At 45.7% G+C, this 144,179-nt stretch overlaps 1 protein-coding gene across 1 annotated transcript; it reads left to right on the top strand.

Annotated features, from left to right (window-relative positions):
- The first annotated feature begins 53,881 nt into the window (after positions 1 to 53,881).
- On the top strand, positions 53,882 to 127,722 carry LOC137517692 (adrenocorticotropic hormone receptor-like). The gene is made up of 3 exons (XM_068234693.1): positions 53,882 to 53,950; positions 109,750 to 109,929; positions 126,427 to 127,722. The coding sequence occupies exon 3, from the start codon at positions 126,496 to 126,498 to the stop codon at positions 127,423 to 127,425; it is 930 nt and encodes a 309-aa protein (XP_068090794.1). The 5' UTR covers positions 53,882 to 53,950; positions 109,750 to 109,929; positions 126,427 to 126,495; the 3' UTR covers positions 127,426 to 127,722.
- The last annotated feature ends 16,457 nt before the right edge of the window (positions 127,723 to 144,179 follow it).

Below are 144,179 nucleotides of genomic sequence, written 5' to 3'. Positions count from 1 at the left end.
CAGGAGGAGGCGCAGGAGGAGAAGGCCACGCTTTCAGGTGCAACTCAGGCCTTGCATGAGGACAAAAAAATGTGTGCGCAAAGCAATGCAATGAGTAGTTTTCAGGACACAATGGGCTATTCGGAGGAGCTATTCCCACCCCCACAATCTTCTACCTGTGAAAGGTCAATGGAACAGCCACAAATGTTGTGCCCGGATTCACAACCTTTTTCTGTGGAAAATGCACCTCGCACTGAAATGCAAGGCGAGGCCGAGGATGAACATGACGTCAACAACTCAACATGACGCAAAATGGGGGCGGAACAGAAAGCTGCTTTCAATGTTTTGAAGGCCTTAATTGCCTCCGGTGGCCAGTTAGATGCATCATTCATCACACCCAAATCCCAGAGCAATGTGTGCAGGAATTTGAATCTCAGGAGGTGTACCGAGATCATCTGGACAAGTGACCAAGTGACAAGTGACAAAGTGACCAGTGACAAAGTGACAAAGTGACAAAATGACAAAGTGACAAAGTGACAAAGTGACAAGTGACAAAGTGAGAAGTGACAAGTGACAAAGTGACAAGTGACAAAATGACAAAGTGACAAGTGACAAAGTGAGAAGTGACAAGTGACAAAATGACAAAGTGACAAGTGACAAAGTGACCAGTGACAAAGTGACAACTGACAAAGTGACAAAATGACAAAGTGACAAAGTGACAAAGTGACCAGTGACAAAGTGACAACTGAGAGGTTGTTCTGGGGAGCTCCACTGCACTCAGTCGCATATGAGGAGAGGTCTCGTCGGGACTGCTGATCCTCCTCAGCTTGCTCAAAGCCTTGAGGGTTCCTGAAGATCCTCTGCTTGGAGTTCGCCGGGGTTCAGCTTGGTGTCGTGGTCGGCGGCGTCCTCCTCACTCCAACGTGGCAGATCTTCTGTTGAAGGAAAAAAAAAAAACATTGTTAAAAGTCCAGTACCGCTTCTGAAGGACTCACCAAGAGATGCAGGAGCGCTTCAATCTAGCGCACCATCGCTCGCTGGGTGATGTCCCTGCCTACGCGCTGGAATTCTACGCTGCACATGCTAGCACGCTTTTGCGCAGTGCCGAGGCGCATTCCAGCAGCTAGTAGCTACCATGCTTCTGTGGATCTGATTGGGCCACCATGTTGGATCTCTGCCAAGTCCTCCAAAATTTTGAGCAATCCACGTTGCGTGACTGAGCAGTGACAACTCTACAGTCAGCATTACAATACCACTGCTGTGTTTACTGAAGAAATCAATGTTGAAGATGGAAACCGCTGGCATGATGCAAGTGGGGGATTCTGAAGATGAAAATGATCAGCGTGATGATACCAACATCAGGCAACCTGCCTCAGGAAACGCTGGTCCCAGCTATGACAAAGAACAGGACGAGGAACAGCTGGAGTTGGAGCAGGAATTGGATGCCCCCACTGCCGAGGGACAGAGCGGTGCACGTTGGACTTCCACAATTTAGCGGGAAAGGACAGCAGAAGAGGAAGAAAGTGATGCTGGTGACGAATATGGTGCATCACAACAATCACAACGCTTACAAGAACATGAAGACAGAGGAGTCTGGCAGGACTCTCTGGCACACATGGCTCAATTCATGCTAGACTGCATTGAACGCGGCCCGTGCATTATTCACTATTCATTATTATTCATTATTCTGGAATCTGGACAACACCAATTACTGGGTTTATACCCAGTTTATACAAACACAATGTTAAAAAACTGATTGAAGAAAGTGTCAGACAGGTCAAAAATGGAACAATTCCAGCAGGCCCTTGAGGATGGAGACTTTAGAGAGGAGATTGACATCCTCCTCCTTCTCTAGCCAGTTGTACGCCGACAGACTGACTTCAGCAAACCCAGGAGGACCAGGAGGGCAGCAAAGAACACAAGCTGCTGCTAGTGCCGAAAAGGGAATGGTATTGGCAGTGTCCTTGGAGTGGGAACATTTTCTGACACCCATGCAGCAGCCCACAGAACAGCAATCGGGCAGTTCCACGTCCTCCAACATCAATCGCCTGGAGAAGATGGTCAAGGTCCAGGACTACATGTCAGATGGCGTAGCTGTGTTGAACAATCCATCTGCAGACAGACGGTGAGTGTGACAGGCAGCACAGAAGGACCATGGCAACTCACTCATAGTACCACAGTTTGATAGTGCTGCCCAAAAAATTATATGGATCCGTGGACCCGGGCACTGTGGGCAGTACTGGGAAGTGGGAACGCAGATTTTAGTACCTAAACACACGATACAACATGTTTTCTGGGGTCGGACTCTGAGGCACATACAGATGGTCCCGATCATCATCCTCATCATACAACTCTTCTCCTGAGTCTGACCCACCCACCACCTCTGCCACCCCAACATCCCCAGACACAGACCCCTCATCGTCCTCAACATTAACTTGGGATGCTGGCCTGAGCCAGACCTCCTCCTCCACATCAGGCCCCATCATCTCCTCAATGGCAGCCCTCATTAATCGTTCTGGCGACGGACCGATGGACACAACATTCTCCTCCGGAGAGGGCTGCTGCTGACCACTGGCTGCTGGGGTGGATGTTATAGCTTGCGTGGGGCGTTGGCTGTTGCTGTTGTTGGGAGTGCTGCTCACAGCGGAGGTCTCTGAGGAACTCATGGTGAGCTCATATAGTGGTTGGCGGTGAGTGGAGTATTACTGATCCCAGCAATATACACACTGACTGGCAGAGTACGCAATGCTATATAGTCTGGCTGAGCGGTGTACACAGAGTGGCAGTACACACAATGCTATATAGTCTGGCTGAGCCGTGTACACAGAGTGGCAGTACACACAATGCTATATAGTCTGGCTGAGCGGTGTACACAGAGTGGCAGTACACACAATGCTATATAGTCTGGCTGAGCTGTGTACACAGAGTGGCAGTACACACAATGCTATATAGTCTGGCTGAGCCGTGTACACAGAGTGTCAGTAAACAATGCTATATATAGCGTGGCTGAGCGAGGTACACAGTGGCAGTACACACAATGCTATATAGTCTGGCTGAGCGGTGTACACAGAGTGTCAGTAAACAATGGTATATAGTCTGGCTGAGCGGTGTACACAGAGTGGCAGTAAACACAATGCTATATATAGCGTGGCTGAGCGAGGTGCACAGTGGCAGTACACACAATGCTATATAGTCAGGCTAAGCCGTGTACACAGAGTGTCAGAAAACACAATGCTATATATAGCGTGGCTGAGCGAGGTGCACAGTGGAAGTACACACAATGCTATATAGTCTGGCTGAGCCGTGTACACAGAGTGGCAGTAAACACAATGCTATATACAGCGTGGCTGAGCGAGGTACACAGTGGCAGTACACACAATGCTATATAGTCAGGCTAAGCCGTGTACACAGAGTGTCAGAAAACACAATGCTATATATAGCGTGGCTGAGCGAGGTGCACAGTGGCAGTACACACAATGCTATATAGCCAGGCTAAGCCGTGTACACAGAGTGTCAGAAAACACAATGCTATATATAGCGTGGCTGAGCGAGGTACACAGTGGCAGTAAACAATGCTATATATAGTGTGGCTGAGCGAGCGGTGTACTACTGTTCCCAGCAGCGACACACAATGACTGGGGGGACCCTGGCTAGCGTGGCTGGAGAGCGAACTACCCTGCCTGCCTACCCAAAGCTAAACCCACAGAGAAATGGCGGAGATATGACGTGGTTCGGGTATTTATTTACCCAAACCACGTGACCGTTCGGCCAATCAGAGCGCGTTCGGGCCCGAACCACGTGACCCGTTCGGCCAATCACAGCGCTAGCCGAACGTTCGGGGAACGTTCGGCCATGCGCTCTTAGTTCGGCCACACATGTGGCCGAACGGTTTGGCCGAGCACCGTCAGGTGTTCGGCCGAACTCGAACATCACCCGAACAGGGTTATGTTCTGCAGAACCCGAACAGTGGCGAACACTGTTCGCCCAACACTAGTCCCTACGTGACAGTTGGCCTTTCCACGGCTCAATTTTTGCTGGCAGAGACAACAGATGGCTTTGCTCCGATCTGAGACACACACGTTAAAAAATTTCCAAACCGCTGAGCCCCCCTGGGCTGATGGCGCTACGGTGGCATCAGCAGCTGACGTTGAAGGGCATGTTGGCTGTCTGGCCATAGCTGGCGATACATGGCGCCGGACACTGCCCCCAGCTGTTTCTGAGGACGAGCTCCCTCTGCTTCTATCATGGAGTCGTCTCCTCCTAGTCCTCTCTGAATCCTCCTCTGAACTGTCCCCCTGGTCATCTCCTCTACCGGGAACATATGTGGTATCCATATAATCGTCATCATAATCCTCCTAGCCAGCTGCGCTTTCCTCAGAAACCTCCTCAACTGCACCAACTTCAGGTGGTCCATCATCCACATCCACACACGTTATGTCCATACTATCGCCACCTAACTCAGACGTAGGAGGTGGTGTACCTGCGCCTTCTTCTTGTTGTTGCAGTAGTGGCTGGGAATCGGTGATTTCACCACCACCACCACCAAATAACTCCTGCGAAGTGTCAAATGCAGCGGATGTGGTGCTTGTTGTAGCGCTGGTGGCTGCGAGAGATGAGGTGTTCTGTGTTAAATACTCAATCACCTCCTCACGATTTTGGGAAGTGATGGCACGTCCCTTCTTCTGGGCACTGTATTTTGGGGCAGGTCCGCACGAAATCACAGCAACACCACCTCGCACAGACCTGCCGGTGCCTGGTGGCCTTCCTCTGGGTCTGCCTCTACCTCTTCCTCTACCTGGTTTGTCCATTTTGTCCATCTCGGGGGGATGCTAGGTATATGCAGTGAGCTGGGTTTACTCAACACAACAGGTAGTTATGTGCACTGATGAGGTGGGTTAAGTAAACACAACAGGTAGTAGGTATATGCAGTGAGCTGGGTTCACTCAACACAACAGGTAGTAGGTATATGCTGTGAGATGGGTTCACTCAACACTACAGGTAGTAGGTATATGCAGTGAGCTGGGTTCACTCAACACTACAGGTAGTTATGTGCAGTGATGAGGTGGGTTAAGTAAACACAACAGGTAGCAGTAGGATGCAGTGAGCTCCGTTCACTCAACACAAAGCTAGGTATATGCAGTGATGAGGTGGGTTAAGTAAACACAACAGGTAGTAGGTATATGCAGTGAGCTGGGTTTACTCAACACAACAGGTAGTTATGTGCACTGATGAGGTGGGTTAAGTAAACACAACAGGTAGTAGGTATATGCAGTGAGCTGGGTTCACTCAACACAACAGGTAGTAGGTATATGCAGTGAGCTGGGTTCACTCAACACAACAGGTAGTAGGTATATGCAGTGAGCTGGGTTCACTCAACACTACAGGTAGTTATGTGCAGTGATGAGGTGGGTTAAGTAAACACAACAGGTAGCAGTAGGATGCAGTGAGCTGGGTTCACTCAACACAAAGCTAGGTATATGCAGTGATGAGGTGGGTTAAGTAAACACAACAGGTAGTAGGTATATGCAGTGAGCTGGGTTCACTCAACACAAAGCTAGGTATATGCAGTGATGAGGTGGGTTAAGTAAACACAACAGGTACTGGGTATATGCAGTACTGGGTAGTACAATGTGCAGCTCCCTGTCACACACAGGCAGTCAGTCACTGAATGTGCTGGGCTGCTGGCAGTGGCACACACACACTATCAATTAGCAAGGCTGTGCATGCAACAAAAGTGTCAGTTTGACACACAGTAAAAAAAAAAGTACAGGATGAGCTCTGACAAGAGCTAGGGTGCTATAAAAGCAATAACAATCAGCCAGGAGCAAACTAAGCAGCCAAGAACCTAACTAATCTGTCCTTAGAAGAACAAGTCTGCAGCAGCTGTCCCTTTCCTCTCACTAGCAGGCACACGAGTGAGTGTAATGGCCGCCGGACCCTGCCTTATATAAGGGGGGGTGGGGCTCCAGGGCTTACTGTAGCCTGAATGGCTACAATGTGCCTGCTGACTGTGATGCAGAGGGTCAAAGTTGACCCTCATAGTGCATTATGGGGCGAATCGAACTTCCGGAAAAGTTCGCCTGGCGCAGGCGAACGCGAACCCCCAATGTTCGCCGGCGAACCGTTCGCTACATCTCTACTGGTCGATACACGGTACAGAAACGTACCGTGTATCCCCAGCATTAGAGTTCCCATTGATGAGTGTAGAGGTATGAAGGATCTTTATATATTAGCAACAAGTGACTAATTAAGGGAACACAAGTTGCACTACTTGCACAATATTGCACACTACGTAACTGCAATAATCCTGGTAAAATGGTGCTGCCTTGGTAGGATGTCAGTCATGGCCCTGGACACTTTGCAAGAAATGACACACTTCTATGGCTATCTTTTGTATTAATGCTATCAGGGGCGTAACTGGAAATCACTGGTCTTCCTGCGGAACTTTGGATGTGGCCCCCTCCCTCCCTCTTCCTCGCTTTCTGCACAGGTAAACTGAGAACTGAGAAAATTGTATGTTATTCAATTTGCTAGTGCACACTTGTGCTTTCCCCATGCAGGTAAAAATAGACAGCAGTGAAGCACTGTACACATTTTCTCTATCAATTACATTCGCTTCTGTGATAAAACATGCATGTTTTCACACATACAGACACACATGGTGTGCAGAAAACGAATAAAGAAAAACACACACAGAAAACTGACAAATGAGTGTGCTCCCAGCCTCAGCTTATTACACTCACTCTGTCCTCCCATGATAGAGCAGAACTCCAGCTCTGCAGACTCCTCCAGCGCCACTACAGTACACAACACTTGGGGAGGGGTAGAGAGGTTGGGGGCTGGGGGGCTGTACACAAGAGCCTGATGCACACTGAATAGGGTTGTCTACAAATCTTTGTCTGCAAAACTTTGTATGATTCCTTATCAGAGGTTGAGCAGACGCAGTCATTAGAACAATTGTGCAGAGAACAAAAAGTTTTTCTCTCTGTGCCCTTAGTCGTCAGTCTCTCAGGACAGGGAAAAAACTTCTCCCCCCACTTCTGGGCCCCCCTGCGGCTGCATACCTTGCAGGGTCTATTATTACGCCCATGAATGCTATGATAAAGAGAGATCATAGAATGCATCTCTTATGAGAGAAGGACAAAGCAAGAGAAATGCAAATGGAACACTCCCCTTCTGCAACAATGAAAAACATTAACCATCTTAAATAGGGATGGTCGGAAATGTCAATTACCGATACCGCGTCATAGCGATGGTAATCCGATTTCCAACTTTCTGAAAATTATCAAAAGTTACTCTAATTGGCTGAATACTTCCAACTAGGAAGCATTGGGCCAATCAGGGAATGCAGAATTTTTCAGCGAAAATCGCATTGCTACAGTCATTATAGACTCGGATACTACTGAGTATTTTTCCAGTCTTCTGATTGGCGTACAATTTCTGTGGTTTTCCAATTTTCGTGGTAAATCAGTCGCCACATCCTTTGATTGGTCCAATACTACTGAGTATTTCCAATTTTCTGAATTACGGAAATTAAGACATACACATTATAGGTGTTGACACTGTACCTGTAATTGAATCGGTCGCTGCAGTGGGAAGAATCAGGGCACCCTCAGAATAGAATGAGGGCACAAGCCCCTAATATATTACCCTAGCGACAGACCTGTACCTGAATAGGTTTAGATAAATGTATTGATGGGCTAGTTAGTTAGTTAGAGTATCCATTGTTAAAGAATTTGTACATTACATCTATCTTTGAATACATTATTCTGCTAAACAACAACTTTTTTTTGAGTCTCAAGGCCAGCATGCAAAGGTCCCTTTCGTTGTACCAATTATATATTTATCTGTGAAATCTATTATAAAGCTCCATCTGTACATGCTAGCAACTGGGAATGTATGAGCGGACCACACATAGCTGTAGACTGATGTTCTGTAACTAATGTTATGTTACGGAAATGGAATACATATTATGGAAAAGAGAGGGAATAGCTCATCATTACCATAAACTCTAAAGCTAGGGATTTGCATTAATAAAAACTCATTTAATATTCCAGCATTGCAGAAAAAGCATATTGGAATTAAGCTTGCGTCTTGATTGTTTTCTATATTTAATTGGAACTTTGAACAGCTATTTTCCAGATAAGTGTATACATTAAATCTATCCTGGCAATAAAAGAGGCAACAGTGACTAGGTCTTCTTTTTACGAGATTTAGTAATTATGTGCGAAGTATAATTGTGGTTGCTCAAATTAAGACTTCTTGTGTTTAAAATAAAAAACAAAGTTCCTACTCTATACATTACAATCCTTTAGCAAAGAAGGTTTACAAAAGGTCCCCTAACTACTTTACCCTGGATCTTGTTAATCCCTTATTTAATGAATAATTAAATGTTGTTTTGTGTGAAACACTTTCAAAACAGCATTTAAGCTGTACAGTAGCACACATGGAACAGATTAAAAAAATGCTGGGGCAATTAGGGAATAAACAATGCAATCTTAAAAGGATCTTTATCTAACTCTCAGGTGTGCAAAATAACTAATTTCTAACGGCAATTAAAATATAGCCATCAGTTTGAAATAGGTTCTGCAGATGTATAAATAGTAATAGTTCTTCTCAGATTTAGGAGCTGTCAGATACAGATATTTTTTGCAGAAAAAAATGGACTACATGTATGTTTTTGTTCAGCACTAAAACATACATATGATTTGCATACAATGCAAGTTAATGGGAATTGCAAAAATGTTGCCTTTGGAATGCAAAAATTTGCATGCCAAAATGGGCCTTCGAGACGCATTCTGGCACTTGTTTCATTACAAGTTGTTTTATGTCATGCAGGGCTATGGGGAACTGCATGCATGATGTGAAGTTATGCTGTCAAAGGTCAATTTTTACCCTGCATGTGAATTCAGACGCAACATATTGATTTCATGTAATTGGTTTCAGCTCTTTCTATTTCTGGCACTGCAGATGCAATTGCACATCCCATGCTTTTAAATTTGCTCAGAGCCTTTTCGTGCAGCCATTTATAGGCCAGGTGCTGCTCCAGTGATGATTATGGAAATTGTGTATGCACATTTATGCATTTTGAAAATTGATTCAACCAAAACAAGGTGAAAACTAAGGCCTTCTTTCCACTGACTGTTTGTAGGCAGTGAAATGCCTCTTAAACTCTCACAACGGCTCACTGCTGCCTGGTAACTGCTTGCTGCTGCCTGGTAACTGCTCACTGCAGTCTGGCAACTGCTTGCTGAGCACACAGCTCAACAGTCCGTGGAAAGGAGGCCTAACTGGTCCATTTTAGAACTGCATTAAACACAATTTGCATAATTCTGCTGTGAATTAAGCAAAATGGGAGCAAACATGGTGCAAAAATTGAGCAGATATGCAGATCAGGTGTTCTGTTTAGTCGCTCTGAGTAGCTACTCCAATTCTGCACCAGATTTGCTCCAATTATCTCTGCAATGGCTTTGATAAATCTGCCCCATTTAAATTCACCTGAGCCTCTATGCTTAGTTTTGTTAATCAGGAATTGCCTGCCTGAGTGATGAATAATCAGCTTTGAGGGAAAAAGGGGCCACAATGGGCTCTATTCACAATCAGGAATGAGGTAAAGGATGTTTTACCGCTAAATTACCGCCAGCGGTTATGGCTGCATTTTTTCCACATTTACTAAAATGTTCTGCATGTTTTCGGCATGCGGGTATATTTCGGAATAAAGTGCGGTAATACCCGTAAACAGGCATTACACTTACGGTAAACATGCAGAAAAAAAGTAGCATTCAAAAATTGTCCCCCTAAAAATTTTCTAAGTCCAGCAAACACAGCACTTAAGCCTCCAGACTCCATTTAAAGTCAATGGGAAGCAAAATATATCACCTGCTACTTGTAGGTGATAAAAAAAATCGGTACTTAAAGGGAACCTTAACTGTGGGCCAAAAAAAAAAAATTCACTTACCTGGGGCTTTCCCAAGCCTCCTGAAGCCGTCTTGTGCCCGCGCCGGTCCTTCGGTGCCCTCCGGTCTCCCTTCACGGCTAAGTTTTTTTTCGGCCGACTGCCAGTCGTCCTCTGGCAAAGCATTCTCTTCTTCCGCATTCCCCGACGTAAAGAGCCGTCTTACGTCATGCGGACGCGCTTTATGGCTCTTTACGACGGGGAATGCGGAAGAGGACGCTTTGCCGGAGGACGACTGGCAGTCGGCCGAAAACTAAACTTAGCCCCGGAGGGAGACCGGAGGGCACCGAAGGACCGGCGCGGGCACAGGACGGCTGCAGGAGGCTTGCAAAAGCCCCAGGTAAGTGAATTTTTTTGGGGGCTCACAGTTAAGGTTCCCTTTAAGGCAGAAATAATGCGCCCCGTTTTTATTGTGAATTTAGATCTTTTGTGGAAATTACCGACTTTTGCTGTAATTTTCTGCATCATTTGTGCACTTTTACCATATGCGGAAATTTAAGGAAAAAAATCTTTGAGAATTACACAATGGCAAACCTTCAGCCGAAATTTTTCGCATACTATTTTACCTCATGCGGTAAGGCATTGTGAATAGAGCCCAATGTGAGGACAGTACTTGCTTCTTTTCCAACAGAAACAGGATCTAATGAGCGAAAAATAAGCTCTCAAGCATAGAAGTTCCTCCAGCTCTTGTCATGAACGATGCTGTTACCTACCTGTTATTAGTGGGAAGGTGCCATTATTGGGATGATCAAATAGCACCAAAATTCGTTGCCCTTCATTGGGACTTCAGGAAGTGACCAAATGCTCCTATACAAATCAGCACTGAACAATGTGTTTTGACAAGAGTGAGGTGGTTTTACATCCACTTTTTCTGCAAGGCACTCACTAGCTGCTTACAGGCATAACAAGTGAGTCACAGGAGCTTTCTAAGGCCTCTTTTCCATGGACTGTTGAGCTGTGTGCTCAGACAGCAAGCAGTTACTAGGCAGCAGTGAGCAGTTATCAGGTAGAAACAAACAATTACCAGGCAGCAGTGAGCAGTTGTGAGCATTTGAGAGGCATTTCACTGCCTATCAATAGTCCGTTAAAAAGAGGCCTAAATCTGATAATTCCAGGATCAGGCATCAGGCAGGATCAGGATCAGGCATCAGGCAGGATCAGGATCAGGCATCAGAATCAACCAAACACACACAAACAGAAGCTCCAGGAGGTCTCCATCTGACTGGAACAATCCCTGCCTCTAATTGTCCTTAAAAGCACACGTATTAGTTACATGGGACTGGCTTCCATTCTAGGTTTGATCTGGCATCTACTGCTATTTTCTGGCATTCACGTCTGTAATATATATCTTGCCATTAAAGGACACCTGAAATGAGATGGATATGGAGGCTGCCATATTTTAACTTCCTTAGCAGAAATCCCCAGCACAATTACTCACCAAGCCTCTCACTCGTGGCGATAGCAGCAGCTCCTATCGCTGCATCCCTTCCGCGCACAGCCCCGGTCTTCTCAATGCCATGATGTCAGATGCCCAGTACAGAGAAGAAGGGACTGTGTTTGGCGGGGATGCAGAGATAGGAACTGCTGCTATCGCCACGGGTAAAAGGCTTTGTGAGTAATTGCGCTCGGGATTTCGGCAGGCTGAGGGGGGGGGGGGTTAGGGGCTGGGGTGCACCTACAATATAGTATCTATAGCTACATACCTTTCGCGAGGACCCATGTAGCATGCTAACTTAGTCTGGGGGGAGAAAAATGTGTAAAAACCCTCCTTAACGGCATGGCCACTTCTAGCTTTTTTTCTTGCCTGACATAATGTTGAGCATACTGCTTAGGAAGTTGAAAAGAAATATGGCAGCCTCAGGGGCGCCTTTAGGCATAGGCAGTACAGGCCTTTGCCTGGAGTGCCATTGGTCCTGGGGGCGCCATGTTGCTGGATTAAGCCCCACCCCCTGAACTAAGCTCCACCCCCTGAACTAAGCCCCATCCCCATGGATGTTCTATTACTTGCTTCTTGTAATGGATTGCGGAGACACCGCCGCGCGGTCTGGCAGCGGGGCGGCTGTCCCCGCGTTCAGACCGGCGGTTTCCGCACAGCAGCATGCATCTGGTTTGTCTGAGCCTAGTAGTGCACACAGATGAAGAGCTACGCGCGCAGGACCTTTATGCCAATAGGAGAGGGATCAGCTGATCAGGACGATCAGCTGATCCCAGCGCAGTGGGTGATTGGCTGAGTGGGGCTGGGCGGCGCTGAGGAGCGCTGCACTATATATACATCTTGCCTGTCAGTTGCTGGTTGTCTGCCGTTGCGAATACTAACGTGTGAACACTCAGACCAGTCAGATCCCACAGTGTGTTAGAACCAGGAGGACCTGGGAATTCACACTTAGCCAGATTACGCTTGTGTTATATGTTAGACCAGTTCCAGGGTGTTGTGACCACGGACCTCACACCCAAGCTTAGGGATACTGTGTCATTGCTGTGTTATACTTTAGACCAGTTCCAGGGTGTTGTGACCAAGGACCTCACACCCAAGCTTAGGGATACTGTGTCATTGCTGTGTTATACTTTAGACCAGTTCCAGGGTGTTGTGACCAAGGACCTCACACCCAAGCTTAGGGATACTGTGTCATTGCTGTGTTATACTTTAGACCAGTTCCAGGGTGTTGTGACCAAGGACCTCACACCCAAGCTTAGGGATACTGTGTCATTGCTGTGTTATACTCTAGACTAGTTCCCGGGTGTCGAGATCAAGGAGCTCACACCCCAGTCTAGGACTTTGTTATATTTATATGTTATGACTATTTACTCTGTCGACCTTTCTCTTGCTTTCTGATTCGGTACCTCTGCATATCTGCCTATCTGTTGCCAGACCCTGCCTGTACCCGGTTACCGAATCAGTCTTCTGTCTCTGTACCTCATTTGCTCGTGTGTTGCCGACCTGGCCTGCCCGACCACCCTAGCTGTCACTCTCCCTGAGTGCTCAGTCTATTAGTACTAGCAGTGACACCATTCCACCAGGTGTCAGCTGCAACTAGTGTTGGGCGAACAGTGTTCGCCACTGTTCGGGTTCTGCAGAACATCACCCTGTTCGGGTGATGTTCGAGTTCGGCCGAACACCTGACGGTGCTCGGCCAAACCGTTCGGCCATATGGCCGAACTAAGAGCGCATGGCCGAACGTTCCCCGAACGTTCGGCTAGCGCTGTGATTGGCCGAACGGGTCACGTGGTTCGGACCCGAACGCGCTCTGATTGGCCGAACGGTCACGTGGTTCGGGTAAATAAATACCCGAACCACGTCATATCTCCGCCATTTGTCTGTGGGTTTAGCTTTGGGTAGGCAGGCAGGGTAGTTCGCGCTCCAGCCACGCTAGCCAGGGTCCCCCCTGTCATTGTGTCACTGCTGGGAACAGTAGTACACCGCTTGCTCAGCCACACTATATAGCATTCTGTTTACTGCCACTCTGTGTACCTCGCTCAGCCACACTATATAGCATTCTGTTTACTGCCACTCTGTGTCTGCTGGGAATAGTAGTACACCGCTTGCTCAGCCACACTATATAGCATTCTGTTTACTGCCACTCTGTGTACCTCGCTCAGCCACACTATATAGCATTCTGTTTACTGCCACTCTGTGTCTGCTGGGAATAGTGGTACACCGCTCGCTCAGCCACACTATATAGCATTCTGTTCACTGTTCTGTGTCTGCTTGGAATAGTGGTACACCGCTCGCTCAGCCACACTATATAGCATTCTGTTTACTGTTCTGTGTCTGCTGGGAATAGTGGTACACCGCTCGCTCAGCCACACTATATAGCATTCTGTTTACTGTTCTGTGTCTGCTGGGAATAGTGGTACACCGCTCGCTCAGCCACACTATATAGCATTCTGTGCACTGTTCTGTGTCTGCTGGGAATAGTGGTACACCGCTCGCTCAGCCACACTATATAGCATTCTGTTCACTGTTCTGTGTCTGCTGGGAATAGTGGTACACCGCTCGCTCAGCCACACTATATAGCATTCTGTTTACTGTTCTGTGTCTGCTGGGAATAGTGGTACACCGCTCGCTCATCCACACTATATAGCATTCTGTTCACTGTTCTGTGTCTGCTGGGAATAGTGGTACACCGCCCGCTCAGCCACACTATATAGCATTCTGTTCACTGTTCTGTGTCTGCTGGGAATAGTGGTACACCGCTCGCTCAGCCACACTATATAGCATTCTGTTCACTGTTCTGTGTCTGCTGGGAACAGTAGTACACCGCTCGCTCAGCCAGAGTATATAGCATTGTGTTTACTGCCACTCTGTGTACACCGCTCAGCCAGACTATATACCATTGTTTACTGACACTCTGTGTACACCGCTCAGCCAGACTATATACCATTGTTTACTGACACTCTGTGTACACCGCTCAGCCAGACTATATACCATTGTTTACTGCCACTCTGATTCTGCTGGGAACAGTAGTACACCGCTCGCTCAGCCAGACTATATAGCATTGTGTTTACTGCCACTCTGTGTACACCGCTCAGCCAGACTATATACCATTGTTTACTGACACTCTGTGTACACCGCTCAGCCAGACTATATACCATTGTTTACTGAAACTCTGTGTACACCGCTCAGCCAGACTATATACCATTGTTTACTGCCACTCTGATTCTGCTGGGAACAGTAGTACACCGCTCGCTCAGCCAGACTATATACCATTGTTTACTGACACTATATAGCAGACTATATAGCATTGTGTGTACACCGCTCAGCCAGACTATATACCATTGTTTACTGACACTCTGTGTACACCGCTCAGCCAGACTATATACCATTGTTTACTGCCACTCTGATTCTGCTGGGAACAGTAGTACACCGCTCGCTCAGCCAGACTATATACCATTGTTTACTGACACTCTGTGTACACCGCTCAGCCAGACTATATACCATTGTTTACTGCCACTCTGATTCTGCTGGGAACAGTAGTACACCGCTCGCTCAGCCAGACTATATACCATTGTTTACTGACACTATATAGCAGACTATATAGCATTGTGTGTACACCGCTCAGCCAGACTATATACCATTGTTTACTGACACTCTGTGTACACCGCTCAGCCAGACTATATACCATTGTTTACTGCCACTCTGATTCTGCTGGGAACAGTAGTACACCGCTCGCTCAGCCAGACTATATACCATTGTTTACTGACACTCTGTGTACACCGCTCAGCCAGACTATATACCATTGTTTACTGCCACTCTGATTCTGCTGGGAACAGTAGTACACCGCTCGCTCAGCCAGACTATATAGCATTGTGTTTACTGCCACTCTGTGTACACCGCTCAGCCACACTATATAGCATTGCGTACTCTGCCAGTCAGTGTGTATATTGCTGGGATCAGTAATACTCCACTCACCGTCAACCACTATATGAGCTCAACATGAGTTCCCCAGAGACCTCCGCTGTGAGCAGCACTCCCAACAACAGCAACAGCCAACGCCCCACGCAAGCTATAACATCCACCCCAGCAGCCAGTGGTCAGCAGCAGCCCTCCCCGGAGGAGAACGTTGTGTCCATCAGTCCGTCGCCAGAGCGATTAATGAGGGCTGCCATTGAGGAGATGATGGGGCCTGATGTGGAGGAGGAGGTCTGGCTCAGGCCAGCATCCCAAGTTAATGTTGAGGACGATGAGGGGTCTGTGTCTGGGGATGTTGGGGTGGCAGAGGTGGTGGGTGGGTCAGACTCAGGAGAAGAGTTGTATGATGAGGATGATGATCGGGACCATCTGTATGTGCCTCAGAGTCCGACCCCGGAAAACATGTTGTATCGTGTGTTTAGGTACTAAAATCTGCGTTCCCTCCCAGTAGTGTTGGGCGAACAGTGTTTGCCACTGTTCGGGTTCTGCAGAACATCACCCTGTTCGGGGTGACTATATAGCAGACTATATAGCATTGTGTTTAATGCCACTCTGTGTACACGGCTCAGCCACACTATATAGCATTGTGTTTACTTCCACTCTGTGTCTGCTGGGAACAGTAGTACACCGCTCACCCGCCACTGTATAGCATTGTGCTCTGTGTCACTGCTGACAATAGTGGTACACCGCTCACCCACCACTGTATAGCATTTCTGTACTGCCACTGTACTGCTGCCAGTCAGCGTGTACTTTAAGGATAAGTGAAATGAGGAAGAAATCCGGTGAAAGAGGGAGGGGCAAGGGAAGAGGTGTTTCCCCTGACGGTTCACGTACAGGCCACAGGGGAGCACCCAAGAAAACCCACTCAATACTGCCCATGTTGTCCAGGACAACAACCCTCACAGATCCAAAAGAACAGGACCAGATAATTACTTGGATGACCTCTCAAGCGTCCAGCAGTGGGTTAAGCAGCACCAGCACATCACGCACGAGGTCCGAGTCCTCAGCCAGTTAAAGTCTGGGCTTTCTTTGAAGACTGCACTGAGGATGTTACCATGGCGATTTGCAAGGTGTGCAAGACCCGCCTGAGCAGGGGGAAAAGTATTAACAACCTCTCCACCACCAGCATGAGCCGCCACATTCTATCCAAACATCCCACTCTGTGGGCAAACGCGGCAGGACAGGGTACCACCAGCAACACTGCCTCCCTTGGGTTCACCAGACTCACCACCAGACCCGCCTCAGCAGAAGCAGTAGCCCAGCCATTGCGTGGTTCACAACATTCACAAACATCAGACGATGCTGACACTGTCACTTTCCGGACTAGTGCTCTTGAGGTCTCCCAGTGTTCATCAAACACAACAACCAACAGCCCTTCGGTGTGCAGCGCTACGGTTGAGTTGTCTGTCTCTGAGATGTTTGAGCACAAGAGGAAATTGCCAGCAAATGACCCCCGGGCCGTGGCAGTAACAGCCAGCCAGCATAGCCAAGCTTCTGGCCTGCGAAATGCTGCCATATCGAGTGGTGGAGACAAACAGCTTCAAGGGCATGATGTCAGTGGCCATCCCACGTTACGTTGTTCCCAGCCGCTACCACTTTGCGCGCTCTGCAGTGCCTGAGTTGCATGAGCACGTGGTCAGCTAAATAACCCGAAGCTTGAAGAATGCCGTTGCCTGCAAGGTTCACCTCACCACTGACACCTGGACGAGTGCGTTCGGCCAGGGTCGATACATCTCCCTTACCGCGCACTGGGTGAACCTTGTGGAGCCTGGCAGCGATTCCTCACCTGCTACGGCGCGGGTGTTGCCCACGCCGCAAACAGCTGGATAACAACAGCAGCACCTACCTCTCTGACTCCTTCTCCTCCAACGCATCTCAAAGCTGTACCTCATCCGGAAATGCTAACCCAGCACCAGCAGCAGTAGGATCGTGGAAGCAGTGCAGCACAGCTGTTGGCATGCGTCAGCAAGCGTTGCTGAAGCTGATCTGCCTTGGGGATAAGCAGCACACAGGGGAGGAAATTTGGAGGGGAATAAAGGAACAGACGGATTTGTGGCTGGCACCGCTGGACCTGAAACCGGGCATGAAGCTAGACACCTGGCACGAACTGGCAATGTACGCAATAGAGGTGCTGGCTTGCCCGGCAGCCAGCGTTATGTCGGAACGCTGTTTCAGTGCTGCCGGAGGCATCATCACAGATCGGCGTATCCGCCTCTCCACAGAAAATGCAGACCGTCTGACTCAAATTAAAATGAATCAATCCTGGATTGGAAACGACTACGCAACACTCCTGGACCCCAACCAAGTAACATGACCGATGAACATCTGGGATGGTTTAGCGTTTCCGGTCCCTGTTTATTGAACCTCTCATCTGTATTACATTTATGACTGCATGGCGGCAAAAAGCATTGCTGCTATATCCGCACGCTTTTTGTCCTCATGCAAGGCCTGGGTTGTTGTGTCTCACAAAGCGTGGCCTTCTCCTCCTGCGCCTCCTCCTGTTCCATCACGTGTGCTGCTGCTGCTGCTGCTGCTGCTGCTGCTGGGTTACCGTTGCCGGTCCCTGTTTATGGAACCTCTTATCTTTATTACATTTATGACTACATGGCGGTACAAAGCATGCTATCCGCACGCTTTTTGTCCTCATGCAAGGCCTGGGTTGTTGTGTCTCACAAAGCGTGGCCTTCTCCTCCTGCGCCTCCTCCTGTTCCATCACGTGTGCTGCTGCTGCTGCTGCTGCTGCTGGGTTACCGTTGCCGGTCCCTGTTTATGGAACCTCTTATCTTTATTACATTTATGACTACATGGCGGTACAAAGCATGCTATCCGCACGCTTTTTGTCCTCATGCAAGGCCTGGGTTGTTGTGTCTCACAAAGCGTGGCCTTCTCCTCCTGCGCCTCCTCCTGTTCCATCACGTGTGCTGCTGCTGCTGCTGCTGCTGGGTTAGCGTTGCCGCGTGGTCCCTGTTTATTGAACCTCTTATCTTTATTACATTTATGACTACATGGCGGTACAAAGCATGCTATCCGCACGCTTTTTGTCCTCATGCAAGGCCTGGGTTGTTGTGTCTCACAAAGCGTGGCCTTCTCCTCCTGCGCCTCCTCCTGTTCCATCACGTGTGCTGCTGCTGGGTTAGCGTTGCCGCGTGGTCCCTGTTTATTGAACCACTTATCTTTATTACATTTATGACTGCATGGTGGTACAAAGCATGCTATCCGCACGCTTCTTGTCCTCATGCAAGGCCTGGGTTGTTGTGTCTCAAAGCGTGGCCTTCTCCTCCTGCGCCACCCTCCTCCTGTTCCATCACGTGTGCTGCTGCTGGGTTAGCATTACCGGTCCCTTTTCCTGGAACCTCTTATATGTATTACATTTATGACTGCATGCCGACAAAAAGCATGTTACCTGTGCAAAGAAAACAGACATTTCCCGCATTTAAAAGACAGTTTTCCCTTTGAAACTTTAAAATCGATTTTCTCAAAAACTATAAGCTCTTTTTGCTAAATTTTTTTTCCTCTTGTACCCACTCCCAAGGTGCACATACCCTGTAAATTTGGGGTATGTAGCATGTAAGGAGGCTTTACAAACCACAAAAGTTCGGGTCCCCATTGACTTCCATTATGTTCGGAGTTCGGGTCGAACACCCGAACATCGCGGCCATGTTCGGCCTGTTCGGCCCGAACCCGAACATCTAGATGTTCGCCCAACACTAGCTGCAACCAGGACTCCCGCTCCTCAGAGAGTCCGGCCTGTTAGCAGCCAGTGGTCTCTTCCTCTGGCTGCAGTACAGTTCACCATCTGATATTGTTATCCCTGGTTACCAGGTCCTCACTATCAAGAGAAAGTTTCTGCACTGCCCAGGGCCACCTGCCACCTGGCTCTTGGCCGAGCCACTTACATCTCCCGCTCCTCGGGAGATAGCCTACAGTTCATCAAACACATTTACTTATTAGGTGTCCAGAGGTTAGTCATACTTGTATTATTGGTGATTCTGCAGATCATCCATAATCAAGTATACATCTGTATTGTTGATGATTCTGCAGATCATCAACAATCAGATTCTCTCTATGTGCTGACACCAATCGTTACACTTCTGCTGCATCCTCTTTAGCGTAAGTTGCAGGCAGCTGCCACTGTGCCCCACTGTGCCTTGTGCATCCTTTTTTCCCCTTTGTGCCTCCTTATGTCTCCTTGTGCCTCCTTTAGTCCCTTGTGCCAAGTCTGACCCCCTATTTGTCCTTCTGTCTCCGTCTATGCCTCCTGTCTCCCTTTATGCCTGCTTCTGACTCCATGTGCCTCCTTCAGTCCCCCTGTGCCACCTCTGCCTCCTTCTGTGCCCCTTTGTGCCTCCTTCTGTCCCCCTTGGTGCCTCATGAAAGTGAAGCCCTGCCTATGTGTATTTTCTGGTGAAACCCTCCCCAAATTTCGTGTATTTTTTGGTGAAATGCTGCCGCATTCTGTATTTTCTGGTGAAACGCTGCCACATTTACATTTATTTTTCTGGTGAAATGCTGCCACAATACGTGTAATTTCTGGTGAAACGCTGATGGATTACGATTATTTTCTGGTGAAACGCTGATGGATTACGATTATTTTCTGGTGAAACATTGACGCATTACGATTATTTTCTGGTGAACCGCTGCCGCATTATGATTCTGGTGAAACGCTGCCGCATTATGATTATTTTGGGTGAAACACTGCTGCATTACGGGGGGCGCCACAGGGGAGGGGGGTGGCGCCACAGGTTTTTCTCGCCTGGAGTGACAAAATGGCTAGAGGCACCCCTGGGCAGCCTCCATATCAATCTCATTTCAGGAGTCCTTTAATGGCAAGATATATAGAGAGGCTTTGTGAGTAATTACGCTGGGGATTTCTGCGGGGGGGGGGGGGGGGGGGAGTATGGTGGGGTCAGGGGCTTTGGCGGAACTTATAATATAGTACAAATTAGATTTAAAAACAACCGCCACTCTTCAGAAACACCCTCTAAATCACCCAAACCCCTAAAAAAAAAAGGACACGGGCACCTATGAACAGGAGTACTCCTGGTGCACACAAACTGACACTCAATCCACATTCACTACAGGTCTAGATCAGCCGATCTGTATACTGCATGTGCCTGTGTTTAGCTGTAATGGAATGGCTTTCCACATCAGACTTAGGACAATCCTGATTTTAAATGACAGATCTGTTTCTGCTTCAAAGCATATCAACAGTCCTAGATGGATTTAAATGCATAGACAGTCCTTGCTCCATAAACACCCTCCGGCAACAAGTAGCTCCACAGACCACACTCGATTATACATCAACCAGTCCAGTATAGCAAGACTCTCCGGGCTAATTGCCCCCTCAAACATAGAGTGGGTTACCTTCTCTGCTTGGAAAGAGCTCCTCTCCAGCTATCAACTCACCGCGGCGTCCCACGGGTCCCAGGTTCCTGTGGAGGGATGGATGCATCTGCAGCGCTCTTTCCGGGCTGTCAGCTTACAACTTGCTGCTCAGTGCTCAGGGCCTTCAGCGTGTCAGAAATTTGCTGCCTCCAGACGTCCCTCCAGCTCGGAGTCCAGGGGCGTAGCAATAGGGGTTGCAGAGGTTGCGGTCGCATCGGGGCCCTTGGGCCAGAGGGGCCCCAAAGGGCCTTCCCTCAACTGCAGTATTAGCTTTCTATTGGTCCTGTGCTCATAATAATCACTTCTATAGATACTTTGATTAGTGGTAATCATTAACTAGCTGTTCCCCATCCCCTTCTTGCACCTCTGACACTGTAGTTGCCATTGGCAGGTTTTGGTGCGCCGTATCAATTGTTATTTATAGAATGTTTGGGGGGGCCCCATTGTAAAACTTGCATCGGGGCCCACAGCTCCTTAGCTACGCCACTGTCGGCGTCCCTCCAGCTCGGCGTTCTTACGCCCACATACGCACTCCGCCCACTATGACGTGGGCTTCATCAGTGTGATTATGCACTCTCATTTTTTTTACATAAAGTTCTGAAGAGTGGCTATTGTTTTTAAATCTAATTTGTCCTGAATCATTCAACCAGCCTTCCCTCGGGTTGTCCCTGAGGTTAACTGAGTCTTTTTAGGGACTTGTGTACCAGATCAACCAATTTATTGAACCTATAATATAGTATGTATAGCGACATACCTTTAGTGCGAATCCCTATACCCTGATAATTAATCTGGGGGCACCTAAACTAGCTATTTTTACTGGGGGCACCTACCTGCTAACTACCAGTAACATTTTGCTGCAATTTAGTGACTATGCTCCCACGTGACTAATGCTTGTGAGTTTAATGACAATTAGAGCCAGGGATTTTGTAGCAAGATATATAGGTATAGTTCACGTTTCACCGTGAACGCGAATCAGCGAAGTTTGCATGAATTGGTTTGCCGGCGAACCGGTCGGGCCATCTCTACTAGGGAATATGGTTCTGTACAGTGTGTGTGTGTGTGTGTGTGTGTATATGTGTGTGTGTGTGTGTGTGTGTGTGTGTATATATGTGTGTGTGTGTGTGTGTGTGTGTATATATGTATGTGTGTGTGTGTGTGTGTGTGTGTGTGTGTGTGTGTGTGTGTGTGTGTGTGTGTGTGTGTGTGTGTGTGTGTGTGTGTGTGTGTTACACATGAGTGAGCAGAAGCTGGTATAGTTTTGACGTCAACCCTGTGCACATTTTTTCTTTATTGAAATGCAATTGAGAAACTACAAGCTAATCTTAAAGGACAATTGTAGTCATTTAATTGTAATTATAGTCCTGTATTGTAGTCCTGTAATTGTTTTTAAGGTTTTTTTTTATACTTTGAGCGCCTTTACCATATAGTAGTTACAAATTTACAAAGTTACAAATTTGGTTTGTGTTGTGATGATGACATATATTATATAGAATATTTTACTTAGAGTGAATAACCTTTTATACACACTTTGGGCTGGTGCACACCGAGCGGCTTTTTGGGCGTTTTCAGATCCGCTTGCGGCTGCGGATCTGCTTGGTCAATGTATCTCAATGGGGTGGTGCACACCAGAGCGGCAGGCGTTTTGCAGAAACGAAAAATGCCTGGGTGAGGCATTTTTTGGATTTCGGATGCGTTTCTGCCTCAATGTTAAGTATAGGAAAAACGCAAAACGCTCTGAAAAACGGCACTTCAGAGCGGTTTTGCAGGCGTTTTTGTTACAGAAGCTGTTCAGTAACAGCTTTACTGTAACAATATATGAAATCTACTATACTGAAAACCGCAGCAGCAATCCGCAAAACGCTAGCAAAACGCCTCATAAAAATAAAAAAAAAGCGTTTAAAAATCTGCTAGCATTTTGCGGATCTGCTAGCGGGTTTTGGTGTGCACCAGCCCTTTCATGGCATAGTGCATTGCATTCACAAACTGTTTTGCAATTTACTTTAATTAATACTCCCATTCCAGTTTAGTCTGAAGCCAGCTATGATTTCTGAGAAACACTTCCTTCTAGCCATGGCAATAGTTCACATTTTATGTTTTTGCATCATCATTTCCCACTGCTAGTAAATCTTCGTATTAGCAGATCAGCATCCACACACCTGCAGGGAATTTATTAAACCACATTTCTGTACACAGCTCATTTGAAGTCACATCCAAATTTAGATTCAGCTTGTCTAGCAAAGGAGAGACACAGCACTGCCAAATAAAAGAGAGGTTTAGAAATGCTTGATCAAATCTTTATTTTGCTGATACATGGCCTGAAATAAATTATTTTGGTATTTTCCACAAACGTGGACTGGTGGTTTAACGTTTTAGTCCTTTTATATTGCCCTATTAAAGTGAACCTGAGACAAAAGAATAAGATTGTTTTATGCATATCTGGCTGGGGTTTCCTCCAGCCCCTTCATGCTGATTAGTCCCTCACCATCCTCCTCCGCTGCCTGCAGCCTCCGCAATCCGGTTCGGCAATTCGGCAAGTCAGGGGAATGCTCCCGGCTTCGGGATCATGACGGGAGAGCGCACGTGGCCTGACTGCACCGGCACCAACTGGCCACAACTTGCCAAATTGCCGGGCTTGATTGCGGAGGCTGCAGACTACTCAGCGTGGAGGGGGCTGGAGGAAGCCCCAGGTATATATAAAACTTTTTTTTTTCCTTCGTCTCAGGTACACTTAAAAAAATTACATACCATATGGCACCTACTGTTAAAGGGTTCTTGAGGCAAAACAATCTTTAAAAATGTTCTGTGTCTAAAAATAAAAAAAGATACTTACCTAAGTAGAGGGAAGACTCTGGATGCAGTAGAGGCTTTCCACATCCTCCTGGTCCTCACTGTACTGTGCCTGCATGAGTATGGCTGTGCCTGCACAGTAAGCCTGAGCCACTCATCCATGAGAGGCTCCATGCTACTGTGCACGGTACGGCTATGCTTGCACAGGTACTCGTACTGGTGAATTGCACAGGTGATGAGGAGCATGGTTGTGATCATCAAAAGAGTCCCATGCAGTGGCCTGCAGGAGGACACAGGAAGCTTCTGGAGGATCCAGACACTTTCTTTTTCTTAGGTGAGTATCTTTTTTTTTTTTTTTTTTTGCTTTAGGATTACCTCGGGTTTTCTTTAAGGCTGCATTTCCACTTGTGCGGTGCGAATCGCCGCGGTAAAAATTCGCATGCGGATGCGAATTTCGCATGCGGGTGTATGCGAATTTTCATGCGAAGTCGCATGCGAATTCGCATGGATGACGATGTATGCGAATTTAACCATGGCAGTGCTGGTGTGCTTTTTCCATTGTTTCTATGCGAATTCGCATGAAAATTCGCATGAAAATTCGCATACCCAAACCGCATGCGAATTTCCTATTAAATGCATTGTATGCGATTCGCATAGCGGTATGCGGTATGCGAATTCTGATGGCTCTGCCATCCGAATTTTTTCTGCACAGAAAAACGCACAGGAATCCTGACAAGTGGAAACAGTCCCATTCACTTGTATTGCTATGCGAATTTGCATGCGAAAAACGCATGCGAATTCGCGATAGTGGAAATGAGCCCTAAGAGTTTCAATTTGTGGTTATGATTAAAAATAGCTTTCTCATTACATCCAATAAATCTGAGCTCTGCTTGAGAATTCTGTTCTTGTAAAATCCCAAATGAATATGCTTAAGTCGAAGGTCTCTCTTTATTAATTAAGCTACCATACTTTGCTATAAATTACCATTATATTCTATAGACATTTGAATCCATTTTTATCAAGTTATGTATTAATAATACCATCTGTATTGTTTGGAAAATCCCTCAAACAGGTTCTGTATTCCCCTTGCACATGTTGTATACTTATTGACCTCTGTCTAGAAATTAATCTTCAGTCTGTCTTGGGATATCTTATTAAGTTAAGAAACCATCTGCAGCTTTGGATGCAGCATGCTTCTTAATCATGCTTTTTAGCATGCTTCCTATATAATAGACCTGTCAAATAAAACTCCCTTGAGGCATTGATACATTGCTTGAGCAGAAAGATCAGTTTTTATAACCGAAGGTAATCTTTATTATTATTATTGTCTACCTGATATCGCTAACCTGCGTTAGGGGCCGTTCACATTACAAACGTGGCTGGCCACGCATGCAGAACGCAGCGCATGCGAACGCACGCCATCCGCGTTTGTATGCGTTGCGTGGCTGATCCCATCACTGAAAAGTGATTGGGACAACTGCGTGTTTTTGCAAAATACGCGTGCAGTATGCGTTCCCGGACCGCACAGGTCCGGAACGCATGCAATGTGAACATCAGACAGTGCACTCTATGCACTGTCTGATGTCGTGCGTGTCGGCCTCCCGCACGCATTTCCACAACGCGGCTGGAAACGCATGCAGTGTGAACGGGGCCTTAATGTCTGCTGCCTGTGTTGATAAATCTAAAAGCTCCACATGCAATTTAGGTCACCTGAAATGATAACCTAATTCTTTTAACTAGGGATGGGATGAATCCACAATTTCTTTGAATCCAAATCTAAAAAGGTTCTCGAATATCTCAAACCTTTCAAATCACAAATCTAACTAATCCTGCACATAAGAATTGTGCGATCTGTGGTATAATTGCCCGCAGTATAGGTACCCAGGCATAGGTACCCACAGTACAGGTAGTGAGGTAAAGGTGCCTTCAGTATAGCTAGCTAGGTATGGGTGCCTTCAATATTGGTAGCTTTCAGTATAGGTAGCAAGGTATATGGGCCTTCAGTATAGGTAGCAGGGTATATATGCCTTCAGTATAGGTAGCAAGGTATATGTGCCTTCAGTATAGGTAGAAAGGTATATGGGCCTTCAGTATAGGTAGAAAGGTATATGGGCCTTCAGTATAGGTAGCAGGGTATAGGGGCCTTCAGTATTGGTTGCAAGGTACGTGTGCATTCAGTATAGGTAGCAGGGTATAGGGGCCTTCAGTATAGGTAGAAAGGTACATGTGCCTTCAGTATAGGAAGGTAGCTAGGTATAGGAGCCTTCGGTATAGGTAGCAAGGTATGTGTGCCTTCGGTATAGGTAGGTAGGTATAGGAGCCTTCTGTATAGATAGGTAGGTATAGGAGCCTTCTGTATAGATAACAAGGTACATGTGCCTTCAGTATAGGTAGGTAGGTAAAGGAGCCTCCAGTATAGGTAGCAGAGTATAGAGCCTTCAGTATAGGTAGGTATGTAGGTAGGTATATGGGGCCTTCACATATGTAGGTAGGTAGGTAGGTATATGGGGCCTTCACATAGGTAGGTAGGTATATGGGGCCTTCACATAGGTAGGTAGGTAGATATATGTGGCCTTCACATAGGTAGGTAGGTATAAGGGCCTTCACGTAGGTAGGTAGATAGGTATAGGGGACTTCAGTTAGGTAGCCCTGTGCTCCCCCAACCCCCCTACGGCCTCCTCTGTCCCCCTGTGCCTCCTCCGCTGGCCCCCCTGCATAAATAAGTACCCACTCACCTTCCCCGTGGAGCGCAGAGCGGCAGACCTCTTCCTTACGTCCCTGTTCCCTCTAGTGGCTGGACCGGCTTTTACTGATGACGTAATAGTGAAAGCCGGTCACTAGGGGGAACAAGGAAGTCGGCAAGAGGTCTGCCGCTCTGCACTCCGCTCTGGATAGGTGAGCGGATACTTGTTAACTATGCGCATGCGAACGCGGATACTTGTTAACTATGCTAACAAATGGTAAGTGGCATCGGGATTTGAGTCCACGAATCTCGAATCTCGTCGTCCTATCCCTACTGTTAACTGTCCTTTCCTAATGTATACAATTGGCCCCGATGTTCACTGACAAGTAACTGGACATGTTTAACCACTTAATGTTTTTGCTACATTATATCTACGCCCCTAAAAACCTCATCTAAGCCATGGACATAGATATAAGCACTCCGCCACGATTGCTGCTGTGTGTACTCCCACTCGCTTGTTCTCACAACAGACCATTGGCCCAGAGATAAATGAACGGGATCGAAATTACACTTACACGTTTCGCATAATTAAAGCACGTGCAGGAAGCTAGTCAGTGAGGACATCTTGTGGTCAAATAGTAAAATTACACCTACATCCATTACATCCATTTATTTCAATAAAGAGATATACACATTCCCACACACTCCCATAAATGACCAAATACAATTTTTGCATAAAAAAATACAATAAAAAAACCACAAAACATAAATCGTTACATTGAACTTTTTTTTAATATGTATGTCAAGAGATTATATTACTGTTGTTTTTTTAAATTATGGGCTTGTAAATAGTGATGGATGCAAAACGGAAAAAAATGCACTTTTATTTACAAATAAAATATTGGTGCCATACATTGGGATAGAGACATAATTTAAACAGTGTAATAACTGGGACAAATGGGCAAATAAAATAAGTGAGTTTTACTTATGGTAGCATGTATTACTTTAAAACTATAATGGCCAAAAACTGAGCAATAATCATTTGATTTTCTTAATAATCCCGTTAAAATGCATTTAAAAAAAAAATATTCTTAGCAAAATGTACCACCCAAAGAAAGGCTAACTGATGGTGGAAAAAGCAAGATATAGATCATTTCGCTGTGATAAGTAGTGGTAAAGTTATTGGTGAATGAATGGGAGGAGTGCTTAAAAGTGAAAATTGCTTGGATACATAAGGTGAAAACACACTGAAGGCTGAAGTGGTTAAAAATAGTGATGATCGTAATCTGCTAATTACAATTACGCTAAATTAGATGTACATTTTCGCAATTACACCTATACATAATTACAAATTTGTAATTCAATTGACTTTGTGTCAGAAACGCTGTTGCTTCCTGCTTCACCTGCTGGTGCCATCACAAGTCACCAGCAGGTGGCTCTGGTTGCTTTTCATGGTTGCCTACAGTTAACAGGCTCACCACTAGATGGAGTATCATGGGTTACACATGTCTCTGTTCCACAGGTGTCTGGGCAGGCTGCCAGCTCCTATTTAAGCTGGCCACTCCCTTCACACTATGCAGATCCTCGTGTCAGTGTGACTACTGCTTGTTGGTCCACTCTCTTGCTCTGCTCTGTGTTTCCCCTTTGTCTGACTGCCTGGGTAAGCCTCTGGCTTATATCCTATCTTGCCTTGCTCTGTGATTCCAGTCTGTCTGTCTGTGTGAGCCTTTGGCTTGCGTCCTATTCTGCCCTGCTCTATTGCTCCTCTGTGTCCCAGATTAGCTAGAGTGTATTCATGTATGAATATTGTAGGGGTTCTGATCTTAGTGTATATTGACCCTGGACTGTGTTTGATGTCGATTCTGCTTGATGATTCTGTACTGCGATTGTTATATTTGTATATATGTATATAGCACTGTTCATATTAAACACTAATTCATTGCAAATCTGTGTCCTGACCTTTTGTATATGCTACTAAATGTGATCAGCAAATACCCTGCTAGCAGGAAACGTGACACTTTGTATAATAATTCGTAATAACACATGAATTTACACATTATTTACACGTAATTTCATGCCGAATTTGGCGGTGAATTTCAAAGCCCCCATTATAGGCTATTGCTACCAAAAAATGCTACATATGTTAAAGTGAAGCACGTTGGTGGAGGCACCCAAAAGTATGTTATAGCAACAGCTAGATAATTTTACTCATAAAACTGGATAAAAATAAAAATAAGTAAATAAAAATGAAAAGTGATTGGGACAACGCCCGAGCTCCGCACGGCTATTGTTAAGGTTATCTGTTTTATTGACCTGAGGAAGCGGGCTGAGTCCCGTGAAACGCGTTGTCTACAGTATAACCGTTATTTTAATAAAGACTCCTTTTTCTACCCACGTGAGTCTTCTTTGGAGGTAAGAGACCTCCTCATCATACCATATATATTTTTATTTACTTATTTTTATCCAATTTTATGAGTAAAATTATCTAGCTGTTGCTATAACATACTTTTGGGCGCCTCCACCAACGTGCTTCACTTGTATACTCCACACCTCTTTGAGGTGTCATCCCTATCCCTGGGCGACATTATCTACCGGGAAACAGGACTAAAGGAGGAGAGCGACCACCCAGATCCAGAGGGTCCGGGATACCGAGACGGTTATCTTTCCGCGGGCATTTACGGTGGTTGCAGGACTGCAACCTTCCTTTGTGAGTATATCGTATTCACAAATTTACACCTCCAATTTTTACTAACAATACTGCACCATAAGGGCTCCCATTCTCACCTTTTCTTTAGGTCAAGGTTAACCCTCTCCATTGTGAAGGGAGCACCCGAGACCCACACAGATACATATGTTAAAGAGACACTAAAGTGAAAAAAAAAATTATGATATCATGAATTGGTTGTGCAGTAGGGTTAATTACTAGAACATTGGTAGCAAAAAAATATTCTCATATTTTTATTTTCAGCTATACAGCTTTTTTTTTTAACATTGCATCATTCCCTAATACTTGCAGTTTACACATTAATCAGCATTCTAAAAGTTTTTGCAGAACAGGCAGTGAACTTTTGACCTATCCTGAACTGTTTTCTGCAAAAGAAAAAGACAATACAGTTGAGATAACCTAATCAGAAGTCAGAGCTCTCCACGACTTTCAAAGTCGCAGAGCTCAATGGCTATTTGCATAGATAACAACTGAAGTTTCTTAACGCTTCCTGTACTGGAAACAAATATTAGACTTCTATCTGCTGTGCGGATCATTCAGAAACAGCCCTATCAGTCCGCCGACAGCACGTATACACCCGCATACTGTCGGCTAAAGACCGCCCAGTGGGAGGGTCCGACGGACCCGTCGTTTCCTTTTGTAGTGCGTGTGTACGCACCTTAAGCTGTACTACACAACCAATTCATTATATCATAATTTTTTTTTCACTTCAGTGTCTCTTTAAGGAGAATAGTAGTTACAAGTCAAAAAAACATTTTTAAAAAGTTTTTGAGAAAATCAATTTGAACGATACGAAATGACATGTAAATTACGCATAAATTCATGCGTAATTATGCATTGTAACAAATAACTACGAAATTAATTGCACTATTCCCCCTAAAATTTTGCATTACGATTACGATATGTAATTGCATATTACGATGCATAATTATGCATGGGTGTAATTTCTGCTCATCATTAGTTAAAAATCATTCATGATCCCTATTGTTTTTCATCACTGTAAACACTGGCTAAGCAGCATGTTTGTGAAACAGTTGTCCCAAAACTGCCACCCAAAATGACCCGTATTAATAATTGTAGGCAACAATGGTTTATTCAGTGATAAATAATGTACAATGCATGATATAAGCATTCAATTCTTGTAGACTGTTCTACATTTGTAATGTTACAGTGAGCAATAAAAATGGATTTAACTAGAGTTTTGATTATTCAGGATAGATATTTGAGGTAGAAAGTGCAAACACCATTCTCCCCCCTCCATAATACATGTAGCCAGGACTGCCAAGAAAAAATTCAGGGCCAAGTCTACTGAACCGCCTTAACTTCTCTCTCCACCCAAAACACCAATCTGCTGAAGAAACATCTCTTTGACAGCCCTCCCCTCCCCCCCCCCTCAAAAGAAAGGGAGACAGTGTTTCCCCATAAAAGAAACATGATTAGGCAGCACGTTCCACATATTTAGACAGCATTTCGCATCAACAGGCAGGGATTCCCCCAAACGTAATAAGGTACAGTCCCCCATCCTAATCCACCAAACATAAGTAGACAGAATGTCCCCATAAATCCCCAATACCCTTTGGTTTGAAGCACAGCCTATATATATATAACTACATAATGATAATATGGTAGGACATTTGACTATGACTAGGCTGGGAGCACATGTGGAGGGTGTAGTTACAAGTGAGTGGGGCTTATTCCTCCAGCCATTTATTATTATTATTATTGATTTATAAAGTGTCAACATATTCTGTGGAGCTGTCCTCTCATCCTCCCCCTGCACTGCACTGGATTGCGCTATTACATGACAGGGAGAGAAAAGTAGAGAGATAGATAAAGGAGACCCAAAGGAGCATCCAGGGCACAGTGAGTGCACCTTGTACTGCCAACTTGACCAAGCTACAGACTCTCTCTGGGCCCCACACAGTGGTATTACTTCTGCTGCCCTGATAGTGGCCTTCCATGTAGCCACCATCCCAATAACAACTTTCTTCACCCACACTTTCTGTAAATCCAATAAACTTAATTTCAATTCTCAAATCACTATGTGTGTCTCCCATATGATATATCTAACTGACATTTTTTATTGTAACAACCAACGATTTATACAGGAAAATCATAACGATTAACAGGGTTGCCCAAACGTTTGCATCCCAATGAAAATATATATATATATATATATATATATATATATATATATATATATATATATATATATATATATATATTAATTACCAAGGGTGAGCAGCACAAACCAAATTTTTATGCAATTCTATGCAAAGCATGCACGCAGCACAGGAGGTCCCCAGACTCCATAAGAAATATATAAGTACAGAGGGGCTGCAGCACACAACAGGAAAACAGTGACAGGGGCTCTTGGTTACGCTTTAACGCGCTTAAGCTCACCAACTGCGCCAAAGTGTCCCCAATCTGGTGAGTCCTACTCTACCATGCAAAATGCCAGTTTTTATAAGCAGTCTAGTGGGAACTAAACCAAAAACCCTAAAATGTCAACTAGATGGGAAAAAAGGAAATTAAAAACACCTCACCCTTCACCTAGCTACCAAATGAACTCTCTGAACATGTGCGATGCAATAATTTATATACTTAACTGTGCTAGAGGTGGGCGTGGTCATGCAGGCTCACAGGGGAAAATTATAAATAAATTACCAATTTCCTTTTTTTCCCATCTAGTTGACATTTTAGGGTTTTTGGTTTAGTTCCCACTAGACTGCTTATAAAAACTGGCATTTTGCATGGTAGAGTAGGACTCACCAGATTGGGGACACTTTGGCGCAGTTGGTGAGCTTAAGCGCGTTAAAGCGTAACCAAGAGCCCCTGTCACTGTTTTCCTGTTGTGTGCTGCAGCCCCTCTGTACATATATATATATATATATATATATATATATATATATATATATATATATATATATATATATATATGTATATATGTATATGTGTGTATATATATATATATATATATATATATATGTATATGTATGTATATATATATATATATATATATATATATACAGGATCTTCTAAAAAAAATTAGCATATTGTGATAAAGTTCATTATTTTCTGTAATCTACTGATAAACATTAGACTTTCATATATTTTAGATTCATTACACACAACTGAAGTAGTTCAAGCTTTTTTATTGTTTTAATATTGATGATTTTGGCATACAGCTCATGAAAACCCCAAATTCCTGTCTCAAAACATTAGCATATTTCATCCGACCAATAAAAGAAAAGTGTTTTTAAAACAAAAAAAAGTTAACCTTCAAATAATTATGTTCAGTTATGCACTCAATACTTGGTCGGGAATCCTTTTGCAGAAATGACTGCTTCAATGCGGCGTGGCATGGAGGCAATCAGCCTGTGGCACTGCCAGGTGTTATGGAGGCCCAGGATTCTTCGATAGCGGCCTTAAGCTTATCCAGAGTGTTGGGTCTTGCGTCTCTCAACTTTCTCTTCACAATATCCCACAGATTCTCTATGGGGTTCAGGTCAGGAGAATTGGCAGGCCAATTGAGCACAGTAATACCATGGTCAGTAAACCATTTACCATTGGTTTTGGCACTGTGAGCAGGTGCCAGGTCGTGCTGAAAAATGAAATCTTCATCTCCATAAAGCTTTTCAGCAGATGGAAGCATGAAGTGCTCCAAAATCTCCTGATACCTAGCTGCATTGACCCTGCCCTTGATAAAACACAGTGGACCAACACCAGCAGCTGACATGGCACCCCAGACCATCACTGACTGTGGGTACTTGACACTGGACTTCAGACATTTTGGCATTTCCCTCTCCCCAGTCTTCCTCCAGACTCTGGCACCTTGATTTCCGAATGACATGCAACAGTTGCTTTCATCCAAAAAAAGTACTTTGGACCACTGAGCAACAGTCCAGTGCTGCTTCTCTGTAGCCCAGGTCAGGCGCTTCTGCCGCTGTTTCTGGTTCAAAAGTGGTTTGATGGGGGAATGCGGCACCTGTCGCCCATTTCCTGCACACGCCTGTACACTGTGGCTCTTGATGTTTCTACTCCAGACTCAGTCCACTGCTTCCGCAGGTCCCCCAAGGTCTGGAATCGGTCCTTCTCCACAATTTTCCTCAGGGTCCGGTCACCTCTTCTCGTTGTGCAGCATTTTCTCCCCTACTTTTTCCTTCCCACTGAGGTGCCTTGATACAGCACTCTGGGAACAGCCTATTCGTTCAGAAATTTCTTTCTGTGTCTTACCCTCTTGCTTGAGGGTGTCAATGATATCCTTCTGGACAGCAGTCAGGTCGGCAGTCTTACCCATGATTGCGGTTTTGAGTAATGAACCAGTCTGGGAGTTTTTAAAAGCCTCAGGAATCTTTTGCAGGTGTTTAGAGGTAATTAGTTGATTCAGATGATTAGGTTAAAAGCTTGTTTAGAGAACCTTTTCATGATATGCTAATTTTTTGAGATAGGAATTTTGGGCTTTCATGAGCTGTATGCCAAAATCATCAATATTAAAACAATAACAGGCTTGAACTACTTCAGTTGTGTGTAATGAATCTAAAATATATGAACGTCTAATGTTTATCAGTACATTACAGAAAATAATGAACTTTATCACTATATGCTAATTTTTTGAGAAGGACCTGTAAAATTAATGGGCTTCCAACAGAGGAATAAGCTCTAAATACCAACTGTCAACAGCAAAAGCCACTATGCACAGAGGTTGTGGGCCTCTTGGGTCAGAGGTGCCCACTAGGGGCCCTCCTTCATCATCTTATTAGCTTTTTATTGGTGATATGCTGGTAATGAACACCTCTATATGTGCATTGAATAGTGGTAATCCTTAACAAGCTGTTTTCTTACAATGATTACACCTCATTGACCAAGGGCGTAACTAGAAATCACTGCCCCCCCCCCCCCCCTCCTCCCTGCAAAACTTTGGATGGGGCCCCTTCTCTCTCGCCAACAGCACACACACACACAAAATTATTCCCTTTAAAGGAAACCTGGCTGAGATAAATGCATAGATTTATTTACCTGGGGCTTCCTCAAGCCCCATGTACACCATCTGCTTGATTGCTGCCCTCCCGCATTGGAGTCCACAATCCAGCCCAGTCACACTCCGCTGTGCAGTCCTGGACATGCGTGCACCCATGATCATCCTGTACAAGTGCAATTACAGCTTAGTGGACTCACTGCACATGTGCAGATTGCTTCAGGCAGTGGGAGCACAATCGGGGGACATGCACATCCGCGGGACCACGCATAAGCAGTGGAGTGCGACTGGGTTAGTCTGGTAATTTACCGGGCCACACTGCTAAAAATGGAGTGGCCCAGGAGGACAGCGATCAAGCTGGAGGAAGCCCCATGTAAGCATATATCTATACAACTATCTATAAATCTAGCTCAGGTACACTTTAAAGCAGGGGTCAGGAACCTTTTCGGCTGAGAGAGCCATAAACGCCACATATTTTAAAATGTATTTCTGTGAGAGCCATACAATGTGTTTTAAACTGGGACAGTGAGCATGTGCAGCAAAGGGCTTTCCCTGTTGCCATGGTGATGTGTATACAGTTGATCCGCCCGGCAGCGGAAGTGTCAGACACGTCTTCAGCTTCTATTGGGTTTCAGCAACATCAGCAATTTCCCTAACTAATTGACTAACAGCTTGTACAATTAACTAACTGACTTGGGGGTTGATTCACTTTGTAGGACGAGGTCACCATACTTTAGCACAATAGTCTGCCTGTGAATTGACAGGCAGCCTATTGGGCTAATCAAGTGTGAGGATCTTGTCCTACAAAGTCACTGGACCTGACAGGGTCCAGATTAGGACAATTGAAGCAGCTGTTCGAAAATTTTACTTGCGCTGCCACACTAAGCTGCGCTGTTTGAGCAGTGTAGCTTAATGAATCAACTCCTACTGATTTGTCTGTAAGCCAGATGTAGCCATCAAAAGAGCCACATCTGGCTCCCAAGCCATAGGTTCCCTACCCCTGCTTTAAAGGATACGAGAGCCTAAGTGTCCAGCTAAAATGATGGCTACCAGCGTGTGTGTGCAGATATCCTCATCCTTACCACTCCTCCCATTTACCGCCACCGTCTTCTGTTTGTATGAAAAAGACCCCTATAGATTGTGTGAGTCACCTAAGTCGCACACTACTGCGTATGCGCAGGCCTGACAGCACTCCTCTTTGACCACGCTCCTATGGCCGGGAGCATTCTGCACATGTGCATGTATGAGTCTTAACATAGTGCACATGTGGAGGCAGGTTAAAAACAAAACACAAAAAGCATATATACTCACTAGAGATGGCCCGAACGTTTTGCTGGCAAACGGGAACCGGCAAACTTCCGGGGTTCGCGATCGCGGAGAACCGCAAACTTTACCGGAATAGTGCATCTGCTGCAGAGCTTAAGCTGGAGGGGGAGCACAGACGGGGATCCCAGGTGAGGGAGGGGGGGTCCGACCCGCCGCTGTGCCGAAGAGGTGAGTCGTCCCCGCCCACTGCCTCTTACTAATAGCGGTGGGGGCTGCTGCTGAGGTTAAGCTGGAGGGGGAGTGCAGATGGGGGACCTAGGTGAGGGAGGGAGGGGTCCGACCCCCCTCCCCGCCGCTGTGCCCAATACCCCTTCCTGCCCACTACCCTCTTATGTAGCGTATGCTACGCCGCAGGTCCGCTAGTAATGTTTATTTGCTTAGGCAATAAATGTTATCACCTGCTGCTACTAAAACATACAGTAGATGTGTATAACTGGTCCCAATATCTTGACTAAATAAAAACAGGTGTTATTTCCAGCTGCCTTGTCATTCTAATTACTGTGTAATGCTTATTTGCCATGACTCAATATTTACACGTTTATGAGATGCCAGTGTCATTGTGCTACGATCTGCTCATTGCCATCTGTCTGCAGATATAATGCAACCTCATCAGTGATTTATATATGGCAAATTGCTGGGAAGTTTGCAGACACTCAGAATTCACCAGTCTGCAAGGTATCATCCTCTTTTATTAAATGGCATTTTGCCAAATGAAGGCTGGATAAGTCATTTGATTGATGTTTGTTAATGTTTACCTGGCTGAAATCCAGAAATTTAGATCCTCAGAATGCTGTAGGAGTATCTTGACCCTCATTGCTGCGTGCATAGCCTCCGAATGAAGCAAGGCAAAGCAATAAACTGCTAGATTCACCTTTCAGTGCTATCTCTTGTCAAAAATATATTTATCTGCTCCTCCTCACTTCTGCCAATGATAAGATGTCTGAGTTTGTTTACAAAAAGAACTTGTTAAAACAGGGTCAAGAGAAATGTCAACAATGAATGAATGACCACATTTTGCTTTTCCCTTATAGTTATGCTCTATATACCTTATGTACAGGAGGAGAGAAGCAGAGGTAGAAAATAATATGAGAAACTGTCTATGCACTAAAGATATTGTGGAACACTCTAGTCTTTTAGGCATATCTTTGAAAGATCAATAAACTTTGTGGTAATATGCTGCGGTGCTGTCATTTATTGTATTATTGCTGCACTTCTCAGGATGCATACTACAGTATAAATACATAAATGGTAAAAATCAGCAGCAAAATGCAGTGTTAAATCAATGTTAAAGAGAAACTCCAACCTAGAATTGAACTTTATCCCAATCAGTAGCTGATACCCCCTTTTACATGAGAAATATAATGATTTTCACAAACAGACCATCAGGGGGCGCTGTATGACTGATTTTTGTACAGAAACCCCTCCCACAAGAAGCTCTGAGTACCTGAGTACTCTGAGCAAACTGTCACAATATAACAATGTTCACAGACAGGAATTAGCTGTTTACAGCTATCTCTAACAGCCAAAACAGCTAGGAGCAGCTACATAACCTGCCCACAGTAAAAATGTCACCATGTAATAAATGTCAGAAGGTAAATCGGGGAGAGGAAAGATTTTACAATGAGCAAACACTGACTAAATCATTTATACATAATTATGGTAAAAAATGAAGAACTTTTTTACTACATTATTTTCACTGGAGTTCCTCTTTAAAGCAGCGAAGAAAAACATTAAAACACATAAGCTTGCCTTGAAGAAGTGCTAACTAGGCAGTAACACAGTGACAACACAGAAATAGCCAGTATAGTAAGAAAATTGTTCAGTGGTGCTACATTCCATACACTTGATTGATATCACCACCACCAGGATGGCAATATAAATGTCCTGCAGTTAAAGGACCACTATTGTGAGAAATTACAAAATTTAAAATACATACATATACATTAAGTATGTTTGTCAAAGAGTAAAATGCTCATGCTACATTTCTTTTCCCCTAAATTCCTGTTGCTTAAAGAGAAACTCCGACCAAAAATTGAACTTTATCCCAATCAGTAGCTGATACCCCCTTTTACATGAGAAATCTATTCCTTTTCACAAACAGACCATCAGGGGGCGCTGTATGACTGATATTGTGGTGAAACCCCTCCCACAAGAAAGTTCTAACTTTTGTTGACAGTTTCCTGTCTGTGAACCTTGTTGCATTGTGGAAAATAGCTGTTTACAGCTGTTTCCAACTGCCAAAAACCATGCAGCAACTACATCACCTGCCAACAGTAAAATGTTCACTGGAGTTCCTCTTTAAAGTTGGCAGTTTTTGACTATTCCATCCCCTCCTGGGTTTGCATTTCAGTTACACATCAATGTTACAGATGCTGAAAAGCAGACAGAAGCGAACACAACTGTGTTAGTGGGCTCAGGCCCTTAAAGAGGAACTCCAGTGAAAATAATGTAATAAAAAAGTGTTTCATTTTTACAATAATCCTATATAATAAAACCCCTATGTCCCTGCGTGTGCCTCCTGTCTCTGTGTAGCATTGTCCGTGCTTTTTGATATTGCACATGTGTGCAACATGGACCCAGCCTCACAGAGACAGGAGGACGGGGACAGGGCCAGGGAGCCAAGCAGGCACCGTGTGAGCCGGCGGCCAGGTGTTCGGCGTGTGATCTGGCGGCTGGATGTGCGGCCGGTGAGTGGGTGGCCGGGTTTGCGGCGATTGCGCACGGCGGCGGGTGGCAGTTTTTAAACGGGCTTCAGTCTACTAGTTATGTATAAATGATTTAGTCAGTGTTTGCTCATTGTAAAATCTTTTAAATCCCTGATTTACATTCTGACATTTATTACATGGTGACATTTTTACTGTTGGCAGGTGATGTAGCGGCTGCATGCTTTTTTGGCAGTTGGAAACAGCTGTAAACAGCTGTTTCCCACAATGCAACAAGGTTCACAGACAGGAAACTGCCAGGAGTACAACGGTCCTCAGAGTTTCTTGTGGGAGGGGTTTCACCACAATATCAGTCATACAGCACCCCCTGATGGTCTGTTTGTAAAAATGAATAGATTTCTCATGTAAAAGGGGGTGTCAGCTACTGATTGGGATAAAGTTCAATTCTTGGTCGGAGTTTCTCTTTAAGGATTTTTTTTTTTCGAAAACATTTGCTGAACAGCAGTTGCACAGTCCAAATAGCAGAATAGTATGCAAATGAGCAGGGGGACTGGGTAACATTTTTGTAGTGATCCTTTAAAGGGAGTGTTTGGGTAAAAAATAAGGAAAATACAGAGAATCCCCTATGAGGAGATGGACTAGTCCAATGGTTGGAATCTGTGGCTTCCAAGCCTCATGTGGCTCTTTAGCCACTTGAATGTGGCTCTGCTAGCTACTGAGGCCAGGGCCATTTTTTGGGGGTTGGTGGAGCAGGAGTTGCAGACAGAATGAGTCGAGAAGTCAGGCAACAGAGAAGGCAATGAACCTGTCCTGAAGTGGCGTGCACCCAGAGAACAGAAGAGAGGCTGGAGACACTGCTGATCACCTGATTCCTCCTAGGCGTCCTGTGTTTCCTTGGCCGCCCGATATCAAGTCATTACCACATGACCACCACAATGCTTGATGACACTGATGTCCTGGACTGGTGCTGAGATAGAGCCCTCAAGGAGTTGGTTTGCAGGTCTCTGGGTTCCTGGCTGCCTGGATGGCCATGTGACTTCTTCTTTCTCTTGCTCTTCCTCCCACTGTGTCCACCGCGTTTATTCAGGGGAGGCTCTCTGGTCTGATGAGGGGAGGGGAGATGCACTCTGGTCTGACTGAGGAGGTTTGGGGGGGGGGGGGGTGCTCTCTATTCTGACTGAGGAGGTTTGTGAAGGGGGAATGCTCTTTGGTCTGACTGAGGGGGTTTGGGAGGGGGTGGAAATATGTTCTCCTGTCTGACTGAGGGGTCAGGGTGCTCTCTGGTCTGATGGGGAAAGAGGGAAGGGAGATGCTCACTGGTCTGGTTGAGGAGGTTTGGGGGGTGCTCTCTGGTCTGACTGAGGGGGTTCGGAAAATATGCTTACTGGTCTGACTGAGGGGGTTCGAAATACTGTTTTTGGTCATGATATAAGATTATTGCTTTACTATCTGGTTTCAATTAATGAAAGTAGCTAGTTGAAACTGTAAAAACATGGTTCTTGAAAATAAATTTGGCTCTCAAAAGAAATCTTATATGTTCTACTGCTGATCTTTATTTGTTTTGATGAATGAGTTCACAGACCACTGGACTAGTCCACAACCTGTTCGCCTAGTCCAAAACTCCATTAGTCACAGGCCCATTGCTCTGTCGTTGTTATGGCAACGGCAGAACAAAGGGCCTGCGGCGACAGGTGAGTGACACGAATGGCAAGAGTGGTTGGTCCATGCAGCGATTCATTGGCAGAAGCCGGTTTTTGGTACCAGCAATCTTTGGTCCTTAAAGCGGACCTCCAGAGTACTTGGCTTGGCTTCTCAGGTAAATATAACTTGTTTTTACTAGCAGACTGCAGGATTTTTGATTTTTGACCCTCTACATCACAGTCAGCAGGCACATTGTCGCCAATCAGACTACACTCACTCCTGGAGCCCCACCCCCCTTGTAAAAGGCAAGGTTCTCCGGCTGTTTTACTCACTCATCTGCCTACAGTAATTAGTGAAGCGACAGCTGCTGACAGACTCTGCTAGGGAGAGCTTAGTTAGGCTCTTGTAGGCTTGTTAACTTGCTCCTGGCTGATTCTTATTCCTTAAAGGGGAACTGAAGAGAGAGGTATATGGAGGCTGTCATGTTTATTTCCTTTTAATCAATACTAGTTGCCTGGCAGCCCTGCTGGTCTATTTCTCTGCAGTAGTATCTGATTAAAACCAGAAACTAACATGCAGCTAGTCTTGTCAGATCAGACTTATAAGTCTGAACCACTGAAACACCTGATCTGCTGCATGCTTGTTCAGGGGCTATGGCTAATAGTATTAGAGGCAGAGGATCAGCAGGGCTGCAAGGCAACTGGTATTGTCTAAAAGGAAATAAACATGACAGCCTCCATATACCTCTCTCTTCAGTTCCCCTTTAAATAGCACCCCATAACAGCGTCCTCCTCCTCTGGAGGATCTTGTCTTCCAGGGATTTGTAGGATGTCAAAAGCGCAGTCACATACATTGGCCAGGAATCGAACCCAGGTTAACTGCTTGGAGGGCAGCTATGCTCACCACTATACCACCAACACTACAGGCTGAAGCCAGCCTAGCTGGCCTGGGAAGGATGAAAAGCTAGGTGGCCATGCAACCATTCCTGCTAACCTAAAGCTTACTTGTGTCTTACAACACATTGGCTTAAGACCAAATCCAATGCTCCAATACGGGGAAGCTTCTCTGTTTGCTGCTTGTTTGTTTGTTTTTTAAAGGGAAGGTTCAGGGTGGCTCTTAAAAAAATAAAAATGCCCATCCACTTACCTGGGGCTTCCTCCAGCCGTGGGCAGCCAGGACGTGCCCTCGGCGCCGCTCCGCAGGCTCCCGGGCCCCTCCGGTGGCCGACCCGACCTGGCCAGGCCGGCTGCCAGGTCGGGTTCTTCTGCGTTTCAAAATGCGCCTCACGGGGGCGCGCTGACGTCATCGGACGTCCTCCGGGCTGTACTGCGCAGGCGCAGAACTACTGCGCCTGCGCAGTACAGCCCGGAGGACGTCCGATGACGTCAGCGCGCCCCCGTGAGGCGCATTTTGAAACGCAGAAGAACCCGACCTGGCAGCCGGCCTGGCCAGGTCGGGTCGGCCACCGGAGGGGACCGGGAGCCTGCGGAGCGGCGCCGAGGGCACGTCCTGGCTGCCCACGGCTGGAGGAAGCCCCAGGTAAGTGGATGGGCATTTTTATTTTTTTAAGATCCACCCTGAACCTTCCCTTTAAGTGTGGTGTCACAGTTCACTCATCTCTTCAACTACAAGAAAGGCCCAGGAGAAGTCTTAGCTATCGTAATATCTATGTTACGGCAGGGCCCTTATTACACTTTCTCTTACAGGGCTATGGAAACCGTTTTGCCCATGTGATAAAGTGAAGTGCAAAAATGAAATCATACCTAGCAGAGTATGGTTTCGATCCATCAACCTCCGGGTTATGGGCCCAGCACACTTCCACTGCGCCACTCTGCTTACTGTTGTATATAATCTTCAAGTTTAAGAAGGGTGCATTAGTTGAAATAGTTACACTACAGTCTATGTTACAGCAAGGCCCTAATGACACTTTCTCTGAAGGGGCTATGGCCACCGATTGGCCCATGTGGTAAAGCAAGGTGTAAAAAATAAAGTACACCTAGCAGAGGATGGTTTCGATCCATCAACCTCTGGGTTATGGGCCAAGCACACTTCTGCTGTGCCACTCTGCAGTCTGCTTACATTTGTATACAATCTTCAAGTTTAAGAAGGGTACATTAGTTGAAATAGTTACACTACAATCTATGTTACAGCAAGGCCCTAATGACTCTTTATCTTAAGGGGCTATGGCCGCCGATTTTTTCACCTCACTTTATCGCATGGGCAAAACGGTTTCCATAGCCCTGTAAGAGAAAGTGTAATAAGGGCCCTGCCGTAACATAGATATTATGGTAGCTAAGCCTACTCCTGGGCCTTTCTTGTGGTTGAAGAGATGAGTGAACTGTGACACCACACTTAAAAACAAAAAAAACAGCAAACAGAGAAGCTTCCCCATATTGGAGCATTGGATTTGGTAAAGTCTTAAGCCAATGTGTTGTAAGACACAAGTAAGCTTTAGGTTAGCAGGAATGGTTGCATGGCCACCTAGTTTTTCATCCTTCCCAGGCCAACTAGGCTGGCTGAAGCCTGTAGTGTTGGTGGTATAGTGGTGAGCATAGCTGCCCTCCAAGCAGTTGACCTGGGTTTGATTCCTGACCAATGTATGTGAGCATGCTTTTGACATCCTACAAATCCCTGGGAGACAAGATCCTTCTCCGGAGAAGGAGGGAGAGGGAATTACACTTCCTGATAGATGTATACACATGCAAGATGTTGTAAAGCAGTTTAGGCCTGCAATTCAACATTCAATGGGATTTCTGACCTTAAAACAGTGGTTTGTGTCAAATCTAGGTTTTTTATTGAGTCTTTTGAGGTGTATCCCACTCAACCATGTCTCCGTCCAGGTATTAGACCGCTTGAAACATTTTTTCCATCATTTTTCTAGCCAGCATAATTTTTTCTAAATTTCCAAGTTCGCCCCTCCATTGAAGTTTATTGCGGTTCGTGAAAGTTTGCGCGAACCGAACTTTCGTGGTAGGTTCACAAACCGGGTTCGCGAACCTAAAATCGGAGGTTCGGCCCATCTCTATTCATTAGAATAAGAATCATGGCAAAATCGTGATGCACCTGATATTAACGCAATTTTCCAAAAGTCATACATCTGAATGGGGATGTGTTTTTCAAAACGCAAATGCAGCCAAACACTAGGGAAGTACAATGCAGCACAGCTAGTGGGAAAGGGCCCCAAAGCTATGGATTTTATAAAAGGCAAGTTAAACGGAGATTCGCCTGTTGCAGCCTAGGAATGCCTGTTGCAGCCTAGTGTAGCAAACAACATTAAACTACAAGCAATGCTGATCTGAAAATAAATTGATGAGATAAACAATTGTATCTATCCTCCTATTCCTAAAAAAATAACTTTTTCTTAGAATCTCATGGTTTTATTTTGTGTTTAAAAGCTTTACTATCTCAGCTTAATGACACAGTCTCTTTCTGCCAGAGTTTAAAGCCACAATCTATGAACTATTGATGTTCTAACTATCCTCTACACTAAAAAGCTGGTCACGGCCAGGAAAGAGTTTTATGACTGTAATTCCTTATCAGTGAGGGTTACACTATAGTCTGACTAGACTCTGCATACCATAATGTTTCACCCATGAAAAAGAAAAAGAAAAAAAAGGAACACAGCCCAGTTATTTGCTCTGAGCAGTTGTTTATTTCATCATGTCACTAGTGATGGGCCGAACCTCAGATTTTAGGTTCACGAACCGGGTTCGCGAACTTCCGCGGAAGGTTTGGTTTGCGAAAAAGTTTGCGAACCGCCATAGACTTCAATGGGAAGGCGAACTTTGAAAAATAGAAAAAATTATGCTGGCCACAAAACTGCTGGAAAAGATGTTTCAAGGGGTCTAACACCTGGAGGGGGGCATGGCGGAGTGGGATAGACGTCAAAAGTCTAAAAAAGGGAAAAATCTGGATTTGACGCAAAGCAGCGTTTTAAGGGCAGAAATCACATTGAATGCTAAATTGCAGGTCTAATGTGCTTTAAAACATCTCGCATGTGTATACATCAATCAGGGAGTGTAATTAGAGTACTGCTGCACAATGACACACCAAACTCACTGTGTAACACACCGCAAACAGTTGTTTGTGTAGTAACGGCCGTGCTGGACTACTGCGTACCATGGTGAGGATTGCTCTTCCTCACTCAGTGATGTCTGGTTAGGTAATGTCTGTCTGCCTTATCAACTTTCGATGGTTCTTTCTCTACCATTGTTAAAGCTTACATCTATTTTTTTACATTACATTTTATAGTTGCTGTTCAGTACCTGCAACGAGAATCTATTATGGAGGACAAGTCTGCCATTGTGACCAATGGTAATGGCGGGGGAACCCTTCCTGGTGTGATTCCGGTCTGGAGTTGGAGCCTAACAAACGGTCAGCTACCACCACACATCCATTGCAAGGAGGGCAGCAGGCATGCCCGCCCCGAGGTAGTGACCAAAAATAACAATACGGGACTCGGGAGACCCTGCTGTTTTCGAAATAAATTGACTTTAAATCCTTTAACGGGAATCCGTTATGGAGGGCAAGTCTGCCATTGTCACCACGGGTGATGGCCGGGGAATCAAGGTTGGATTCCGGCCCGAAGTGGGAGCCTGCTGAGACCCATGCTGTATCTGCCATGACCATGCATTGCAGACCAGGCATCTGTGGTCAGATAGACCCTTGACCCAGCGGAAGACAAACCAGGTAGAAAGCATTTGCCAAGAATGTTTTATGGAGGGCAAGTTTGCCATTTTTTTTTATATTGTGTGAAACTGTAGATGGTACTATAGTCTCAGTACCATGGTGACTGACCATGGGTAATGGCCAGGGAATCCGGTTTCTATTGCATTCCGGAGTTGGAGTCTAAGAAACGGCTACCACCACACATCCAGGCAAGGAGGGCAGCAGGCAGGCATGCCCGCCCCGAGGTAATGACCAAAAATAACAATACGGGACTTGGGAGGCCCTGCTGTTTTCAAAATGAATTGACTTTAAATCCTTTAACGGGAATCCGTTATGGAGGGCAAGTCTGATGGTGCCTTCACTGCGATTCACCAGGTTGGTCTCCGGCGCGAATCTGTTATGGAGGTCAAGTCTGCCATTGTGATCACTGACCATGGCTAATGGCGGGGGAACCCTTCATGGTGTGATTCCGGTCCGGAGTTGTAGCCTAACAAACGGCTTCCACCACACATCCAGGCAAGGAGGGCAGCAGGCAGGAATGCCCGCCCCGAGGTAGTGACCAAAAATAACAATACAGGACTCAGGAGGACTTTTTGAGGCCCTAATTGTAATGAATCAACTTTAAAACCTTTAAAGGGAAACCGTTATGGAGGGCAAGTCTGCCATCCATTCAAGTGCAAGGTATGCACTGACTGCCAGGTATAATACAATGTGCAGTCACAGATGCAGTGAAAGGTATGCAGTTACTGAAAACAGCCATTTGTGTAGTGACGGCTGTGCTGGACTGGTGCGCACCATGACGAGAGTGCAGGTGACGGTGGCTTTACAGCCCATATGGTCGCCCGGCTGATGTAGCTGAATGACAGAACAGTGACTGTCCAGCTGATCAAATTTGGTCTGACCACAATGAATAATAATAATAATAATTCGAACATTTGTATAGCGCTTTTCTCCTGTCGGACTCAAAGCGCTCAAGAGCTGCAGCCACTGGGACGTGTTATAATTTAAGTAGGCCTCAGTTATTTGGACTGAGTTAGTCAAAAAGGCTTGAGGAGCAGACCTGCCCTTTAAGGGATTTTCTCTTAATGAGAAAATCTGCAGTTCTGTCAGCAGACCTAGAACATACCAAGAAGCTGTTCTGTGGACAAGGCCGCAGGTCTCGCTGACCTCAGCTTGTACGCCACTGGAACAATAAACATCAGCCATATTTAATAAACATCCACATTCCAGTAAGTAAAGGAAAGGTGACATTAAATATTAATCGAGTGGGTGGGTATTATGACACCACGAGGTGGCCCAACCAATAGTCTGGTCTAGGGGAGGGCGAATATGATGTCACAGTTAACTCTTTCCTAGTCGGTATTAAAACGGAGGTGGGCGATCAGAGCTCACTCTGCTTCATACTTTCATGCCCTCCATCTCTGACTTCTACTGACTGGAACCCAATTATTTCTCTAAGCATGTTCATTCCTTTCTGTAATCTGATATAATGTGTGCTGTACATAGGTAGTCTAGATGTAACATAGAGTAGATGCAAGAAAACCTGGGTACCTTCAGCAGGAAGGTACTCACGCAGCTGTAACGCAACATGGAAGATTGGCTTTGCTAGGGTGTGATGAACTGTATCTATCTGTATATCTGTTTCATGAATAAACTACTTAAACGTTGAAGAAGCCTGAGAAAGTCTATCTCCTGCTTGCTGTGTGAGAGTCAAGTTATCTCACAGTCTGTGAGACGCAGCTATAAGAAGTTGCTGGTGTCAAAGCAAGGTGATTTAGAAGAGTTTATAACAGGACGCGCTCAAGAGGCCACCCTTGCAGTGTTAGGGAGTCTTGCCTTGAACTCCTTACGGAATAGGTACTTGTCCTAGCCAGGATTCGAACCCTAGTCTCCCATGTCAAAGGCAGAGCCCTTATCCAGTACACTATCCAGCCACAATGAAGCAACGACCTTATTATCTGTGGTGTGCCACCCCCACCTGAGACACTCCTATAGCCGGTGGTAATTGCTTCATTGTGATATGCAAGCCCCTTCACCGTGGCAAGGTAATGATCACGAAGGGGGATGGGCACATGTACATGCCTTTTTTTTTGTTGCAGCCACCCGCAGTGCAGCCAGAAAAATTAAGCAGGCATGTACACGCACCAGAAAAATTAGTATAGCGGCCTAAAAAATTCTGGAATCGCCTAGAGTACTGGACCCTGTTGGTGGTGGCGGAGAAGGCAGTCAAGTGGCCTGCAGGCAGAGATGCTGTGTGTGGGGACTGACTTAGTCTTCAGTCGTGCAGTAGCCCTCCGGGATCCATGCCTCATTCATTTTGATAAAGGTGAGGTACTGAACAGAACACTGTCATGACATGTCTCACTACCGAATGAAATTTGTACAGGTAATTGCTATCTGTCACACGTTGCCAACCAGGCTTGACCTTATTGTACACACTGTAGTTAATTAAAACATGTCCCTGAATCGGAAAACCTATTTATTTTGCATGGCTTGCTTTCAGGGATTTACTGCAAAGTGTACTGCGTGTTAGGCACTAATCAATAAACTTACTGCTGCTTATATCTACAACTGGTCAGACAGGCAAGTATTGCCGTAGGGGTCTTTGCTGATCCCCCCCACATAAAAGTGTTGTGGGGTGTAGCTATCCCACAGCTCTTGCACTGTCAGTGTTTCTAGACCACTTGGATATGTCAGGTATACGCTGATGCACTACTGCCTATTTACACATGTAGTCAGTATCAGAATTTGGCCTATACACATGCAGCCAATCTGATATATTTGTCATGGATCGTCCCCATAGGGGACATAAATGCCTTCATAGAAGGTGGCTGGGTTAGAATATTTTCACCATTGGGGTGTGTGAACAGTGAGATACAGATGCCCAGAAGGTGCCACTCAACAATTGTTTCGCCTCAAAAGCGAGGCGTCGTCAGGAGTATGTGAAACACAACATTTACAAATATATACAATTCAACCCTCCACCCAACCAACAGAGATTCCCCCAGCAACTCGCTCCAGTCAGAGCTGAGTGTGTAATGATGCAGGTTACTTAAATAGTACTATCCGTATTCGCCCCCTGCATAAGTGTCTCCTCCCCTCCTACATGCATATACTGCTTTCTCCCTCACCTGAATCGCCATACCTGTCGGCGCTCTGTATTCTTTAATGGATCCCAATCACTCGCTCGGTATGTTCAAGGTTCAAGGGAGAAAGCGTATGAAGACGATGCACCTGAAGGAGGAAGAGGAGAAGGAGGGTGGCTTGTCTTTTGAGGGGTGCTGCTTTTCCTCAGGTGTTCTTCCCATAGCTGTTTGTGCCTTTTCTCCAGGTGCCTTCGTAAGGCACTTGTCCCTACGTGGGTGTTAGCCTTTCCACGGCTCAATTTTTGGAGGCAGAGAGAACAGATGGCTTTACTTTTATCTGAGGTACACACGTTAAAATATTTCAAACTCGCTGAGCCCCCATGCGGTGATGGCACTAAGGTGGCATCAACAGCTGACCTTGAAGGGCATGTTCTCTGGCTGGCCATAGCTGGCTATATATGGCGCCGGACACTGCCCCCAGCTGCTTCTGAGGACGAGCTCCCTCTGCTTCTTTCATGGACTCGTCTCCTCATACTCCTCTCTGGCTCCCCCTCTGAACTGTCCCCCTGGTCATCTCCTCTATTGGGAACATACGTGGCATCCATATAATCGTCATCATAATCCTCCTGCCCAGCTTCGCTTTCTCCAGACAACTCCACAACTGCACCAACTTCAGGTGGTTCAACAACCCCCTCCTCACACGTTACGTCCATACTATCGCCACCTAACTCAGACGTATGAGGTGGTGTACCTGCGCCTTCTTCTTGTTGTTGCAGTAGTGGCTGTGAATCAGTGATTTCACCACCACCAAATAACTCCGGCGAAGTGTCAAATGCAGCGGATGTGTTGCATGTTGTAGCGCTGGTGGCTGGGGGAGATGAGGTGTTCTGTGTTAAATACTCAAGCACGTCCTCACAATTTTGGGAAGTGATGGCACGTGCCTTCTTCTAAGTACTGTACTTTGGGCCAGGTCTGCACGAAATCACAGCAACACCACCTCGTACAGACCTGCCAGTGCCAGGTGGCCTTCCTCTGGGTCTGCTTCTACCTCTTCCTCTACCTGGTTTGTCCATTTTGTCCATCTCAGGGGGAAGCTAGGTATATGAAGTGAGGTGGGTTCACTCAACTCAAAGGTAGGTAGATGCAGTGAGGTGGGTTCACTGAACACAAAAGGTAGTTATATGCAGTCAGGTGAGTTCACTCAACCCAAAGGTCGTTATATGCTGTGAGGTTGGTTCACTCAACTCAAAGGTAGGTAGATGCAGTGAGGTGGGTTAACTGAACACAAAAGGTAGATATGCAGTGAGAGGTGAGTTCACTCAACACAAAGGTAGTTATATGCAGTGAGGTGAGTTCACTGAACACAAAAGGTAGTTATATGCAGAGAGGTGAGTTCACTCAACCCAAAAGGTAGTTATATGCAGTGAGGTGGGTTCACTGAACACAAAAGGTAGATATGCAGTGAGGTGAGTTCACTCAACACAAAGGTAGGTAGATGCAGTGAGGTAGGCTCACTGAACAAAAAAGGTAGATATGCAGTGAGGTGAGTTCACTCAACACAAAGGTAGGTAGATGCAGTGAGGTAGGTTCACTGAACAAAAAAGGTAGATATGCAGTGAGGTGAGTTCACTCAAGCCAAAGGTAGTTATATGCAGTGAGGTGAGTTCACTCAACACAAAAGGTAGATATGCAGAGAGGTGAGTTCACTCAACACAAAGGTAGTTATATGCAGCACGTGGCATAGTGGTTAGCTCTCTCGCCTTGCAGCGCTGGGTCCCTGGTTCGAATCCCAGCCAGGGCACTATCTGCAAAGAGTTTGTATGTTCTCTCCGTGTCTGCGTGGGTTTCCTCCGGGCACTACGGTTTCCTCCCACATTCCAAAAACATACGGATAAGTTAATTGGCTCCCCCTAAAAATTGGCCCTAGACTACAGTACTTACACTACATAATATAGACATATGGCAATGGTAGGGATTAGATTGTGAGCTCCTTTGAGGGACAGTTAGTGACAAGATATATATATATACACTGTACAGCGCTGTGTAATATGTCGGCGCTATATAAATACTAAATAATAATAATAATATGCAGTGAGGCGAGTTCACTCAACACAAAAGGTAGTTATGTGCAGCGAGGTGGGTTCACTCAACACAAACGTAGGTGTATGCAGTGATGAGGTGGGTTAACTAAACACAACAGGTGCTAGTAGTAGGTAAATGCCGTACTGGGTAGTACAATGTGCAGCTCCCTGTCACACACACAGGTAGTCACTGAATGTGCTGCTGCTGCTGGGCTGCTGGCAGTGGGACACACACAGTATGAATTAGCAATGCTGTCTAAGCAACACAAGTGTCAGTTTCAAACACAGGAAAAAAAATTACCACACGAGCAGGATTAGCTCTGAAAAGAGCTGTTCTGGGGTGCTATTACAGCAATAAGATTCAGCTAGGAGCAAGCTAAGAAGGCAAGAGCCTGACTAATCTGTCCCTAGGAGAACAAGTCTGCAGCAGCTGTCCCTAGTCTGTCTCTAGCAGGCACACGAGTGAGGCTAATGGCCGCCGGAGCCTGCCTTATATAAGGGGTGGGTTGGGGCTCCAGGGCTTAATGTAGCTGGATTGGCTACAATGTGCCTGCTGACTGTGATGTAGAGGGTCAAAATTGACCCTCATAGAGCAATATGGGGCGAATCGAACTTCTAGGAAAGTTCGCCTTTGCCGGCGAAGGCGAACTACCCTAGGTTTGCCTGGAACCGTTCGCTGGCGAACTGTTCAGCCCATCTCTACATGTCACATGGGTATTGTAATATGTACTTTTTCTATGAGAACTTTATACATATAAAAAAGTGCTGTTAATGAATAAAAATGTTTTGGGCATAATTAAAGGGAACCTAAACTGAGAAGGATATGGATTTTTCCTTTTAAAAAAATACCAGTTGCCTGACTCTCCTGCTGATCCTGTGTAGAGTTGGGCCGAACCTCCGATTTTAGGTTCGCGAACCCTGTTCGCGAACTTCCGCGAAAGGTTCGGTTCACCAAAAAGTTCGCGAACCGCAATAGACTTCAATGGGGATGCGAACTTTGAAAGTTTACAAAAATTCTATCAACTGGAAAAATGATAGAAAACATGTTTCAAAAGCTCTAATACCTGGAGCCACACCTAATTGAGTGAAATACACATCACTGCTGGAGGACCTGCCCACCCTCCCTCCTCCAAGCAAGGTCCTTTATACCATTTGCCTGCCTACACTAATTAGTTATGGGACAGCTGCTACACACTCTGCTAGGGAGATTTTAATTGGCCTCCACCCTCCTCCCTCCTCCCTCCTCCCTCCACCCTCCACCCTCCTCCCTCCACCCTCCACCCTCCTCCCTCCACCCTCCACCCTCCACCCTCCTCCCTCCTCCCTCCACCCTCCTCTCTCCTCCCTCCACCCTCCACCCTCCTCCCTCCTCCCTCCTCCCTCCACCCTCCACCCTCCTCCCTCCACCCTCCACCCTCCTCCCTCCTCCCTCCTCCCTCCACCCTCCACCCTCCACCCTCCTCCCTCCTCCCTCCTCCCTCCTCCCTCCTCCCTCCTCTCTCCTCTCTCCTCTCTCCTCCCTCCTCCCTCCTCCCTCCTCCCTCCACCCTCCACCCTCCTCCCTCCACCCTCCACCCTCCTCCCTCCACCCTCCACCCTCCTCTCTCCTCCCTCCACCCTCCACCCCCTCCCTCCTCCCTCCTCCCTCCTCCCTCCACCCTCCTCCCTCCTCCCTCCACCCTCCTCCCTCCACCCTCCACCCTCCTCCCTCCACCCTCCTCCCTCCACCCTCCACCCTCCACCCTCCTCTCTCCTCTCTCCTCTCTCCTCCCTCCTGCCTCCTCCCTCCTCTCTCCTCCCTCCTCCCTCCTCTCTCCTCTCTCCTCCCTCCTCCCAGGATCCATGCCTCATTCATTTTAATAAAGGTGAGGTACTGAACACTTTTTTTGACCTAGGCGACTTTTCTTCTCACTGACAATGGCTCCAGCTGTGCTGAAGGTCCTTTCTAGGACGCTTGAGGCAGGGCAAGCCAGAAGTTAGATGGAAAATTGTGTCAGCTCTGGCCACAGGTCAAGCCTGCGCACCCAGTAGTCCAGGGGTTTATCGCTGCTCAGACTGTCACTGGTTCATTCTCTACCATTGTTAAAGAAAGGGTACGGCCGGGGGATAGGGGTTCGATTCCGGTCCGGAGTGGGAGCCTGAGAAACAGCTACCACCACACATCCAAGGAAGGCAGCAGGCACGGCATGCAAGTCCAGACTTGGGGAGGTAGTCACGAAAAATAACAATACAGGACTCTTTCGAGGTGCAGGTGCAGTGAACAGGTATGAACGGACTGGTATCAATACAATGTGCAGTAGTCACACTCACAGGTGCAGTAAACAGGTATGCCCGGACTGGTATTACAAATGTGCAGCTGTCTCACACTCACAGGTACAGATAACAGGTATGCAGTGACTGGTATATAAAACTGTGTGCTGTCACACAGGTGCAGTGAACAGGTATGCATAGACTAGTATTACAAATGTGCAGCTGTCACACACACAGGTACAGTGAACAGGTATGCAGTGACTGGTATATAAAACTGCATGCTGTTACACAAGTGCAGTGAAAGGTATGCACGACATGGACTGGTATTACAAATGTGCAGCTGTCACACACACAGGTGCAGTGAAAAGGTAGGCGCTGAATGTGCTGGGCCTGGCACAGTATAGCAATTAGCAAGGGCCATCTGCGACAGACAGGGCTGTATATGCAAGTGCCAGTGGGCCTCACACAAAAAAAAAACACATCACAAGAACATTAGCTCTCAAAAGAGCTGTTTTGGTGGTGCTTTTTAGCAATAAGTATCAGCAAGGTGCAAGGTGCAAGCTAACAAGCCTAACAAGCTCTGCAGCCACCTATCCCTCCTATAATACTACAGCAACAGACAGAGTGAGAGCATGGCCGACGTCGCTGCTGCCTTATATAAGGGAAGGGGGGGGCTCCAGGAGGGAGTGCAGCCCGATGGGCTGCCATGTGTCTGCTGACTGTGATGTAGAGGGTCAAAGCTTAGCCCAATGATGTAGTATAGGGGCAGGTAGGAACTCGCCATGAAGTTCGCGTTTCGACGTGACCGCGAACCAGCGATGTTCGCGCAAATAAGTTCACGGCTGAACCATTTGGGACAACTCTAGTTATACTATCTCCATAGGAGAATATTGGTAATTATCTACCAATATTCTACTAACTTTCCATTTCCCATTTCTCACACTAACACTCCCCTATCTATATCTAACAATAACCACCCCCTATCTACGACTAACACTAACCACTCCCCACCTATTACTAACCCTAACCACCCCAACTACTCATAGTATTAACCACCCTCTTCTTGCACCTAACATTCATTACCCCCCCACCCACACTTACACCTACCACTAATTACCCTCCACTTCCATCTAACACTAACCACCCTCCACTTCCACCTAACACTAACACCTCCTACTTATGTCTAACACTAACTATCCCCCACTTCCACCTAACACTGATCACCAGTGCCACCCACTTACACCTAATACTAACCATCCTCCACTTACACATATCACTAACCACCCTCCACTACACTTACACCTAACACTAACACCCCCACTTATGTATAACACTAATCAACCACCACTTACACCTAACACTGACCATCTTCCACTTACTCCTGACACTAACCACCCCCCCACGTATGCCTAACACTAACCCCACTCCAAGTCCGCTTCAAGAAGCTGTACACACACATAAATTGTACAATCACAAAGGCTTGTGTATACTTATGCCTAACCTTGATGTCACATAGCCAGGAGCGCATGCATGGGAGTTGTCTTGTGATGAGGATGTCCATAACTACCAGAGACACCTTAAAAACTGATTTTCAACTAGTGGTCTTCAGTTGATAGAATGCTTCCACTACCTGGGTGAATAAAACTACAGCAACAAATATGGAGAGAGACACAGATTCAAGTGTTTTTGTATTCAATTTACTGAAACCTTTAATGCTGAATACACACGTTGAGATTTCCCGTTCGATTCCTGGGATCGAATCGATTATTTCCAACATGCTCGATTTGGATTTCGATCGTTTCTGCCGTCAATTTGGCATACTTAACATGCAAATCGACGGCAGAAACGATCGAAATCCGAATCGAGCATGTTGGAAATAATCTATTCGATCCGTTCGATCCCAGGAATCGAACGGGAAATCGTAACGTGTGTATTCAGCATAAGATAACACTGGTGATTGTGGAAAAATGGAATAGCATTGCATACGTTAGTCAAAAAAATATGTTACATCAAAAAACTTCTGTCTCAATAAAATTGCATAGGGTTTGCTTTTTTAGCATTGAGATTTATATATTTATCATAAAACCAATTTATATGTACTTTGCAGCTAGCTGACTCATTCTGTTATAACACTATTACTCATCAAACATTTATCTAATGTGACAGCCAAGGCTGTGAAAACAAGTGGTAAGCTGTAAACCTTGATGTACTTTTCCACTATTCTTATGCAATTACTGTGTATGGAGTCCTGTTTCTGTAGACAAGAGATACTCTCCCTAGGAGTTAGCACCTCTTCCTTGGCATAGCAGTCATTCCCACAATTATAGTTTAAGGTAAGCAGTACTTTAATTATAATGATAAAAGTTTCATTGTTAACCAGCTTTCAAAAGATTTATAATATTTTTTGGGGGGGATTGTATTAGAAATAAAGAGCTGCCAGAATGATCAAAACAAAACACATACAGTAGTGTAATTCAGAGAGACTGTAAGCTCTGTAGCAAAGGAACTGTTTGCTTGCTAGCAGCCAGTGCATATAAACTTAAAAAGTAAAGTAAGATAAATAATTTAGCCCAGCATAAAGCCAAAATAACTGTGATAACACTATTTAAAACCCTGTCTTCTGTACTGGCATACTTATGGAGATGGAATCACTTATATCATAAAATTGCTGCAATGCTGCTTTCTGATCATTCCTAACAGCACCTGTAAGGGCTGGTTCAGGTTCACTCTGCAAGAGCTTTTTCTAAGGGCTTATGATTTGAAAAGCTCTAGCTAATGTAATGCTCTGTGTGTCTCACTTGAGCGAGGTGATTTTATAAAAGTCACCCATAGGATTGCATTAGCAGGAGCTTTTCAAAATCACTAGCGCTGCCGCTTAGAGCTCTTGTTGTGTGAACCAGCCCTCAGTACTGTTCACTTTCCAGTCCTTACCCTCAACCCTTCCCTATACATATTTCATTTAAGGATGCTCAAGATATATCATGCAGTTGTGGGGGGAGCATTTCTGTTGTCAAATGTGTACCTAGAGGTTTCTTTTTTCCTACAGTAATAACATGTTTCACTGCATTTGGGTGTTTCTACCCCAAAAAGTTCTACTTCAGCTCAGGACAGGTGATTGTATGCAGTCATTTATGAAACAACCTATTACATTGTTTACATTTAAGTCAACTTGTCTTGATTTTTAACATCAATTTAGTGCTGTAACTCTACTGCTATGCTATTTCCCTGAATTTCATATAGAATTTTAAATGGATCAATATAAATACTAAAGGATGAAAATAAAAACAACTGTTTATTATTATACGCATGATAACACCACGTCAACATCACATAGGCATATTATTGTCTCAGTTTTGTTGGTACAGTGTTCTAGTGTGGGACATTTGCAGACCAGTAACAGATAGTGAATGTATCTATTTTGAATAAGGACAATCTTATGTATATAATATCTTGCATGCTCTCATACAAAATATGACAACATTATTAATGTGTCAAGAGGAAAAGTCACCCAATCGCCTGATTTGCCTCACCGACCAGCTTTATGACATAACAACTGCCACATATCAACTGTCACAAAATATTTATAATTATCAATAAGGGCCTGTTTCCACTACATGCAGATTGGATGCAGAATGGATGCAGAAAAACTGACTCCAATGAATGCCTATGGGCCTGTTTCCACAAAATGCAATTTTTCTAATGCAGAGTTGGATGCAGAATGGATGCAGAAAAACTGACTCCAATGAATGCCTATGGGAAAATCTGCATCAGAAAAATTGCGTTTTGTGGAAACAGGCCCATAGGCATTCATTGGAGTCAGTTTTTCTGCATCCATTCTGCATCCAATCTGCGTGCAGTGGAAACAGGCCCTTAACCTCTTGAGGACCATGGTGTTAAACCCCCTAGTTACCAGGCTAATTTGTGCTTAATTGGCCACTGCAGCTTTAAGGCCAAGATGCAGGGCCATACAACTCTGCACACAAGTGATACCCCCCCCCCTTTCTCCCCACCAACAGAGCTCTCTGTTGGTGGGGTCTGATCGCCCCCCCCTCCCTGTGTTTATTTTTTTTTTACAAATATTTATGTGTTGTTGTTTTTTTAAATATGTATTGCTATTTTCTTTTTTTTTTTTCTTGACAATCCCTCCCTCCCCCCAGCCGGCCAATCACGGCAATCGGCTGTCATCCCCCAGGGGGACAGCCATGTCACACGGCTGTCCCCAGTACAGCGCTGCTGCTGATCGCATCGCTGTACATGTAAATACACGGCGGGTTTCGCCATGTAACAGTCTTCCGAGCGGCAATAGCCTGAAGGCTCCGCTCTGCCCACCAAGCGGGAGATGCGATCTCCTGCAAACTGCTGCCCCAGGACTTTACGCCAATTGGCGTTAGCTGGTCCTCGGGCTGCCTTCGCGGTCACGCCCATTGGCGTGACACGGTCGGTAAGCGGTTAAGCGGATGTGTAATGAATCAAGATATGTCCCAATACAAAAAACTTCACAGGGTCTTCAGACTTTTAAACCCCCCACCCACCCCCTCAATGAATTCCACAATATGTTTGCCTTTCTAAAGCAGTAACAAACTCTCCATTGACAATTTGCTATTTATTTTTATGGTTCTGAATTACATTACACCAACAAATTACACAGAGTTTATAGAACCATTTACTTTTATCCCTAAGAAGATTACAATGAAATGCCTTTGTCAAACTTACATCCAAAAGTACGGCTTTATTTAATTAGACAGCGATTACATTGGTACATATTTGAGGTTCAATCCATATAAACATGCAAGCATGCAAATTCCCTACACATAGGACCTAATTTACTAGGATAAAGGATTACAAATTATAATCATTTGGCTTAGGTTTCTGCTATGGCCACGATTACTTGGTAGGATACATTCTGCCTGGAATCATGATGGAGAACCACACATCAAGGACTGCATCTCTACAGCTCAGGAGCTGGTATGAACAGAGAAAAGTCTAGTTTGGGCATGGCTTCCTATTCATTGCAGGGCCTCAGGCGCAAGAGCCCTTATTATACAAAATGACATGCAGGGCAATGCCCACTTTACACCTTTTCAGGCACTGTGTACAAAAACAACGCTCAACAGATAGTTTTTATTTTTATTCAATACAGGTAGAAAAAACAACGTTTTGTAAAAAATAATACCTTTTAAAGGCTAACTGATAGGGCCTAATTCACAAAGCGGTGCTAACAGTTAGCACGCTGGTGAAAAGCCCTTTATCATGCCTAAACTCAGTTTAGGTGTGATAAGTTTAGGTGTGATAAGTTTAGGTGTGATAAGTTTAGGTGTGATAAGTTTAGGCATGATAAGTTTAAAGGGAAGGTTCAAGCAAAATAAAAAAATGAGTTTCACTTACCTGGGGCTTCTACCAGCCCCAGGCAGCCATCCAGTGCCCTCATAATCACTCACTGCTGCTCCAGTCCCCCGCTGGCAGCTTGCCGACCTCGGAGGTCGGCAGGAAGCATTGCGTACATTTTTACGCATTCCCGCTAGTGCAGGAACATTAACACATACATTTTTACGCGTTACTGGTTCAATGCGTAAATTTTTACGCATTGAACCAGTAATGCGTAAAAATGTATGTGTTAATGTTCCTGCACTAGCGTGAATGCGTAAAAATGTACGCAATGCGTCCCGCCGACCTCCCAGGTCGCAAAGCTGCCAGCGGGGGACTGGAGCAGCAGTGAGTGACTACGAGGGCACAGGATGGCTGCATGGGGCTGGTAGAAGCCCCAGGTAGGTGAAACTAATTTTTTTATTTTGCTTGGACATTCCCTTTAAGCACCAACTGGGTTAGCAACGCAGTGCACAGCTCAAAAGTTTTGCGCTAGCAAAGTCTGGTGCACTTCGCATAGAGTTTAATGGCGCTGCTTTGCGTGCGGGACTTTGCGTGAGATCTAAACTTATCTAAACTTAGCATGCCTAAACTTATCATGCCTAAACTTATCACGCCTAAACTTATCACACCTAAACTGGCTTTTCACCAGCGTGGTGCAATGGTTATCACGCCTAAAGTCTCTAACTGGGTTAGCACCGCTTTGTGAATCGAGCCCATAGAGTTAAATTATGCAAGCTTTCTGGGATCTAGTCCCCTTCTTCAGGCATATTTCCAGATGTTAGCTGAAGTAAAACACTGATGCAGGTAAATGGTAAACACAAAGATGACAGTTGTGCTGGTTACTGTTTATCCGTTAGGTGTCAGGTGATCAGCAGGCTGATGCCAGTGAGTTAGTGCAACCCAGGGCCGGGCCAAGGCAGAGGCGAGAGAGGCTCCAGCCTCAGGGCGCAGTGAAGGACACAACTCACTCAGCTATCATTCCCCTATTGTGTTTGAAGCAGAGAGTAATAAGAAAAAGGGATATATGGCAGTGACTGCAAGCCAGATAACTAGAGATAAGGGTGTTGGTGGGGTTTGGGGGCTCTGGGGTGCCTCTTAGCCTAATAGCAATCACTGTGATGGCTGGGGTGGTAGGGATGGTGGCGCACTTTGGTGTCTCAGCCTTGGGTGCTGGAGGACCTTGTCCCAGCTCTGGTGCCACCAGACATGAAATCCAGCAGATTTCTGAAGATCATGAAGCCAAATCAATCATGTTACATAAGGAGTCATGAATCATGTTGCACAATTTAAACCTGTTAATGTCTTGAACATTTTCATAAATTTGTACTCAGAAATTTTTCTTGATTGTTCATTTTTGAAGTTACCCTAAGAACAAGTACTTTTAGATCTTGCATGCTGTGTCCTGGTTCACAGAAGTGTTGGCCCACTGGAGTGTCCATTTTACCCTCATTGATTTTAAAGCGGTGATGGTTCATTCTTGTGTGCAGTTTTTGTCCTGTTTCTCCTATACAGATTCCTCTTGAGGGGCATTTCATGCAGCGTATTATGTATATAACATTGGATATAACATTGGATGACTCACAGGAAAATCAGTCTTGTATTTGATGATATTTCTGTAAGTTTGGTATTTGTATTTGGCTTGTGCCCAAAATATAAGGACAGGTCTCACATCTTGTGTTATTGCAAGGTAATGTGCCTGGAGTTTCTGGTGTAGATAATGCACTTTTGATAATCATTTGTCTCAAATGGGGAGGTTGTCTGAAAGCAAGCAGTGGTAAATCAGGAAAAACTTCCTTCAGGCGTTTGTCTTTGTGGAGTATCGGTTGTAGGGCTTTCAATATCTTCCTCAGTGTCTTTAATCTTGGGTTGTAGGTTACCACAATTGGGATTCTGTTGTTTTCAGTCTTTGGGGTGTACTTTTATTTTTATTTTTATGTGAATTTTATTTTTATTTAACAAATTAGTCTTGTAAATACCTTTATCACTCATGCCAATTGGATGGACAGGAGGCAATAGTCAGCAGTTGTGGTGTTCCACTGACCTGCCAGTACTATCCAATACCTTCTGCACCTTTCTTTAAGCAGGCCTGGATGGCACAATGTGACAATACAACAACCTATGGAATGGGGGGAAAAAAACCTTATAGTTACCGTTATTATCCATCAAAAGCAATGTTCCTTCCTTTGCATCCATTCCACTTTGGGTGATGATGCCACATAGCACAGTTGATGGTGGTCCTGGCCCCTCTTCCTAATTAACTCTGCTCCCTGCCCACACCACCTCCACACTTCCTCTTTTTCCATTCATGCCCAGGCCTTTAGAGCATGCCCTGAATGTGTCATCATGTTTATGTCTCTGAGCTTGAGGTTACAGAAAGAGAGGATGTGTACCCATAGACAAATGTGACTGGCGTGTGAAAAGGAGTGGAGAGGAGATTAAAAGAAACAGGGGGTTTGAGGGAATAATAGTTAGAGGTGATAAATGAAACTTAACACAACTAGTGAATGAAAGAGGGAATGTCCCATTAGCAAAAAGTATAAACCAAAAATACACACAAAACATAAAATAAACTAAGAAGTGAAGATGATGGACTGTGAACAATACACCAAATGCAAATGTAAGCATAAAAAACAAAAATATTGAAAAAAGGCCATGCACATAGATAAATAGAAAATAAGATTAGGTAAAATATAAGGAAAAGGGTAATCTAAAAACTAAGAGAAGAACCTGAATGCCAATTAAATATTTACTTAAATATAGATGGCATATACATGAATTAACTTGGCCACTTTGAAGAGCATCCAGGTGATAAACTGAAAAATCTTAACAAGGTAAATATAAATTAAATAGAAAGTCAGGTTACTGTTGTGACAGGTAAGACAGGTGTGTTCAATATATATTTTTACAGAAAAGTCAAAACACAGTAAAAATGTATATGTACGAACAGTGGTGCTCAGCAGAGCTCGAATATTCGAGTAGTTCGAATATTCGAGCTCTTTTTCAGCTATTCGAGCTCGGTATTCGAGCTCCGAATAGCTGGAGCTATTCGAATGGGCTATCCGAGTACACTCGAATAGCCCATTCACTATTCGAGCTATTCGAGCCACCCGGCGCTATTCGAGCTCGGTACCGAGCTCGAATAGCGTCATAGCCCAGATTGATGTCTTTAGAGCCAATCAGAGGGCTCCCAGGCCCTCTGATGGCAGCCAATCACAGAGGGGGACCCTGGCCAGCCCCTACCCTATAAATAGCGGCCGCCATGTTAGGTTTTTCCATGCTTGCCTGAGACTTGTACAGAGAGAGAGTTGCTCCTTTGTGCTTTAGCTTAGCAAGTGCTCTATTGTGGTCATTTACCTAGCGTTTTTGCTCACCTACACCTGCCATATACACCTATATTGTTGTTAGTTAGATAGACATTGTGTTTTAGTTAGTAGCTTGTGTGTTACATTAGAGAACTGCAGGCAGCTGCTGCAAGCTTACAGGTTTAGGCCTCAGGGGGGCCTTGCCTCTGTGGGCAGCTGTCCTCTGTTTATTTCTCTCATATTCTATACCAGTATTTCTGCTGTCCTTTACTAATAGTATTGTAGTTATACTGTACTAGGAGTAGGACACTCACTGACTGTCACTGTTTATAGGCTACTAGCTAGCTCCTGCGTGTGTGCACTCACTCACTGTCTGTGTGTACACACACTCTATTTCCTTCTCATTACTGTTTGATTATTGTTAGTTGTACTTACTTACTACTTACTCTTACTGTACCCGTAGGGACACTCACTGTCACTGTTCATATAGGCTACTACTACCTCCTGCGTGTGCGCACTCACTGTCTGAGTGTACACACACAACACACACTCTATTTCCTTCTGATCGCTGATTGATTATTGTAATTAGTTAGTTCTACTTACTGTTACTACTTGTACTTACTCACTCTTACTGTACTAGGAGTCTAGGACACTGAGTCACTGTGTTCATAGGCTACTAGCTCCTGCCTGCGTGCACTCACTGTCTGAGTGTACACACACCCACACTCCATTTCCTTCTGATCGCTGATTGATTATTGTAATTAGTTAGTTCTACTTACTGGTGTTACTACTTACTCTTACTGTACTAGGAGTCTAGGACACTCAGTCACTGTGTTCATAGGCTACTAGCTCCTGCCTGCGTGCACTCACTGTCTGAGTGTTCACACACCCACACTCCATTTCCTTCTGATCGCTGATTGATTATTGTAATTAGTTAGTTCTTCTTACTGTTACTACTTACTCTTACTGTACTAGGAGTCTAGGACACTCAGTCACTGTGTTCATAGGCTACTAGCTCCTGCGTGCGTGCACTCACTGTCTGAGTGTACACACACCCACACTCCATTTCCTTCTGATCGCTGATTGATTATTGTAATTAGTTAGTTCTACTTACTGTTATTACTTACTCTTACTGTACTAGGAGTCTAGGACACTCAGTCACTGTGTTCATAGGCTACTAGCTGCTGCGTGCGTGCACTCACTGTCTGAGTGTACACACACCCACACTCCATTTCCTTCTGATCGCTAATTGATTATTGTAATTAGTTAGTTCTTCTTACTGTTATTACTTACTCTTACTGTACTAGGAGTCTAGGACACTCAGTCACTGTGTTCATAGGCTACTAGCTCCTGCGTGCGTGCACTCACTGTCTGAGTGTACACACACCCACACTCCATTTCCTTCTGATCGCTAATTGATTATTGTAATTAGTTAGTTCTTCTTACTGTTACTACTTACTCTTACTGTACTAGGAGTCTAGGACACTCAGTCACTGTGTTCATAGGCTACTAGCTCCTGCGTGCGTGCACTCACTGTCTGAGTGTACACACACCCACACTCCATTTCCTTCTGATCGCTGATTGATTATTGTAATTATTTAGTTCTACTTACTGTTATTACTTACTCTTACTGTACTAGGAGTCTAGGACACTCAGTCACTGTGTTCATAGGCTACTAGCTCCTGCGTGCGTGCACTCACTGTCTGAGTGTACACACACCCACACTCCATTTCCTTCTGATCGCTGATTGATTATTGTAATTAGTTAGTTCTACTTACTGTTATTACTTACTCTTACTGTACTAGGAGTCTAGGACACTCAGTCACTGTGTTCATAGGCTACTAGCTCCTGCGTGCGTGCACTCAGTGTCTGAGTGTACACACACCCACACTCCATTTCCTTCTGATCGCTGATTGATTATTGTAATTAGTTAGTTCTTCTTACTGTTACTACTTACTCTTACTGTACTAGGAGTCTAGGACACTCAGTCACTGTGTTCATAGGCTACTAGCTGCTGCGTGCGTGCACTCACTGTCTGAGTGTACACACACCCACACTCCATTTCCTTCTGATCGCTGATTGATTATTGTAATTAGTTAGTTCTACTTACTGTTATTACTTACTCTTACTGTACTAGGAGTCTAGGACACTCAGTCACTGTGTTCATAGGCTACTAGCTCCTGCGTGCGTGCACTCACTGTCTGAGTGTACACACACCCACACTCCATTTCCTTCTGATCGCTGATTGATTATTGTAATTAGTTAGTTCTACTTACTGTTATTACTTACTCTTACTGTACTAGGAGTCTAGGACACTCAGTCACTGTGTTCATAGGCTACTAGCTCCTGCGTGCGTGCACTCAGTGTCTGAGTGTACACACACCCACACTCCATTTCCTTCTGATCGCTGATTGATTATTGTAATTAGTTAGTTCTACTTACTGTTATTACTTACTCTTACTGTACTAGGAGTCTAGGACACTCAGTCACTGTGTTCATAGGCTACTAGCTCCTGCGTGCGTGCACTCAGTGTCTGAGTGTACACACACCCACACTCCATTTCCTTCTGATCGCTGATTGATTATTGTAATTATTTAGTTCTACTTACTGTTATTACTTACTCTTACTGTACTAGGAGTCTAGGACACTCAGTCACTGTGTTCATAGGCTACTAGCTCCTGCGTGCGTGCACTCACTGTCTGAGTGTACACACACCCACACTCCATTTCCTTCTGATCGCTGATTGATTATTGTAATTAGTTAGTTCTACTTACTGTTATTACTTACTCTTACTGTACTAGGAGTCTAGGACACTCAGTCACTGTGTTCATAGGCTACTAGCTCCTGCGTGCGTGCACTCACTGTCTGAGTGTACACACACCCACACTCCATTTCCTTCTGATCGCTGATTGATTATTGTAATTAGTTAGTTCTACTTACTGTTATTACTTACTCTTACTGTACTAGGAGTCTAGGACACTCAGTCACTGTGTTCATAGGCTACTAGCTCCTGCGTGCGTGCACTCAGTGTCTGAGTGTACACACACCCACACTCCATTTCCTTCTGATCGCTGATTGATTATTGTAATTAGTTAGTTCTTCTTACTGTTACTACTTACTCTTACTGTACTAGGAGTCTAGGACACTCAGTCACTGTGTTCATAGGCTACTAGCTCCTGCGTGCGTGCACTCACTGTCTGAGTGTACACACACCCACACTCCATTTCCTTCTGATCGCTGATTGATTATTGTAATTAGTTAGTTCTACTTACTGTTATTACTTACTCTTACTGTACTAGGAGTCTAGGACACTCAGTCACTGTGTTCATAGGCTACTAGCTCCTGCGTGCGTGCACTCACTGTCTGAGTGTACACACACCCACACTCCATTTCCTTCTGATCGCTGATTGATTATTGTAATTAGTTAGTTCTTCTTACTGCTACTACTTACTCTTACTGTACTAGGAGTCTAGGACACTCAGTCACTGTGTTCATAGGCTACTAGCTCCTGCCTGCGTGCACTCACTGTCTGAGTGTACACACACTAAATTTACTTGTGATTACTACTGATTATTGTAACTGCTAGTTGTACTTCCTGACTGTTACTACTTACTTACTGTACTAGGGGACACTCACTCAGTCACCTCACCAACCAACCCACTCCATTAAAGTACCCCACTTTTCACCCGCCCTTTTAAAAAACTTTTGTCTATACGCCCAAAACATTGAAGATGTCTGGAAGTGGCAGCCAGCGCGGTTTGGGCAAGGGGAAGGGCAGCAAGGGAATCAGGAGGAGAGGGAGCAGCATTGTGGCAAGCCGCGGCCGCGCCACCATGCACAGTTCCGCAGCAGCAGCAGCAGCGTCAGTGGCTAACATTCCTCCCATAGCCACTGGCCGTGGACGCCTTGGGCGCCGCCCAGCAGGAGCATCTGCAACTCACGCTGCAGAGACACAGCAGCAGCAGCGTGTAGCACCTGCTCCGATTTTCCTCCAGCCGGGTCGGAAACGTCCCATTGAGGAAAAGGATGCAGACACTGTGGTGCAACTCATGACGGAGGATGAGCAGCCCGCCATCAGCTCTGCATCCGAGGCCTCCACCCTCACCACCACCACCACCACCACCCCTGTTCGCAGCAGCCGCCCAGCAGGGTCTGGGGAGGAGGCCAGTTCACCGTCAGTCGCCGACCTCTCATTCAGCACTCTTTTGACCCCAGGCATGATGAGTCAATTGTCTGCTGTTGTTGGCGATTTTGAGGAGGAGATGCTGATGGGCACTTTGGGGGATGAGGGATTGGACAGCAAGACTGTGGCGACAGTCAAGCAGCCCATCCATGCATCAGGAGAGGAGTTTGGGGGGTCATCATCCCAGCAGGACATGTTTGAGGAGGGGGAGGATGATGTTGATGACCCGGTGACAGACAGAGACTGGGTGCCACCACCTCCAGGGGATGTCGTCCTCAGCAGCTCGGAGGAGGAGGAGGATGCGCTTGTGGGCCTTGCAAGGAGGCGCATCATTGCAAGCATTGGCAGCGACCCACAGCCTGCTGGTGTCTCAGGCTCAGCAGCAGCAGCAGCAGCATCAGCCAGTACCACCACCAGCCGCACCCAAGCCCCCCCCCCAACCACCACAGGGAGACAGGCAGCAGCGCTTCCATGCCGTAGGGGGATGTTTCTGTCACCAATCTGGCGCTTTTTCACCATGCCCACTGTGTACAGCAAGTACGCCACTTGCAACCACTGTCAGCGGAAGTTGAGCAGAGGTGCAGACCCCTTAAAGTTCAGCACCAGCTCGCTGATCAACCACCTTGCGGCTAAACATTTCCACCAGCATGAGGAGTTCCAGAGGCTGAAGGCATCTGGTGCTGGCAGTGGCACCACACCCATCACTGCACAGCCTTCAGCAGCAGCAACAGCAGCCACCCGCCCTCCTGCTCCTCCAGCAGCACCAGCAGGAGTGCGGAAACGCACTGCTCCTCCCCCCTCTGCAACTCCTGCCGCCGACACTGAGGCCTGTTCTGGCAGCCAGTCCTCAGTGGCCTCCTCCGCTGTGTCTGGTGATTCCCGTGTCAGCAAAAGGCCACGCCAGAGCCTTTTGAGCGAGTCCTTCCAGGGGGTGGTTAGGGCTCTGCCTCCCAGCAGCCGTCGCGTGCGGCAGCTGAACGGCTTGCTGGCACGGGCCATGTGCTCCCAACTCCTGCCGTACACGCTCGTGCAGGAGGGGAGCGACATGCGGGCGCTGCTTGCTTGTGCAGCCCCAGACTGGCAGCTCCCCAGCAGACACTTTTTCTCCCGCAAGGCCATTCCAGCACTGCACCGCTTTGTGATGGCCAATGTGGAGCGAGGGCTGGAGCACGCGGTTGGTGAAAGGGTCCACGTCACCATGGACTCCTGGAGCAGCCGCTTCGGGACAGGCCGCTACCTGTCCTTCACTGTCCACTGGGTCAGCTTGGTGGAAGGGGGTGAGGATGGGAGAGCAGCAGCGGGCACAGCAGCAGCAGCAGCAGCAACACAGTGGGTGGTGCCACCCCGCAGGGTCAGGGGAACTGCAGCGGGTTCCTCCGATCCTCTGCCATCCTCCGCCACACCTGGCCAAACCCCCCGCCTCAGCAGCAGCGTGAAGGCCCGCCACTGCCAAGCGCTGCTGCACTTGGTCAGCCTTGGCAAGACCAAGCTGACGGCAGCCCACGTGTTGGCCAAACTCCAGGAGCAGGAGAGGATTTGGCTGACCCCCAGAGGCCTCAGAGTCGGAGAGGTGGTGTCCGACAATGGGGCCAATCTGGTTGCTGCCATAGACAGGGGAAACCTGACCCACATCCCCTGTCTTGCCCACGTGCTGAACCTGGTGGTGCAGAAGTTCCTGCGCACCTACCAGGGGATGGGCGAACTGCTGGAAACGGCAAGGAATGTTGTGCGTCACTTCCGGCGCTCGGCTGCAGCCTGTGCGAGCCTGGAAGACGTGCAAAAGGAGCTGGATCTGCCACGCCATCGGCTGATCATTGACGTTCCGACTCGCTGGAACTCCACCCTTGCGATGTTGGAGCGTCTGGTTGAACAGAGGCACGCTGTCAACCAGTACCTTGCCCTGGCCACTGTTTCCGCAGCTCGGAGAAGGGACAAGACCAGCAACATCCCGTCCATCGTCCCCGATGATGACTGGAGGCACATGCAGCAGGTGTGCTTTGTGCTGGCTCCCTTCCTGCAGGCCACAAACATGGTGAGCAGGGACCATGCTATGGTCTGCGAGTGGGTGCCCCTGGTTTCTCTGCTGAACAGGGCCCTCGATGGTTTGCTGGAACAGGGAGCGGCAGCCTTGGACCAGCAGGAGCGGCAACCAGCTGCGCAGTCCACCTCTGAGGGGGAGGAGGAGGAGGACTTGGTGGAGGTCCCTGACCTGGCTGCTGATGAGGGGGATCAGCACAGCGCAGCTGAGTTGGTGCGGGGGTGGAGAGAGGATGAGGCGGCAGAGGAGGAGGATGAGGACAGCACTGACGTCGATGTGCCAGCAGACGTGGCCCGCCTCTTCCCAATAGCAGCGCAAATGCTGGCGTGCCTGCGCAGGGACCCCAGGGTGATCCAGATGAAGCAGAGGGAGGACATCTGGATCAGCATGATGTTGGACCCACGCCTCAAGGGGAAGTTGAGCCAGTTCCTGCCGCCTGCAGGAGGAGACCCAGCGCAACAAATAAGGAGCTTGCAGCAGGCCCTTGTTGAGCGCTTGGAGGAAGCCTTCCCCCAGCCTTCCACCCCCACTGTCCAGCAGCCAGCACAGAGGCAGCAGCAGGTGCCTGCATCCAGCAGCAGCAAGCGCCCCACAGACCTGCTGTCTCTCAGCCACGAGCTCTACAGGACTGTAGAGGCTCCGGCAGCAGTGACTAGAGAGGAGATGCATGCAGCAGCATCCTCCTCCGGTCACAGCCAGCGCCTGACCCGCATGGTGGCTGACTACATGGGGTCGTACAGCGGGCTTGACAGCGATGCCCCTGTTGATCCCATGGAGTATTGGGTCAAGCGCATGGAGATCTGGAGCGAGCTAGCGCAGTACGCCCTGGAAGTGCTGTCCTGCCCCCCTTCCAGCGTGCTGTCCGAGCGCTGCTTCAGTGCAGCTGGTGGCGTGGTCACCGAGAAACGCTCACGTCTGTCTCACAAGTCTGTGGACAGACTGACGTTTCTCAAGATGAACCAGGCGTGGGTGGAAGGCAAGTTCCTGGCCCCTGTTGTCGGCGAGAGGGGGACATGAACTGGCTGCCGGAACCATCGTTAATGTGCCTTACCACCCTTTACCACCTCCTGGCTCCTGCTCACTAAGTCAGCCTGGTTCACTTTGACTATTACGTCGCCTGCAGCCACACATTTTACACCTACAGTGGGCTGCTGTGTACTGCCCTTCTGCTGTCTGTCTGTGTTTCCCACTGCCAGGGTACACAGAATGACCTTCTTCTGCTGCCACTCTGCCACCAGCTATTACGTCAAACAATAGCTATATTGGTTGCAAAACCGAAACCAAACAAACCATTAAAAAAAAAAAAGGTTTAATTTTTCTGAGGTGCCCGGGTTGAAAACTGTGTTGTTCCAGTTGTGTATTGGACACAATGTGGGCTGCACGACCGCTGTCTGGGACCTCCTGTTGTGTTTATTTACGGCCCTGGTATCACCGCTAGGTACCAGGGCTATTATGTCACGCTGCCTACCTGCTGCCACACTCACACTGCTCCTCCATACCTCCTCCTGCTGCTGCTGCTGCTGTCTGTCTGTGTTTCCCACTGCCAGGGTACACAGATGATTTCCCTTCTGCTGCCACTCTGCCACCAGCTATTACGTCAAACAATAGCTGCTCGCCTACTCCTCCATTCCTCCTCCTGCTGCTGCTGTCTGTCTGTGTTTCCCACTGCCAGGGTACACAGAATTACCTTCTTCTGCTGCCACTCTGCCACCAGCTATTACGTCCAAAAATAGCTAAATTGGTTGTAAAACCAAAAACCAAAAAACCATAAAAAAAAAAAAAAGGTTTAATTTTTCTGAGGTGCCCGGGTTGAAAACTGTGTTGTCCCAGTTGTGTATTGGACACAATGTGGGCTGCACGACCGCTGTCTGGGACCTCCTGTTGTGTTTATTTACGGCCCTGGTATCACCGCTAGGTACCAGGGCTATTATGTCACGCTGCCTACCTGCTGCCACACTCACACTACTCCTCCATTCCTCCTGCTGCTGCTGTCTGTCTGTGTTTCCCACTGCCAGGGTACACAGAATTACCTTCTGCTGCCACACTGCCACCAGCTATTACGTCAAACAATAGCTGCTCACATAATTACTCTCCTCCATTCCTCCTCCTGCTGCTGCTGCTGTCTGTCTGTGTTTCCCACCGCCGGGGTACACAGATTTACCTTCTGCTGCCACTCTGCCACCAGCTATTACGTCAAAAAATAGCTATATATCTGTGTAATTGGTTGTAAAACCAAAACTACAAAACCATTACAAAAAAAGGTTTAATTTTTCTGAGGTGCCCGGGTTGAAAACTGTGTTGTCCCAGTTGTGAATTGGACACAATGTGGGCTGCACGACCGCTGTCTGGGACCTCCTGTTGTGTTTATTTACGGCCCTGGTATCACCGCTAGGTACCAGGGCTATTATGTCACGCTGCCTACCTGCTGCCACACTCACACTACTCCTCCATTCCTCCTGCTGCTGCTGTCTGTCTGTGTTTCCCACTGCCAGGGTACACAGAATTACCTTCTGCTGCCACACTGCCACCAGCTATTACGTCAAACAATAGCTGCTCACATAATTACTCTCCTCCATTCCTCCTCCTGCTGCTGCTGCTGTCTGTCTGTGTTTCCCACCGTCAGGGTACACAGATTTACCTTCTGCTGCCACTCTGCCACCAGCTATTACGTCAAAAAATAGCTATATATCTGTGTAATTGGTTGTAAAACCAAAACTACAAAACCATTACAAAAAAAGGTTTAATTTTTCTGAGGTGCCCGGGTTGAAAACTGTGTTGTCCCAGTTGTGTATTGGACACAATGTGGGCTGCACGACCGCTGTCTGGGACCTCCTGTTGTGTTTATTTACGGCCCTGGTATCACCGCTAGGTACCAGGGCTATTATGTCACGCTGCCTACCTGCTGCCACACTCACACTGCTCCTCCATACCTCCTCCTGCTGCTGCTGCTGCTGTCTGTCTGTGTTTCCCACTGCCAGGGTACACAGATGATTTACCTTCTGCTGCCACTCTGCCACCAGCTATTACGTCAAACAATAGCTGCTCGCCTACTCCTCCATTCCTCCTCCTGCTGCTGCTGTCTGTCTGTGTTTCCCACTGCCAGGGTACACAGAATTACCTTCTTCTGCTGCCACTCTGCCACCAGCTATTACGTCCAAAAATAGCTAAATTGGTTGTAAAACCATAAACCAAAAAACCATTAAAAAAAAAAAAAGGTTTAATTTTTCTGAGGTGCCCGGGTTGAAAACTGTGTTGTCCCAGTTGTGTATTGGACACAATGTGGGCTGCACGACCGCTGTCTGGGACCTCCTGTTGTGTTTATTTACGGCCCTGGTATCACCGCTAGGTACCAGGGCTATTATGTCACGCTGCCTACCTGCTGCCACACTCACACTACTCCTCCATTCCTCCTGCTGCTGCTGTCTGTCTGTGTTTCCCACTGCCAGGGTACACAGAATTACCTTCTGCTGCCACACTGCCACCAGCTATTACGTCAAACAATAGCTGCTCACATAATTACTCTCCTCCATTCCTCCTCCTGCTGCTGCTGCTGTCTGTCTGTGTTTCCCACCGCCGGGGTACACAGATTTACCTTCTGCTGCCACTCTGCCACCAGCTATTACGTCAAAAAATAGCTATATATCTGTGTAATTGGTTGTAAAACCAAAACTACAAAACCATTACAAAAAAAGGTTTAATTTTTCTGAGGTGCCCGGGTTGAAAACTGTGTTGTCCCAGTTGTGTATTGGACACAATGTGGGCTGCACGACCGCTGTCTGGGACCTCCTGTTGTGTTTATTTACAGCCATGGTATCACCGCTAGGTACCAGGGCTATTATGTCACGCTGCCTGCCTCATTGACTGCATGCTGCCACACACTCATCCTCCTCCTCCTGCTGCTAAATTTACCTCCTGCTGTCTGTGTGTTTCCACTGCCAGGGAGCACATACAATGGCGCTTCCAACATGCGTGCGCCACCAGCTATTTGTTGTTACGCTCAAAAATAGCTGCATTTCTTTAAAAAAAAAAAAATGAAAAGAGAAATAAGTGAAGAAGAAGACGATATAGAAGAAGATGAAGATGAAGAAGATGAAGAAGAAGAAGAAGAAGATGAAGAAGATGAATAAGAAGAAGAAGAAGAAGATGAAGAAGATGAAGAAGAAGATGAAGAAGATGAAGATGAAGAAGATGAAGAAGAAGATGAAGAAGATGAAGAAGAAGATGAAGAAGAAGAAGAAGAAGATGAAGATGAAGAAGATGAAGATGAAGAAGATGAAGAAGAAGATGAAGAAGATGAAGATGAAGAAGATGAAGAAGATGAAGAAGAAGATGAAGAAGATGAAGATGAAGAAGATGAAGAAGATGAAGAAGAAGATGAAGAAGATGAAGATGAAGAAGATGAAGAAGAAGAAGAAGAAGATGAAGAAGAAGAAGAAGATATAGAAGAAGAAGAAGAAGATATAGAAGATAAAGAAGAAGAAGAAGAAGAAGTATATACAGTACTGAACAAAATTCTGGACACAACTTCTCTTTTCACCTTTTTTTTTTTTTAAAGGAACATCCCCACATAATCACTTGCTGTTGTCACTTGGAAAAAAATATGTTTCTTGCATCATTAACCCTCAAAACAAGTGTTGGGAAGCTATTTAAGGCCAATTCGAATAGTCAGCTCGAATAATGAGCTCGAATACCGACTCGAATAGTGAGCTCGAAGTCCGAGGTCGAATCGAATAGTAAAATTTATTCGACTCGAATATTCGACTGACCTCGAATAATTTACTATTCGAATTCGACCAAACTCGAATTTTAAAAAGGGGTATTTGAGCACCACTATGTACGAATAGTGTTTATAAAAAGCTCACAAGATAAATGAAATTGCTGGGGCAATCCATAACTTCACTATTGATCTGTAAATGTTTCTGCTGATTAGATGTATCATCTGTCATTTTGTATCTAAAGATAGAAATGTCTTTTGGTTGATGTCAGCTAAGCTCAAAACATTTTATTTTTCTTATGGTTACAGCTATTTCTTAGCATATCCTAACATCATGGGAATTACATCTCACTTTATGAGCAAAGTGAATTTCAAAGTTATAATATTAAAAAAAAATATATACTATGATACGCTCTCACTTTTTGTAAGTGTTATAGGGAAATTTTTCTTTCTCTTACAAAAGTGGCATAGATATAGATTTTTTTGAAAATGTGTATATATGTATATATATATATATATATATATATATATATATATATATATATATATATATATATATATATATATATATATATATATATATATATATATATATATATATATATAGTGGGTTGCAAAAGTAGTCGCCCCCCTTGAAGTTTTCCACATTTTGTGATATTATTGCCACAAACATAAATCAATTTTGTTGGAATTCCACATGAAAGGCCAACACAAAGTGGTGTACACATGAGAAGTGGAACGAAAATCATACATGATTCCAAACATTTTTTACAAATAAATAACTGCAAAAAGGTGTGTGCATAATTATTCAGCCTCCTTTGATCTGAGTGCAGTCAGTTGCCTATAGACATTGCCTGATGAGTGCTAATAGAGTGCACCTGTGTGTAATCTAATGTCAGTACAAATACAGCTGCTCTGTGAGGGCCTCAGAGGTTGTCTAAGAGAATATTGGGAGCAACAACACTGTGACGTCCAAAGAACACACAAGACAGGTCAGGGATCAAGTTATTGAGAAATTTAAAGCAGGCTTAGTTTTCAAAAAATTTCCAAAGCCTTGAACATCGTACAGAGCACTGCTCAAGCGATCATTCAGAAATGGAAGGAGTATGGCACAACTGTAAACCTACCAAGACAAGGCCATCCACCTTAACTCACAGGCCGAACAAGGAGAGCGCTGATCAGAAATGCAGTCAAGAGGCCCATGGTGACTCTGGACGAGCTGCGGAGATCTACATCTCAGGTGGGTTACTCTGTCCATAGGACAACTATTAGTCATGCACTGTACAAAGTTGGCCTTTATGGAAGAGTGGCAAGAAGAAAGGCATTGTTAACAGAAAGCATAAGAAGTCCCGTTTGCAGTTTGCCACAAGCCATGTGGGGTCACTGGGGGACACAGCAACCATGTGGAAGAAGGTGCTCTGGTCAGATGAGACCAAAATGGAACTTTTTGGCCAAAATATAAAACGCTATGTGTGGCGGAAAACTAACACTGCACATCACTCTGAACACACCATCCCCACTGTCAAATATGGTGGTGGCAGCATCATGCTCGGGGGGTGCATCTCTTCAGCAGGGACAGGGAAGCTGGTCAGAGTTGATGGGAAGATGGATGGAGCCAAATACAGGGCAAACTTGGAAGAAAACCTCTTGGAGACTGCCAAAGACTTGAGACTGGGGCGGAGGTTTACCTTCCAGCAGGACAATGACCCTAAACATAAAGCCAGGGCAACAATGGAATGGTTTAAAACAAAACATATTCATGTGTTAGAATGGCCCAGTCAAAGTCCAGATCTAAATCCAATCGAGAATCTGTGGTAAGATCAGAAAACTGCTGTTCACAAACGCTGTCCATCTAATCTGACTGAGCTGGAGCTGTTTTGCAAAGAAGAATGGGCAAGGATTTCGGTCTCTAGATGTGCAAAGCTGGTAGAGACATTCTGTAAGGAATAGCGGAGATGCCGCCGCTGAGTCAAGCGGCATGGCGGCTATCTTCGCATGTCAGCCTGCGGCCTCTGCCGTGCGGTTACATGCTCAGGTTATGCCTGGTCCTTCCATTGCTCACAGGCTAAGAGTTACGCGCGCGCGACAGGACCTTTATGCAGCTAAGAGGGGAGTCAGCTGATCATGCGGTCAGCTGACTCCAGCTAGCATCCGGATTGGCTGAGTGACTGGGGCGGCGCTGTGGAGCATGTTGAGTATATATAGAGCAGGTCTGTCAGTAGCTCCGCGTCTGCTGTTGCGAATGCTATAGTGTGTTAGCGCTCAGACCCCAGTCAGATCCCAAAGTGTGCTAGAACCACCCGGAGCCGGGGATCCACACTTAGCTAGATTCTGTTGATAGCTTTAAAGTACTAGTGCATTGTTTATTTGTTATGACCTTTTGCTTGCTCTGACTATTTTTCAGTTTGTCGATTCTGTACTTCAGCCTATCTGATTCACGTTACCGACCCTGCCTGTCCCTGACGTTGAATCAGTCTTCCGCTCCTGTACTTTATCTGTCTGCTCGTTGCTAACTCTGCCTGTCTGACCTCGCTACCCGCATCAGTGGGCCCTGCCACTGGTGAGGGAATCTAGTTTTCTACACCAACCTCTCAGGTGTAGAATACTGCTGCTTAGTCTGTGATACCCGCCCTTCTGGTATCCACAGGCTGCAGTACTATGTGTGTCACTTGCACCTAGGCTGCAGAACTATCTGTGTCACTTGCTCCTAGGCTGCAGTACTGTCTGTGTCACTTGCTCCTAGGCTGCAGTACTGTCTGTGTCATTTGCTCCTAGGCTGCAGTACTGACTGTATCAACTGCTCCTAGGCTGCAGTACTGTCTGTATCAACCAGTGGTGCTCAGCAGAGCTCGAATATTCGAGTAGCTCGAATATTCGAGCTCTTTTCCAGCTATTCGAGCTCGGTATTCGAGCTCCGAATAGCTGTAGCTATTCGAATGGGCTATTCGCGTACACTCGAATAGCCCATTCACTATTCGAGCTATTCGAGCAAACGGCGCTATTCGAGCTCGGTACCGAGCTCGAATAGCGTCATAGCCCAGATTGATGTCCTTAGAGCCAATCAGAGGGCTCCCAGGCCCTCTGACGGCAGCCAATCACAGAGGGGGACCCTGGCCAGCCCCTACCCTATAAATAGCGGCCGCCATGTTACGTTTCTCCGTCCTTGCCTGAGACTTGCATAGAGAGAAAGTTGCTCCTTTGTGCTTTGGCTTAGCAAGAGCTTTATTGTGGTCATTTACCTAGCGTTTTTGCTCACATACACCTCCTATACACGCGTACGTACAAAAAGGGCGCCTGGACAAAAAGGGCGCGGGGTGTAAACTCTAAATAATAATTAATCATTAATAGGGTTTATAAATATAGTGTGCTATATTTCGTTTACAAATAATGTTTAACAAAATTATAAATCATTAAATAATGTCTATGAAATCGGAAATTGTGAAAACGTTAATCTTCCCTGTTTCAAAAGTTAAACTTATAATTACGTTTATAAAAAAACCAATAATATATGTTTAATTGTTATAATTGTATATTATTGTGAATAACCGTCATTTATGGTTTGTTCTTATAATAAAATCTGAAAATATTGTTTATAAAGATGATATAAATATAACTACGTTCGTAATAAGTGTTGTAATACATTAGTAATTATTACTAAAATTTTACTAAAACTATACCTAAGCCTACTCTTACACAGAACCCTACCTGTACCTATCCCTAACCCCTAGACTCCCCTGTTGGTGCCTAAACCTAAGACCCCCCTGTTGGTGCCTAAACCTAAGACCCCCCCTGTTGGTGCCTAAGTAACCCTCCCTGTACCTACCCCTAACCCCTAGACCCCCCTGTTGGTGCCTAAACCTAAGACCCCCCCTGTTGGTGCCTAAACCTAAGACCCCCCTGTTGGTGCCTAAACCTAAGACCCCCCTGTTGGTGCCTAAACCTAAGACCCCCCTGTTGGTGCCTAAACCTAAGACCCCCCTGTTGGTGCCTAAACCTAAGACCCCCCTGTTGGTGCCTAAACCTAAGACCCCCCTGTTGGTGCCTAAACCTAAGACCCCCCTGTTGGTGCCTAAGTAACCCTCCCTGTACCTACCCCTAACCCCTAGACCCCCCTCTTGGTGCCTAAACCTAAGACCCCCCTGTTGGTGCCTAAACCTAAGACCCCCCTGTTAATGCCTAAACCTAAGACCCCCCTGTTAATGCCTAAACCTAAGACCCCCCTGTTGGTGCCTAAACCTAAGACCCCCCTGTTGGTGCCTAAACCTAAGACCCCCCTTTATTATGTGGATAATTATGTTTTACTAATTGTGGATTAAAAAAATATTTTGCAATTTACGTTACGTACTGATCGCTTTATTTTGTGAATAATAATGTTTTACAAACAGTAAGGGATAAAACTTTAAATAATGTTTTAATTATTTAAATAAGATAAATATGTTTAGTATTTTCATAAACGTTATTCGGCACGGGTGCATTTTATAAACGTAAATCACCACAAGTTCAGTTATAAATCATTAAACAGCTCCGGGCGCCGTTTGTAAACTTTATTTAGCTCCTGGCGCCGTTTATAAACTTTATTTAGCTCCGGCGCCCTTTTTTCCTACCCGGCGCCCATTAAACGCTATTTATTATGGGAGTGAATGGCGGCGCCCTTTTTGTCCACTAGCGGCATGCGCCCTTTTTTCCCAGCTCCCCTATACACACCTATATTGTTGTTAGTTAGTTAGACATTGTATTTTAGTTAGTAGCTTTTGTGTTACATAGAGACAGGCCAGCTGCTGCAGGCTTACAGCTTTAGGCCTCAGGGCCTGCCTGTGTGTTCAGCTGTCCTCCTGTCCTCTGTTTATTTCTCTCTATTCTATACCAGTATTTCTGCTGTCCTTTACTACTGATTGTATTAGTATTGTAGTTATATACTGTAACTGTACTAGGACACTCACTGTCACTGTTCATAGGCTACTAGCTGCTCCTGCGTGTGTGCACTCACTGTCTGTGTACACACTACACACACTCTATTTCCAAGTTCTGATAACTGATTGATTATTGTAATTGAATATTGTAATTAGTTAGTTGTACTCACTGTTACTACTTACTGTACTAGGAGTCTAGGACACTCAGTCACTGTTCATAGGCTACTAGCTCCTGCGTGTGTGCACTCACTGTCTGTGTACACACTACACACACTCTATTTCCTTCTGATAACTGATTGATTATTGTAATTAGTTAGTTGTACTTACTGTTACTACTTACTGTACTAGGAGTCTAGGACACTCAGTCACTGTTCATAGGCTAATAGCTCCTGCGTGTGTGCACTCACTGTCTGTGTACACACTACACACACTCTATTTCCTTCTGATAACTGATTGATTATTGTAATTAGTTAGTTGTACTTACTGTTACTACTTACTGTACTAGGAGTCTAGGACACTCAGTCACTGTTCATAGGCTACTAGCTCCTGCGTGTGTGCACTCACTGTCTGTGTACACACTACACACACTCTATTTCCTTCTGATAACTGATTGATTATTGTAATTAGTTAGTTGTACTTACTGACTGTTACTACTTACTTACTTACTGTACTAGGGACACTCACTCAGTCACTGTTCATAGGCTAGCTCCTGCGCGTGTTTGCGCGTGCGTGCACTCACTGTCTGTAGTGTACACACACTAAATTTACTTGTGATTACTACTGATTATTGTAACTGCTAGTTGTACTTCCTGACTGTTACTACTTACTTACTGTACTAGGGACACTCACTCAGTCACCTCACCCACCAACCCACTCCATTAAAGTACCCCACTTTTCACCCGCCCTTTTAAAAAACTTTTGTCTATACGCCCAAAACATCGAAGATGTCTGGAAGTGGCAGCCAGCGCGGTTTGGGCAAGGGGAAGGGCAGCAAGGGAATCAGGAGGAGAGGGAGCAGCATTGTGGCAAGCCGCGGGCGCGGGCGCGCCACCATGCACAGTTCCGCAGCAGCAGCAGCAGCGTCAGTGGCTAACATTCCTCCCATAGCCACTGGCCGTGGACGCCTTGGGCGCCGCCCAGCAGGAGCATCTGCAACTCACGCTGCAGAGACACAGCAGCAGCAGCGTGTAGCACCTGCTCCGATTTTCCTCCAGCCGGGTCGGAAACGTCCCATTGAGGAAAAGCATGCAGACACTGTGGTGCAACTCATGACGGAGGATGAGCAGCCCGCCATCAGCTCTGCATCTGAGGCCTCCACCCTCACCACCACCACCCCTGTTTGCAGCAGCCGCCCAGCAGGGTCTGGGGAGGAGGCCAGTTCACCGTCACTCGCCGACCTGTCATTCAGCAGTCTTTTGACCCCAGGCATCATGAGTAAATTGTCTGCTGTTGTTGGCGATCTTGAGGAGGAGATGCTGATGGGCACTTTGGGGGATGAGGGATTGGACAGCAAGACTGTGGCGACAGTCAAGCAGCCCATCCATGCATCAGGAGAGGAGTTTGGGGGGTCCTCATCCCAGCAGGACATGTTTAAGGAGGGGGAGGATGTTGATGACCCGGTGACAGACAGAGACTGGGTGCCACCACCTCCAGGGGATGTCGTCCTCAGCAGCTCTGAGGAGGAGGAGGAGGATGCTCTTGTGGGCCTTGCAAGGAGGCACATCATTGCAAGCATTGGCAGCAGCAGTAGGCAGGTCCCACAGCCTGCTGGTGTCTCAGGCTCAGCAGCAGCAGCAGCAGCATCTGCCAGTACCACCACCAGCCGCACCCAAGCCCCCCAAGCCCCACCCCCAACCACCACAGGGAGACAGGCAGCAGCGCTTCCATGCCGTAGGGGGATGTTTCTGTCACCAATCTGGCGCTTTTTCACCATGCCCACAGTGTACAGCAAGTACGCCACTTGCAACCACTGTCAGCGGAAGTTGAGCAGAGGTGCAGACCCCTTAAAGTTCTGCACCAGCTCGCTCATCAACCACCTTGCTGCGAAACATTTCCACCAGCATCAGGAGTTCCAGAGGCTGAAGGCATCTGGTGCTGGCAGTGGCACCACACCCATCACTGCACAGCCTTCAGCAGCAGCAGCAACAGCAGCCACCCGCCCTCCTGCTCCTCCAGCAGCACCAGCAGGAGTGCGGAAACGCACTGCTCCTCCCCCCTCTGCAACTCCTGCCGCCGACACTGAGGCCTGTTCTGGCAGCCAGTCCTCAGTGGCCTCCTCCGCTGTGTCTGCTGATTCCCGTGCCAGCAAAAGGCCACACCAGAGCCTTTTGAGCGAGTCCTTCCAGGGGGTGGTTAGGGCTCTGCCTCCCAGCAGCCGTCGCGTGCGGCAGCTGAACGGCTTGCTGGCACGGGCCATGTGCTCCCAACTCCTGCCGTACACGCTCGTGCAGGAGGGGAGCGACATTCGTGCGCTGCTTGCTTGCGCAGCCCCAGACTGGCAGCTCCCCAGCAGACACTTTTTCTCCCGCAAGGCCATTCCTGCACTGCACCGCTTTGTGATGGCCAATGTGGAGTGAGGGCTGGAGCACGCGGTTGGTGAAAGGGTCCACGTCACCATGGACTCCTGGAGCAGCCGCTTCGGGACAGGCCGCTACCTGTCCTTCACTGTCCACTGGGTCAGCTTGGTGGAAGGGGGTGAGGATGGGAGAGCAGCAGCGGGCACAGCAGCAGCAGCAACACAGTGGGTGGTGCCACCCCGCAGGGTCAGGGGAACTGCAGCAGGTTCCTCCGATCCTCTGCCATCCTCCGGCACACCTGGCCAAACCCCCCGCCTCAGCAGCAGCGTGAAGGCCCGCCACTGCCAAGCGCTGCTGCACTTGGTCAGCCTTGGGAAGACCAAGCTGACGGCAACCCATGTGTTGGCCAAACTCCAGGAGCAGGAGAGGATTTGGCTGACCCCCAGAGGCCTCAGAGTCGGAGAGGTGGTGGCCGACAATGGGGCCAATCTGGTTGCCGCAATAGACAGGGGAAACCTGACCCACATCCCTTGTCTTGCCCACGTGCTGAACCTGGTAGTGCAGAAGTTCTTGTGCACCTACCAGGGGATGGGCGAACTGCTGGAAACGGCAAGGAACGTTGTGCGTCACTTCCGGCGCTCGGCTGCAGCCTGTGCGAGCCTGGAAGACGTGCAAAAGGAGCTGGATCTGCCACGCCATCGGCTGATCCTTGACGTTCCGACTCGCTGGAACTCCACCCTGGCGATGTTGGAGCGTCTGGTTGAACAGAAGCGCGCTGTCAAATAGTACCTTGCCCTGGCCACTGTTTCCGCCGCTCAGAGAAGGGACAAGACCAGCAACATCCCGTCCATCGGCCCCGATGATGACTGGAGGCACATGCAGCAGGTGTGCTTAGTGCTGGCTCCCTTTCTGCAGGCCACTAACATGGTGAGCAGGGACCATGCTATGGTCTGCGAGTGGGTGCCCCTGGTTTGTCTGCTGAACAGGGCCCTCGATGCTTTGCTGGAACAGGGAGCGGCAGCCTTGGACCAGCAGGAGCGGCAAGCAGCTGCACAGTCCACCTCTGAGGGGGAGGAGGAGGAGGACTTGGTGGAGGTCCCTGACCTTGCTGCTGATGAGGGGGAGCAGCACAGTGCAGCTGAGTTGGTGCGGGGGTGGAGAGAGGATGAGGCTGACGAGGCAGAGGAGGAGGATGAGGACAGCAGCACTGCCGTCGATGTGCCAGCAGACGTGGCCCGCCTCTTCCCAATGGCAGCGCACATGCTGACGTGCCTGCGCAGAGACCCCAGGGTGATCCAGATGAAGCAGAGGGAGGACATCTGGATCAGCATGATGTTGGACCCACGCCTCAAGGGGAAGTTGAGCCAGTTCCTTCCGCCTGCAGGAGGAGACCCAGCGCAACAAATAAGGAGCTTGCAGCAGGCCCTTGTTGAGCGCTTGGAGGAAGCCTTCCCCCAGCCTTCCACCCCCACTGTCCAGCAGCCAGCACAGAGGCAGCAGCAGGTGCCTGCATCCAGCAGCAAGCGCCCCACAGACCTGCTGTCTCTCAGCCACGAGCTCTACAGGACTGTAGAGGCTCCGGCAGCAGTGACTAGAGAGGAGGTGCATGCAGCAGCATCCTTCACCGGTCACAGCCAGCGCCTGACCCGCATGGTGGCTGACTACATGGGGTCCTACAGCGGGCTTGACAGCGATGCCCCTGTTGATCCCATGGAGTATTGGGTCAAGCGCCTGGAGATCTGGAGCGAGCTGGCGCAGTACGCCCTGGAAGTGCTGTCCTGCCCCCCTTCCAGCGTGCTGTCCGAGCGCTGCTTCAGTGCAGCTGGTGGTGTGGTCACCGAGAAACGCTCACGTCTGTCTCACAAGTCTGTGGACAGACTGACGTTTCTCAAGATGAACCAGGCGTGGGTGGAAGGCGAGTTCCTGGCCCCTGTTGTCGGCGAGAGGGGGACATGAACTGGCTAAGAACCATCGTTAATGTGCCTTACCACCCTTTACCACCTCCTGGCTCCTGCTCACTAAGCCAGCCTGGTTCACTTTGACTATTAAGTCGCCTGCAGCCACACATTTTACACCTACAGTGGGCTGCGTACTGCCCTTCTGCTGTCTGTCTGTGTTTCCCACTGCCAGGGTACACAGATTTACCTTCTGCTGCCACTCTGCCACCAGCTATTACGTCAAACAATAGCTATATATCTGTGTAATTTGTTTTACAAACAAAACCAAAAAACCATAAAAAAAAAATAAAAAGGTTTAATTTTTCTGAGGTGCCCGGGTTGAAAACTGTGTTGTCCCAGTTGTGTATTGGACACGATGTGGGCTGCACGACCGCTGTCTGGGACCTCCTGTTGTGTTCATTTACGGCCTGGTATCACCGCTAGGTACCAGGGCTATTATGTCACGCTGCCTGCCTGCTGCCACACTCACACTACTCCTCCATTCCTCCTGCTGATGCTGCTGTCTGTCTGTGTTTCCCAACGCCAGGATACACAGATTTACCTTCTGCTGCCACTCTGCCACCAGCTATTACATCAAAAAATAGCTATATCTGTGTAATTGGTTGTAAAACCAAAACTACAAAACCATAAAAAAAAAAAAAAAAAGGTTTAATTTTTCTGAGGTGCCCGGGTTGAAAACTGTGTTGTCCCAGTTGTGTATTGGACACAATGTGGGCTACACGACCGCTGTCTGGGACCTCCTGCCTGCTGTGTTTATTTACAGCCCTGGTATCACCGCTAGGTACCAGGGCTATTATGTCACGCTGCCTGCCTGCTGCCACACTCACACTACTCCTCCATTCCTCCTGCTGATGCTGCTGTCTGTCTGTGTTTCCCAACGCCAGGGTACACAGATTTACCTTCTGCTGCCACTCTGCCACCAGCTATTACGTCAAACAATAGCTGCTCACATTACTCCTCCATTCCTCCTGCTGCTGCTGCTGCTGCTGCTGTCTGTCTGTCTGTGTTTCCCAACGCCAGGGTACACAGATTTACCTTCTGCTGCCACTCTGCCACCAGCTATTACGTCAAAAAATAGCTATATCTGTCTGTGTAATTTGTTGTAAAAACAAAACTACAAAACCATAAAAAAAAAAAAAAGGTTTAATTTTTCTGAGGTGCCCGGGTTGAAAACTGTGTTGTCCCAGTTGTGTATTGGACACAATGTGGGCTACACGACCGCTGTCTGGGACCTCCTGCCTGCTGTGTTTATTTACAGCCCTGGTATCACCGCTAGGTACCAGGGCTATTATGTCACGCTGCCTGCCTGCTGCCACACTCACACTACTCCTCCATTCCTCCTGCTGATGCTGCTGTCTGTCTGTGTTTCCCAATGCCAGGGTACACAGATTTACCTTCTGCTGCCACTCTGCCACCAGCTATTACGTCAAACAATAGCTGCTCACATTACTCCTCCATTCCTCCTGCTGCTGCTGCTGCTGTCTGTCTGTCTGTGTTTCCCAACGCCAGGGTACACAGATTTACCTTCTGCTGCCACTCTGCCACCAGCTATTACGTCAAAAAATAGCTATATCTGTCTGTGTAATTTGTTGTAAAAACAAAACTACAAAACCATAAAAAAAAAAAAAAGGTTTAATTTTTCTGAGGTGCCCGGGTTGAAAACTGTGTTGTCCCAGTTGTGTATTGGACACAATGTGGGCTGCACGACCGCTGTCTGGGACCTCCTGCCTGCTGTGTTTATTTACAGCCCTGGTATCACCGCTAGGTACCAGGGCTATTATGTCACGCTGCCTGCCTCATTGACTGCCTGCTGCCACACACTCATCCTCCTCCTCCTGCTGCTGAATTTACCTCCTGCTGTCTGTGTGTTTCCACTGCCAGGGAGCACATACAATGGCGCTTCCAACATGCGTGCGCCACCAGCTATTTGTTACGCTCAAAAATAGCTGCATTTCTTTAAAAAAAAAAAATTTGAAAAGAGAAATAAGTGAAGAAGAAGACGATATAGAAGAAGATGAAGAAGATGAAGAAGAAGAAGAAGAAGATGAAGAAGAAGAAGAAGAAGAAGAAGAAGAAGAAGAAGAAGAAGGAGAAGAAGATGACGATGAAGAAGATGAAGAAGAAGAAGATGAAGAAGAAGAAGATGAAGATGATGAAGAAGAAGAAGATGAAGAAGAAGATGAAGATGATGAAGAAGAAGAAGATGAAGAAGATGAAGAAGAAGAAGAAGATGAAGAAGAAGATGAAGAAGATGAAGAAGAAGAAGAAGAAGATGAAGAAGATGAAGATGATGAAGAAGATGAAGAAGAAGAAGATGAAGATGATGAAGAAGAAGAAGATGAAGAAGAAGATGAAGATGATGAAGAAGAAGAAGATGAAGAAGATGAAGAAGATGAAGAAGAAGAAGATGATGAAGAAGAAGAAGAAGAAGATGAAGAAGAAGATGAAGAAGTTGAAGATGAAGAAGATGAAGAAGAAGAAGAAGAAGAAGATGAAGAAGATGAAGAAGAAGAAGAAGATGAAGAAGTTGAAGATGAAGAAGATGAAGAAGAAGAAGAAGAAGAAGAAGATGAAGAAGATGAAGAAGAAGATGAAGAAGATGAAGAAGAAGATGAAGAAGAAGATGAAGAAGATGAAGAAAAAGAAGATGAAGAAGAAGAAGATGATGATGAAGAAGATGAAGAAGAAGAAGAAGAAGAAGACAATATAAAAGAAGAAGAAGAAGATATAGAAGAAGATATAGAAGAAGAAGATATAGAAGAAGAAGATATAGAAGAAGAAGAAGAAGAAGAAGAAGAAGATATAGAAGATAAAGAAGAAGAAGAAGAAGTATATACAGTACTGAACAAATTTCTGGACACAACTTCTCTTTTCAACTTTTTTTTTTTAAAGGAACATCCCCACATAATCACTTGCTGTTGTTACTTGGAAAAAAAGAGGTTTCTTGCATCATTCACCCTCAAAACAAGTGTTGGAAGCTATTTAAGGCCATTTCGAATAGTCAGCTCGAATAATGAGCTCGAATACCGAGGTCGAATCGAATAGTACAAATTATTCGACTCGAATATTCGACTGATCTCGAATAATTTACTATTCGAATTCGACCTAACTCGAATTTTGAAAAGGGGTATTTGAGCACCACTAGTATCAACTGCTCCTAGGCAGCAGTACTGTCTGTATCAACTACTCCTAGGCTGTAATACAGTCTGTTCCACCTGTTCCTCAGGGGATCCTTAGTCCAGCATTACTGGGATATCCCTCCCTGTACTGTGCACCAAACATTACCTGGTTGCAGTACAGTCTGAATCACTTGCTCCACAGGTGATCAGTTGTACAGCACTATTGTATTTTTTCTCTTTGTTGTGGTACATATTTACCCCTTAGCTGCAGCACGGTCTGTCTCATACACCCATAAAGTGAGCGATGGCTGCAGCACACACCCGGGGTCACCCGCTCCTCGGGTGAACTCTCTCATCCGTATTACTGTTACACCAAACACTATCTCCCATTGCTTGTCCAGTGTCAGGCTATAATACTAGTATTATTGGTGATTCTGCAGATCACCATATAATCAGGTATAGCATCTGCATTATTGGTGACACCACAGATCACCAATAATCAGAGATCTCTATGTGCTGACACCAATCGTTACACATACCCTAAAAGACTGGCAGCTGTAATTGCAACAAAAGGTGGTTCTACAAAGTATTAACTCAGGGGGCCGAATAATTACGCACACCCCACTTTGCAGTTATTTATTTGTAAAAAATGTTTGGAATGATGTATGATTTTTGATCCACTTCTCACATGCACACCACTTTGTATTGGTCTTTCACGTGGAATTCCAATAAAATTGATGCATGTTTGTGGCAGTAATGTGACAAAATGTGGAAAACTTCAAGGGGGCCGAATACTTTTGCAACCTACTGTGTGTATATATATATATATATACATATATATATATATATATATATATATATATATATATATATATATATATATATATTGTTTTTTAAACAATTCTTTAAAAGTACATCGTTAAAAAATAAAAAAATATATTTGATTTATTATCTTTTGTTTCAATGAGCAGCCAGATACTGCCAGACAAAGTAGACAGTAAGCTCAGATAGCACTTATTTTCATTAATGGCAACAGTACTCTGTGTACTCTGATTGGAGTATTATCGCCATGATGAGACTTTCCTAGTTTTATTTATTTACATCAGAATTCTTCAGGCCTGACATATTAAGGGAAGAAAAGGAAGGAAATCAGTTTTTTGTTTCTGTTTCAAAGTTTCTTCCCATCTCTTAAAGTAGCCATTACTCACGTTCCCTCTATTTGATGGATGCCCAATGTCAATACATTTTAATGAATGTTTGTTCTGATAAGATGTGAACATTGGAATCAATGGCCTTTCTTCTGTTATATCAACCATGGAGGTTGTCTATAGGCAGGTGCTGTTTTATATAATCACTTGTAGGGCACAATGTTAGATTCTATTATATCAAGTGTTTTCTTAAAACCACTTGAGGACCGCAGTGTTAAACCCCCCCTAAAGACCAGGCACTTTTTCATTAAATTAGCCACTGCAGCTTTAAGGCCAAGCTGCAGGGCCATACGACACAGCACACAAGTGATTACCCCGCCCCCCCCTTTTCTCCCCAACAACAGAGCTCTCTGTTGGTGGGGTCTAATCACCCCCCAGATGTTTGTTTGTTTGCGTTGGTTTATTTATATTTTTTAATAAAAAGTGTGTTTTTTTATCTATTGTATACCCCCCTCCCTCCCTCTCCCCGCCAGCCAATCCCCGTGATCAGCTGTAATAGGCTTCAGTCTATGACAGCCGATCACCTTTGTGGCTCAGGAGGGGACAGCCGTGTCACACGGCTGTCCCCAGTACAGCGCTGCTGTAGATTGCACCGCTGTACCAGTAATTAGACGGTGATTACGACGTCTAACAGCCTCCCGAGCGGCAACCACCGCTCGGAGACTGAAGGCAGAGCTCGGCTCCACCCATGAGCAGGAGATGCGCGCGAACTTTGTGAGCGATCTCATGCAAAACAGAGCCCCAGGACTTTACGCCGATCTGTGTCAGGCGGTTCTGGGGTTGCCGCTGTGGCAACGCCTATCGGCGTGACGTGGTCTGCTAAAGGTAAAAAAAAATAAAAATAAAAAAAGAGAATAGTAAAGTGCTTTAGTAAATGTTTAGCATCAGCATGTGTATAAGTGTACAGCATGTGGGTGTACAGCATGTAGACAAGTGTACCATGCATGTGCACATCATGAGTAAGGCTACAGTGTGTAAATGTGCAGCACATGGGCATGGGTAAGTGTACAGCACATGTATAAAGGATGTGGGTACATTTACAGTGCGGGGATAAGGGACAAGTGCATGGTTGTACCATATGTATACCACCTATGTGCACCATGTGAGGGTGTACAGGATTTAAGACTACAGTGTGTGGAGGTATAGTGAGTGAATTGGTGAACAGCAGCATAGTTAAAGAGAACCAGAGATGAAGCACCCTCATGTATTTTACCATATATATCAATAGGAAGATGACAGTAAACACCTACCCTGCTCTCTGTTTCATTTTTCTCTGCTAAATCTGTCTGTTATCAGCCCTGATAAGAATCCAAGACTGAGCATTCAGTCTAGCTTTTCCCGGAATGATTATAGCTGAGTCAGTCTTCTGGGATGTCTTTTCAAGCCCAAGTCTGCCCCCTTGTGGCTCTGCTTTGCTGAAATTAATCCTCGAAGCAGCAAAACAGAGCCACAAGGGGGCAGACTTGGTATTGAAAAGACATCACAGAAGACTGACTCAGCTATAATCATTCCGGGGAAAAGCTAGACTGAATGCTCAGTCGGGGATTCTTATCAGGGCTGATAACAGGCAGATTTAGCAGAGAAGAATGAAACAGAGCAGGGTAGGTGTTTACTGTCATGTTCCCATTGATATATTGTAAAATACATGAGGGTGCTTTGTCTCTGGTTCCCTTTAAGTGTACAACATAAGTTGCTTCAGTGCATGTGTATACTGCATAACAAGTAGAGTTGGGCCGAACCTCCGATTTTAGGTTCGCGAACTTCCGCGGAAGGTTCGGTTCGCGTTAAAGTTCGCGAACCGCAATAGACTTCAATGGGGATGCGAACTTGGAAAAAAAAAAAATAATTATGCTGGCCACAAAAGTGATGGAAAAGATGTTTCAAGGGGTCTAACACCTGGAGGGGGGCATGGCGGAGTGGGATACACGCCAAAAGTCCCCGGGAAAAATCTGGATTTGACGAAAAGCAGCGTTTTAAGGGCAGAAATCACATTGAATGCTAAATGACAGGCCTAAAGTGCTTTAAAACATCTTGCATGTGTATACATCAATCAGGTAGTGTAATTAAGGTACTGCTTCACACTGACACACCAAACTCCACTGAACAGAACAGGTATGCAGTGGCGGGTTCACTAAACAGGTATACAGTGGCGGGTCCACTGAACAGAACAGGTATGCAGTGGCGGGTTCACTGAACAGGTATGCAGTGGTGGGTTCACAGAACAGGTATGCAGTGGTGGGTTCACAGAACAGGTATGCAGTGGCAGCAGGATCACTGAACAGGTATGCAGTGGTGGGTGGGTTCACAGAACAGGTATGCAGTGGTGGGTTCACAGAACAGGTATGCAGTGGCAGGATCACTGAACAGGTATGCAGTGGTGGTGGGTGGGTTCACAGAACAAGTATGCAGTGGCAGGATCACTGAACAGGTATGCAGTGGTGGGTGGGTTCACAGAACAGGTATGCAGTGGCAGCAGGATCACTGAACAGGTATGCAGTGGTGGGTGGGTTCACAGAACAGGTATGCAGTGGCAGGATCACTGAACAGGTATGCAGTGGTGGTGGGTGGGTTCACAGAACAGGTATGCAGTGGCAGGATCACTGAACAGGTATGCAGTGGCAGGATCACAGTACAGGTATGCAGTGGGCTGAGGGCTCACTGAACAGAACAGGTATGCAGCCAGGAAGAAGTTAAGCCTAACTAATCTTTCCCTATATGAGAGACTGCAGCAGCTCGCCCTACTCTCACTAATGCAGGCACACGAGTGGCTGTAATGGCCGCCGCTGCCTGCCTTATATAAGGGGGGTGGGGCTCCAGGGGCTAGTGTAGCCTAATTGGCTACACTGGGCCTGCTGACTGTGATGTAGAGGGTCAAAGTTGACCCTCAGGTGCATTATGGGGCGAACCGAACTTCTTCCGCAAAACGTTCGCGTGCGGTACCCGCACGCGAACCACCTAAGTTCGCGCGAACCACGTTCGCCGGCGAACCGTTCGGCCCAACTCTAATAACATGTACAGTGTGCATGTAAGTGTGTAGGTACATGTGCATATACTGCATAACAAGTACAGTGTGCATGTGAGAGTGTAGGTACACGTGCAAGGTGCATTTGTACAGAATATGGCTACATGTAGAGTGTGTGTGTGTGTGTGTGTGTGTGTGTGTGTGTGTGTGTGTGTGTGTGTGTGTGTGTGTGTGTGTGTGTGTGTGCGCGTGCGCACATGTACACTGTGCATGTGTAAAGAGAATGGCGATATGTCCAGAGTGTGTAAGTTCAGTGCATGGGCACAACACGCATATAGAGTGTGGAAAAATGTACTGTGCTCACTTGTGCAGACACACATGTGGGCAAAGCACTGGTACATATTAGCGTTTATGTGGATAGAGCACGAGGAACATGGAAAAAGTATGTGTTTACAAAGCATGGATACATGCACAACTTTTGCATGTAGAGTGTGGGTGCATATACAATGCAGGTGTGCACAGAGCAAAAGTACATATACAGCACATGTGTACACAGAATGTGTCTCTGATCAGCAACTGCATATGGTGTCAGATGCATACAGTGCTACTCTCTAATTGTGTGCTTTGGGATTGCATATCTACACGTTTAGGTTTACTACCTTTAGCTGCCACTTTCGGTTTTCAAGAAGACTATATTTGTGCAATTCCTTCTTTCCAACCACAGCAAGGGATGATCACTTCTGACAGCATATACAGTCATTGACCAGAACACAGTGCTCTTGTCAGCTTCAATAAATATAGATAGATATACTGTACAGTATATAGATGACATAGAGTGAATGAGAAAATAGGAACTCTCTGTCAGCAATCAGCAGACTATATTTTTTCAAACTGATTTAGGTGATGAATTGTGGTGGATACTGTAGTTTAAAAAAATGCAATTTAATAAAACATTGATGGATACATTTTAATGATAAATTCCTTCCTCAGGAACAATCTGAATATTTTGTATGTGTAGATATTCCAGTCAGTTTTAATATTGCCTCCTGCACTCACAGGAAGTTGGGGCTACCTAATTGAATAGCTGTGCATATGTGATGCACAACTTTAAGTGATGACTATTATTATATATTAAAGAGAAACTTTACCAAAAGATAGTAGTAAGGGAAAAAGAAAATAAATACATTGCAAAGTGAAAAGTTAATGCACAATGTAACAGGGTCACAGACAGGAAACGGTCAGGGCCCTGGCCCTGACATCACATTGTGGGAAGGGTTTTACCACAATATCAACTGTGCAGACTGACCTGACAATCTATTTGAGGAAAAGTAAAGAATGTTCCTCTTTAACTTTTGAGTTCAGTTTTCTTTCAGTGTATAGTTACAAGGTTAGCTTGACCTCAAGGTGGAAGTCCAAATCCAGGATTTTTTTCTTCATTTTAATTTTGAATTGTGTGGGATGAGGTTGGAAACATATTACTGCAGGGATTTATCCTCACTCCCATGGTGCTCCATGGCTTCAATATCAACATTTTCAGTTTGTCAGTGGGCAGAAAAATTAAGGACAAGTTTTGTGTCATGTGTGGGTTTTTTGCCCTCTCTGTAGCTCTTGGAGATATTTCCATTGCCCTTTCTGGACCTTTTCTCACCACTTTCAAAACTATTCAAAGTAAAATTACGTATTTCCTGGAGCTGGATTTGAACTTATTTTTACCTGTTTACTAGCCCAGGAGTGTAGAAACAACCCAGAGGGCCTCCTTGAAAATTGTTGTTGGGCAACCTAGGAGAATGGCAGCAAAGAATGTGTGGCTGTGATGCAGGGGAAAGACTCACAGCAATGGAGTAGTTAAATATTACACCACTCTCTGTGCTTCTCTGCATGTGGGTTGAGAGAGGGAGGAGGAGTGGATCCCCACAGTCCCTGGGCCCCTGTTGGGGTGACGAGGGCTAGTGTTATGCCCCTGCACTAGTCCAAATTGATTAACGCGTGCATTTGAAAAGGGCGCCTGGAAAAAAGGGTGCCTGGTGTCAGGGGTGCCTCTAGCCATTTTGTCACTCGAGGCGAGAAATCCTGTGGCACCCTCCCCCCCCCGTGATTGCCCCCCATACCCATGGTGAACACCACCCCCAAAACCCCTGAAAATAATCATAATGCAGCAGCGTTTCACCAGACAATCAGAAAATACACTTATTGCGGCATGGGTTCCCTAGAAAATAGTTGTAATGCAGCAGAGAGTTTTACCATAAAATATACTTATTGCGGCATGCACTCACACACACCACACACAGCACACACACACACTATACACACACACCACACACACTATACACACACACTATACACACGCACACAGTACACACACACGCACGCACACACACGCGCACACACACTATACATACACACACACTATACACACGCACACACTACACACACACTATACACACGCACACACTACACACACGCACACATTATACAAACACACACACACTATACACACACACACACACACACACACACACACACACACACACACACACACACTATACACACGTACACACACAGTACACACTATATACACACACACTATACACACGCACAGTACACACAAACAATACACATGCACGCACACTACACTATACACACACACACAACATACACCTACCTATGTCCTCCCCTTCACCACCATCTCTACTAATCCCTGCTTTCGCTACCTTATAGTGTGTCTGAGCCCTTATGCAGAGAAATAATGAGGAGAGAAAAGCTGAAAGAGAGGGAAGAAGATGTTTGCCTCACCAGGATTGCACTTTTATTTAGCGTTCCTGTATGACAAGAAGACACAGCCAGCCAGCACTAGGGAAAAAGGGAAACAAAGGTGAATGAAGGAGGCTGGTGCACACCAAGAGTGCTTCTGAGCGCTTTTCAAATCGACAGCGATTTAAAAAGCGCTGGGCTACTGTTCCCCTATGACGGTGTTCCCACAGCAGCGTTGGGATTTTTTCAAATTTTTTGGAGCGATTCTTTCAAAAATTGCTTCACAAAGTCGCATTCACAAACTGCTAGCGATTGCTATTGCGATTTTGTCGTGCACTAGCCCAGAGAGAGGCGGAGTGGAGAAATTGAGAATAGCCTGAGATGGAGCAGAGAGCTTATCTGTTTTGCAGTCCTACATTACACAGAGGCTACTTGTCTGTAATAGGACTCCTGTCCCTGCCAGTCTCTCACAAGTCAGAAAGCAGCCCTCCTGGAGTGTAGGGACTGTCAACATTTTTCCACTTGTTTAACACCTTATCTGCACATGCAGTCATTTTAACAATGGGGAGAGACCAAACAGATTTTTTCCCACAGACCCTCCAGGCAAGCTCTGCATCATGCTGTGTATATTTACCAGCTTGCCTGCCCTCTAATTGCACTTTTATCTGCTAGCTTAGTGTTTGACATTGCCTTACAACAACAAACCTGAATACACCAGGCACTGGACAAGCCCTAAATCACTGAATAAAAGGCAGCCTGGGGGGCAGTCCATGCCTGGCTGCTACACTCAGTCTCTCTACATCCACGTAGTTACCAGTAGTAGAGAGAGAGAGAGAGGAAGTGAATGAATCAGTGAAGAGTCAGGACTCAGGAGCTGATGCTGTACTCAGATTGATCCCTGAGTGAGCTAGGACGAGTGCCTTCTCTCACTGACTGATTCATTACTGTGGTTCTTTGAATCATTGAGCTGAAGGAACTGAATTATTTAATCAGTTATAAGTGGAGTCAGGCGCTGCTTTTAGCTGCTGTTGTAATCTGACCCCTGAGTGAGCTGAGAGGCATTTCTTCTCTCACTACTCAGTGCAACAGCGCTCTTCCCTCCTCCTGCTGCCCTAGGCAAAAATGTATAGGTACCTGGTGGCTGAGACGGCTGTGCCTGGTGTAGCCCATATGCCAACTTCGGCTACAAAGGGCGCCTGGTGTAGCCCATATATGCCAAATTCCGCTACAAAAGGTGCCTGGTGTAGCCCATATATGCCAAATACGGCTACAAAGGGCAACCTTGTGTAGCCCATATATAACAAATTCGGCTACAAAGGCCACCTGGTGTAACCCATGCATGCCAAATTCAGCTACAAAGGGTGCCTGGTGTAGCCCATATGCCAACTTCAGCTACAAAGGGTGCCCGGTGTAGCCCATATATGCCAAATTCGGCTACAAAGGGCGCCTGGTGTAGCCCATATATGCCAAATTCGGCTACAAAAAGGGTGCCTGGTGTAGCTCATATATGCCAGATTTGGCTATAAAGGGCGCCCGGTGTAGTCCACATGCCAAATTCAGCTACAAAAGGTGCCTGGTGTAGCCCTCCTCTCTTCCTACCACCCTGCCTCAAGCACGCTCATATACACGCAGGAACTACCGCAACATAGACATGCAATCTGTCTCTGATGCCTTGGCACCTCTCCTCACACAACCATTCACTGACCCTGACTCAGCAGCTGCACACTATCATTGCTCAATCACGCAAGTCATGGATGAAATCGCACCCCTCACCAATGTCCGCCCGCACCGTGTCAGTCGCCAACCCTGGCTGACCAAAGCTACTAAACAGCTAAAGGGGTGCTCTAGGGTAGCTGAACGCCGTTGGAGAAAAACTAATACTAATGAGGATTTCATTACTTACAAAAAAGAGTTGAACAAGTTTAAAACCGCTCTCTCTTCTGCAAAACAATCATACTTCTCCTCCCTCATATCCTCCCACTTGCACAATCCAATGCGCCTGTTCAGTACTTTCAACTCCCTTCTCCGTCCACCCCCTCCTCCTCCTTCTTCATGCTTATCAGCTGAAGAATTTGCAACATACTTTACAGATAAAATTGCAAAAATCCGTAGTGTGTTTTCCACGCAGACATCAAACTCCATCTCCACTCCTCTTGTTGACTGCTCTCTTTCCAGTTTCTCTCCACTCTCTGAACATTCGCTCTCTTCCCTTATCTCCAAATCCCATCTAACCACCTGTTCTTTGGATCCTATCCCATCACATCTCATTCCACAGCTATCCACATCCCTCATCCCTGCCCTAACATCGCTGTTTAACCTATCCCTCTCCTCCGGAATTTTTCCTTCCTCACTCAAGAGGGCTGTTGTAACACCACTACTTAAAAAACCATCTCTAGACCCCACCGAACTTGCTAACTACCGCCCAGTGTCACTTCTTCCATTTGCATCTAAATTACTTGAACGCCACATCCATGCTGAACTAAGTCAGTATTTATCTGCAAATTCCTTGCTCGATCAGTTCCAATCTGGCTTCCGGCCAAACCACTCCACAGAAACAGCACTCACCAAAGTAGCTAATGATCTCCTCACAGCTAAATCCAAAGGCTATTATTCCATACTCATCCTTCTAGATCTGTCATCAGCATTCGACACTGTCGACCACACTCTACTCCTACAGATCCTTTCATCTATAGGAATAAAGGACCTCTCTCTCTCCTGGATATCTTCCTACCTGTCTGGAAGGTCTTTCACTGTTTCTTATTCAGATCAGGCCTCCTCTTCACATCCTCTGTCTGTAGGGGTACCTCAAGGCTCTGTCCTCGGTCCCCTCCTCTTCTCCATCTACATGCACGGTCTTGGTAACTTAATCAGCTCATTCGGTTTCCAATACCACCTATATGCAGACGATACACAACTGTACCTCTCGGCCCCAGACCTTAACTCCCTCCTCACACGGGTTCCCGACTGCCTGTCCGCTATCTCCTCTTTCATGTCCTCTCGCTTCTTAAAACTCAATATGAATAAAACTGAACTAATAGTCTTTCCACCATCCCTGTCCACCCCTTTGCCTGATATTACAATAAATGTTAACAACACGTCTATAACATCAGTTCCCAAAGCACGGTGCCTGGGGGTAATATTTGATTCTTCTCTCTCATTTACTTCTCACATTAACTCCCTAACCAGCTCCTGCCATTTCCAACTGAAAAACATAGCACGTATCCGACCTTTTCTCTCCCATGACACAACCAAAATGTTAGTACATGCTCTTATTATATCTCGATTGGACTATTGCAATATATTGCTTGGTGGACTTCCAACTAACCGACTAACACCGCTCAATTCTGTACTGAACTCTGCTGCTCGACTCATTCATCTCTCCTCTCGCTCTTCCTCTGCTGACCCTCTCTGTCAAGCTCTTCACTGGCTACCAATTAATGAGAGGATTCAGTTCAAACTCTTAACCATAACCTACAAAGCTCTCCACAATCTCTCTCCCCTGTACATCTCCTCACTAGTCTCCAGATACCAACCCAACCGCAATCTCAGATCTGCACACGAGCTTCTTCTATCCTCTTCTACAATGAACTCATCACATTCACGTGTACAAGACTTCTCACGTGCCTCACCCCTCCTCTGGAATGCCCTTCCACAACACATCCGCCACTCTCCCACCTTTGAAATCTTTAAACGCTCCCTCAAAACCCACCTTTTCTGACAAGCATATTCTCTAGCTTAGGCCATGCACCCACTAAATAACCTAATTACGCACTGCCTGTACATATACTGTATACTTCCCCCACCTCTTGTTTCCACCCCATTCCTTTAGATTGTAAGCTCGCAAGGGCAGGGCTCTCACCCTTTTGTGTCATGGAATGTTATTAATTCAATTGCTTGCACACTGTTAGAAATTTATACATTTTAGTCATCCTGTTAAATCAAATTGTAATCAGCAGTGCTGTATCTTGTATCAGTGTTCATATTTTCATGTATATCATTGTCTGTATCATTATGTATCCCTTGTTTGTTTGCTTACATTGTACAGCGCCACGGAATATGTTGGCGCTTTATAAATAAATAAATAATAATAATAATAATAATATATGCAAAATTCGGCTATAAAGGGCGCCTGGTGCAGCCGAAAAAACTAGTTTTATTTTATATAAAGAATGCAAAAAGGCAAAATTTGATGGGCTATAAAAGGGCACTACCGTGTTTCCCCGAAAGTAAAACCTACCCCTAAAGTAAGCCCTAGCAGATATCAAGCAGTGTGCTTGAAATATAAGCCCTCCCTGAAAATAAGCCCTAGTGGCAGTGGCAGTACCGAGCCGTCCCCCCCAAGCCCCCGTTATGTCGCCGCATTACCTCCTACTGTCCCCGCTTTCAGAACGTCACATCCCCGTGCTTGTAGTCAGACCCCCGGCGGCAATTATTCTGAACCGCAGATCAGCTGCAGATTCAGTGTAACAGTACTTCCGTATGCAGGAAGTAAACAGAGAAGCCACTTCCTGTATAGGGAGGCGACGTTACACTGAATCTGCAGCCGCCTTCACCGCAGATCCCAGCTGATCTGCGGTTCGGAATAATTGCCGCCGGGAATCTGACTACAAGCACGGGGATGTGACTTTCTGAAAGCTGGGGCCAGTAGGAGGTAATGCAGCCACGGTGGAAGCGTTTGGGGGGCGGGGGCTGGCGGAACTTCTTCACAAGTGGGATCTGGCTATACAGTTGGGGGGGGGGGTTATCTGGCTAGCAAGGGGGTGTCTGGCCATAGACAAGAGGGGGATTTAGCTATACATTGGGGGAGGGGCTGGTTGTACACTAAGGGGATGTAGATCTGGCTGTACAATTAGGTGGGTCTGGCCTAGCTATACTTAAGGGAGGATCTGGCCATAAACAAGGGGATTGGGGATTTGGCTATAGACTTGGGGGATCTGGCTATTCACAAGGGGGTTTTCGCTACCCCCACAAAATATAAGACATCCCCGAAAATAAGAAGAGGTGTACCGAACGGTTCGCCGGCGAACGGTTCCAGGCGAACATTGGGGGTTCGCGTTCGCCTGCGCCAGGCGAACTTTTCCGGAAGTTCGATTCGCCCCATAATGCACTATGAGGGTCAACTTTGACCCTCTGCATCACAGTCAGCAGGCACATTGTAGCCATTCAGGCTACAGTAAGCCCTGGAGCCCCACCCCCCTTATATAAGGCAGCCTCCGGCGGCCATTACAGTCACTCGTGTGCCTGCTAGAGAGAGGAAAGGGACAGCTGCTGCAGACTTTTTCTCTTAGGGACAGATTAGTTAGGTTCTAGGCTGCTTTGCTTGTTCCTGACTGATTAATATTGCTTTTAAAGCACCCAGCAACAGCTCTTTTCAGAGCTCAACCTGTACATTTTTTTTTCTGACACTTTTGTTGCATGCACAGCCTTGCTAATTGATAGTGTGTGTGCCACTGCCAGCAGCCCAGCACATTCAGTGACTGACTGCCTGTGTGTGTGACAGGGAGCTGCACATTGTACTACCCAGTACTGCATATACCCCAGTACCTGTTGTGTTTACTTAACCCACCTCATCACTGCATATACCTAGCTTTGTGTTGAGTGAACCCAGCTCACTGCATCTAACTACCCAGTACCTGTTGTGTTTACTTAACCCACCTCATCACTGCATTTACCTAGCGTTGTGTTGAGTGAACCCAGCTCACTGCATCTAAGTCTAACTACCTGTTGTGTTGAGTGAGAACCCACCTCACTGCATCTTAAGTACCTTTACTGTATACTGTTCAGTGAACCCAGCTCACTGCATCTAACTACCCAGTACCTGTTGTGTTTACTTAGCCCACATCATCACTGCATATACCTAGCGTTGTGTTGAGTGAACCCAGCTCACTGCATCTAACTACCTGTTGTGTTGAGTGTGAACCCACCTGGCCACCTCACTGCATCTAACTACCTGTTGTGTTGAGTGAGAACCCACCTCACTGCATCTTAAGTACCTTTACTGTTGAGTGAACCCAGCTCACTGCATCTAACTACCTGTTGTGTTGAGTGTGAACCCACCTGGCCACCTCACTGCATCTAACTACCTGTTGTGTTGAGTGAGAACCCACCTCACTGCATCTTAAGTACCTTTACTGTTGAGTGAACCCAGCTCACTGCATCTAACTACCCAGTACCTGTTGTGTTTACTTAACCCACCTCATCACTGCATATACCTAGCCTTGTGTTGAGTGAACCCAGCTCACTGCATCTAATTACCTGTTGTGTTGAGTGTGAACCCACCTGGCCACCTCACTGCATCTAACTACCTGTTGTGTTGAGTGAGAACCCACCTCACTGCATCTTAAGTACCTTTACTGTTGAGTGAACCCAGCTCACTGCATCTAACTACCTGTTGTGTTGAGTGTGAACCCACCTGGCCACCTCACTGCATCTAACTACCTGTTGTGTTGAGTGAGAACCCACCTCACTGCATCTTAAGTACCTTTACTGTTGAGTGAACCCAGCTCACTGCATCTAACTACCTGTTGTGTTGAGTGTGAACCCACCTGGCCACCTCACTGCATCTAACTACCTGTTGCGTTGAGTGAGAACCCACCTCACTGCATCTTAAGTACCTTTACTGTTGAGTGAACCCAGCTCACTGCATCTAACTACCTGTTGTGTTGAGTGTGAACCCACCTGGCCACCTCACTGCATCTAACTACCTGTTGTGTTGAGTGAGAACCCACCTCACTGCATCTTAAGTACCTTTACTGTTGAGTGAACCCAGCTCACTGCATCTAACTACCTGTTGTGTTGAGTGTGAACCCACCTGGCCACCTCACTGCATCTAACTACCTGTTGTGTTGAGTGAGAACCCACCTCACTGCATCTTAAGTACCTTTACTGTTGAGTGAACCCAGCTCACTGCATCTAACTACCCAGTACCTGTTGTGTTTACTTAACCCACCTCATCACTGCATATACCTAGCCTTGTGTTGAGTGAACCCAGCTCACTGCATCTAACTACCTGTTGTGTTGAGTGTGAACGCACCTGGCCACCTCACTGCATCTAACTACCTGTTGTGTTGAGTGAGAACCCACCTCACTGCATCTTAAGTACCTTTACTGTTGAGTGAACCCAGCTCATTGCATCTAACTACCTGTTGTGTTGAGTGTGAACCCACCTGGCCACCTCACTGCATCTAACTACCTGTTGTGTTGAGTGAGAACCCACCTCACTGCATCTTAAGTACCTTTACTGTTGAGTGAACCCAGCTCACTGCATCTAACTACCCAGTACCTGTTGTGTTTACTTAACCCACCTCATCACTGCATATACCTAGCCTTGTGTTGAGTGAACCCAGCTCACTGCATCTAACTACCTGTTGTGTTGAGTGTGAACCCACCTGGCCACCTCACTGCATCTAACTACCTGTTGTGTTGAGTGAGAACCCACCTCACTGCATCTTAAGTACCTTTACTGTTGAGTGAACCCAGCTCACTGCATCTAATTACCTGTTGTGTTGAGTGAGAACCCACCTCACTGCATCTTAAGTACCTTTACTGTTGAGTGAACCCAGCTCACTGCATCTAACTACCTGTTGTGTTGAGTGTGAACCCACCTGGCCACCTCACTGCATCTAACTACCTGTTGTGTTGAGTGAGAACCCACCTCACTGCATCTTAAGTACCTTTACTGTTGAGTGAACCCAGCTCACTGCATCTAACTACCTGTTGTGTTGAATGTGAACCCACCTGGCCACCTCACTGCATCTAACTACCTATTGTGTTGAGTGAGAACCCACCTCACTGCATCTTAAGTACCTTTACTGTTGAGTGAACCCAGTTCACTGCATCTAACTACCTGTTGTGTTGAGTGTGAACCCACCTGGCCACCTCACTGCATCTAATTACCTGTTGTGTTGAGTGAGAACCCACCTCACTGCATCTTAAGTACCTTTACTGTTGAGTGAACCCAGCTCACTGCATCTAACTACCCAGTACCTGTTGTGTTTACTTAACCCACCTCATCACTGCATATACCTAGCCTTGTGTTGAGTGAACCCAGCTCACTGCATCTAATTACCTGTTGTGTTGAGTGTGAACCCACCTGGCCACCTCACTGCATCTAACTACCTGTTGTGTTGAGTGAGAACCCACCTCACTGCATCTTAAGTACCTTTACTGTTGAGTGAACCCAGCTCACTGCATCTAACTACCTGTTGTGTTGAGTGTGAACCCACCTGGCCACCTCACTGCATCTAACTACCTGTTGTGTTGAGTGAGAACCCACCTCACTGCATCTTAAGTACCTTTACTGTTGAGTGAACCCAGCTCACTGCATCTAACTACCTGTTGTGTTGAGTGTGAACCCACCTGGCCACCTCACTGCATCTAACTACCTGTTGTGTTGAGTGAGAACCCACCTCACTGCATCTTAAGTACCTTTACTGTTGAGTGAACCCAGTTCACTGCATCTAACTACCTGTTGTGTTGAGTGTGAACCCACCTGGCCACCTCACTGCATCTAACTACCTGTTGTGTTGAGTGAGAACCCACCTCACTGCATCTTAAGTACCTTTACTGTTGAGTGAACCCAGCTCACTGCATCTAACTACCCAGTACCTGTTGTGTTTACTTAACCCACCTCATCACTGCATATACCTAGCCTTGTGTTGAGTGAACCCAGCTCACTGCATCTAATTACCTGTTGTGTTGAGTGTGAACCCACCTGGCCACCTCACTGCATCTAACTACCTGTTGTGTTGAGTGAGAACCCACCTCACTGCATCTTAAGTACCTTTACTGTTGAGTGAACCCAGCTCACTGCATCTAACTACCTGTTGTGTTGAGTGTGAACCCACCTGGCCACCTCACTGCATCTAACTACCTGTTGTGTTGAGTGAGAACCCACCTCACTGCATCTTAAGTACCTTTACTGTTGAGTGAACCCAGCTCACTGCATCTAACTACCTGTTGTGTTGAGTGTGAACCCACCTGGCCACCTCACTGCATCTAACTACCTGTTGTGTTGAGTGAGAACCCACCTCACTGCATATTAAGTACCTTTACTGTTGAGTGAACCCAGCTCACTGCATCTAACTACCTGTTGTGTTGAGTGTGAACCCACCTGGCCACCTCACTGCATCTAACTACCTGTTGTGTTGAGTGAGAACCCACCTCACTGCATATAGCTAGCATACCCCCGAGATGGACAAAATGGACAAACCAGGTAGAGGAAGAGGTAGAGGCAGACCCAGAGGAAGGCCACCAGGCACCGGCAGGTCTGTGGCTGTGCGAGGTGGTGTTGCTGTGATTTCATGCGGACCTGCCCCAAAATACAGTGCTCAGAAGAAGGCACGTGCCATCACTTCCCAAAATCGTGAGGAGGTGATTGAGTATTTAACACAGAACACCTCATCTCCCGCAGCCACCAGCGCTACAACAAGCACCACATCCGCTGCATTTGACACTTCGCAGGAGTTATTTGGTGGTGGTGGTGAAATCACTGATTCCCAGCCACTACTGCAACAACAACAAGAAGGCGCAGGTACACCACCTCATACGTCTGAGTTAGGTGGCGATAGTATGGACGTAACGTGTGTGGATGGGGATGATGGTGGACCACCTGAAGTTGGTGCACTTGAGGAGGTGTCTGAGGAAAGCGCAGCTGGCCAGGAGGATTATGATGACGATTATATGGATACCACATATGTTCCCGGTAGAGGAGATGACCAGGGGGACAGTTCAGAGGAGGAGTCAGAGAGGAGTAGGAGGAGACGACTCCATGATAGAAGCAAAGGGAGCTTGTCCTCAGAAACAGCTGGGGGCAGTGTCCGGTGCCATGTATCGCCAGCTATGGCCAGGGAGCACACATGCCCTTCAACGTCAGCTGCTGCTGATGCCACCGTAGCGCCATCACCCCAGGGGGGCTCAGCGGTTTGGAAATTTTTTCACGTGTGTGTCTCAGATCGGAGCAAAGCCATCTGTTGTCTCTGCCAGCAAAAATTGAGCCGTGGAAAGGCCAACTCTCACGTAGGGACAAGTGCCTTACGAAGGCACCTGGAGAGAAGGCACAAACAGCTATGGCAAGAACACCTGAGTAAAAGCAGCACTCCTCAAAAGACAAGCCAAACTCCTTCTCCTCTTCCTCCTTCAGGTGCATCATCTTCATCCTCTTTCTCCCTTGCACCTTCACAGCCACCCTCCTCCACACCGCCTCTTCCCTTGAGCGGTTCCTTCTCCTCTGCCCACAGCAGTACCCAGCTGTCCGTGAAGGAAGTATTTGAGCGGAAGAAGCAAATGTCTGCCAGTCACCCTCTTGCCCGGCGTCTGACAGCTGGCGTGGCGGAACTATTAGCTCGCCAGCTATTACCATACAAGCTGGTGGAGTCGCAGGCTTTCCGTAAGTTTGTGGCCATTGGTACACCGCAGTGGAAGATACCAGGCCGCAATTATTTTTCTCAAAAGGCCATACCCAAACTGTACCGTGCAGTTGAGAGGCAAGTGGTGTCATCTCTGGCACACAGCGTTGGGTCAAGGGTCCACCTGACCACGGATGCCTGGTCTGCCAAGCACGGGCAGGGCCACTACATTACATACACAGCCAATTGGGTCAACCTGGTGACCGATGGCAGCAAGCAGGGAGTACATGGCTGCGCAGAGGACCGACTTGTCACACCTCCACGGCTTGCAGGCAGGCCTCCAGCCACCTCCTGTCCACCTGCTATCACCGCTTCACTGTCGTCATCCTCCTCCTCCTCCTCCTTGGCTGGTGCCGCCATCTCCTCCCCAGCTACACAGCCCCAGCACCCCAGGGCCTATGCTGCATGCCAGGTGCGACGGTGTCATGCAGTGTTAGACATGTCTTGCCTGAAAGCGGAGAGTCACACTGGAGCAGCTCTCCTGGCTGCTCTTAACAAACAGGTGGAGCAATGGCTGACCCCACACAAGCTTGAGATCGGCAACGTGGTGTATGACAACGGCAGCAATCTCATTGCTGCGTTGAATTTGGGAAAGCTGACACACATACCCTGCATGGCACATGTGCTTAATCTGGTCGTGCAAAGATTACCCAGGCTTAGAGGACGTCCTGAAGCAGGCCAGGAAGTTGTGTGGGCATTTCAGGCGCTCTTACAAGGCCATGGCACGCTTTGCAGAGATTCAGCGTAGAAACAACTTGCCGGTGAGACGCCTGATTTGCGATAGCCCGACTCGCTGGAATTCCACCCTGCTGATGTTCTCTCGCCTGCTAGACCAGGAGAAAGCCGTCACCCACTACCTGTATCATTACAGTACAAGGACACAATCTGGGAGGATGGGGATGTTGTGGCCCAACAACTGGACACTGATGCGAAATGCATGCAGGGTCATGGAGCCCTTTGAGGAGGTGACCAAACTGGTGAGTCGCGATGAAGGCACCATCAGCGACTTGATCCCCTACGCCTACTTCCTGGAGCGTGCCGTGCGTAGAGTGGTGGATACAGCTGTGGAGGAGCGTGAACAAGAAGAGTTAGGGCAGCAGGATTCATTGGAGCCATTTACACACGAACCCGATTTTTCCACAACACCGGCGGCAGCACAGAGGGGGGAGGAGGAGGAAGAAGAGGAGTCATGTGGGGAAGGAGAGGAGTCAGACTCTGATGATGGTGATGATGAGGAAGGTGTTTCTGTGGAGGAGGAAGAGGCGGCGGAAGGAGAACAACCGCGGCAGCCATCACAGGGGGCTTCTGCTGCTCCACGTTCCCGTGGTATTGTTCGTGGCTGGGGGGAGGAAGAGGAGTTGCGTCCCGTCACTGAGGAAGAGCAAGAGGAGATGGAGAGTACATCTGCATCCAGCTTTGTGCAGATGTCCTCTTTCATGTTGTCCAGCCTGTTGAGGGACCCCCGTATCAAAAAACTCAAGACGAATGACCTGTACTGGGTGGCCACGCTACTAGACCCTCGGTACAGGCACAAAGTGGCGGACCTCTTACCAACTCAACAAAAGGCGCAAAGGATGCAGCACTTGCAGAACAAGCTGTCGATGCTGCTTTACAATGCGTTTAAGGGTGATGTGGCTGCACAACGCAATCAAGGTACCACTGGCAGTAACCCTCCTCCTCCCAAGTCCACGCAGGCAAGAACAGGACGCTCCAGCGATCTCAGGGTGATGTCGGACATGCGGACGTTCTTTAGTCCAACTCCTCGCCATAGTCCTTCCGGATCCACCCTCCACCAACGCCTGGACCGGCAGGTAGCCGACTACCTGGCCTTGAGTGTGGATGTAGACTCTGCGAAAAGCGACGATGAACCCTTAGACTACTGGTTGCGCAGGCTTGACCTGTGGCCAGAGCTGTCCCAATTTGCCATACAGCTTCTCTCTTGCCCTGCCGCAAGCGTCCTGTCAGAAAGGACCTTCAGTGCAGCTGGAGGCATAGTTACTGAGAAGAGAAGTCGCCTAAGTCACGACAGTGTTCAGTACCTGACCTTTATCAAAATGAATGAGGAATGGATCACGGAGGGCTACTGCACGACCGAAGACTAAGTCAGTCCACTCCCCACACACAGCATCTCTGCCTGCAGGCCGCTTGACTGCCTTCTCCGCCACTACCAACAGGGTCCAGGACTCTAGGCTGATTCCTGAATTTTTAAGGCCGCCGCTAGCAGCGGCCGCTACACTAATTTTTCTGGTGCGTGTACATGTGCCCATCCCCCTTCGTGATCATTACCTTGCCGCGGTGAAGGGGCTTGCGCATCACAATGAAGCAATGACCGCCGGCTATTTGAGTGTCTCGGGTGGGGGTGGCACACAAAAGATATTAAGGTCGTTGCTTCATTGTGGTCAGACCAAATTTGATCAGCTGGAAAGTCACTGTTCTGTCATTCAGCTACATCAGCCGGGCAAGCATATGGGCTGAAAAACCACCATCACCTGCACTCTCGTCACGGTGCGCACCAGTCCAGCACGGCCGTCACTACACAAACGGCTGTTTGCAGTCACTGCATACCTTTCACTGCATCTGTGACTGCACATTATACCTGGCAGTCAGTGCATAACTTGCACTTGAATGGATACACTTTCAAACAATTTAAAAATACAACCATCTAAACTTTCAAACAATTTAAAAATACAACCATCTAAACTTTCAAACAATTTAAAAATACAACCATCTATCATTTTCAAAAAATTTAAAAAAAGGGCAAAAAAACTTGCCCTCCGTAAAACATTTTTGGCAAATGCTTTCGACTTGGTTTGTCTTCCGCTGGCTCAAGGGTCCATCTGACCACAGATGCCTGGTCGGCAAAGCACGGTCAGGGCAGCTACAGCATGGGTCTCAGCAGGCTCCCACTTCGGGCCGGAATCCAACCTTCATTCCCCGCGGTGACAATGGCAGACTTGCCCTCCATAACGGATTCCCGTTAAAGGATTTAAAGTTAGTTCATTTCAATTAGGGCCGCAAAAGGTCCTCCTGAGTCCTGTATTGTTATTTTTGGTCACTACCTCGGGGCGGGCGTGCATGCCTGCCTGCTTCCCTCCTTGCCTGGATGTGTGGTGGTAGACGTTGATCAGGCTCCAACTCCGGAACGCAATACAAGAGGGAGCTCGTCCTCAGAATCAGCTGGGGGCAGTGTCCGGCGCCATGTATCGCCAGCTATGGCCAGACAGCCAACATGCCCTTCAACGTCAGCTGCTGATGCCACCGTAGCGCCATCAGCCCAGGGGGGCTCAGCGGTTTGGAAATTTTTTCACGTGTGTGTCTCAGATCGGAGCAAAGCCATCTGTTGTCTCTGCCAGCAAAAATTGAGCCGTGGAAAGGCTAACTGTCACGTAGGGACAAGTGCTTTATGAAGGCACCTGGAGAGAAGGCACAAACAGCTATGGCAAGAACACCTGAGGAAAAGAAGCACCCCTCAAAAGACAAGCAGCGGAGAACAACCGTGGCAGCCGTCACAGAGGGCTTCTGCTGCTCCACGTTCCCATGGTATTGTTCGTGGCTGGGGGGAGGAAGAATGGATACACTTTTAAACAATTTAAAAATACAACCATCTAAACTTTCAAACAATTTAAAAATACAACCATCTAAACTTTCAAACAATTTAAAAATACAACCATCTAAACTTTCAAACAATTTAAAAATACAACCATCTATCATTTTCAAAAAATTTAAAAAAAGGGCAAAAAAACTTGCCCTCCGTAAAACATTTTTGGCAAATGCTTTCGACTTGGTTTGTCTTCCGCTGGCTCAAGGGTCCATCTGACCACAGATGCCTGGTCGGCAAAGCACGGTCAGGGCAGCTACAGCATGGGTCTCAGCAGGCTCCCACTTCGGGCCGGAATCCAACCTTCATTCCCCGCGGTGACAATGGCAGACTTGCCCTCCATAACGGATTCCCGTTAAAGGATTTAAAGTTAGTTCATTTCAATTAGGGCCGCAAAAGGTCCTTCTGAGTCCTGTATTGTTATTTTTGGTCACTACCTCGGGGCGGGCGTGCATGCCTGCCTGCTTCCCTCCTTGCCTGGATGTGTGGTGGTAGACGTTGATCAGGCTCCAACTCCGGAACGCAATACAAGAGGGAGCTCGTCCTCAGAATCAGCTGGGGGCAGTGTCCGGCGCCATGTATCGCCAGCTATGGCCAGACAGCCAACATGCCCTTCAACGTCAGCTGCTGATGCCACCGTAGCGCCATCAGCCCAGGGGGGGCTCAGCGGTTTGGAAATTTTTTCACGTGTGTGTCTCAGATCGGAGCAAAGCCATCTGTTGTCTCTGCCAGCAAAAATTGAGCCGTGGAAAGGCTAACTGTCACGTAGGGACAAGTGCTTTACGAAGGCACCTGGAGAGAAGGCACAAACAGCTATGGCAAGAACACCTAAGGAAAAGAAGCACCCCTCAAAAGACAAGCAGCGGAGAACAACCGTGGCAGCCGTCACAGGGGGCTTCTGCTGCTCCACGTTCCCATGGTATTGTTCGTGGCTGGGGGGAGGAAGAATGGATACACTTTTAAACAATTTAAAAATACAACCATCTAAACTTTCAAACAATTTAAAAATACAACCATCTAAACTTTCAAACAATTTAAAAATACAACCATCTAAACTTTCAAACAATTTAAAAATACAACCATCTATCATTTTCAAAATTTTTAAAAAAAGGGCAAAAAACTTGCCCTCCGTAAAACATTCTTGGCAAATGCTTTCGACTTGGTTTGTCTTCCGCTGGCTCAAGGGTCCATCTGACCACAGATGCCTGGTCTGCAAAGCACGGTCAGGGCAGCTACAGCATGGGTCTCAGCAGGCTCTCACTTCGGGCCGCAATCCAACCTTCATTCCCCGCGGTGACAATGGCAGACTTGCCCTCCATAACGGATTCCCGTTAAAGGATTTAAAGTTAATTCATTTCAAATACACAGCAGGGCCTCGAAAGTCCGCCTCCTGTATTGTTATTTTTGGTCACTACCTCGGGGCGGGCGTGCATGCCTACCTGCTGCCCTCCTTGGATGTGTAGTGGTAGCCATTTCTCAGGCTCCACACCGGATTCCATCCCTCATTCCCCGGCCATTACCCGGGGTCACAAATGACAGACTTGCCCGCCTCCATATGATTCTCGTGAAAGGAATGTGGTGTCATCTTTGCCCGCCATAACTGGTTCTCGTTAAAGGATTTAAAGTACATTCATTTCAAATACACAGCAGGGCCTCGAAAGTCCGCCTCCTGTATTGTTATTTTTGGTCACTACCTTGGGGCGGGCGTGCATGCCTACCTGCTGCCCTCCTTGGATGTGTAGTGGTAGACGTTTCTCAGGCTCCACACCGGATTCCATCCCTCATTCCCCGGCCATTACCCGGGGTCACAAATGACAGACTTGCCCGCCTCCATATGATTCTCGTGAAAGGAATGTGGTGTCATCTTTGCCCGCCATAACTGGTTCTCGTTAAAGGATTTAAAGTACATTCATTTCAAATACACAGCAGGGCCTCGAAAGTCCTCCTCCTGTATTGTTATTTTTGGTCACTACCTCGGAGCAGGCGGGCGTGCATGCCTGCCCGCTGCCCTCCTTGGATGTGTAGTGGTAGCCGCTGCTCAGGCTCCACACTGGATTCAAACCTCTCATTCCCCGGCCATTACCCGGGGTCACAATGGCAGACTTGCCCGCCTCCACAGGATTCTCATTGTAGCGGTACTGAACAAGTACACAGCAAGTAGAAAATGTAAATTAAAAACAAAACGTAAGCTTTTTAACAATGCCATGGAAAGTTGAGAAGGAAGTCACACATTACCTGACATCACTGAGTGAGGAAGAGCAATCACGCCATGTTGCGCAGTAGTCCAGCATGGCCGTCACTACACAAACAGCTGTTTGCGGTGCGTTACACAGTGAGTTTGGTGTGTCAGTGTGAAGCAGTACTCTAATTACACTCCCTGTTTGATGTATACACATGCAAGATGTTTGAAAGCATGTTAGGCCTGCAATTTAGCATTCAATGTGATTTCTGCCCTTAAAACGCTGCTTTGCGTCACATCCAGATTTTTCACCGGGACTTTTGGCATGTATCCCACTCCGCCATGCCCCCTCCAGGTGTTAGACCCCTTGAAACATCTTTTCCATCACTTTTGTGGCCAGCATAATTTTTTCTATTTTTCCAAGTTCGCCTCCCCATTGAAGTCTATTGCGGTTCGCGAATTTTTCCGCGAACCGAACCTTCTGCGGAAGTTCGCGAACCCGGTTCGCGAACCGAAAATCGGAGGTTCGCGACATCTCTAAAAATAAGCCTTAGCACAACTTTTGAAGGAAAAAATAATATAAGACAGTGTCTTATTTTCGGGGAAACTCGGTAGATATAGCTGAGAAAAGTGATTACTATGACCTAACTTCTCCCTACTCTCACACAGAACTCTCCCCTGATGGTGCCTAACCCTAACCCCCTAGTGGTGCCTAACCCTAACCCCTCCCTGGTGGTGCCTAACCCTAAGACAGCCCCTGGTAATTACTATGACCTAAATTCTCCTTACTCTCACACAGAACCCTCCCCAACCCCCCCCCCCCCGGACGATGCCTAAACCTAAGACCCCCCAGGTGGTGCCTAACCCTAAGACTCCCCTGGTGGTGCCTAACCCTAAGACCCCCCAGGTGGTGCCTAACCCTAAGACCCCCCAGGTGGTGCCTAACCCTAAGACTCCCCTGGTGGTGCTGAGCCCCATGTCCGCCCTGGTGGTGCCTAACCCTACCCCCCTTGTGGTGCCAACCCTAAAACTTGCCCCCCGCTTGTGATGCCTAATCCTAACCCCTCCTGCACCGCATCCCCAAATCAAAAATCTTGGCTATAAAAGGGTGCCCTTTTGTAGGAGAATCAAAAACTTTGTAGCCGAAAACCTTGTAGCTGAATAAAAAATATAGGATACAAAGGGGCGCCCTTTTGTAGCAAAATCAAAAACCTTGTAGCTGAAAACCTTGTACCTGAATAAAAAATATGGGCTAAAAAGGGGCACCCTTTTGTAGCAGAATTAAAAACTTTGTAGCCAGAAACCTTGGGCTACAAGGATGCCTTTTTGTAGCTGAAATCCTTGTAGCCAAATAAAAAATATAGGCTAGGAAGGGGTGCCCTACTGTAGCCAAAAACCCTGTAGCCGAAATATATATGGGCTACAAAGGGGAGTCCTATTGTAGCCGAAAAAAATATGGGCTACAAAGGGGCGCCTGCTTGTAGCCTATATCAAAACTCGGGTGCCCTTTTCACCACCTTGTAGCCAATATTTGCAGATATAACATTGATGTCTATGGAGGCGTCCTTTTCATACAGGCAGATAAGGCGCCCTTTTCAACTGATCCCTGATTAACTTATAAATATTCAGTTTCCATTCAGCTGAACTATGGTCTAACCCATGTAAAACTGAAAGACTGTGTTTAATAGCCAAAGGGATGCTAACATTATCGTTGCATTCTAGTACACAAATAAACACTTCAAGTGACACTTTCTCACATAATTCATGTGTAACGATCTGCTAGTGTGTGAGGGGCACTAGCAGACAGACAACTATTAGACGTTCCCTGAAAGGGAAATGTCTTACCGACAGTGACAGTAGAAGGCAGTACTAACACTGAATACAGATAATGAGAATGGTCGGACAAATCGGATCGGCAACAGATCAGATTGTAAGGTACAAAATCAGCAGGCAAAATCAAGGTAAGTAATCAGTCAGAGGTCGGCAACAGATAAGATTGGCAAAGGTACAGAATCGGCAGGCAAAATCTAAGTGAGTAATCAGGCAGCGGTCGGCAACAGATCAGATTGGCAAAGGTACAGAATCGGTAGGCTAATGCGCTCTGGCTTACTGCAGCCTTTCCTAATTGCACTGTCTCTGTAATAAATCTTATCTCCTTTCCTCTGTCATGTCTGTCGGGCTAAGGCTTGAATGTGTGGAATGTGCAGGGCTGCTTGTGATTGGATAGAAGCGATACACACCCTCTGCAGGCCCCTGCACACTCTGTATGACTCACACACTCTGCTTATGTGAGCCTATTACAAGCTGGTTAGTTTGTTTGTAAACACTGCCTAAAACTGTTAATTACAAGCCAGGATTGCAGCAGAGAGTGGCAGAAACAGCACAGAGGGGCACAGGAGAAAATAAGGAATAGAATGGTATGCTTTTTAGTGTAAGAATATTAGAGTACAGATTCTCTTTAAGAAGCCCGGGTAAGCAGAAGAACACGCCCCCAACCTCCTCAGCAAATCCGTATCCGGAGGTGGAGCCGTGCGTGTCAGCTGACAGCCGGTCAACTGACACGTTTCCTTACAGCATAAAAGGAGCGACGCTGACAGCGCATGCGTTCGTCCTCATTTACTGTCTGAGCACAACGTGGCCAGGTCCCCACAGGAACGCCGCTGACACAATCCCTTGCCAATGCGGCCAGCCGCACCGGAAGTCCCAGATGCGCTGCCAGCAGCAGCAGCAGCAACTGACATTGTAAGCGCAGGATTACTGACATCATGTTTTTTTAAGCTCTATTCAGGTAGCTAATACCTCTAGGCTTACGCTCCCTTTTATCACCGTTAATGTTTGCACTTTAATCAGAACATCATTTTAATCTCATGTAGTCCTAAAGCAGAGATGTTGTAAATTATGCTATTTTTTCCACCCACTAGACCCGCCTCCTCAACCTATAAGAACTGCTCTGGGACGGGCGCGTCCCCTGGCGAGGCTGGAGGAACGTACATGCTGAATCACATCCGCAGGGGTGCTGGGGATGCCGCTGACGAAATAGGAAGAGGAAGCTTCCTGCAGCAGTCCAGTGCTGACTGAGCCCTCGCTGAAACCGCTGACAGGTAAGAGCTATACAGTTCCACTCTAGTTACGCCCCTGACAGTGAGGAAAATAAGAATTTTTATCTCTGTGGGGAGGCTGATGTAGTAATTGTGACTTTGTGGCTGAGTTGCTCTTCTTGACAATAAATTGGCCTGAAGCTCTGGCAAGCCATTAATTAAATTAGCAGTTAAAAGGTTAATCCAACATGTGTCTTTCCCCCGTGAAATACTAGCTCCCATACAGTAGGTTTTAGCAGTAAAGATAACTTAGGGTAGTAGGATGGGGTCTTCCACCTTTCCAGGGTACCATTGTCCAATGTAACATGACCAGAAGAGCAGGAGAAGGTTGGAATAATAGTATGGAGATACATACATAGAGTCGGAAAACCCACTAAAATAATTTACTATTAAATGTACAAACACACAAACAACCACACCAAGAAAAAAATAATTTCATGAATAAAACATGGGTTTTAAAAATTCTTAATTGTAATCCAGCATTGTAATCTGAGTTTATTTCCAATAAATGTTCCCTTCTTTTATTTTAATTATTTTTAAATCTGAAATTCTTCTTTCCTGCCTCTGTAATTCTTCTTTTCATCTGTGAGAAAACGCGGAAAAGCCGCCACATGTGCCAAGAGCAAGGCGGTTGACTCCGCGTCCAACGCGGCGGTTTGCACGCATAGACACGCGTCTGGTAGTATGGTAGAATGCGGAAAAGCCGCCGCATGTCCTGACAGCAAAGCGGCTGTTTCCGCGTCCAACGCGGTGGTTTGCATGCAGCAGCGTGCGCTTGGTGTGGCTGGGTCTGTTAGTGCACATAGGCAGATGGAGAGCTACGCGCGCGCGGGCCTGAACTCAGGACCTTTATACCAGCAGGGGAAGTGTCAGCTGATCAGGAAGATCAGCTGATTCCTGCAGGACTAGGAATGCTGTGTATCTTCTGTGTATTCTCTAGCATAGTTCCAGGGTGTTGAGATCAAGGCCCTCACATTCAAGACTAGGGAACTGCATTATCATTTATGTTATGCTCCAGACTAGTTCCAGGGTGTTGTGACTACGGACCTCACACCCCAGACTAGGATTGTGCTATTACTGTGTTACAATAGCCCAGTTCAGGGCAAAACCTTACATATTAGCAGCAGGGCTTCCTGTAACCCAGCCTTGGTCCCTCGCTCAGGGGTCCACAGGCTACAGGAATATCACCCACCGTCAGGGGTGAATTCCTCAGTAGTATAGGCCACCAGCTCCTCTGGTGGTCTTTACTCAGAGTTGTTACTGTTGCACCAAACACTTAAGGCCCGTACTCACGGGCTGCAAAACTCGCCTGTCGCCAGCACACGTGAGCGTGTGGGCGACAGGCCGGCGACAGCTTCTCGCCAGGTCCCTCCGCGTACACATGCGGAAGAGGGACCAGCGGCAAGGCGGAAGCTGTCGCTGACGTTCCTCCTCCCCCCGCCGGAAGGTCTGTGAACCTCAATGGAGGTTGCTGTCGCTAGTCCGCGTACTCACGCGGACTAGCGACAGTTGCGGCGGGGGGGCAGCGGCGACTGTCGCCATGCGATTGTTCGGCGACAGTTCGGGGGCGCGCGGGCGTGCGACGGCCCATACTCACGGGCGACCTGTCGCCGCAACACGCGCGCGCCGCGTGTTGAGGCGACAAAAGTCCCTCGTGAGTATGGGCCATTACACTCTCTCAGGTGTCTAGAGGTTAGACATATCTGATTATTGACGATTCCGCAGATCCTCAATAATCGGGTATATCTGTATTCTTGGGGATACTGCGGATCGCCAAGGATCAGATTCTCTCTCTGGTTGCTAACACCGACTGTTACACCATCCTCTGTAACTCTTCTATCCATCCCCTGTAATTCTTCTATCCATCCTCTGTAATGCTTCTGTTCTCCATCTGTGTTTTTCCTCTACAGTATGGTTTTCTCTCCTTCATCCATATTCTTCACAGTGTGTATGCACATATACACACGCATAGTGCAACATTTGATTCTGATTAAATTCATCTGACTTTGGCAGGAAATTGTGGATTCTGTCAATCTTGAATCTAAATGCAATTGATGTTGATAGGGGAGACATTCTTGTCTCTATTCTTACTGTGCACGACAGTTACAAAATCACTTAAAGAGAAACTGTAAGGTGGAAATGAACTCCCCATCAGTGTGAAGCTCATGGCAGGCTCAGAGAAAACTCAGACTCAGTCCTCAGAGGGGAAAAAGTCCTGCAGCTAATAGATATCCAGCTGAAAAGGTGAAATCTCTTCCGCTCAAGCCTGATATCTCAGCATTCATAACTCATACACACTCTAAATTTGTAGGTTAGGTAGGGCACCCCCTAAACTGCCTCTATGCCAAATTGCAGCCCCACTGGTTCACAATATAGCTTTGATATACCCTATCTAATGGATCAGTCCGGCTGTAGGGCACAGCGGTATTTCCAGGGGTCCTCTACTTACCCTACAAATTTGGAGTGTGTAGGAGTATGAGTGCTGAGACATCGGGCCTTAAATATCAAATACACATACATTTTATTGGATTTATGTAAACTCTTAAAGAGTAACTGTGACATAAGATTGAACTTCATCCCAATCAGTATCCCCTTTCCCATGAGAAATCTTTGCCTTTTCTCAAATAGATCATCGGGGGAGGGGGGTGTCTGTATGGCTGGTATTGTGAAACCCCTCCCACAGTGTGATGTCAGCAACTAGGTACTGACATCACACTGTGGGAGCCTTGTTGCATTATGGAAATGACAGCTGTTTCCAACTGCCAAAAAAGCAGCATCTCCTTTCATAGACATCACCTGCCAGCAGTAAAGATGTCGCCAAGTGATAGATTTCAGAATGTAGAGCAGAGAGAGAGCATGCATGAAAAAAGGGCGCAGTGAAAAAAGGGCTTGGCTTGATAATGAAATGGCGTGGGTGGATAACAAAATCTGATAACGATAAACATTGTTGTCAAACTTGGTTAACGATAAATACCTTTGTAATTACAGATGGGAAATAATAATGAAAAGATATTAACGTTAAAAATCATTGCGTTATTCAACAATACAGCTTAACCCAACCCTACTCTCACACAGAATACTCCCCTGATGGTGTCTAAAACTAACCACTCCCCTGGCGGTGCCTAACCCTAATTACCCCCCCCCCCCCCGGGTGTGCCTAACCCTAACCCTCTCGGTAAGGCCTAACCCTAACCACCCCACTGGTGGTGCCTAACCCTAACCACCCCACCAGTGTTGCCTAAAACTAACTGCCACCCAAGTGGTGCCTAACCCCTAACCACTTCCCCTGGTGTTGCCTAACCTGACCACTCCCTCTGCAGAAACACCCTTTTACACGTAGAAACAATAATATCTTTGATAACGTAAAGTCTGTACATATAAATGAAATAATATGACAACAACTATAACGTTGCAAGCTTCTAAAATGATAACTACTTAAAAAAACTATAATGTTCTAATGTTGTTAACAATATTTTTTCTGCTTTTTTCGCCATATTAACGATTATTGCATTAAAGTCTGACGGCACCCTTTTTTGTCCACCCTCGTCCTGTGCTATTTTTCCTGCTAGCAAGAGGGGAACGATTTTACAATGGGCAAACACTGACTAAAGCATTTATAAATAATTATTGTAAAAATTAAGCACTTTTTTTATTACGTTCTTTTCACTGCAGTTGCTGTTTAAGTTTCTGTAATGTACCGTATTTTTCGGACTATAAGACGCACTTTTTCTCCCCCAAAAGTGGGGAGAAAAAGTTACTGCGTCTTATAGTCCAAATGTAGCAATTCTGGCGTTTGTTTACAGTAATTAATTTATTGCGGTACGCAAAGGGGAGGCAGCAGCGTGTTCCATAGTGTTCCCATGCGGCATTGAAGCAGCCGCTGTAATTACCCGCAATGTATTTCCTCTAATCTTCATCTTGATTAATGCCCGGCATTAGTCCCGCAGCGCAGCGCAATCCACATTGTTCCCATGCATGTAATTACCGGAAATGTATTTCCTCCAATCGAATGCCCGGGTGTTCCGACGTGACCGGCATCAGTCCCGCAGGGCAGCGCGATCCACATTGCTTCCAAGCGGCATAGAAGCAGCCGCTGTAAATATCCGCATTGCTGAGCCGTTTGATTCCCCTCTTCCTTCATGCCGGTATCAGCGCGATCCCAGCTGGCAGGCACATCTTCAGCCGCTATAGCGGCAGAGTCCTCAGAGGCTTCCGTACTGAAGTGTTTACTGGCGCCCTCTCATGACCACGTGGGTCGCAGGTCATGAGAGGGCGCCAGTAAACACTTCAGTACGGAAGCCTCTGAGGACTCTGCCGCTATAGCGGCTGAAGATGTGCCTGTCAGCTGGGATCGCGCTGATACCGGCATGAAGGAAGAGGGGAATCAAACGGCTCAGCAATGCGGATATTTACAGCGGCTGCTTCTATGCCGCTTGGAAGCAATGTGGATCGCGCTGCCCTGCGGGACTGATGCCGGTCACGTCGGAACACCCGGGCATTCGATTGGAGGAAATACATTTCCGGTAATTAGCGGCTGCTTCAATGCCGCATGGGAACAATGTGGATTGCGCTGCGCTGTGGGACTAATGCCGGGCATTAATCAAGATGAAAATTAGAGGAAATACATTACGGGTAATTACAGCGGCTGCTTCAATGCCGCATGGGAACACTATGGAACACGCTGCTGCCTCCCCTCTGCGCACATCAACAGAATCATTTTCAGCCTGAACGCCCAGACCAGAGGGACCCAGCTACCGCCACCCATGGTGAGATAACCTGACATTTTATTGTAGTGATTGATTAGTGTAGCTGGGGAGGATGGGGGGGTTGTTGTGTAGTGTAGCTAGGGGAGTAGCAGGGGTTAGTTAGCTTGTCAGTGTCACTTAGATAGAGACATGTTGTTGGGGAAGGGGGAAGGAAAGGTCAATAAGACACTCCTGGACCATGGATGCACCTAGGTTTCATTTTTTTTTTCCCTAGTTTTTGCCCTTTAAACCTAGGTGCGTCTTATAGTCTGGAGCGTCTTATAGTCCGAAAAATACGGTACATTACTGACACATTGCTTGTGTAATGTGCATCATGTTAGTTTATATAACACATGCTAAAATATACATATGCATATATTTTACTCTCATTTTATTATTATTTATAGAGTGCCAACATATTCCATAGCGCTGTACAATATGCAAAACATAACAATTGGGAGAATAGATATGTGATCAGTTCAACATACTGTACAACCAGTGACACAAGTACCAATACATACAATTCATGTGTAGTTTGAATAACATCACCAAAACTGATAGATGTTCTTTTGATAAATTTCACAGAAACGGGAAACAAAAGGGGGAGGTCCCTGCCCTTGCAGGTTTACGATCTTGAGGGTAGTGGGTTTGAGACACTGGGGAGTAGAAAAAGGGGTTAGTAGATGAAGAAGTAAGGTTTACATTCTACAGCAAATTATACAGTTGTCTAAGGATTACCAAGCTTGGCGCATGATGGATAGGCGGTGGTAGAATTCCAAAGGAGAGGTGACACTCGTGAGAAGTCCTGGATGTGAGAGTAAGAGGAGGTGACCAAGCTGGATAGCAATAGCTTCTCTTGGGAGAAGCAAATATTCCAGGATGGATAATATCTGGAGATTAATAAGAAAATGTATGGAGGGCATAGCCTAAGTAGAGATTTGTATGATTGTGTTAGGAGTTTGAACTGAATCCTTTGGGTGATTGGTAGCTATTTAAGGCATTGGCAGAGAGGGGTAGCATCAGAGGAGCAGGAGGAGAGGTGGATGAGATGAGCAGCAGAGTTCAAAAGGGACTGGAGAGATGCCAGTCTTTTTTTTTTTTTTTGGTAGGCGACAGAGTAGGGTATTTCAGTAATCAAGACGAGACATGATTAGAGCATTTTAGTAGCCTCTTGAGTAAGGGCCTGTTCAGACTATGTGCGTTCCTAGCCGTTTTTCCAGAATGCGTACAGGCAGACTTTCCGCATAGAAATGGCTATTAATGTTTTTTAATGGCCTCATTCACATGCATGCGTATGAGACGCATACGTTTCTCATCCGCATTGCTGCATGCAGTTCTGTGCGTCACGCACAGAAACGGACGCAATGAAAGTCTATGGACGCGTATCAAAAACGCGTACTATTGCGTTTTAGCGTACATTTCCCTCTGCGGTTCCCATAATTCTTTTTTTTCCTGGGTCACGTGTGTGTGCAAAACGCAAATAGAAAACGCATTTGAACGCAAGAAAAACGCATGCGTTTTTCAACTTGCGTTTTTTTAAATTTATACGCGTTCTACAGTACAAACGCTGACAGTCTAAACAGGCCCTAAGGGAAGAAAGATTTCTGGACATATTTTTTAGGGAGAATTAGCAGGAGGTTGTTAATGTGTATATGTGGGTGAAATGAGAGCTCTGAGTTCAGAGTTACCCATAGACAGAAAGCTTTAGGAGGTGAGGTTATTGGGTTATTTTCTACATTAATTGTAATTAAGGGTAGGGGAGTAGAGAGAGATGGAGGAAATATTACAATTTATATTTTGATCATGCTAAGTTTGGGGAAGCGGGATGACATAAATGCAGGAACAGCAGACAGACAGTCAGGAACTCGAGGAGTCATCAGCATAAAGGTAATACGGGAAACCAAAATACAATAAAAAATACAAAAATACACATTGTCACTCTTTGTTTTCTTGTTTCAAATGACCTCATTCAAAATGTTTTTTTTTTATCTTGGAACATATTAGGTTCTTTTCAATTTATAGCCCTATACTTTCGTTAATCTGAAAGAAATGAGGACAAATTCGAAACTTTAGGGTTAAGCATTGTGAGATGATATATTTATTGACCTCCCCCTGGGCTCAGTTTATTAATTACTTTTCTCCCTCTCCAATGGGCTTTCACATTCTATATTCACACAAAAAACAAACATCATGTGCCTTTTCACAATGTTCTCATTCAAGTACCTTCTAATATTTCATATACGTTCTGATAATCTGATTTTTTACACTGTTAGTACAGTCTACATTATGTAGTTTGCACGTCCCTACATAAATTACCACCTTTTTCTTGCAAATTATGGTCTTTTTTTATAAGATGTTCTTTCCCTGCAAATTTAAACATAATAGATGGTATATAATTTATTTCGCAGTTAGATTCACCTCCCACGTCAACAAAGTCCAGGCTTGCTAGCTATAAATGCTGAATTTTCCTTAAAAAAACAAAATTGGAACGAGCGTATGTTCCTAAAGCTCTTTTCCAGCTCCATATACCATCCTAAGACTTCCTAGTGGAATTTGCTCCAGCAACATTCCCTTTTGCAGTATAATCCTCATTGAGACATTACTAAACAATGTGTATTTAGAGAGCAAAGCTGAGAAAACAGTAGGAGACATGGGAAATGGAATTGCCGCATACGTTATAAGAGATATGAACCATTGTACCATGAAGACTCAAGAGAGAATAGAAATGTTTCTTAGGGTGAAATCAAGGTTGATGGGTAAATATAGGGGGTATGATAAAGAATGGTACTGAAAATCAATCGTAAAGAGAATCTGTACTGTCCGATTTGTACAATAAAAAAAAACATACCAATTCAAGTCACTGTGATCTCCTGGGTCCTTATTTGTCGTTTCCACCGCAATCCTGGCTTTTAATCGCCAGTTTTAGACAGTTTACAAACAAAAAACATGTCCGCCAACCAGGAAGTGATGTATATATATATATATATATATATATATATATATATATATATATACTGAGAGAGAGAGAGATAGAGAGAGATCTATCTATCTGTATATATATATATATATATATATATATATATATATATATATATATATATATATATATATATATATATATATATATATATATATATATATATATATATATATATATATATATATTTATTACATAGTGGGCCTGATTCACAAAGCGGTGCTAACAGTTAGCACCCTGGTGAAAAGCCCTTTATCATGCCTAAACTCAGTTTAGGCATGATAAGTTTAGGTGTGATAAGTTTAGGTGTGATAAGTTTAGGCATGATAAGTTTAGGTGTGATAAGTTTAGGCATGATAAGTTTAAGCGCCAACTGCGTTAGCACCGCAGTGCACAGCTGATCAAAAGTTTTACGCTAGCAAAGTCTGGTGTACTTCGTATAAAGTTTAATGGCGCTGCTTTGCGTGCGGGACTTTGCAAGCGATCTAAACTTATCTAAACTTAGCATGCCTAAACTTATCACACCTAAACTTATCATGCCTAAACTTATCACACCTAAACTGGCTTTTCACCAGAGTGGTGCAATGGTTATCATGCCTAAAGTCTCTAACTGGGTTAGCACCGCTTTGTGAATCGAGCCCAGTGAATTATCTGCACTCCATTCTGGGATTAGTCACAGTTTGCATGTGTCAGGCAGCAGCTCCTTTCCCCCTCAGCCTAACAAACTGCAATAAATAAAGCACACACACAGAGCCTGGAGGGGGCATGTAGGGGGTGTGCATAACTTGTCCCTATCACAGCAGAATCAGAAGAAAATGTATGTGTGCTCAACATCAAGCTTAACCCTTTCAAGTCTGGCTGTGCAAATCTGGCTAAAATGGCTTACCATGAGACATGCTCACGCAGAAATACATCTGCTTTCGCATGCCAAACTTTGCAGGGTCAAAAACCAATACCGCGAAGCGGTTGCCCTGCGGGAATTAGTTCATGCTTTATAGCACTATCCAGGAGCGCCACGGGTCTGATTAACCTATCACAGCAGATGCAGCTTCTTCCTCCCTGGGTCAAAAAAGCTTAACAAAGAAAAGAAGATTAAATATATTACGGAGAGAGTGCAACTAGAAAAGGCTGCAGTAATCCAGAGCACATTAGAACAGGTATAGGAACTAATAGGATAGAAGAAATAAGGCTGAACATTTTGTTACAGAGTCTCTTTAACCTTCCTGGCGGTAAGCCCGAGCTGAGCTCGGGCTATGCCGCGCAGGAAGATATCTCAGCCCCTGGTGGAGCGATTTGCTCCATTTAAAATGCTGTACGCGCAGCTAGCACTTTGCTAGCCGCGCGTACAGCTTGATCGCCACCGCTCTGCGGCGATCGCCCGTACGCAGCGGCGCAAGAGGCCCCCCCCCCCCCCGCCAGAGCCCTGCGCTGCCCGGACCATTGAGTTCCGGGCAGCGCTATGGGCTGGAGCGGAGGTGTCTGACGTCAGGACGTCGGCTGACGTCCATGACGTCATTCCGATCGTCGCTATGGCGACAGGAGAAGCCAAACAGGGGAGCGCGTTATATACGCGTTCCCCTGTTTGCTATTGATGCCGGCGACGATCGCACTAGAGGGACACATGCGCCCTCTAGTGGTGTTTCATGTAGCTACCACTCTGGTAGCTTTACATGAAACACAAAAAAAAAAATTAAAAAAAAAAAGGATTTTTGCCATTTTGGCAAAAAAAATTAACCGCCAGGAGGGTTAAAGAAGACTGAATAGAAGAAGGGGGGAAGTAATGAAAGGAAGAATGAACTGTAGAAGAAGCATTAAAACAAATACTGTATTATTGTGGATATTGATAGGAAGAATTTAACCCCAAGATAGGAAGAGGCATTATCTTAATTTTGTCCCTAAACAATATTAATACATTTCAAACTTTTATTGAATACTTATAATTAATGAAACAAATAAACAAACCTAGAGAAAAATGCAACGGTTTTAAATGAGGAACATACAAATCCAGGAAATAAATCAACTGTTAATCCTTTCCTCTTAAACAATGATGTCATGAGTATTACTACAAAATGTGTACTGGAAGATACAGAAAATTTAAACAAGAGGAAATGTCTAAACTCTCTGCTCCATCTCTTCTAGTTGGTCTCTATAACAAAAATATGTAAAAAGATGAGCACACACGGGGGTTGATTCACAAAGCATGCATATTTTTCGTGAAGTTGTAGACTGTAGTCAAGGCAGCAGTCTGTGCGCAAAGGGTTTATTGCGATATATATTACAGGCACACCAAAGCATTTAGGCAAGGGACACCAGCCTTACAGCCATTTCCAGCTTCCTCAGAGACCATGTAACGATCGGTGTAACACAGAGAGAATCTGATTACCGGTGATCTGCAGTATCACTGGAAATACAGATATATACCAGATTATAGATGATCTGCAGTATCACCGATAATCCAATATACTAGCTAACCTCTGGACACCTGAGTAGAGTATAATATTTGGTGTAACAGTAATACTTAGAGGACAAGCCTCAAAGCAGTAAGGGGTACTGTACTGATTCCTTCCGAAGGCCTGAACTCTCCTAGGAGGGAGGAGTCAGGCTGACAGTAGGAAGGACTAAACTGATAGTGACACTCAAGAGGAGGTGTCACTGGTCGGTTCTCGAGGTCGGACAAGGCAGGTCGCACACACACAGACAGATAAAGTACAATTTCAGCAGGCAGAAGCGAAGTCTAAAGTACAGGCAGGGTTCGGCAACAGGGTATCAGAAATATCGAGGTACAAAATCAGAAGGCAGATGCAGAGTCTAAGGATGAGCCGGGATTCGGTAACAGAGTATCAGAAAGACAAAGTACAGGATCAGAGTTCAGGAGAATGGTCAGATAGGCAGAAAGTCATAACAGATAATCACAATGAAACCAGTACTTTAAACTATCAACAAATCTAGCTAAGTGTAGGATTACAGCTCCAGCTGGTCCCGGCACACTTTCGGATCTGACTCAGGTCTGCGTGCTACCACATAATGACCGCAACGCCAGACAACCAGCAACTGAACAGCCGGCAGTATATATACACACATCTCTCCAGCACCTCCCTAAGTGCTGGGCCAATGAAGAGCGGAGCCAGAGTCAGCTGACCAGCCTGGTCAGCTGACTCACCTCTGGCTGTCATATATTCCCTGCCTCAGTGCGCGCGCACGTCACTCTAAACCCAGAGGGACAATGAGTCCCAGCCACACCAGCACCGTCTCCGCTGCCTGCTGCGGGAGCCGTCACACTGCACGCGGCGGCTTCTCCGCGTTCTCTGTTGTTCACGCGGCATGCGGCGGTTCCTCCACGCCGCGCTGCCATGCTGGACGTGGAAGCAGCCGCCCTGCTCTGAGAGCAAGCGGCTGCTTTTCCGTGCTTCCTCACAGACCAGTAGGTGAACAAACATCTCCTTAGTAGATACTGTAGATTTTACATTTAGGGTCACTTACCACTACCTACTGTCACGCACAAATGCTGGGAATTTGCACCACTATTGCAGCTGTGAACGCTTCCGGGAGTCTCCCAGTCTCTTCTGGGGTCACTAGCTCTTGTCTGTCAATCCACGCTCTGGACGTACGTCAGTCCATTTCGGCGCTGTACTTTGGCTGGGTATGTCTTTGTTATTGTAGTAACCTGATGTGTGGAAGTGCATTGCATAAAAGCGTCCTCTCATTTGCCATGGAGATAGGACAATGGGGCAGTGGTACCTATGAAGAGGGGAGAAGATAAACAGGGGTTACTTAGGCATCCTGATATGCTGTTAAAAATAATATACACATATACAGCAGTACTCTTAATAGGCATCTATAAACCAGTGCAATTCATTCCTCTCGTTTAACCCTTCTGCAAAGAAAGCATTTGTTTTAAAAAATTAAACGAGCCTCCTCTCTTTTTAAAATTAATTTACAATCCCCTCATCTATGTGGAATGGGAACATATTTCAACTTTTAAATTTTCAGTAAATTTAAAGAGAACCTAAACTGAGAAGGATATGAATTTTTCCTTTTAAAATAATACCAGTTGCCTGACTCTCCTGCTGATCCTGTGTCTCTAATACTTTTAGCTACAGCCCCTGAACAAGCATGCAGATCAGGTGCTCTGACTGAAGTCAGACTGGATTAGCTGCATGCTTGTTTCAGGTGTGTGATTGAGCCACTACTGCAGCTGAAGAGATCAGTACAACTGCCAAGCAACTGGTATTGTTTAAAAGGAAACATCCATATCCCTCTCAGTTTAATGTTCCCTTTAAGGCCATCATCAGTGTCTCCCCAAAAGATTTCTCTCAAATGGGCTATAAACCTACCCACCCCTCTTCCAGTATGGACCTAGTTGGCATGTTTTTGAAAGTGGGTGGCTAGCTGTCTCTCGACTTTTCCTATATAGAACTGTTGGCATGGGAAAATGATGGGATTTATTGTATTTATAGATCTACAATGTTGGTTGCAATTTCTGCACTTATAATTAATTACCTTTGGGGGTGATCATTTTGAAGCCAGTTTTCTCTTTTAATTGTTAGCAGTTCACTTATTTCACTTGAACTGTAAGGAGAGCTAATGCATGAGATAAATAAAAAAAGATAAACATATAAGAAGAGATACATCATGAATTAAGTCAAATAATGAGAGACAAAGCAAGATTTAAGTTAAATAAGGAGATACATCATGATACATCATTTAAGTAGAGATAAATTACAGGAACACTATCCATTAACATGTTTTTTTTTTCAACTGAGAAAGGAATAGTTTGGGAGTATACATTTGAATGCTAATCTCATTGTTTACTGTTATCAAATTCCTTTCACACTTCAGTGATGCCAAAATCTGACTGGCCAGTGAACTATGAGAGGAGGGGGTTTTCCTCACACTACATCTGTTAACCCTGTGTGTGAGAGAAAGCTCTCGGGAGCTGCATGTCTCTGAGAGCTCTCTGCAAAAAGCAGAGGAAATGAATCCTATGGGCAATATAAACATTTGTAATAGTGTGTGATACCTGAAACCAGAACCATTGCATATAACTCTGCTTCAATATTACACTGTTCTTAGCATGTCAGACTGCAGAGATTCACCTATGCAAATGAGACATTCCAAATGTAGCTAAAATCTACACACAACAAAGTACAGCTTTTGCCTCTGATATTTTACATAAAAAGTTACATAGTTATTTTGGTTGAAAAAAGACATACGTCCATCGAGTTCAACCAGTATAAAGTACAACACCAGCCTGCTCCCTCACATATCCCTGTTGATCCAGAGGAAGGCGAAAAAACCCTTACAAGGCATGGTCCAATTAGCCCCTAAAGGGAAAAATTCCTTCCCGACTCCAGATGGCAATCAGATAAAATCCCTGGATCAACATCATTAGGCATTACCTAGTAATTGTAGCCATGGATGTCTTTCAACGCAAGGAAAGCTTCTAAGCCCCCTTTAAATGCAGGTATAGAGTTTGCCATAACGACTTCCTGTGGCAATGCATTCCACATCTTAATCACTCTTACTGTAAAGAACCCTTTCCTAAATAAATGGCTAAAACGTTTTTCCTCCATGTGCAGAAAATGTTTTCATAGCTACTTAGACATTATTTGTAAATTGTCATTTTATAACACTTGGTTTGATAGTGTTGCTTTAAGTTAATAAGCAAGGTGAAAAAAAAACAACAGAAAAGCTTTGTGAATCAACCCCTAGAGTACCTTTAACAAAACGTTACCACTTCCCTGCATACACAAAATATAGCTATTTATAAGCTACTCAGAGTCTACATCAATAAACATACATTGTATTTTTCAATGTTAATATGCAGTCCCATGGTTGTTCCCTTCCTGATTTTGTATTTTTTGTATGTCTGTCACAAAGAGCGTGATCAAGTTTGCCTCACTCTGACCCCTCTCACCATGCCCACTTTATCTTCCAACTATTGCGTTCAGGAGTGAGATACTAGTAAACTGTAACAAAACCCTTCCAGACACAGAAACCCCTTCTTTTCTCAGGCAATAGCCCTGCTTAATGCAGTACCACACTAATTCTGAAACTGCTAGGACTAGGACCATTACAAATGGCTATTACAAATTTGACATGAAGTGGCTATGACTGTCACATGTTAAAGCACAACTGAACTGACAAAATAAACATGAAGTGGCCATACCTGGGAATGTTTCAAGTCCCCAATAATGTTCCTGGCCACTTTGCATTCCCCCAAGTCAAAAGCTGCAACTAAGCAGCCACGATGCATGCTTTGTTCTTTACACATGCTCTTCTCATGTGCGCTCCTGTGCACAGCAGCCGTGGCTGGGAATGCCATGGGCATGTGCAATTACAAATGTTCCAAACCGCCCATGCAAAAACAAACATAATGAAATTACTGAAATAAACAGTGACAAAATCCTTCAGGGGCCATTCACACATATTTGAATTCATGTACATTTTGCCAAAATGCGTTCATCGGACATCTAGTGTATTTTAATGGTGTCCCATTTTTATGCATTTTGTTATTTTTCTGCATTTATAAGTTGCACACAAAGTCTGCTTTTTTTCATATGCAGTGTGTGATTCACATTTCAGCGCAAGTCAATAGCAGCACATACAAATCTGCTTGATTTTGCAGTTAATTAGAAACATTTTCATGTACATTAACCTTGCTGGAATACAGGGAAAAATTGCAAACTGCAATATAACATAAAATCCTATACAATTTGCAAAAATGCATCCCAAAGTTAACTGCAAAAATATCCAACCCCTCCCATAAGAAAATTGTAAGCACAAATGTGTGCATGGGGAAAATTGCATGCAGAATTCACAAAGGCAAGTGTGAAAGCCCCTAAGGTTTTGTGTTTAAATATACTGTAGTTCCATGTGCAGAATACAGCAGCTGATCAGATTTTAGTTTATGTGATTCATATCAGTAAGCGACAAAACTTATGTGTTGCCATAGTCACCATACTTTGCATATAATTATTGCCCTCTGCACTATTTTATGAAGCAACAGCATTTTATATTACTTGTAGATCTAACTAATCCCCTCTTGAACGTCATGAGATAATTAAAAGATAAAGAATGCACGTTATGCTGAGCACAGCTCTTTGTGTGATTATACAGTTACTGTAGCAGATCTATTTACAATTCTCCTCCATGTTTGGGATGTGAGTGGGTTTGCTGTTCTGGCAATGAAGCATTTTGCAGTCCTTCCTTAAAAGAAACCAGAGCTGGTCTCCTCAAGCCCCATGCGCATGGATCGCTTCCATGCCACCGACCTCAGTCTTCTTCCTCTTCGGTACCGGGTCCCGTAACTGCAGCCAGCCGCGGCCAGCCTGCGCAAAAGAAGTGTGCCCTCTTTGTATCTCTCCGGTGACTGCTGGAGAGATAAGTAGAGGGCAGTGCACACTTCTTTTGCGTAGACTGGCCGTGACTGGCTGAAGTTATGGGACCCGGTACCGAAGAAGGAGAAGACTGAGGACGGTGGTGGTCTACGATATGTGCACATAGGACTGGTATGTATAAATCCTTTAATTTCTATAAGCTCTGGTACACTTTAAAGTGTAAACCATAGAAAAAGTATTTCTTTAAGAAATGTGCTAAAGAGGAAAAGGAAAAGATGAACTAAGAGAAATTTGAAGGAAGCCCTTGCTGGCTCTCTTGAAAATACAACTGATCCAGGACACGAAGCATGCCTCTCAACTTTGCGAGATGAGAAGAAAGGGACCCCTTTATACACACCCATGCCACCCCCAATCACACCTATATCCATGCATGCCACAAAGAATTAATGAGTAAAAGACATAGTGATAGTTTGTAGTAAATATTCTAGTGGCTGGCCGGTAGTGATATTCAGGACCTTGTGATGGCTACATAGTAATCAGTAGTGATAGATGGGCTTTAGTGACAAGAAGGAAGTGATATTCAGAATCTTGTTATGGTGGTAGTGATCAGTAGTTAGACTTGTGATTGGTAGATTTAAAGAGCATAATGATGATTAGATGTTTTGTGCCATTTGACATCGTTGTGTGAATGAAACCTCTATGCTTCCCTATGTTTCCACAACATGCATTTATGTTAGAGGACATCTGAAGTGAGACAGCTATGGAGGAGGCTGACACATTTATTTCATTTTAAATAATACCAGTTGCCATCCTGCTAATCGTTCAGGCATCGTTAGTGTCTGAATCACACACCTGAAACAAGCATGTGGGTAATCCAGTCAGACTTTATTCAGAAACATCTGATCTGTTTCATGAATTTTCATTTTCACACTTCACGAAAATTTAACACTGAAGTCAATAGCCGCGGAAGGGTTAATAGCCCCTATACATGCTAGAATCACCAAATTTGCAGGGTTTGTCCTCGATTCCCATTGGTCTGTGAATGGACAAATGGGGAGTGCATGCACAGTATGGAGTGGCCCATCTTTTGGAGCACTCGGGCTCCAGAAGACTTCCAAAGCCTCTCGCAGCAGCAGAGCCAGAGTGCAGTCTCTGACTGATGGGGAGACAGCACTAGAGCGAAGGGACCATAGGAACGACTCTATAGGACCCAGAGCCTTTTCTCACCTTAGGTGAGTATCTTTTTTTTAATTTTGCTTCAGACTCACTTTAAGCATAGACTTCAGCTTGTTTACACTCAGTTTATACTCAGAGTAGCGTGACATTCTGTATGTTTTGTGTTCAACAACTTGCTTGTACGTAAAAAGTAAATACATGTTAAATGAGAGTACAAAATAATTTGATTCTTGTTTTGTTTTGTTTTTTGTTTTTTTTACAGCTCTGTAACTGTAACTGACAAGAATAACTCATCATAAAAGGTTATTACAAACTAAAGATCCATGAGAAAATGAAGATGGAGAGAGCCACAGATATTACAAGACGAAGCATTGGTCACCCAAACATGACATCTAGCCCTTCCAATTTTACAATGTGCTCACTGGTAAATGTTCCAGAAGAATTTTTTTTCACAATCTCTGCTCTTGGCATTTTGGAAAATGTTGCCGTGCTTTTTGCTGTTGTCAAAAACAAAAACCTGCACTTGCCTATGTACTATTTCATCTGTAGCCTATCTGTATCTGACATCCTAGTATGTCTGTATACAATTCTACAAAGCATCATGATGCTCCTGGTTGGTATTGGCCATCTTCAAAAAGAAGGACAGTTTGAAAAAAAGATGGATGATGTGTTGGACTGGTTCTTTGTATTATCACTGCTTGGATCAATATTTAGCCTATCTGCAATTGCAGCAGATCGATACATAACTATCTTTTTTGCTCTACGGTACCACAACATCATGACTCCCAAAAGGGCATGGATCATTTTAGCCTCCATCTGGACATTTAGTGGTAGTTTTGGAATAAGTATAGTCATTTATTTCCAGGAGACAGCAACAATATTGTGTTTTTCTATAACATTACTTCTTTTATTACTGCTTACAATATGCCTTTACCTCAATATGTTCCTTCTAGCGCAATCACATGCCAAAAAAATTGCCTCGCTTTCTGGACAATGGAGTTCAGTACAACAAAGAACAAATTTAAAAGGAGCCATTACACTGACCATTTTACTGGGAGTATTTATTTGCTGTTGGTCTCCATTTTTTCTTCATCTTCTTCTGTTTTCGTTTTGCCCTTACAATCCTTACTGTTCCTGCTACATGTCAACATTATACATAAACTGTACCCTTTTCTTGTGCAGTTCTGTCTTTGGCCCATTCATTTATGCATTTCGAAGCCCAGAGTTACGTAATACCTTGAAGAAAATGTTGTGTTGTTAGGATTTTTGAAGTCTATGGATAGAATAAACATGAAAAGAAATTAAACACACAGAACAGTTAATTAATGAAAATACATCAAGAGCTAAAGGTAAGTGTCAGGATAACATGTTACATACGTACAGAAACAGTACACAAGCAAAACAATGTCAGTTAATGGAGGACATTTCATAAATATATGCCTTAAGCAGCATGAAGCTATGAAGCATTGCAAGATTGTTCTATTTGAAATGTTCGTTACTAGTTTATTCCTTCTGCTGAATATTTTTGCATATCTGATTTTATCTTATTGTTGTACAGACAAACCACAAAGGCAATTAAATATAATCATAATTGAAAGTTGAATGTTTGCCTTGAGTTCTTCCTATTGTCTCTTTACCGGTTCTTATTTAATTACACAGTGTCAAAATAATTTTCACAATGCACACAGTCAGTGCTCCTTTTGTATGACAAAGATGGTAACATCTGCCAGGGTTGTGTTCCAGGTAAGACATGCGAAAATCAATAATCACACAATAAAGGGAAGCATTGCTTTTGTTGAGAAAAACTGATTTTTTTTCAGCTTGGCTCTTAATCTTAATAATTCCAGAAATAATTGCAAAGATTCTTTTAGCTAGCTTAATTTATTTTTAGTTTTAAAGATTGTATTCTTGTTATTTTTCCCTTGTCCCCAAAAGGGAGAGGAATATTTATAAAGTAAAATGTTTCCCTGTGCTAACCCCAGTTTGGTATGCAGAAAGAGAATATAAATCAAATGATCAAAATAAACAATGCCAGAAGTCAAAGGAAAATTCCTAAAGGGATATCACAGAACCATAAACAGACCATGAAAACAACAGCTTAACCTTCCTGGCAGTAAGCCCGAGCTGAGCTCGGGCTATGCCGCCGGAAGGCACCGATTTGCATAATTTTTTTTGCTACACGCAGCTAGCACTTTGCTAGCTGCGTGTGCAATGCGATCGCCGCTGCTACCCGCCAATCCGCCACTATTCGTCGCGCCGCGGCCGCCCCCCCGGACCCCGTGCGCTGCCTGGCCAATCAGTGCCAGGCAGCGCTGTGGGTGGATCGGAGTCCCCTTTGACGTCACGATGTCGGTGACGTCATCCGGCCCGTTGCCATGGTGATGGGGGAAGCCCTCCAGGAGAGAACGGGAGCTCCTGATCTCCGATCGCCGGAGGCGATCGGAGGGGCTGGGGGGATGCCGCTGAGCAGCGGCTATCATGTAGCGAGACCTTGTCTCGCTACATGACAAAAAAAATAAATTAAAAAATGACTTTGCTGCCCCCTGGCGGATTTTGATAAACCGCCAGGAGGGTTAAACAAACTACAAACAAGTCAAATTGCTCAACCTTGTTAGAACGAGACAGTAAAACCCAAAGGAACATATCAGGATAGCACCTGCAGACTTAAGTCTAGCAAAATTACAACTTAACATAGTTGAGAGCCTATCACAGAATTATTCTCCTGCCTACTTGAGATAGAAAGTGAGGTCATAGTGCGTGTTGAACAAAAATTGTGTGAGGGAAACTAGTGGCAGTTATTTCTATAAATAACCAAGCCATTCTGCAGAATCTTCTGTCATTGATTCAGGCCCGCCATGTGTGGAGCATAGAGCCCTAGACCTAGATGAGTCTAATTTAAGGAAAGTAAAAGGGGCTTAGTATGCTCTGTGAAGCTTTTTGAGGGAAGTTTCACGCCTGGTACCATAACAACTGCTCTTTGTAAGTGTTATACAACAATGGTCCTTATCCTATTAGCTTTTCTTTTGAGTTTTCTCCAAGGAGGAACATTTTCATTGTCTCTAAAACATAACTTTTCAGCATTTGGCAATTGAAAAAGTAGTAAAAATCAGGTGAAAACTAATATCAAACTTATTGTAAGTAATTTCTTGCTTGGTGGGAGCTTTAAAGATTATTTATTGATAAGGTTTGAAAATATCTGCTTGGATAGTGACAAGTTGGAAAAAAAGTTAAGAGGATATGAGAAATGATGAGATTGTATTGGCTTAATTTTTTTTTAATTGCTTTCAATGTTTGTTTTTTTAATCTCACTAAAAAATGTATTAAATGCATTAACTGTATACAAACTGTAATAAATCTTTGTTGGTTGCTATGGGCAACAACACTACACCTTCATTCGGCACCATATCACAGGAAATGTGATAACTCAACTTTCATCACAGCAACAGCATAGGAGATAGAACTTCTTAGATGTCCTCAAAGTTTTAGGAGTTTATTCAGTAAACAGATATACAGATGCTTATCTCTACATGTTTGTTACACCTCAGTGAAGCAATTGGTCTGTAGTAAGTCCTCTTTGAGTTACAGGCTCATGGTCCATTCCTTTTGAATGGCAACCAGGCTTTCCCTTACGTTACATCTATACTACGTTGCACTTAGGCCTATATACAGCATACAGTTATATAAGATGACAAGACATTACAAAAAGAGTAGAAAGTGGAAGACATCAGCCAGAAGTCAGAAGTAGCTCCCCCCTGAGCTTGTTAGCTCTTCTTATACTAAACTCTAAAGAGTTAAATGTGACATCATCTGAGCAGGGACGGATCACTAACTCATTGCCTGCTATTGGCTGATAAGACCCCGTGATATCATGACAAGCACAGTCTTTACTGCGCATGGCCTGGAAAATTCCATATTCCGGGGACCTGACTCTTAATCTAAAAAGAACATTGTTTACCTTTAGGAAATATGAAAACACTCAATGTTTACAGAACAAGACTGCCTCTCTGTCTGTACATCGTAGCCTTGTGCAGTCCGAATCACACTGTTCTTCAGTGCTTCTAGAAATGCTCCTTAAAGGTATACTCTGCAAATCAAGTCTTTTAACTAAACTCAGTTAAAGTAACTGAGGCCTACGAATTCATATAATACTTAAATTCTAACACACACATGAGAATGAAAAAAGGTACAAATATCCGCTTACATGTAATTGTACACACATTTATAACATACGCAACATATTAAGCATAGCGTACAATAAAACATGAACATAAACATAAATTAACTAAGAACAGGTTAGCAGAACCTCTGCATCAACAGTCACAGGTACTTGGTGTAAAATTACAACCTAGCAATGCATACTGCCTCTCTAAGTGGCAGTTTCTTAAGTAGGCATAACTATAAGTGGGTGTCGGCAGCCCTCAGGCATCTAGTACCGGCACCCTCAATGGTAACCTCAGGCTAAACGTTTGATGGATAAACTAAAACAGGGTCCACCAATCAGGGGAGTGGGCTATCAAGAAGCGGATATGGCCGTGGAAACCGGGGAGACTAGGTCACATTTGTTCCAAGAGGGGAAGAGGTCCAAACAGGCCCTCTCCCTCCTCCTGGAAAGTCCAGATGGGTGTCTGCGCCAGGCGCAGAGAAGGAGATCCAAAAGAGAGAGAAGGAAAGAGAGAGAGAAAGAAGGAGGAAGTGAGAGAAGGAATGAAGAGATTATAGCTAGAAGAGAAAAGAAGCAAAAGAAAGGGGGGAGGGGGTCAACCTTGGCTACGCCAGAAGTCCAGAATGACTACTATTTGGGTCCCCTAAGAGGCCTTAGCAGGGGGCCAATGAGGAGGTGTTATAAACCCATTAGACTACCATGAGAGATTGGGAGAGTCCTTGATGGTATTGGTTAACGTAAGGAAGCCAGACTTTTTCAAAACGTGAGAGGGAGTAGTCTAGGATAGCTTTCATCCTGTCAAAGCAAAGTGCATTACTCAAATTTGTCTTGAATTGTGTTATTGACAAGGATGGAGATTTCCATGAGCTTGCAATGACTCGTTTTCTTGCAAGACAAATATGCATAAGTAATTTATATTGGTGAGTAGTTATGTCCAGTAGTGGGCGCACATCCAGGAGGGCAATTTTAGGGAGCTTAGGAATCTTAGCTCTGATAGTGGAGTAGATAAACTGATAAATTCTGATCCAGAACCTCCGGGCCCTTGGGCTGGTCCACCATACATCGGAAAGGGTGCCCCTCTGACCGCAACCTCGAAAACACAAACTATTGCAATTTGCGTCAAATTTTGAGATGCGATCTGGGGTAAGATACCACCGTAGGAGTACTTTATATTGGGTCTCCACAAGTGAAGCACTTATGGAGCATTGTGGGGTGAGTGACCAAATTGTGAGTAAGTCCTCCATCTCAAGCGTGATGTTAAAGTCAAGTCCCCATTTCGCAACATAGGAAGGTTTTGAAAGGCCGGAGGGGGAAACAATGCTCCTGTATAGAATGGAAATTAGGCCCAGAGATCCCGGATCAGAAGCACATATGTGCTCAAAGCTCGTGCGAGTCAGGAGGGAGCTATGGCCCCCCTGATTAGTGTGGACAAAAAAAATACAAAATTTCCAAGTAGCGAAAATACTCCGTCCCTGGCAACTGGTATTTTTCTTTGAGGAGGGTAAAGAACTTGACTGCAGTATCTGTGGCCATATCATATAAAGTAGTGAGGTTTTTATGTTGCCACCAGCGAAAAGCTGTAGGACTTTTCATGCCCGGATTAAAACCTGGGTCACCCAAGAAAGAGGTAAGAGGGAGGGGTGCTGACATCAGGTTACCTTTAAGTTTGACCATATCCCAAATTTTAAGAGAGTGTATGATAATTGGATTCTTGATATTCCTGCTTTGAGTAGGGGACAACCATAGCAGGTTCCCAAGGGAAATGGGAGAGCATATGGATTTTTCTTTTATAGACCACATAGGGAGGTGGGATACTTCGTGCCACATAGCAAGTTGTGATACCTGTGCAGCTTTATAATGGACACTAACGTTAGGGACTCCCAGACCTCCATCGCACTTCAAACAAAGCAAGGTGCTCCTCGGAGCTCTCGGCTTGGTCTTACCCCATATAAACGCAATAATAGAAGATTGTAGACATTTAAGCGTTAGAGTTGCAATATTTACAGGGAGTACGCGGAAAACGTAAAGCAGTCTAGGGAGGATTGTCATCTTAGTTGCTGCGCTACGTCCGACCTATGAGATGCTGTACCTCTTCCAACATTCCATGGATGGGATGACACCTTTGATTAGATCTGGGTAGTTAGCTTTGTACATGGAGTGATAGGAGTTTGTGTCAGATATTTTAGTTTATTAGGCTCCCATTTAAATTCAAAGGAAGATTTCTGGGACTCAAGCTCCTGGGGTGGGGAACATTAAGTGCACTAGATTTATGGCTATTTATTCAGAGTCAGAATCAGAATCAATTTATTTTCGCCAATTACGTTTGCACCTACAAGGAATTTGTCTTGTCCAAAATGTCCTCAAATGTTAGTAGAACATCAGCTAAATTAGAGAAAGAATTGTGAGCATCCATGAGTGTCAGGACCACATTGTCCGCGTACATGCATATCTTGTGTTGGAGGCCAGCTAGGGGGAGCCCCCTGATACTTTCATGTCTATTAACCAGTATGGCAAGAGGTTCCATAGCGAGTGCAAATAGTATCGGGGACAGGGGGCATCCCTGTCTGGTGCCCCTGCGAACTGGGAAAATCTCGGACCTATATCCACAATATTGTATAAATGCCTGCGGGGAGTGGTAAAGTGCTCTGACCCAGCTCTAAAAGTTAGCACCAAAACCCCACCGAGACAGCAAGAAGAACAGGTACTCCCATGATACTGTATCAAACGCCCTCTGGATGTCAAGGGAAAGAAGCATCATGAGAGTACCTGTTTGCTCCGCAGAAGAAATGATCTGCAGTAAGCACCTAAAATTGTCCCTGGCCTGGCACCGCAGCATAAATCCCACCTGATCCAGCCCGATAATCGAGCAGATACCCTCATTAAGACTCAAGCTCCTGGGGTGGGTGGGGGTTGGGGGGGAAGGGAAATATTAAGTGCACTAGATTTATGGCTATTTATTCAGAGTCAGAATCAGAATCAATTTATTTTCGCCAAGTAAGTTTGCACCTACAAGGAATTTGTCTTGTCCAAAATGTCCTCAAATGTTAGTAGAACATCAGCTAAATTAGAGAGGGAATTGTGAGCATCCATGAGTGTCAGGACCACATTGTCCGCGTACATGCATATCTTGTGTTGGAGGCCAGCTAGGGGGAGCCCCCTGATACTTTCATGTCTATTAACCAGTATAGCAAGAGGTTCCATAGCGAGTGCAAATAGTATCGGGGACAGGGGGCATCCCTGTCTGGCGCCCCTGCGAACTGGGAAAATCTCGGACCTATATCCACAATATTGTATAAATGCCTGCGGGGAGTGGTAAAGTGCTCTGACCCAGCTCTGAAAGTTAGCACCAAAACCCCACCGAGACAGCAAGAAGAACAGGTACTCCCATGATACTGTATCAAACGCCTTCTGGATGTCAAGGGAAAGAAGCATCATGAGAGTACCTGTTTGCTCCGCAGAAGAAATGATCTGCAGTAAGCACCTAACATTGTCCCTGGCCTGGCGCCGTGGCATAAATCCCACCTGATCCAGCCCGATAATCGAGCAGATACCCTCATTAAGCCATGTAGCCAGAATCTTCGCCAAGATTTTAATATCAACATTGAGCAACGATAGAGGTCGGAAACTGGACCAGGCAGTCTGGTCAGTTCCAGGCTTAGGTATCATGCTAATAGCAGCTGAGAGAGATTCCACCCCAGGTCTCACACCCTGTAGCAGACAGGTAAAAGCCTTTTGCAGAAAGGGGGAGAGAATGTGCGAAAAAGTTTTGTAATAAAGGGAGGAAAATCCATCCGGGCCAGGGGCCTTGTTAATCTTAAGGGTCTGGATCACTTGACGTACTTCTTTATTAGCGATATGTTTTTCAAGGTTTAGTTTAAAAGAATCTGCAAGCGGTGGGAGGGGGCATGAATCTAAAGTGTTTTTGAGAAGTGTTGGATTAATATTAGCTGGGGATTGATACATTTTGGAGAGGACTTTTTGAAAAATCTGCACTATCTTACTAGGATTTCTGGTAAAAGATGCGCCATCTGAACGCAGTTTAAGTGCTTTGAAGCTCGGGTCTGCATTCCTCAACCTGCGCACCAGCATCGAAAAAGGTTTATTGCAATTCACATAGAAATGGAATTTGTTCCACCGTAAGCGTTTTTTCAGCCATGCTGGTTAAGTGAAGATTAAGTGCTTCAGCAGCCTTGGAACAAGCCTGCTTATTTTGAGGTGAGGGATTGGTGGAAAGCAGTTCAGTAGCTTTTGAGTATGCTAGCTCTAATTGGCTCAGTTCCTGCAATATGCGCTTTTTCCTGCTAGCAGCAATGCCTATAATGCGGACCCTAAGGACAGCCTTATGGGCCTCCCAGATGACATAATCAGAAACATCCGAGTCCCCTGAGTTTAGATGAAAGTAGTCCTTAAGGTGACCCTCCAGGGTGGCAAATATTGAAGGGTCAGAAAGAAGGGATTGATTAAGGGACCAACGTAGCCCTGGGGGTTTAGTGATAATAGAGGAAAGAGTGGTGAGTACAATGCAATGGTCTGACCATGGGACTGCTTTAATCTGAGCAATGATTAGTTTAGGGACAAGGTTAGTGTGAATGAGGCAGTGATCTATACGGGATTGTGAGTTATGAGGGTGAGAGGAAAAAGGTGTATTCCTTCTTGTTAGGGTGCGATCCTCTCCAACTGTCTCCAACCTTAAGAGATCCTCACACTGTTTAGCATGCCTAAGTTCCACAGTGCCAGGGCCAAACGATTTTGGGCTGTCTTGGTTCAAATGGGGACATAGGCATATGTTGGAGTCCCCGCAGACAATTATAATTCCTAATGCATGTGTCTGCAGCAGCTCTACAAAATGTTTTAGAAAAGGTATTTGATCAGTATTGGGGGCTTAGTAAGAAGCTATAGTAACCTCAATATCGTGAGTTGAGCCTATAAGTAGGAGGTATCTACCATTAGGTTCTTTAATTTCTTTTTTGCAAATGAAATTGACTGAGCTCCTAAAAGCTATTAGTATTCCCCTATGCTTAGTAGGGACGCTTGCTGTACAGAACTGTGGGAAGGTGTGATGCATATATTTTGGTTCATATGCTTTAGGAAAGTGGGTTTCCTGTAAGCAAAGCAAATTATATCAGGGTGGCTGGCACGAAAGTGTGAGAATGCTTTAGAATGTTTGACAGCTAATTTGAATCCTTTAACATTAAAGGGGAACTTCAGCCTAAACAAACATACTGTCATCAAGTTACATTAGTTATGTTAATTAGAATAGATAGGTAATATAATCTCTTACCCACCCTGTTTAAAAGAACAGGCAAATGTTTGTGATTCATGGGGGCTGCCATCTTTGTCAAGGGGGCAGCCATCTTTTTGGTTGAAAGGAGGTGACAAGGAGCAGGAGACACCGTTCCAACTGTCCTGTGTCCTGATTACCCCTCCCAGCTGCACACACTAGGCTTCAAATGTCAAATTCAAAATGTAAAAAAAAAACAGCAGAACGAGTGCAACATCATCAGAAATCCCATCATGCTTTGCACAGCATCAGGGGAAAAAAGCCCGGGCAGTTTTCTTCTGTGCAGATAAAAATGAGGCTTGTATAAGAGAAACAAAGTTCTGATATGAAACTGTTAAAGAAACACCAAGCCTTTTCAGTGCTGCTGAGTCGATTTTTAGTCCGGAGGTTCACTTTAAGGGAACATATATTTAGAGCCATCTCATCATATTGTAGGGGTGAGCTGCTGCTATAGATGGAGAGCCAGGGGGTAAATCCCCATAAACTAAGGTTGAAGGTGGAGCCAGGGAGGCCAGGGCGGGAAGGGAAAGGGAGAGGAGAGAGAGAGATAGGAAATTTTGAAGCACAAGAGGGAAAAAAGAGAGAGTGAAAGAATATGCAGGAGAAAAAGAGAGAACAGAGCGAGGGTGCCTGAAATATCAGGTACCCTCCAACATATCATTTTTATGCTCTTCGGCATCAGAGCGTACCCACGGGGCCTCGCAGGAGTGGGGCTCATGGGGTACATATGGGGGCACGAGGTGGTAGGGGGAGAGCTCAACATAAAGTGATAGTGGTCATGAGGTTGCAGATTAAAATTTTGGATTTTTCTTTTTAGGTTCTAAGGTATTCAGGTAAGGCTGTAAGGCTAGAAAAAAGGAAAACAATAAAACAATGTCTCCTGGGTGTGAAGGTACGGGATCATGCCTCTAGGAAGCCCATTGATAAGTGGAAGAGGGACAGTTAGCTTGGGGTTGGATAAACCAAGGGGTTGATAATGCATAGAGCGCAGAACTTTCCGTCCCACCCGGGCAGAAGTATAAAAATGAAAGAGGGTATACTCCTACATCTGCCCCGCCCCGGGGAAGGGGGGCCACTCCCAGGTAAATTTCTCAAAGAATACTAGCCCAGCTTAACACAGATTAACTAACTCTTGCATGATATGGTGGGTATTAATCATAGATGAGGAGGAGGGTTAGGGAATGTTTGTTTTGTTAATTGAATTTTAAGAAAAAAGGAACAATAAAACAAGTAAAATTGTGCATACGCTTATATATCCAATGTAAACAATTTATCATTGCATGCATTTACAAAAAATAAATAAATAAAGAAAGAAATATTCAGAATTCGTACAGCATTGTAAATGTGTATAAAATCTAGTGGTACCACATGGATGTATCTTATGCATTGCAATTTGCGTGAACAATAGGTAATAATTAACTTTTGGGAGGTAGAGAATTTAGCTTAGAATATATGCTAGGGGTATTGTCTGCCATTCTTATATGTGGTAGGAGGAGCCTACCACCCATTGCAGAGACGGGACAAGGTCCTCCAGCACCCAAGGCTGAGACACCAAAGTGCGCCCCTCCATCCCTCCCACCTCAGCTGTCACACACTGATTGCTATTACACTAAGAGGGCCACAGGGCCCACAACCTCCCCAACACCTTAATATCTAGTTATCTGGCTTGCAGTCACTTCCATGTATCCCCTTTTCTTATTTCTTTCTGCTTCAAACACAATTAGGAATGACAGCTGAATGAATTCTGCGCCCCCTCCTACACTGCGCCCTGAGGCTGGAGCCTCTCCAGCCTATGCCTCGGCCCGGCCCTGACCCATTGACCTGATCGTACATGGTTGGGTGGTGGCAGTCTCACCAAGAGTTCGAGTTAGGTAGCCTGTGTGGCCCATCTTCCAGTGAAGCTGGGGCTTGCTTATAAATATTTGCCCTTGCTTGAGGTAGGTGAGGGATGTATCATTACAGTCTTAATTACAGTAAGGTCATTTTGGTTTATTTTAGGGCGCACCTTTCATATCATTCTCTACTTACTTATTGCACATTCCTTAGTGTTTGAACTATCGAGATCAGCCTAAAGCCCAATCTACACAATACGATTCTTTGTGTGATTTGATTACGATTCTATTTACGGTCCGATTAAATCCGACATGTCCGATCAGGATTCGATTTAATTCAATTTGCAATTGCAACAATAGCAAATCGAATTGAATCAAATTGAATACTGATCAGACATTTCCGATTTAATTAGATCGTAATTAGACTCGTAATCGAATCGCACAAAGAATTGTATTGTGTAGATGGGGCTTAAGTCAGAGAGATACTCCTGAGATTGTATCTTTTATAGTTCTCTGGGCAGCTCAGGAAGAGGTGCAAAACTTGTTACCTATATAAGAGAGGTTGGAGTAGGAAGAAGAAGAGAAAGAGGAGAGAAAAAAAGAAGAGAAGGGGTGAACAAGGAGTGGGTGGATTAATCTGAGGCTGTTTCATCTGTATGTTTACCAGCCTTTTGGGAAAGAGGCATCCACAGTTAAAAAACTAACATGTAGTTGAGTTCGGCACACTGAATATTTGGTTAGAGTTCCCTTGGCCAAGAACCTCAGTGGGGACCAGGTTTTGTTGAATTTTGTGATGTTGTTTTCTAACCTAGCCATTCGTTTTTTGAAAAAGTGGATACGTCCGTTTTTGATTAAGTCAAATGAGGCTGTCCAGGAATTTCAGGCTGCTGCTATAGTCAATTCGGTTGCAATAAAGATGTGGTTGAGATGTTTATTTTGTGTCTTAGAAAAGTTCAGGGTGTGGAAGGCAGCCCTATTAGTGCTTAGAGAGGTTTCTAGGAATAGAGGTATTTAATAGGGGTATACACATAGACAGACCCTCATCCACAATCATCTCACCAATCTACAATTCAACCAAATATGACTATTCATACCGGGGGTATTGCAGCCTCTAAAACACATAAGGAAGATACGAATTTTTATCGCATTTGGCTAGCCTGTTTGGCATTGGTAGCAGTGAAATAGTGATTGATTTGTAATTTGCCTCACCCATATCTGCATTAACTGCTGATTTGGGGATGCTATTCCAGTTTATAGGCATGTCTTCTGGCTCTATTATTATTACTTTTATTACTATTATTATTTAGTATTTAGTATTTAAATAGTGCAAACATTTTCCGATTTCTGTACAGAGTATGTTGTCTTGTCACTAACTGTCCCTCAGAGGAGCTCACAATCTAATTGTGAGCTCACAATCTATTTCCATTTGTAACTCTGTTTCCCATGCCTGTATGTAATCTGCTTTGCATTTGCTGCAGTTGGAGGTAAGCTCTTTATAGATTAGTGAAAACAAGAGTGGGTCTTCAGCTCATTTATGTTCAAAACTAATTTTTGACAAGGGAGAGTCTGTTCCTTAACCTTCCTGGCGGTAAGCCCGAGCTGAGCTCGGGCTATGCCACGCAGGAGGATTTCTCAGGCCCTGCTGGGCCGATTCGCATAATTTTTTTGTGGTACACGCAGCTAGCACTTTGCTAGCTGCGTGTACTGCCCGATTGCCGCCGCCACCCGCCGATTAGCCGCTGATCTCCGCACCGCCGCCCCCCCAGACCCCATGCGCTGCCTGGCCAATCAGTGCCAGGCAGCACTGAGGGGTGGATCGGGACTCCCTTAGACTTCACGATGTCCATGACCACGGTGACGTCATCCCGCCCCGTCGCCATGGCGACGGGGGAAGCACTTCAGGAAAGCCCTGTGCTCGCTACATGATTTAAAAACAAAAAAAACCTTAAAAAACAGTGCTGCGCTGCCCCCTGGCAGATTCTAATAGACCGCCAGGAGGGTTAACAAAATGTGCTATCTACTTGTACCAAAATATTTCTGTGCATGGGAATGCAAGGCAATTCTGCCAGGAGATTGAGTACTGCTTCCAACGTTCTACTAGTTTCGACAAATCTTTGTTTTATTATAGTAGGTTTCATAGCTGTTGGTGAGGTTGATTCCTAGGTAAAGATGTTTGCACTGATCCCACTGAAATATGAAATGTTCATTGCTTTAGTTTTTGAAGTGTTAACCTTCAGACCTGACAGCTTACCATATTTGATAAGACAGTGAGTGAGCCCATTGGGCGCAATATGACTGTTATAAAGTCATTAGCGAATAAGCTAATTGTATGTGTCTTGTCTCCTATTTGAATGCCCTGTATTACTGGGGAGTTTCTAACCTGAATAGCCAGGAATTTGATGATTAAGGTAAGGTAAAGATTAAGGGAGAAGTTAGGTCATAATAATCACTTTTCTCGACTAATCACAAATTTTGCCTATAACAGCATCCTTTTTATAAACTTTTCATCTACACCAGGCACTTTTGTAGCCAATTTTGGCATCTCGTCTACACCAGGTGCCCTTTGTAGACAAATTTGGAAATTTGGCTACACTAGACGCCCGTTGTAGACAAATTTAGAATTTCAGCTACACCAGGCGCACGTTGTAAGCGATTTTGACATCTCAGCTACACAAGCTGCCCTTTGGAGCTGAATTTGGCATCTCGTCTACACCAGGCGCCCTTTCACCACCTTGTAGCTGAGATTTGCAGAAATAACATTGAAGTCTATGGGCGCACCCTTTTAAAACAGATGGCTCAGGCAACCTTTTCAACTGATTCCGTTGATGCCATAGGTCGTCACAATATACACTAGACATATTCAGCTATGACCGGCCTATACATTACAATCTAATCATTATGTGGTCACCATACACATACCAATCAACATCCTATGAACCCAAATTTGAAAAACCGGTATATACATTCCACTCCTGGAACAACCCACCAGGGCAAGGGTACCCAACTCTGAATTCAAAGCACCAGTGTTCACCCGCATAACTAATCATTACTGATAAAATAGTTCAGGTCGATGTCAGTATTGAGCTCCAGTGGTTCCAGGGTACCCAACTCGTAGATCACTGGGTCTCCAACCTCGACACCTCCCTTTTCCTGTTGCACCCCCTCTATCCTGGAACAAATATTTGCACCCCACAAATCCTCAAGCTATTTGAGCATGACCTGTGTTGGTGGAGGAGGTGTACATAGACACTATGCTTTGTGGAGCTCTTATTAATGTTGTAAATATGTTCACCCCACCTTTAGTGAAGTGCTATGGTGGTCCTCCCCAGGCATTGGAGGTCAGTCACAATCACACCGGAGCAAGTAAACTGCATATCTGGTCTCAATAGTGTTTTCCCCATCCTGGTCCTGAGGATTGAACACTGATCTGTTCTTTAGGTTAGTATGTCTGTAGGGGTTACATCTTGTATTAGGGTTCTCTTTTTTCAGGAAACATTTTTTTATGTTAATTTTCCTAACATATTTGGGGAGACCAATATATGTGTTTAATGTATTTATTTGACAAGAGGGACATAGTTTTGTCCTTGGTCAATAAGCCTTTTTGTTCTTTGGTTAGGGAACAACCGCTAATCAGTAATGAATGATTGTAATCAGCTAATGATTAATTAATCTAATTAATGTTCACAATTACGCCTATAAGTAATTACAAATTGTTAATTTAACTGGTTTTGTATAGAGTTGGGCCGAACCTCCGATTTTAGGTTCGCGAACCGGGTTCGCGAACTTCCGCGGAAGGTTCAGTTCGCGTTAAAGTTCGCGAACCGCAATAGACTTCAATGGGGATGCGAACTTTGAAAAAAAAAAAATTATGCTGGCCACAAAAGTGATGGAAAAGATGTTTCAAGGGGTCTAACACCTGGAGGGGGGCATGGCGGAGTGGGATACACGCCAAAAGTCCCCGGGAAAAATCTGGATTTGACGCAAAGCAGCGTTTTAAGGGCAGAAATCACATTGAATGCTAAATGACAGGCCTAAAGTGCTTTAAAACATCTTGCATGTATATACATCAATCAGGTAGTGTAATTAAGGTACTGCTTCACACTGACACACCAAACTCACCGTGTAACGCACCGCAAACAGCTGTTTGTGTAGTGACGGCCGTGCTGGACTGGTGCGCACCATGGCGAGAGTGCAGGTTTTGGTATGCAGTGGCGGGTTCACTGAACAGGTATACAGTGGCGTGTTCACTGAACAGAACAGGTATACAGTGGCGGGTCCACTGAACAGTACAGGTATACAGTGGCGGGTTTACTGAACACAACAGGTATGCAGTGGCGGGTTCACTGAACAGAACCGGTGTACAGTAGCGGCTCCACTGAACAGAACAGGTATGCAGTGGCGGGTTCACTGAACAGTACAGGTATACAGTGGCGGGTTCACTGAACAGAACAGGTATACAGTATCGGGTCCACTGAACAGAACAGGTATGCAGTGGCGGGTTCACTGAACAGTACAGGTATACAGTGGCGGGTTCACAGAACAGGTATGCAGTGGCAGGTTCACTGAACAGAACAGGTATGCAGTGGCGGGTTCACTGAACAGGTATACAGTGGCGTGCTTACTGAACAGAACAGGTATACAGTGGCGGGTCCACTGAACAGAACAGGTATGCAGTGGCGGGTTCACAGAACAGGTATGCAGTGGCAGGTTCACTGAACACAACAGGTATGCAGTGGCGGGTTCACTGAACAGGTATACAGTGGCGGGTCCACTGAACAGAACAGGTATGCAGTGGCAGGTTCACTGAACACAACAGGTATGCAGTGGTGGGTTCACAGAACAGGTATGCAGTGGTGGGTTCACAGAACAGGTATGCAGTGGTGGGTTCACAGAACAGGTATGCAGTGGCAGGTTCACTGAACAGGTATGCAGTGGTGGGTTCACTGAACAGGTATGCAGTGGTGGGTTCACTGAACAGGTATGCAGTGGTGGGTTCACAGTTCAGGTATGCAGTGGTGGGTTCACAGAACAGGTATGCAGTGTTGGGTTCACTGAACATGTATGCAGTGGTGGGTTCACAGCACAGGTATGCAGTGGTGGGTTCACAGAACAGGTATGCAGCCAGGAACAAGCTAAGCCTAACTAATCTTTCCCTATGAGAGACAGTCTGCAGCAGCTCGCCCTACTCTCACTAATGCAGGCACACGAGTGACCGTAATGGCCGCCGCTGCCTGCCTTATATAAGGGGGGTGGGGCTCCAGGGGCTAGTGTAGCCTAATTGGCTACACTGGGCCTGCTGACTGTGATGTAGAGGGTCAAAGTTGACCCTCCATGTGCATTATGGGGCGAACCGAACTTCCGCAAAGGTTCGCCTGCGGGACGCGAACGCGAACCACGGAAGTTCGCATGGAACCGTTCGCAGGCGAACCGTTCGGCCCAACTCTAATTTTGTATAATGCGCATAATTTATTTTAATTTTGACTTAGCAGATCCCCCATGCATGCTATTGTTACCTAGATTGCTACATATGTTAAGGAGAATAGTACAAGAGAAAAAACGAATTTTTCAAAAAGACCTTATAGTTTTTGAGAAGATTTATTTTAAAAGTACAAAGAAAAATGGTTTTTAAAATGTTATTTGTTTGAGTTTAAAAACCATTTTTCTTTTCATTTTTAAAAACAATTTTCTCAAAAACTACAAGGTCTTTTTGAAAAATTATTATTTTTTCTCTCCTTAACAAATATAGCAATTTAGGTAACAATAGCATGTATGGGGCTTTGCTATTTACTGCCAAGTTTGACACAAAATTACACGTAAATTCATGCGTATTTATGAATGCTTACAATTACATATGAATTACGCTTTCCCCCAAAATTTTGCATTACGATTATGATCCGTAAATGCAAATTACGATACATAATTATGCATGGGAGTAATTTCTGCCCAGCACTACCACTAATATTAAAAATACCTTGGCCAACTATTAATTTTTCCTTTTCCCAGGAAGGCATGTACACGCACCAGAAAAATTATTATTCTTTTTTGTTCAGGAATCCACCTGGAGTCCTTGACCCTGTTGGTAGTGGTGGAGAAGGCAATAAAGCAGCCTGCAGGCAGAGATGCTGTGTGGGGACTGACTTAGTCTTCGGGCAGGCGGTCACACAGCGTGCAGTCACAGATGATGTGTGTGTGGGGACTGACTTAGCTGACTTAGTTCACACAGGTGCAGTGAACAGGTATGCACGGACTGGTATATAAAACTGTGTGCTGTCACACAGGTGCAGTTAACAGTTATGCACAGGCACAGTATAGCGATTAGCAAGGGCCAGCTGCGACAGACAGGGCTGTATATGCAAGTGTCAGTGGGCCACACAAAAAAAAAAAACAGATCACAAGAACATTGGCTCTCAAAAGCGCTGTTTTGGGGTGCTTTTTAGCAATAAGTATTGGCAAGGAGCAAGCTAACAAGCCTAACAACAGCCTAAAGGTGGCCACTAACGGTCCAATTTCTAGCGAAAAATCATTAGAGCGATCAGAAATTCTGATCAGAAGAAAAATCGTTCACTACACCATCAACTAACCAATCATTGCTTCCTATCTATCACAACCAACAAGAAAATCCAAATTTTGGTTCGATGAAAATTCAATCGAACGATTGTTTAGATAATCATTCATCATCGATTATGTCCATCAACCGAGATTATTTACAACCAATCCGATCAGAATTTTTGATCGCTCGA

The sequence above is a fragment of the Hyperolius riggenbachi genome, chromosome 5 (assembly GCF_040937935.1).
Source record: "Hyperolius riggenbachi isolate aHypRig1 chromosome 5, aHypRig1.pri, whole genome shotgun sequence".
NCBI lineage: Eukaryota > Metazoa > Chordata > Amphibia > Anura > Hyperoliidae > Hyperolius > Hyperolius riggenbachi.
Note: the sequence above shows the minus strand (reverse complement) of the source record. Positions and strands in the feature narration are given on the sequence as shown.

Excerpts from the sequence above, each read along its gene's own strand:
- LOC137517692 (XM_068234693.1), top strand. The coding sequence starts at position 126,496 with ATGAAGATGGAGAGAGCCACAGATATTACAAGACGAAGCATTGGTCAC.